Source organism: Staurois parvus, unplaced genomic scaffold (genome assembly GCF_062004578.1).
Source record: "Staurois parvus isolate SC_StPar_1 unplaced genomic scaffold, SC_StPar_1.0 ptg001220l, whole genome shotgun sequence".
NCBI lineage: Eukaryota > Metazoa > Chordata > Amphibia > Anura > Ranidae > Staurois > Staurois parvus.
Window position 1 is genome coordinate 245,030 of NW_028319016.1, and position 144,179 is coordinate 389,208.

The 144,179-nt window shown below is 42.4% G+C and overlaps 2 protein-coding genes and 1 pseudogene across 3 annotated transcripts; 1 reads left to right on the top strand and 2 right to left on the bottom strand.

Annotated features, from left to right (window-relative positions):
• The first annotated feature begins 15,456 nt into the window (after positions 1 to 15,456).
• LOC149438086 (class I histocompatibility antigen, F10 alpha chain-like) lies at positions 15,457 to 98,970 on the top strand. 2 transcript variants are annotated; one of them, XM_089660233.1, is made up of 8 exons: positions 15,457 to 15,596; positions 26,867 to 27,127; positions 66,555 to 66,833; positions 81,800 to 82,078; positions 85,327 to 85,440; positions 86,971 to 87,012; positions 89,491 to 89,530; positions 94,358 to 98,970. In XM_089660233.1, exons 1-7 carry the CDS (start codon positions 15,533 to 15,535, stop codon positions 89,526 to 89,528), a joined length of 1,077 nt encoding a protein of 358 aa, XP_089516359.1. In that variant the 5' UTR covers positions 15,457 to 15,532; the 3' UTR covers positions 89,529 to 89,530; positions 94,358 to 98,970. The 2 variants fall into 2 exon arrangements, with proteins under 2 accessions (XP_089516359.1, XP_089516360.1); XM_089660234.1 differs by lacking the exon at positions 89,491 to 89,530.
• Positions 98,971 to 118,710: 19,740 nt separating this feature from the next.
• LOC149438087 (olfactory receptor 1L6-like) lies at positions 118,711 to 119,631 on the bottom strand. Its single transcript, XM_089660253.1, has one exon. The coding sequence runs from the start codon at positions 119,629 to 119,631 to the stop codon at positions 118,711 to 118,713; it is 921 nt and encodes a 306-aa protein (XP_089516379.1).
• Positions 119,632 to 132,780: 13,149 nt separating this feature from the next.
• On the bottom strand, positions 132,781 to 133,701 carry LOC149438088 (olfactory receptor 1L6-like; annotated as a pseudogene).
• Between the last annotated feature and the right edge of the window lie 10,478 nt (positions 133,702 to 144,179).

Genomic DNA, 144,179 nt, shown 5'->3' on the forward strand with positions numbered 1-144,179 from the left:
GGGGATATCTGTACTGTTCTGACATTTTTGGACCTCAAGAAATTAGATTGGCTGTCAGTACTTCAGGACTGATCAATTTTCAGATATATCCCATAGTTTGTGAACTCTATAACTTTCCTACAAACTAAATAATGCATCCTAATTAGTATTTTTTTCACCAAAGACATGTAGCAGAATACATCTTGGCCTACATTTATGATGAACAATTATTTATTTACAAACTTTTATAACAGAAACAAAAAAAAACCGTGGGTTTTTTTTCAAAATGTTTGGTCTTTTTTTGTTAATTTAACAAAACATAAAAACCCCAGTGGTGATTAAATACCGCCAAAAGAAAGCTCTAGTTGTGTGAAGAAAATGCTAAAGTTTTAGTTTGGGTACAATGTTGTAAGACCGCGCAATTGTCATTCAAAGTGTGAGAGCGCTGAAACCTGAAAATTGGCCTGGGCAGGAAAGGGGTAAAGGTGCCCGGTATGGAAGTGATTAAGCTTCTCTTCCCCAGGGAAAATACGTTTAACGTGTGTAGCCTTTTCTCATACCTGAGATCCTCTAGTCCGCTTATTAGTTTTGTTGCCCTTTTATGGACCCTATCCAGTTCCACCACATCCTTCCTGAGGACTGGTGATCAGAACTGGATGGCATACTCAAGATGCAGCCAAAGTAGAGTTTTGTAAAGTGGTAGAATTATAGATGTATCTCTTGAGTAAATACCTTTTTTAATGCATGCTAATGGTCTGTTGGCCTTGCTTGCTGCAGCATTGCATGTTATTGCTAAGTATCATCAGCTAGGACCAGAAGAACCTTTTCCATTATTGATTCCCCTTGGGGTTCTTCTACTAGCATTCATATTTTTAGCCCCCAAGTGCATCACTTTACATTTCCCTACATTGAACATTATTTGCCCACTTCTTTATTTTATCGAAGTCATCTTGTAAAGTTTCAGTATCCTGTTGTGACTTTATTTTCCCTGCTTAGCTTTGTATCGTCAGCAAATACCGAGATTTAAATATTTATTCCAACCTCTATATCATTTATACACAAGTTAAACATAATTAGTCCCAGGACAGAGCCCTGGGGCACCCCATTTAAAGCTCCAGACCATTCAGAAGCTATGCTATTTATCAGTACCCTTTGGATGCCCCTCTGTAATCAGTTTCTATCCAGGAACATATACTATTGTCAATGCCAACAGAACTCAATTTGTGAATTAGAAGATTATGGGATACCGTGTCAAATGCTTTGGCAAAGTCTAGATACACTACATCCACAGGCCTTCCTTTATCCAGGTTACCGTTTACTTCCTAAAATAATTTTATTAGGTTGGTTTGGCAAGAATGATCTTTCATAAACCCATGTTGGTTACTACTAATTATACTATTTTCATCAGCAAATTTTTAGATATGATCCCTTATTATTCCCTTCAATAGTTTACAAACTATCCATGTTCGACTGACTGGCCTATAGTTTCCAGGTATATATCTCTGCCCTTTTTTGAATACTGGTACCATGTTAGCTTTCTGCCAGTCTTGATCAGAGGAAATGACCACCTGAGACTGTAATCTCAAGATCTAGCAGGCCAGTGAGCACAACTAAACAGGTGTACCCGTGTACCGGTTCTTGCAGATGCAGGAGCAGTGTGACTGCATGTAAATGGTGGTGTCAGAGTCGCAGGATCTAAGGAGCCACCCGGTCTTCACCAGAGCCACTGGAGGTGTGAATGTTGCACTGTGTGGCAGCCCCCAGGTTGCAGGTCTCTAACACATCCGTGCGGACACAGTGCAACCAAATAGCATGTTGGAAGGACACAGGTATGGGCAGGATACTGTAGTAGCAATTTTGGAAAGCAGGAAACTCCGGACACGGACTTCTGAGGAAAACAAGCGATTTATTAAAACAGCGCTGAATGAGGAAAGAAAAAACAGAGGGCGCACAGGCCTAGTGCATTACCATAAAAAATGTTTAATAAAAAATAAAGTAGGTGTTGTACTCACAAACGACAATATAGTCAAGGCACATCATAAAGAACAGCTGGGTCAACACTGCGCTGAGTGACAGTCCGCAATAGGGAGTGTAGACATCCAATAGGCTGACGTGTTTCGAGGACTTGCCTCTTCCTCAGAGCCTAAAACAGCGCTGTTTGACCTAACAGAAGGCTCATGTTCTCATCTGCTATGTGAGTTATAGAAAACTTTGTACAAGCGTATATACCAATGATTACTCACAATGCATACATTCCTTCTTTCACTTTCTATACACTCAAAAGTCTTTCTAAACTCTGCAAAATATGACCTTGAACAGCAGCTGCAGATAAGGGTACTAGCTACAAGCTGGTACATATTACTCAGAGGAAAAAAGGGAGGAGGAGAGTTAGCTGAAAACTTTGCAAGCAGATACTGTTAGAAATGTTACAGTTTAAAGGGGAACTCTACAATATCTGGGTGCTACCACAATACTAGGAACCAAGGTAACCTACTGCAGCAAGCTAGGAGGGGACGCCAGGGGAGAGGACTCACGAAACAAGTATGAAGTGCTGGAGACAGAGGGATGCTGATCAACGGTGCAGAGCAAGTTGGAAAGAGCTGCAGGGCAAACAACAGGAAACAATGCTGAGAAGGACACACACAGCATCAGGAACTGAAGGGATCCATGGACAGAATCCAAAGGGAATATAACTGCACCGCCAGAGGGAAAACATTGAGAACAAAGACAGGATCAAACAACACACAGAATATGGAAATACTCAAGTGGCAGTAAACACCACAGGAACAAACGTGTTCCAGCTTCCACATGAAAACATGTCGCTCGAACACTAACACACAGGTGCAAAGGCTTAATAATACCTAGGTTTAGGGCGAATACGTCTGGAGGAAAAGAAATGTAATCTCCAAACACGGAAAGGTTTCTTCACAGTGACAGCTGTGAAAATGTGGATAAGACTCCCTCAAGAGTTGGTTCTGGCCAGCTCAGTGGATTGCTGTAGGAAAGTCCTGGATTCTTTTCTAGATACACAGAATATAACTGGATATAACATTTATAGGTAAAGTTGATCCAGGGAATATCCGATTGCCTCTCGGGGGATCAAGAAGGAATTTTTTTCCCTAGCAGGAGCAAATTGGATCATGCTTTGCTGGGTTTTTATGCCTTCCTCTGGATCAACTGTGGGTATAGGATTATAACTTTTTTTTTTCTATGGTTGAACTGGATGGACTTTTGTCTTTTTTGAGCCAGACTAACTATGTAACTATGTAATTATGAATAGGCAGGAACAAGAACAACTCTGACAAGAGAAAAACCTGGTGCCAGATCGATGTGTACAGAAGCGTGACAGCTGGTACCATTCCAGTCAGTAAGCTGTCCTTAGAAAATATGAATAACATTCTAGCATCGACCTGGCAAAGTTCTTTGAGGATTATTGGGTGTAAGCCATCTGGTCCTGGTGATTTGTTCACATTAAAGTCTTGTTAATCTGAAAGGTTGGCTCCCCTTCCCCGCTCCCTCTGTAGACCTGCAGTGTCTCCCGCCGTCCTCCTTGCTCTGAGTTCAGCGGCGGTGGCAGCAAGGCGGTACATTCAGAGGAGGAATCCTTTCTTCCATTCCTCCTGCCCTCTTCCCTGCTGTGAGTTAAACAGCATTGGCTGCAGCAGGCAAGTACATGTAGAACAGGAGTCCACCCTGCCATTTCTCCCACCCTCCACAATGCTGAGTTAAGGTAGGGGGAAGATTATGGGGAGAAGGGGGCTGTGATGTCAGAGGGGGGATCTGTGATATGGGGGGCTGTGAGAGACAGGAACTGTGATATGGGGGAGCTGTGATATGGGCGGGTTGTGATGTGGGGGGGCTGTGAGAAGGAGAAGCTGTGATATGGGGGCTGTTAGAAGGGGGAGCTGTGATATGGGGGGCTGTGAAGTAAGAGAGAGGAGCTGTGATATTGGGGGCTGTGAAGTGAGGGGGGAGCTGTGAAATAGAGGGGCTGTGAGAGGGGGGAGCTGTGATATGGGGGGCTGTGAAGTGAGAGAGGGGAGCTGTGATATGGGGGGCTAAGTGAGAAGGGAAGCTGTAAAATTGGGGGTTGTGAGAGGGGGGAGCTGTGATATGGGCTGCTGTAAAGTGAGAGGGGGAGCTGTGATACGGGGGGCTGTAAAGTGAAAGGGGGAGCTGTGATATTGGGAGCTGTGAAGTGAGGAGGTAGCTGTGAAATGGGAGAGGGGAGCTTTGATGTGAGGGGGCTGTAAAGTGAGAGCGGAAGCTGTGATATTGGGAGCTGTGAAGTGAGGGGGGAGCTGTGAAATGGGGGGCTGAGAGGGGGGATCTGTGATATGAGGAGCTGGGAAGTGAGGGGGGAGCTGGAAAATGAGGGGGGCTGTGAGAGGGGGGAGCTGTGAAGTGAGAGGGTGAAGCTGTGATATGAGGGGCTGTGAAGTGATGGGGGAGCTAGGAAATGGGGGCTGTGAGAGGGGGAAGCTGTGATATGGGGGGCTGTGCTGTTAGAAGGAAAGCTGTGATATGGGGGGTGAAAGAAATTAATCAAATTTATAATTCAGCACTTATATTGATGGCAAGCTTGCAAAATATTTGGTTTTTATGATTAATCATAATTAATATTAATATGTTTGAATGGTCGCCTTAAGCCCATGATATTATGTAATTCTTCAGTAATAGCTGAGACAGTAAAATATGAGTTAGTTAAGCTGAGACCAGCTAAACCAGCTGAAGACTATATTTAGGCATAGCTGGTTAGATGTCTCTAGTAAATGACAAAGGTATTAGAAGTGACTTACTATTACTTAATGTATTTTTTAATAGCATCTGTGTGTATTTAGTATAATTTACAATATTGATACATATATAGATTAGTGATTATACATTGATATGCTGTAAAGATATGTTAAGTTACATTATCATTTAAATATGAATAGCTGAGGCTTATAGTATTATGTACATCAGCATGTACCTGTCCATCAAACATCATATATATAGTGTCCCGTATTCTATGATATTGCTTTGTTAGCAGTACTGACTTCCTTACAAGCTATGACACTCATTCGCTGCATAAAAGGTCCATAAGGGACAGTGGACAGAGACTCTCTCGCTGACACACACACACACGTCTGAGAACCTTCTGAGAGACTGCAACAGGTGCATGCTGCAAGACAAGATCGTCACTTCCGTCTATTTCCAGCTTCTTCACAAAGTCTCGAGAAGGACAAGGAGAGCATGGACATGGTGCACATGGTCAGATAGCCATGAGAATAATGGTGACTTTCCTTTAAACTTCTGCTTGATATTTCTACAGTAGTTTTATCTACATGGAACTGTTCATGATACGCTTTACATTGTTATTTTAAGCCATTGTGTGCTAAAATAAAATCACGCTTTATTTTTTATTTCAAACGGCTCTTTCATTCATAATTGCCTCAAGACACTAAAAGAAGCATTATATGTGTCTAAAATCCAACAGGGGGAGCTGTGATATGGGGGAACTGTGATGGTAGAGGGGGAGCTGTGATATGAAGGGTCTGTAATGTCAGGAGGGGGAGAGCTGTGATGTGGGGGATTGTGGTTGCAAGGGGGACTGTGATGTGAAGGAGGGCTGTGATCTAAGCGGGGCTATAATGTTGGAGGGCTCTGATGTGAAAGGGATTTGTGATGTACGGAGGCTGTGATGGGAAAGGGGGGACTGAGGACATTAATGTAAAGGGGACTGTGATGTGAAAGACCTGAGTAATAGAAGAAAAATGAGATTTGGACTTCTGCAGAAAGAAAATGTTACCAACCGGACCTCCATGAATTTTAATTCACTGTATGGGGTCAATGTGATTTTGACTTTGCCTTTGTACTATTTATATATTTAAAAAATGTTACACTTACAGAATTGAAAGTCAATGGGTTTGTGAAAGACAGTCTTTCCCATGAGCTTAGTTCTGTTCCGGTCATATATCATTTAAGACCATATGGCCCTTACACTAATGGAATATCCCTTGGATTACAAAATGTAAGCATTATATACAGTACAAGGTGTGACAATTTAATTCCTTAAGACTCTGGCTTTGCTCCATGGTGGTGACTCAAAGAGCCATTCACACTCGTGCGCGTTCTAACATGTTCTAACCTGCACTTGCCTGAGTCGCAGACAGGTTGACTTTTTGGAGAAGTAGAGAAAATAACCTGTGTTTTGCGCTGTTGGCAGAAAATGAGTGACAAGAATCTGGAGCAGCGGATTAACATCACATTTTGAATGAAAATTGTCAAAAGTGCAAGTGAAACTTTAGCTGTCTTACAATAGGCTTATGGTGAACATTCCTTGAAGAAATCAAATGTTTTTAAATGGCATAAATGGTTTAAAAAGGGGTGGGAAGATGACCACGATGATGCAAGAAGTGGGCAGCAAAAAATGCAAAGGACGGATTCAAATGTGAAAAATGAAAAGGTTGCGGGAATCTGTTTGGAGAAATAGACCAGAACTCTGGCCTAACAAGTTGATTCTCCACTACGACAAGGCTCCTGCACATGGTGCATTAAGTGTTTGCGAGTTCCTGGCCCAGAACTCCAGTCTGACACTTGACCCACCACCTTATACCCCTGACATAGCACTCTGCAAACTTTGGACTGTTTCCAAAATTAAAAAAACTTCTTAAAAGGATATAGATTTGATGACATTCTGGACATCTAGCTGGGCAGTGTTCTGGTAAACAAATTCCAGGAATGTTTTCGGCAGTGGCACAGCCATCTAGGAAAATGCATCCTTTCACAAGGGGACTACTTTGAAGGTGAGAACAGCCGCTAGGGTATTGGTAAGCAAATATTGTTTTTTTTTACAGCCCATTCCTGGTATTAAGTTGTCACACCACATACATTGTACAGTTTGTTATTAATAAATTTAAGGCTTGAGAAATATATCTTGTCCGCATTTACAAAAGCTTATGTTTTCCCAAAGATACATTTTTTCGGTTGTAATGCTGCTTCATGTGAACTCCGTGATATTTCCTAATAAATACATTTACACTTACAAGCCACTTTATTAGGTACACCTTGCTAGTGCCAAGAAAATATCCCCCACACCATTACACCACTACCAGCCTGAATGGTTGATACAAGGCAGGATGGATCCATGCTTTCATGTTGTTTTCACCAAATTCTGACCCTACCATCTGAATATGGCAGCCACCAGTCTGCCCATTCTCCTCTGACATCAACAAGGCATTTTCCTCCACACAACTGCCGCTCACTGGATATTTTCTCTGTTTTGGACCATTCTCTAAAAACCCTAGAGATGGTTGTGCGTGAAAATCCCGGTAGATGAGTAGTTTTTGAAATTCTCAGACCAGCCCGACTGGCACTAACAACCAAACCAAAGGTGCCAAATGTTAACTTAAATCCCCTTTATTCCCTATTCTGATGCTCATTTTAAGCTTCAGCAAGTCATCTTCACCACGTCTAGATGCCTAAATTCATTGAGTTGCTGCCATGTGATTGGCTGATTAGCAATTTGTGTTACCGAGCAATTGAACAGGTGTACCTAATACAGTGACCTGTGAGTGTAAATCTTTAAGCCCAATCTCTTTAAAAAATGGTCATAAAATACTTGAGTTTCCGTTGTAGAGCTGACTTCACATCTTTATTTTTCAGGCTGTAAATGAAAGGATTTAGCTTGGGAATCACAGCTGTGTTGAGCAAAGACAAAAATTTACTAGACTTAGTGGTGCTGATTGGGGTTAAGTATTGACAAACAAGACTTGCATAGTAAAGAGTAACAACAGTTAGGTGTGAGGAACAAGTGTAGAAAGCTTTAGATCTCCCTGTACTAGTCTTCATTCTCATTCTGGTGGCAATGATGAATGAGTAGGAGATGAAGGTGAGGAGAAATGGGGTAAAGGTTGAGAGTAAACCCCCCTGTGTGAACATCAACAGCTCTAAAATAGAAGTGTCACTGTAGGAAAGTTTCATCAGTCCTACAAGGTAACAGAAGAAATGGTTAATTTCATTGGAAACGTAGCATGAGAATCTTGAAAATATACCCATTGCGGGTAGAATTTGTAGAAGACTAAACGACCAACAGAATATGGCCAAACCAGCACAGACTCTACAATTCATGACAGTTGAATAATGAAATGGTTTGCAGATGGCAACAAAACGATCGTAGCTCATGATAGTAAGAAGGATTAACTCATTGCCGCATAACCATCCAAAGAAATAACCATCCAAAGAAATACACCTGTGCCATGCAGTCAGTGAAAGATACTACATTATCTCCTGTTACAAAGATAACAAGGATCCTGTGTAGTGTTACAGTGGTAGAAGAAATGTTGACAACAGACAGATTACAAAGGAAGAAATACATTGGAGTGTTGAGCTGAGGATCCAGACAAACCAATAGAAGAATGGACATGTTGCCACCAAGAGATATGAGATAAATGAGAAGAACCAGGAAAAATATAGGAACCTGTAATTGGGGGTTATCCGAAAGCCCATTAAGAATGAAGAAGGTCAACATTGTCTCGTTTTTCTCATTCATACCTTCGGTAAACTATTAGCCAACCATACGCGAAGTACACAACACGTTTACCAACCTCCTACTGACAGTCTGTCCATAGGTTAGATTTTGCAACACACTTGCGGACTAGGCATTAAACTAAAAAATGTAAAGAGCGCTAGGTATCAGTGTATACTACCAAAAAATACAACTTCAAAAAAACTTTTAAACAAGAAATATTTTTTCCGGATAAAGATCTACAAATATTGTGCTATCAAAAAAGCCAATGTGTCCATAAATGTCCACAACCAATAAACCAGCTATGGTGCCAGTAGGGATCTATGCAACACTCTTGAATGTGCTCCAAACATTGCTTGCAAAAAAGTGCTCTTCAAATAGTGATCTTCAGTGGTCCCACTCCTTTCCCTGAGACTCACCAAACCTTTAGACCCAAGCAGTAAACAGGTCTATATCCGCTTGTGTACTGTTTCCAGGATCTGTATCTCCATCTTCCTCTATGTCCCCTTATATGCACTCATTAACTCAGGGATAAAAGGCCATAAACAGGATCATTGCACAACCAGTTTAATAGAAAAAAATGTATCACAGACAAAGAGGTAAAAAACACTCACATGCTCTGTTGCCAAGACCGGCACCCAGCGAATCCCAGCAATGTATCAATCACCAGTAAGACTGCTGCCTCTATACCAACATGGAGAAGTGGCATGCATTCCACTGGCCGGAAATTGCACCACTGGAAGTGACATCAATGGCTATGTGACCTCGGCTCAATGTGTTTCACCGTCATCGGCATCTTCAGGAAGCTAATTTGCAGACTAGGGGCTTACGATTAATGAATCCTCTCCTCATTTACTCAATTCAACCCTGTGCCTAGCCAAGTCAAATGAAAATATATTTCACTGTCGAAGAAGAATAACACTTGATCTCTGTATCCTTATTTCATGTAATACAACATTTTGGTAAGTCACGCACAACAAATTATTGACTGACCTTTTGAAGAGCTTTTTTTACTCAACATCAACTGGATCAACTGTGGGTATAGGATTATAACTTTTTTTTTTTTTTAAATGGTTGAACTGGATGGACTTTTGTCTTTTTTCAGCCAGACTAATTATGTAACTATTCTCAATGAAGAGATCTTTTCCTCACCCGTACTCCATTTTGCAGAAACTGTGTTGTGCAGGCTTAATGTAGTATGTGGGCTTTTCTTTCTTATGAGGAAATAGGACGATGGTAAGAATTATTTTTAAATATCTGCTCTGTCTGCATTAGGGCACACCACCGTTAAACCATTCGAAGAACTTTTCTATCATTTGACCTGGATGTCATAATATTCATAGCAGGTGCATATAATATGGTACATGGTATGGTTATTAGCATGTATCTTCTTGGTACTGTGGATTATATGCCAACGATATGTACCCACACTACTCTGATCATTTATGTTAAGTTCTATCCATGATTAACCCCAGTGGGTGTCGGGGTGTGTGGCTTGGATGGAGCTATCCTGAGGCTGCTATTATCTGTGTGAAGGAAGGGCTTGCACAGTGTGCAGCGATTAATATATTTCCTTTGCCTTCACGTTCTATTGGCTTGTGTTTATAATTGCATGCCCATTGGTGGGACAATTGTTGGGACTTTTCCTGGGTTGACATTTAATGGTTTCTTCCCTGTAAACCATGTTAAACTTTCAACAAAAATTTTAAAAAAAATATTTTGCCTGATATCTGGACATTAAGTCCTCATGCACACTAGACGTTTTTACAGCGGCTGTTTTTGGCTTTTGGAGATTTGCACCAGATTTTGTACTCTCCAGTTTTAGTAAATGAACCCCAATGTGTCTCTCTTGCCCATCTCATATAGTTGGGAGCTATGTTTTATATATAGATAATGGAGCATTTAATACACTGCAAAGGATTTACAGAGCACTAGGGGATACCTAAAGAGACAGCAGAGCAGAAGCAGCCCACTTTGAGGCAGGGGTTGTCTCATTAACCACTTGAGCCCCAGAGGATTTACCCCCCCTTAATGACCAGGCCTTTTTTTGCTGTTTGGCGCTGCACTAATTCAAATGATAATTGCGCGGTCATGCAATGCTGTACCCAAACGAAATTTATGTCCTTTTTTTCACACAAATAGAGCTTTCTTTTGGTGGTATTTTATCACCTGTGCGCTTTTTATTTTTTGCGCTATAAACAAAAAAACCAGGAAAATTTTGAAAAAAAACAATATTTTCTACTTTCAGCTATAAAAAATATATCGTAAACTCAAAGTTAGTCATAAATTTAGGCCAAAATGTATTCTGCTACATGTTTTTGGTAAAAAAAAAATCCCAATAAGTGTATATTGATTGCTTTGTGTGGAAGTTATAGCGTCTACAAACTATGGTATAGATCAGGGGTGGGCAAACTTTTTGACTTGAGGGCCGCAATGGGTTCATATATTGGACCCGGGGGCCGGACCAAGAGTAGATGAATGATGTGTATGTGTCATCCATAGTAAGTATAGTAATATTCCCCCATAGTAAGCATAGTAATTAATCCCCCATATAGTAATTCATCCCCCATATAGTAATTCATCCCCCCATATAGTAATTCATCCCCCATAGTAATTCATCCCCCATATAGTAATTCATCCCCCATATAGTAATTCATCCCCCATAGTAATTCATCCCCCATATAGTAATTCATCCCCCATATAGTAATTTGTCCCCATATAGTAATTCGTCCCCCATAGTAATTCATCCCCCATATAGTAATTCATCCCCCATATAGTAATTCATCCCCCATAGTAATTCATCCCCCACATAGTAATTCATCCCCCATATTAATTCATCCCCCATATAGTAATTCATCCCCCATATAGTAAGTCCCCCATATAGTAATTCATTCCCCATATAGTAAGTCCCCCATATAGTAATTCATTCCCCATATAGTAAGTCCCCCCTATAGTAATTCATTCCCCATATAGTAAGTCCCCCATATAATAATTCATCCCCCATATAGTAAGTCCCCCATAGTAATTCATTCCCCATATAGTAAGTCCCCCATATAGTAATTCATTCCCCATATAGTAAGTCCCCCCTATAGTAATTCATTCCCCATATAGTAAGTCCCCCATATAGTAATTCATCCCCCATATAGTAAGTCCTCCATAGTAATTCATTCCCCATATAGTAAGTCCCCCATAGTAATTCATTCCCCATATAGTAATTCATCCCCCATATAGTAATTCATCCCCCATAGTAATTCATTCCCCATATAGTAATTCATCCCCCATAGTAATTCATCCCCCATATAGTAATTCATCCCCCATAGTAATTCATTCCCCATATAGTAAGTCCCCCATATAGTAATTCATTCCCCATATAGTAAGTCCCCCATATAGTAATTCATTCCCCATATAGTAATTCATCCCCCATAGTAATTCATCCCCCATATAGTAATTCATCCCCCATATAGTAATTCATCCCCCATAGTAATTCATCCCCCATATAGTAATTCATTCCCCATATAGTAAGTCCTCCATATAGTAATTCATTCCCCATATAGTAAGTCCCCCATATAGTAAGTCCCCCATATAGTAATTCATCCCCCCTATAGTAAGTCCCCCCTGTGTCAATTCACTTACCTTTGCTCCGCGCGTTCCTCTCGTATTCCCGCGCCGTTCTGGTCTTCAGGGAGGACTGTGAGAGAAGAGTTCGTCACGCTGCCCCGCCTACATCCTGGCTGCCCCGCCTACATCCTGACAGCTGCAGAGTCCTGACGCCCGAGAGGAGGGAGGGGGCGGCCATCCGAGAGGGGGGGCGGCCATCCGAGAGGAGGGGAGGGGAGAGGAGGAGAGGAGGGGAGAGGAGGAGAGGAGGGGAGGAGGAGAGGAGGGAAGGGGCGGCCATCCGAGAGGGGGGGCGGCCATCCGAGAGGAGGGGAGGGGAGAGGAGGAGAGGAGGGGAGAGGAGGAGAGGAGGGGAGGAGGGGAGGAGGAGAGGAGGGAAGGGAGCGGACGCCCGGCACACAGGAGAGCCGCATCTAAAGTTTGTAAAGAGCCGCGGCTTGCCGACCACTGGCCTTGCGGGAGCCTAGCTCCGCGGGCCGGATTAAAAGGTCCGCCGGGCCGTATACGGCCCGCGGGCCGTAGTTTGCCCATTGCTGGTATAGATACTGTAATTTATGCCTTTTTTTTGCTATACAGCGCTGCACTAATTCAAATGATAATTGCACGGTCATGCAATGCTGCACCCAAACGAAATTTACGTCCTTTTTTTCACACAAATAGAGCTTTCTTTTGGTGGTATTTTATCACCTGTGCACTTTTTATTTTTTGCGCTATAAACAAAAAAACACGAAAATGTTGAAAAAAAACAATATTTTCTACCTTCAGCTATAAAAAATATATCCTAAACTCAAAGTTAGTCATAAATTTAAGCCAAAATGTATTCTGCTACATGTTTTTGGTAAAAAAAAATCCCGTGCATTAGCGGGCAAACTCGCGCTATCTGGGAGGGGCGCTAACACTATCGGAAGTCACCAGTGACACTAATACAGTGATCAGTAAAAATCTGTTCACTGTAATCAATGACACTGGTGACAGGGCAGTGAAGGGGTTAACTGGGGGGGGGCGATCAAGGGATTAAATAGGATTACTGGTGTACTGGCGGGCAAACTGGCGCTATCTGGGAGGGGCGCTAACACTATTGGAAGTCGCCAGCGACACTGATACAGTGATCAGTAAAAATCTGTTCACTGATCAATGACACTGGTGACAGGGCAGTGAAGGGGTTAACTCGAGGGGGGGGCGATCAAGGGGTTATATGGGATTACTGGTGTATTAGCAGGCAATCTGGCACTATCTTGGAGGGGCGCTAACACTATCAGAAGTCGCCAGCGACACTGATACAGTGATCAGTAAAAATCGGTTCACTGATCAGTGACACTGGTGACAGGGCAGTGAAGGGGTTAACTCGGGGGGGGGGGGGGTGATCAAGGGGTTAAATGGGATTACTGGTGTACTAGCGGGAAAACTGGCACTATCTGGGAGGGGCGCTAACACTATCGGAAGTCGCCAGCGACACTGATACAGTGATCAGTAAAAATCGGTTCACTGATCAGTGACAGTGGTGACAGGGCAGTGAAGGGGTTAACTGGGGGGGGGGATTAAGGGGTTAACTGGGGGGGGCGATCAAGGGGTTAAACGGGATTACTGGTGTACTGGCGGGCAGTCTGGCGCTATCTGGGAGGGGCGCTAACACTATCGGAAGTCACCAGCGACACTGATACAGTGATCAGTAAAAATCGATTCACTGATCAGTGACACTGGTGACAGGGCAGTGAAGGGGTTAACTGGGGGGGGCGATCAGGGGGCTAAATGTGTCCTAGAGTGTTCTAACTGTGGTTATGTGCTGTTTTACTCACTGTTTGTATGTCTTCTTCTCTGTCTGGAACGGAATGTGTCTAGGCAGAGAAGATTGACATCATATCCTGTCCTGTGTAACTGTCAACACAGGACAGGATAGGACAGGGACCGATCATCTGATTTCAGCCAGACATCACTGGCTGAAATCGAATGATTGATCCCTCCGGGATCAAATGGTGTCACCCGAGGGTCGGCGGGAGTGCGCGCGAGCGCCCCCTGCCGGCGAAAACTTCGGGAGCGCGGAGCCCGTTTTAAAACGTGCTTTTGCACCCCAGTGCCGCCCTGCACACATATATATGCAGTGGCAGGGCGGCAAGTGGTTAAGAGGTCAGTGCTGGTCTCTCCCGATGTTCCATTCTGCTGTGCAGCCACTGAGGGATTCAGCTGCGGCTGGACTCTAGTGGCCCAGACTCTGCCTGAGTTCCATTGGAGTAAGGGGGACCCCAGAAGCCACATCAGCTCTGCCTGAGACCACCACACCAGCTTTGTCTGAGACGCTGCCGGCTCTATCTGGGACTATCACATCAGCCCTGCGTGAGTGTATGCTTCTCCTGTGTTGTCTGACCTGTTTATGAACTGCCTCTTACCTCCCTGTTGGATTACAAAGTGCTGTAGAGACTTTAACTTTGCCCTCCGGGGCTGAATTACAAAGTATTTTGTGCTCTCTCTGCACTACTCCCCATTCAGTGACTGTTGTCTGTTTTAATAAAGCTTTAAGTGTTTGCCATCTGCCTTGTGTGTTCCGTCCCGCTTACCCTCCATCACAATATCCAAACAAGGAGACAGTCAAGTCTTTAACTGAAGGCTTTACAAACGGTTTCCAGTTCCTGTATTTTCTGGATCAGGTTGTATTTTAGTTAACAATTTGAAGTCCGTTTCACAATTTCCACATATAGTTAGGGAAAAATTAAACAAAGAACTTCTAGAAGGCCGTATGGCCGGACCATTTACAAATCCACCTTTTTCATGATCACTTTGTCTCCACCTGTTGCTGTGCCCGTCTCCCGACCTTCTTCCTTTTCTTTCCTCTCTTCCTTCAATATCTTTACATCTGGTGTCTCCCCCCTCCCCCTTTCCCCCCCCCCCTTTTTTTCTCCTCTCTCCTTTTCTCTTTCCTCTCTGGGTGTATTTTCTTGGTTTTATGGAATTATCTCATTACTGTTGAATATCGCCTGTCTGAGGATGCCCCCCTTGTATCTATGTTTGGATTCATCTTCCTTCATCCCCATGGATCATACTGATACCTATGTTGTTGTTTTTTGCCCATTCCATTGTCGATGTTCTTATTATTTTCTTATATTGGACATTTGTGTACATCACATTGCAGTGTCAGTGGGCGGGGCGTGTCAGTGGGCGGGGCGGTGGTCCTCTGGTGGGAGGAGATTGGACATTTGTGTACATCACATTTCTCTTTCACTTTCCTCTTCTCTACATTGCATTGAGCCATCCTGAGCGCACTCCATCTACCCGGCAACTGATGATCAGCTCTGAGTTCATTTTCCTATTGGACAGAGAGCCCAAATCATCCAATCAGCACACAGTTCCGCCCTCCAGTACACAGAGTCCTGACTCACCGTGTGACTCCCCCCGAGCTATGTGAGGTGGACGGAGCTGAGTTTTGGGGTCTCTATGAGGCGGAAGAAGATGATCCCCCTCATCCTGATTATTATCGGGGTGTCCGGGGTGTATGGAGGTGAGTCTGGGGGGAGGGGCTGTTACTTATAAATATGATGTCATATATTTCCTGATATTAGGAGAGACAATGTTATATATTAGTGATGTCACACCTGTACGGATATCCCCTGTATATGGGGAGCGATGATGTCACACCTGTACGGATATCTCCTGTATATGGGGAGCGGTGATGTCACACCTGTACGGATATCTCCTGTATATGGGGAGTGGTGATGTCACACCTGTACGGATATCTCCTGTATATGGAGAGTGGTGATGTCACACCTGTACGGATATCTCCTGTATATGGAGAGTGATGATGTCACACCTGTACGGATATCCCTTGTATATGGGGAGTGATGATGTCACACCTGTACGGATATCTCCTGTGTATGGGGAGTGGTGATGTCACACCTGTACGGATATCTCCTGTATATGGGGAGCGGTGATGTCACACCTGTACTGATATCTCCTGTGTATGGGGAGCGGTGATGTCACACCTGTACGGATATCTCCTGTATATGGGGAGTGGTGATGTCACACCTGTACATATATCCCCTGTATATGGGGAGTAGTGATGTCACACACAGATATAAATGTACAGGGGTGTACAGCCCCCCCCCCCCCCCCTCTATGACCAGCTGTATGCTGTACCAGGAAATGCAGTTTTCCTCTAGACATATCACACGCTCGCTCAGCATTCTACCGCTCAGCCGGAATCCTCACAAAGCCGTATTTTCTGCGTTACAATTTGATATAAAATACCTCGTAGAGTTTTTCTAACTTTTGTTTGCAATTCACAAAACAAGAACAATACTAAAACAAGGCGTGCGGCATTTATCTCAGGACGTGATATCCAGGGGGATGGATACAGTGGGGAAGAATTAGAACCCCTGTCAGTTTTTATTGCTAATAAAGAGGTAAAATGGTTTGGGGCCAGTTCACACTCCATGCGTTTCTGCCGGGTTCCCAGTCCATGCGTTTCTGCCAGGTTCCCACTACATGCGTTTCTGCCGGGTTCAAACTGTGTGCGTTTCTGCCGGGTTTACACTCCATGCATTGCTGCCGGGTTCACACTCCATGCGTTGCTGCCGGGTTCACACTCCATGCGTTGCTGCCGGGTTCCCACTCCATGCGTTTCTGCCGGGTTCACACTGATGCGGTGCGACACATCACATGGGATCTGCACATGAACCACACTGCATTCCTGTGCAAATCACATGCGGTCTCTGCGGTGCAGTTTGAGCCGTACATTTTTTATGGCTCAGATCGCTCCACATCCGCACCAAAGTAGTGCAGGACCTTTGTTTTCTCCGCACTAGAATCAGATTGCAGGATATTCTCACCCATGTGATCCAATTCTGCACATCGCACTGCGTTCTGCGATACGATTTCGGGGTGTTAACATTCATACCCGCAGGGGATCACATGAATGGGGTGTGATCAAGATGCGGTGCGGGAATCTCACAGAAACCGGAGTGAATCCGGCACCACATCAGTGTGAACTCGAGTTCAGCTGCTTTTTTCTGCATCCAAAACGCACAGAAAGTAGGTGATATGGTTGTCAGTGTCATAGTTCACATCAGTGCTTGCAGTTCCAGTGCGTTCCGGATGCAAAACAAGGTAGAACACGCTGCATTTTTCTTGCACAGAACTGTACTGGATCCCGGTAAAATGCATAAAAACGCACCGGAACGCACATGTCCATATTTAAATTGAAGAAAAAGAGAGGGGGAAAAAATGAACTTGAACACATGAAAAACGCACCAGAACGCATAAAAAATGTGTCAAAACCGCGCATGCAGAAATGCATCTGGACTGCGTTTCCATAGTGTGAAGCGACTCTTAAACCGCAGAAATCTGCCAACTCAGTCAGCGCGCTCCCTGCTGCATGTGTATTAATACAGAAGAAGAAAGGTGACTGGGATACAGTGAAGGGAAGCTGATCCCACAGGACACACGCCGCGTATCAAACACAACGAAGTCCAATGAAGGAAATACAAAATATCTATAAATGTCAAATATTGAATGAAAATAGTCAAAAATCAGACATATAAATTCCCTTCTCCACCAATAAGAAACACAGCATTGCCATTGGGGAGATTTCCCTTCACTTCCTGTCCCATAGCCAAAACAGGAGGTGAGAGGAAAACCCAAAAATAAAGGGAATTCCTTGAGGCCCCCCAGGTCACCAGAACTAGTGCCCCCATTGGAAGATTTCCCCTCTATTACTGTTCTGGGGACAACCCAAAATGTGGGAATTTCTTTCACTTTCAATGATGATGGTAAACAGGACAAATAGAGAGGGGGTCTCCCTATCGGGGGCACAGTCAGCAACAAACACCTGAGCGGGGTTCTAATCCATCTCCACTCTCCAACACTAAGTCCCCGGTCACATTGGGTGTGAATTGCCATGTGATTTGTATGCCGTGTGACTTGTGAATCGCATGCCAAGTCGCACCCCATTGTCCGCAATTAGAGCGGAGCCGCCCCGATTTCTGGAGTAGTCCATGCGCTGCTTTTGGTGCGATTTGTATAGAGATCAGTGTCATGTCTTACAAATCGCACCTGAAATCAGCTTGTCATCCGACTTCACTGTAAGTTGTACGATTTCAGAGTCGGGTTTGGTGTGAGCGGCTTGTAACACAAACGTTTTGCCTTTAGTTATACTTTACGTAATCTGAACCCGATGATTCCGTGTTTTCCTGTATTTTGGTTTCTATACATTACTCTTTATCCACTCGCCCTCCTGAGGATTCCCCCCCCCCCCCCTCCTTCCTGACCAGGACATTGTTTGCATTACGGCGCTGTTTTACTTTACCTGACAATTGCGCGGTCATGCAACGCTGCACCCAAATGAAATTTATCTCCTTTTTTTCCTATGAATTGAGATTTCTTTCGGTGGTATTTGATCGCTTGTGCGGTTTTTTTATGCTATAAAAAAAAGACCAACAGTTTTAAAAAAAAAAACAATATTTTTGACTTTTTGCTATAAAACATGTCCAGTAAAAAAAAATTAAAAAATTTAATTTCGTCATAAATTTAGGCCAAAATGTATTCTGCTCCATGTCTTTATTCCCAATACGTGTAAATTAATTGGTTTACATGACAGTTATAGCGTTTACAAATGGTGGTATATATATTGGGATTTTTTTTTGTTTTTTTTAAATTAGTAATGGCGGCTATCAGTGACTTATAGCAGGACTGTGGTGGACATTCTGACACTGGGGGGAACTGATTTGGTGTCACTGACATCTCCAGTGACACCAATACAGTGATCAGTGCTAATAAAAAGTACTGACACTGTACTATAAAAGGGTTTAACATGTGGGGCAATCAAAGGGTTAACTGTGTGCTGCGTGTGTTTTACTGTGGGGCAGTGTGTTTGTGCTTCCTTGTAAGCACACTGCTTTGCATGGCTGTACTATGCACAGCCAATCAAAGCAGTGTGCAGGAGCTGACAGGAGAGAGAACTGTTTTGTTTACTGTACTAATGGCACTGGTCCAGGAAGGGGTTAATGTGGGGCAGTCAAAGGGTTAACTGTGTGCTGGGTGTGTTTTACTAGGGGGCGGGATGTGTGTGCTTCACTGTAAACACACTGTTTTGGATGGCTGTGCTGTGCACAGCCATCCAAAACAGTGTGCATGAGCTGACAGGGAGGAGAGCCATTAGTTAGCAAAACAGTTCTCCTCCCCATCGGAGATCTTCGGCAATTAACGGGCAACAGCAAGTAATCACCGGCTGGTACCCAGTGTTTGACAGCCGTGGCTGCGAATGACGGGTAGGGTGCACGCCCCCATCCCGGAAATTTAAAAACACGTATGTGTTCAAAATAATAGCTGTGTGTTGAAAAAAGCTGAAAATCCTTCTAATAGCTTTTATTTCCATCCACACAAATGCATTGGGAACACTACACATTCTATTCCAAATCAAAACATGAAGAAAAATATATCAAATTTGTGTTGTTCCTCTAAAAAAATTGAAGAAAAGTGAATATTAGACTGTTCAAAAAAATCGCAGTGTTTGTATTCTTCTTTACAAACTCAAACATTCACTATATAAACTGAAAAAAAGATTTGCTTTCCTTTGAATGACTTCATGAATATTTGGTTGTAGTCGCACTGTTTCTGAGAACTGCTGTACATCTGTGTTGCATGGAGTCACCCAACTTCTGGCCCCTGTGATCAGGTATTCCAGCCCAGGATGATTGGACGACATTCCACAGTTCTTCTCTATTTCTTGGTTTTGCCTCAGAAACTGCATTTTTGATGTCACCCCACAAGTTTTCTATTGGATTAAGATCCGGGGATTGGGCTGGCCACTCCATAACGTCAATCTTGTTGGTCTGGAACCAAGATGTTGCACGTTTACTGGTGTGTTTGGGGTCGTTGTCTTGTTGGAACACCCATTTCAAGGGCATTTCCTCTTCAGCATAAGGCAGCATGACCTCTTCAAGTATTCTGATGTATTCAGACTGATCCATGATCCCTGGTATGCGATAAATAGGCCCAACACCGTAGTATGAGAAACATCCCCATATCATGATGCTTGCACCACCATGCTTCACTGTCTTCACAGTGTACTGTGGCTTGAATTCAGTGTTTGGGGGTCGTCTGACAAACTGTCTCCGGCCACTAGACCCAAAAAGAACAATCTTACTTTCATCAGTCCACAAAATGTTCTCTTTAGGCCAGTCAATGTGCTCTTTGGCAAATTGTAACCTCTTCAGCACATGTCTTTTTTCCAACAGTGGGACTTTGCGGGGGCTTCTTGCAGATAGCTTGGCTTCACATCGGCGTCTTCTAATTGTAACAGTCCTCACAGGGAACTTTACACCTTCTTTCATCTTCCTGGAGCTGATTGTTGGCTGAGTCCTTGCCATTTTGGCTATTCTTCTATCCATGCGAATGGTAGTTTTTCGCTTTCTTCCACATCTTTCAGGTTTTGGTTGCCATTTTAAAGCATTTGCGATCATTTTAGCTGAGCAGCCGATCATTTTCTGCACTTCTTTATATGTTTTCCCCTCTCCAATCAACTTTTTAATCAAGGTACGCTGTTCTTCTGAACAATGTCTGGAACGACCCATTTTCCTCAGAATTTCAGAGAGAAATGCACTGTAACCAGCATGTACAACATTTGCTGCCTTCCTTCCTTAAATAAGGGCAATAATTGGCACCTGTTTTTTAAAGAATGAATGACCTCACTAATAGAACTCCACACTGCTATTATTTTGAACACGCCCCTTTCAATGAGTGATTCAATTACACAGAATCAGCAGCATGCATGTCATGACTGTTAGGCCTGTTGGATTTCTATTACTCTACTACACCTGCTAGGAAATTATTTGCCATGTAGAAATATCATTTCTACCAAAAACAGTGATTGATCCGGTTAGTGATGTCTGACTGCTATTATTTTGAACACAACTGTATATGTGATTTTGCACACCCGTGCCGCCCTGTAGCTGTATTTCTGCTATAGGGCAGTTGGGAAGCTATTAGGGGCTGTGATGTGAAAGACCTGAGTAATAGAAGAAAAATCAGATTCGGACCTTTGCAGGAAGAACCAACCGGACCTCCCGTGAAATTTAATTCAGTACCCGTGGTATAAAGTGTGGTCACCTTAAAGAGGAGATCTCGGGTGCACTTTCCTCACGTTGTCAGAGCAGGGATCGGCACCGATCATCAGGGCACTGATGATCAGTGCCCTGATGATCGGTGCCCAGCAGTGCCGCCCAGCAGTGCCACCACCTGTGCCCAGCAGTGCCACCCACCTGTGTTCATCAGTGCTGCCCAGCATTGCCGCCAGTCAGTGCCCAGCAGTTGCGCCAGTCATAAAATTTCATATGGGCATAGTGTTGCATGACCGCGCAATTGTCATTCAAAGTGCAACAGCGCTGAAAGCTGAAAATTGGCCTGGGCAGGAAGGGGGTATAAGTGCCCGGTAGGTGAGGGGTTAATCAGACCTTTCTGCGGTGCCTGTAATGGTTCCGTGCACTTCAGGTGTAATGTATCTCTCGATATCTGACATTTGTGGATCTCGGGGTGTTGGACGGCCCGCTTCGGTCTGACTGTATGAAGGGTCTGGTAATGTCCTCCCAATACCTCAATCCATCACACTTTTTGTTGGGTTCTCTTCTATCACTCTCTAGAGCCCGGTGGGGGTCAGACCTGGGGGAATAATGGAGGAAGTTTTATGGGTCCAAACTAGCGTTTCTTTGTCTGCTAGTCACAAATTGCCACAACTTTTACTTTCCATCATTTTTATTGTTTTAGTAGAAAAGATAAAAGAGTTACAAACATTTGATAAGACAGAGGACTGAGTAAGGCACAAGGAATCGCCAACTAGGTACAAGTATACAGAGAACACGGCACAGTGTCATAGGACTGAACTCTGCATAGATGGAATAGTTGGAGCCCCTCGTCTCTACAGAGAAATAGTCCATGTCAGGATTTGTAATAGTCCACATGGCTTATCAACCCCCTGGAATTCCTCCACAGGATAGGTATACATGACTCCCCTAATTGCTCTAAATGTGGGCTTCCCCCAAGTGACCTTATCCACCTGTTATGCCAATGCACAAAAATATTTAGATTCGTTTTTAGAAACGCGTTGGGCAGAGCCTCCCTTGTGACGTCATCGCGTAAGAATTGCCATTTTTACCATTCCTTGCTGCTTGAGGATTTTATGATCTATAAAGTTCATGATACTTGTAAGTGCGGTTCTTTTTGTTAAATAAATGTTTTTTTAAGTTATCTGCACTATGAGAGGCACCTTTTTTATTTTTACATGAGTTCATGTCAACCCTAGGAGATCGGGACGGTCTGAGGAGTCTTTGATGATGTATGCGGTCTGACTTGAGTTATATGAGTCTGGATGGAAGTATTCAGAACAGGTGTTTGTTGACCCCTCTGTAGTTAAGGGGTCAAAGGATCTGGTAAGCCTCCAATTTGTCATCACGGTGGTGCAGGACTCACATTGGTGGTTATATTGGAATGAAGATTTTTGGCTATTCATCACAAAACACGGGGACTGTTCTATAGACCCTCTAGGGACTGTTACACATATGTCAGCCCTATTCACACCACAACTTCTGGCATTGGTTCACCATTGAGCACTTTTTTCCCTGTTTATCATTGGTTATGTAATAATTGTACACTATTTCTGTATTATTTCATTTTTGTTTTTTATTTAGCGCAACACTAGAGATTTATTTGTGATTTAGAGAGGATATCCTCTTGGTGTGTTTGCTGCTTTGTACATAATTCGGTTGGAGTATTTGTGTGGATTTTGATTTATTATATGATCATTAAAGTCAGTTAAAGTAACGCAGCGCCGTATCGCAAAAAATGGCCTGGTCAGGAAGGGGGGGAAATCCTCTGGAGGACAAGTGGTTAAAGAGTCTCCTCTCTGGAGGGGGTGAGCTATGCATGCCATACTTGAAAATTGGCCAATTTTTCAGCCGAAAAAAAAATAGGCCGATTTTCGCACCATTAGTGGGTTAATTGGTCGGCTGCTTCGGGGTTTTGGCACATTTTATATCGGTAAAGTTGGAAACTTTGCAGCCGATTTTCCCGGCAATGATGGGCAAATCGGCCAATCGTTTTACCGATAAAAAATCTGTGCATGAGCCGTGACCTGCAAGAAGAAGAAAAAGAAGAATAATTCCTGTCCGCCATTATATTTTATATGAAAAGTCTTGCGGTTGCAACAATGTATCTATTTGTATCCGAATAAAAACATCTGTATCCAAAATGGATACAAATGGATACATTGTTGCAACCGCAAGACTTTTTCATGTCAAATATAATAGCGGAGCTCTCTGCGAGGAACAGAAGTAATTAAATGCCGGCCAATAGACGGGATCAAAATCGGCCGAATTTTTTTACCGTTGGTGGAAATGTCGGACGATCAAACGACCGATTTTTTTTTTTTTAGTTTTTTTATTAAAAATCAGCCGATTTTCGACCCGTCTATGGCCTGCATTAGGCAGCAGGGCTGCATGTGCAGAAGGTTAGGAATGCTGAGTACATGTGGGGGTGATTTACTAAAACTGGAAAGTGCAAAATCTGGTGCTGCTCTGCATAGAAACCAATCAGCTTCCAGGTTGTAGTGTCAAAGCTTAACCCCCCCGTCGGTATTCCCGAGTTTAGCTCGGGGAAAACTTTCAGTACCAAAAGCGGTAATCATGAACTACACTTGGGAATACTCTGCAGCATTGCTCCGGGTTTCCTGTATCACTTACCTTGTCCTGCGCTCCCGTGATGCCCCCCCTGCAGTGTCCCCGGCCATCTCCTCCAGCCAATGCCGGCATCCATCTTCCGGGTTCAGTTCCCTGCGACGTCGGGACGTACGGGGGACGGAACCGGCGGGAAATTTAAAAATGTTAAAAAGTGACATTCACTAAATACACTAAAATCACATAGTATAACATTCCTGTATCAAACCATTTCACATACATTTTGTCCCGAGTGCTTTGTCCGGCACCCTGCCTGCATTGTTACTGTTCTTTCTGCCTGGAAACTGAGAAACGTCCATGGCGTCCAAAAAGCGTCCCTTTAGCGATAGTAAATCAGAACCACTTGCAGAATTGAGTGATAATGATTCGTGGGGGAAATTCCTCATCAGACACTGAAAACGATTTTGCGCCTGAGCTCAGTGATGTGCGAACTTTGCGCTATATTTCAAATTTCAGTGTTTTTGGTTTGATTACATTATTGAATTAAATGTATTATTATTTTTTATGATTTTTTAATATATTATGATTTATGATTTTGTGTTTCAAATTTTATCATACCCGGGATGTTTACTAGACTCTTGTTCGGACAGATTTCAGTGAGTTATTCCTAAAAATAACAGGCCTACAATAAAAAACGACATATTTCCATGCAAAAAAAGTACCGCTTTGAGCACAGAAATATGGACATAATCAGACCGCTAGGGAGGTTCATTAAACAAGCTGAAGTTAGGAGCTGATTGGCTCCCATGCACAGCTGCACCAGATTCTGAGTGCTCCAGTTTTAGTAAATCCCCCCCCCTGTGTACTCGGTATGAATTGCACCTTTTCCATTACTGGCATTTCTTCTGAGGACTCTGGTTGCTTGGCTGTCATGTACATCCACAGGCTTCAGTGCTGGATGAGTGATCAGAAGAGTGCAGCAAGTAAAGCTCGGACTTGTCATCGTCTTACTTGCACCCAGCAGTGAATAGCAGGAACTCCAGCTTTGTCTTGTATACAGAATATTGATCTGTGATGTGGCAATGTTCTAGGGGTGTGCCAAGAATAATCCTGAGCCTAGGCTGCCCCCCCTCATTGACCTCACAGTTACTGCGGGGAAGGTCTTTGCTGCCGACACTTACATAGACTATTCTGCCTGGCAGGGGGCAGTTTAGGCCTCATGTACACTGGGCATGTATCCGGGGGGGGGGGCATGACACTCCAGCATATAGGTACAGACAGAAGGCACTGGTGCCCCATTCAGCCCCATTGCTGGCCGCCTGTACAACTCTATAGGATTCTGACAGCTGCTGGATGGTGCACCGAGCACTACTAATGTTTAGAGCGGTCAGTCTGTCTGCAGTCGCAGCGAAATGCACCAAAAACGCACTGTAACACACATGTCTCTATGTAGATTGAAGGAAAAGAGGGGAAAAAAATGGACCAGAAAGCATCAAAAACACACCGGAACGCATCAAAAACATGCATCCGGAACGCATCTGGACTGCGTTTCTATAGTGTGAACCGGCCCTCAGAAAAGTCCATTCTCTCGCTCTCAGCCTCCCCCAAATCTTCAGATTTCTATTTTTGGTGCTGTGATCCAACTTCCCGTTAGAGGGTAGCCATGTTTATTATCTATGATCCCACTGGATGTAGGGACTACCCATCCTTGCTTGCACTAAGATGAACTATGGACAATGGAAGTTGTAGTGTGCAGAGAGCAGTGTACATGACTGCCACTAACATGCACTGCTCATTCCAAACATGAAATGGAAGTGAGGAGGAAAAGGAGAGGTGTGGGAGCTCACAGAGGACATTATACAGAGGAAGAAAAATAACAGAAAATAATCATGACAAATAGATTACAGGACTTGTAAGTAGTGGATGTAAATGGATTATTTTTGGAGAAAAAGATACAGTTTAGTGTCGCTTTAATGGTTCGATCATCTGTCAGACCTCTGTTGCTTCCTGGGTCCCTGTTGGAGGGCCGGTTCACACTCCATGTGTTTCAGTTGCTTTTTTTCCTGCAACCAAAATGCACAAAAAGTAGGTGATATGGTTGTCAATGTCATAGTTCACATCAGTGCTTGCAGTTCCAGTTGCAGAAAAAAAAAAGTAGAACGGGCTGCATTTTTTCCCTCACAGAACTGGAACGCGGTAAAAAAGCACCGGAACGCACCAAAACACACCAAAAACGCACATGTCCCTATTTAAATTGAAGAAAAAGAGAGGGGGAAAAGTGAACGAGAATGCGTCAAAAACGCATCAGAAATGCTCATGCAGAAACACATCCGGAACACATCTGGACGGCGTTTCTATGGTGTGAACGGGTCCGGAGAGTTTGGCCTTCACAGGTGCAGAGAAATCTCTCCAATAAGGACTCAGCAGGATTGTAAATTGTGAAATAAAACCTCCCATCTGTCATCATTCCAGACTCGTTACCCAATTTAACAATCACAATCATTGGTGGGATTATAACGGAAGTAAAAGAAATAATTTGCTGAGAATAAAAAAAAATTCTCCTTGTTTTCCCCAAAGCCTGGGCAGCCTAGATCCCATGGTGTGCTCTGTGTACATGACACACTCCTGACCCCTGCACTATGGATGGCACCTGGTTGTCACTATGCTTGCTGTCTTTTTCTTCTCCTCTGGGTGCCCAGGAGGGCCCCTGTCAGATCGGTTGTATAGGGCCACCCTGATTGTGATTCATTGGCTGTACAGGTAGTGCAGTCAGCATATGTTTGGAAATCTTCTCAGTCTGATAGTTTGCTGGGTGATCACACGGATCCTCATAGCACTCCTGCAGGTGATGTCCTGGAAATGTGTGTTGGGATTTGTATCTCCTCTCCCATGATGACGTCGGTCTAGGCTGAATATATACAGTGCTGTGTGATGGAGAATTGTCTATTCCTTTTATTATTGCTAAGTGCAGTAACCCATGGCAACCCATCTGATTTCACTTTACAGCTGTCAGGTGACTGAGAGAGGAAATCTGATTGGTTACTATGGATTGTTACATTCAGAACTTGTCTATTTGTGTTACTGAATACCCTCCATGTCTCTCTATCAGACAGTCACTCTCTGCGGTATTATGACACTACAGTCTCCTCTCCGGGATCCGGGCTCCCTGTGTTCTCTGTAGTCGGATATGTGGATGATAAAGAGATAGAGAATTATAACAGCGACACTCGGCAGCATCTTCCCAAGACTGAGTGGATGAAGAAAGTGGGACCTGACTACTGGGAGAGGAACACACAAATAAGTCGGGGCAATGAGGCTGTTTTCAAGCACAATGTACAGTTATTGATGAGCCGATTCAACCAGACTGGAGGTGAGACAATTCTTACATTTCTATTTCTTTATTACACCAAATACAAACATGGAATAAAATGTATACAAATGTGCCAGAAATGTGTCTGATGTATGAAAAGATTGGTGGCCGTTTACTGAATGCTCAGTGAGTATGGTATACATGGGGGGCCGCAACCCATCAATCACGATCGACTGGTCGACCACGGGGAGCCGAGAGGTCGATGATGACCGCGGTTCTGCCTCCCCCCAGCCTCCGCCGCTCTCATATTATTGGCAGAGCAGAGAGCGAGAGGCAACACAGTGCTGGATGGAGGGCGGGGTCAGGGGCAGAAGCTGCTCATTGATTGGTTGCTAGGCTGTCCTAGCAACCAATCACCATCTTGGTATTATGAACTCCAGCAGCTCCTGCTCCCGCCTTCCACCCAGCACTGTGTTGTCTTCTGATCTCCTCTCTGCTCTACACACGCTGACAAGTTGGCAGTGCTACCCGAGTGTGTGATATGGGGGGGACACAGGAGACACGGGGGGGGGGGCTTTGGAGACACTGTGAAAGGGGGGACACAGGAGAAACTGTGGGAGGGAGGACACAGGAGACACTATGGGGAGGGGGGGCACAGGCGACTCTGTGGGAGGGGGGGTTTAGGAGACTGTGGGAGGGGGGACACAGGAGACACTGCTGGGAGGGGGGGGGACAGAGTAAACTACAGTGGGGGGATTTTGATGAGAAAAGGACAGGGGACAATGCTTTGGGGGATGTGGAGGCAGAGGACACATTGGGGGGAGAACGCTGCTATGGGGCAGGATAGAGGACACTACACGGTGGGTGATGTAAAGGAGGGCAGAGGACACTGGTTTGGGGGGGGGGGGTACAGAACACTACTGTGGGTGGAGGGGGGCAAAGAACACAGCATAGGGGTACAAGACACTACTGTGGGGGGAGGGGGCAGAGAGCACTACAGTGGAGGGGGGTGATGTAAAGGGGGCAGAGGACACTACATTGGGGGGGTACAGGACATTACATTGGGGGGTGATGTAAAGTGAGGATGAAAGGGGTGATTTTTTTTTTTTTTAAGGGCACCACCTAGTAACCCCCCCCAAAGGGATCTTTGCTTTACTCCATGTTGTCCAGGTAGACCTCATCCTCTGAAAGGTTGCCTACCCCTGGTATACAGTGGGGGGCAAAAATGAGAGAGGCCTGTAATTGGCATCATAGGTAGACCTCAACTATGAGAGACAAAATGAGAAAACAAATCCAGACAATCACATTGGCTGATTTGGAAAGAATTTATTTGCAAATTATGGTGGAAAATAAGTATTTGGTCACCTACAAACAGGCAAGATTTCTGGCTCTCACAGACCTGTACCTTCTTCTTTAAGAGGCTCCTCTGTCCTGCACTCATTACCTGTATCAATGGCACCTGTTTGAACTTGTTATCAGTATAAAAGACACCTGTCCACAACCTCAAACAGTCACACTCCAAACTCCACTATGGTGAAGACCAAAGAGCTGTCGAAGGACACCAGAAACAAAATTGTAGACCTGCACCAGGCTGGGAAGACTGAATCTGCAATAGGCAAGCAGCTTGGTGTGAACAAATCAACACTGGGAGCAATAATTAGAAAATGGAAGACATACAAGACCACTGATAATCTCCCTCGATCTGGGGCTCCACACAAGATCTCACCCTGTGGGGTCAAAATGATCACAAGAACGGTGAGCAAAAATCCCAGGACCACACGGGGGGACCTAGTGAATGACCTGCAGAGAGCTGGGACCAACGTAACAAAGGCTACTATCAGTAACACACTACGCCGCCAGGGACTCAGATCCTGCAGTGCCAGACGTGTCCCCCTGCTTAAGCCAGTACATGTCTGGGCCCGTCTGAAGTTTGCTAGAGAGCATTTGGATGATTCAGAAGAGGATTGGGAGAATGTCATATGGTCAGATGAAACCAAAATAGAACTGTTTGGTAGAAACACAACTCGTCGTGTTTGGAGGAGAGAGAATGCTGAGTTTCATCCAAAGAACACCATACCGACTGAAGCATGGGGGTGGCAACATCATGCATTGGGGCTGTTTCTGCGCAAAGGGACCAGGACGACTGATCCATGTACAGGACAAAATGAATGGGGCCATGTATCGTGAGATTTTGAGTGCAAACCTCCTTCCATCAGCAAGGGCATTGAAGATGAAACGTGGCTGGGTCTTCCAACATTATTAATATTATTATTACATCGGGTTTATATAGCGCCAAAGGGTTTGCTCAGCGCTGTACAATAGAGGGGGTGGGGACAATACATGAAACAGTACAACAATAACAAACAGCACACGAGGGGTTAGAGGGCCCTACTCTTTTGAGCTTACAATCTAGGAGGGAGGGGGTAGTGGTACAGGTGGAAGTGGCTGTGGGGAATGGAGTGGTAGGAGGAATGAAGGAGGATGGCTGTTAGGTGAGGGTGGGGTAGGCTTCCCTGAAGAGATGGGTTTTGAGGGAGCGCCTGAAGGTGAGGAGGGAAGGCGACAGTCTGATGGATTGGGGCAGTGAGTTCCAGAGGATGGGGGAGGACCTGGAGAAGTCTTGCAGTCGTGCGTGGGAGGAGGAGACCAGGGAGCAAGATAGAAGGAGGTCCTGTGAGGAGCGAAGGGTACGGGTAGGGTGGTACTTGGGAATCAGGTTGGTGAGGTAGTTAGGGGCAGTGTTGTGAATGGCTTTGTAGGTCAGAGTTAGAAGTTTAAATTTGATGCGTTGGGCGATGGGGAGCCAGTGGAGGGATAGGCAGAGGGGGGTGGCAGAGGTGGAGCGGTTGGTGAGGTGGATGAGTCTAGCCGCTGAGTTCAGGATGGTCTGGAGCTGGGAGAGCCTGCGCTGGGGTAGGTCGGTGAGAAGGGAGTTGCAGTAGTCAAGGTGTGAGATGATGAGAGAGTGTACGAGTAGTTTAGTGGTGTCAGGGGTAAGGAAGGAGCGTATCTTGGCAATGTTGCAGAGGTGGAGCCTGCATGTGTTTGTAAGTGATTTGACATGAGGTTGGAAGGAGAGGTTTGAGTCAAGAATGACGCCAAGGATTTAGGCTTACGGGGCGGAATTGATAGTGGTGTTGTTGGTAGTGATGGATAGGATGGGGGGGGCGTGGGCAGGTGGAAAGACGAGGAGCTCGGTTTTGCAGAGGTTAAGCTTGAGGAAATGGAGCGACATCCAGTCTGATATGTCGTTTAGGAGGTGAGTGATGCGGGCGGAGATTGTGGGGGTGAGGTGAGGGGTGGAGAGGTAAATTTGAGTGTCGTCGGCGTAGAGCTGGTAGTTGAAGCTGTGGGAGTGTATGAGTTTGCCAAGGGAGGAGGTGTAGATGGAGAAGAGAAGGGGTCCAAGGACAGAGCCTTGGGGGACCCCAACAGAGAGGGGGAGGGAGGGGGAGGTGGCACCGTTGTAGGAGACGCTGAAGGAGTGTCGGGATAGGTAAGAGGAGAACCAGGAGAGAGTGGTGTCTCTGATGCCAAGGGAGAGAAGTTTAATAAGGAGGAGGGGGTGGTCAACTGTGTCGAAGGCCGTGGAGAGGTCCAGGAGAAGGAGGACAGAGTAGTCGCCCTTGGCTTTGGCGTTTAGTAGGTCGTTAGTGATTTTGAGGATGGCGGTTTCAGTGGAGTGTAGGGGACGGAAGCCGGACTGTAGTGGGTTAAGGAGGTTATTGTCAGTTAGGTGGGCGCTTAGGCGATCGTAGACTATGCGCTCAAGGAGCTTGGAGGTGAGTGGCAGCAGGGAGATGGGTCTGAGGTTGATGACAATGATCCCAAACATACCACCCGGGCAACGAAGGAGTGGCTTCGTAAGAAGCATTTCAAGGTCCTGGAGTGGCCTAGCCAGTCTCCAGATCTTAACCCCATAGAAAACCTTTGGAGGGAGTTGAAAGTCCGTGTTGCCCAGCGACAGCCCCAAAACATCACTGCTCTAGAGGAGATCTGCATGGAGGATGGGCCAACATACCAGCAACAGTGTGTGCCAACCTTGTGAAGACTTACAGGAGACGTCTGACCTCTGTCATTGCCAACAAAGGATATATAACAAAGTATTAAGATGAACTATTGATATTGACCAAATACTTATTTTCCACCATAATTTGCAAATAAATTCTTTCCAAATCAGCCAATGTGATTGTCTAGATTTGTTTTCTCATTTTGTCTCTCATAGTAGTGGTTTATGTAAGAATTTATTCTAAATACATAGGGCGATGTCCTCTCCCTTAAGCAAAATATTGCAGTGCCTCCAGCCGTTAAAATACGGCAAATATTTAATGAACCAATAATTTGGACAGCTTAATAATTTGATCACCACTTAATAATATACCTTGAGTCCTTTTAACCAGTATGATTTCGTACCATATACACAAAATTTGCCTTTTTGATAAATAAATAAATGTATTTATGTACAAAATTTATATATATATTAATACAAACGCAAAAGACTGGTGATGAATATATACTCGTACATACAATAAAAAATATGATAGGCTAATTTCTATATGATCAAACAATAGATGCTTACATATAACGGTAAATATAGGAAAAACCAAATTTAGGTATAAGTTGTCTTATAGTGCCTCAGAAATTATTTCTCATATTCCGTGGCCATAGGAATATAAGAAAGTATTCTCTGATAAATTGCACTACAACAAAACTACAAATCAGTTGATATGCAATATCTAATCTTGATACCAAAATCAAACAATTTTAGTGATAATTATATATGTACAACCTTAATATTCCTAAACACACAATAAATGTTATAAGCCTTAGAAAATTGGAAATAACCAAAGAAAATTATAACTTGGCAGTCTCACCACCCCCAGAATCTTGAGTTTGAGGATTTCCCAGTGGGATGCAGTTGGGCCTTCAAATGGTCCTCAAGACAAAATGGCAGCTGGAACTCCTTCGGCAAAATGGCCGCAGGTAGCAAGTGAGGGATAGTGCAGTAGGTGTTAGCAATAGGATAGATAATATATATTTTGGAAGTTATAGCAGTCTTGATTGTAGTGTTTAGAGTACAGTGTAGCTATTATATAAGTAAAGTATATCAGAAGAAGTAGTTCAGTATAGTCATAGACGTGTTGATAGAAGTCTAGATCAGAAGTGTCATAGAAGAAGTGTAGAAGTCTAGAAGTTGACAAGTTTTCTTTTCTGAGGTGTATGGCATTTTTATACCATACAATCTTTTGTTTCAAGGGACCCTCCCAGCAGGCTTGTTGATTGGACGGTCGAGAAGTGTGCGTACCTAGAGATATTTCTCACCTGTCCACTGGGGACAGTCAGGTATCAAAAAAAAACTAGTTGCCGACTGCAGATAGCCAAATGACAGCTGCACTGCGGCCGGCCAGTTCTGGGTGGGCGTCATATGACGTCCTCCCAGAACGCGCTCTCCTGCGCACCCCCGGGGGCGCGCACCCGGCGATCTCCGTGATCGCTGTGTCCTACGGACACAGCTGATCACGTGATGTGGTAAAAGGCCAATCACAGCGGCCTTTTACCACGTGATCAGCCGTGTCCAATGACACGCTGATCAGCGGGAAATGCAATTGCCGGTTCTCGGCTGCACTTTCCTCACGCTGTCAGATCGTGAGGAAAGTACTGCCGAGAACCGGCAGTTGTCAGAGCGGGGATCGGCACCGATCATCAGGGCACTGATGATCAGTGCCCTGATGATCGGTGCCCAGCAGTGCCACCCACAAGTTCCGCCCAGCAGTGTGCCCACTAGCTCCTCCCACTTGTGCCCAGCAGTGCACCCACCTGTGCCCAGCAGTGCCCACCAGTGCCACCCAGCAGTGCCACCTACCTGTGCCCAGAAGTGCCACCTACCTGTGCCCAGCAGTGCCGCCCACCAGTGCCCATCAGTGGTGCCAGTCAGTGCTCAGCAGTGCCGCCACTCAGTGCCCAGCAGTGATGCCAGTCAGTGCCACCTATCAGTGCTATCAGTATCCATCATCAGTGTCGCCTCATTAGTGCTGCCTATCCGTGCCGCCTATCCGTGCCACCTCATTAGTGCTGCCTACCAGTGCTGCCTATCAGTGCCCTTCAGTACTGCCTATCAGTGCCGCCTCATCAACGCACATCAGTGAAGGAGAAAAATTACCTGTTTGAAAAATTTTATAATAGAAACAAAGAAACTTTTTTTTTTCAAATTTTTTGCATTTTTTTGTTTATAGCGCAAAAAGTAAAGTGCCCAGCAGCTATTAAATACCACCAAAAGAAATCTCTATTTGTGAGAAAAAAAATGATAAAAATTTCATATGGGTACAATCTTGCCTGACCGCGCAATTGTCAATCAAAGTGCGACAGCGCTGAAAGCTGAAAATTGGCCTGGTAAAGAAGGGGGTATAAGTGCCGGTAGGCAAGTGGTTAACGATGACTCACACTTTGAAACAAAATGTCTTTAGGTATCAAATATATATGTCCTATTCAAGTATAGTTGATTTTTACTACTAACTCTTGGATAAGGACCATAGAAAGATATACATACATTCAGTTTCTCATTTTCCTGATGTTTAAACTGTATTGGAATAGCTGACTTCTTTTTGGAAATATAAAATTTACCCCAATTCACAAATAATCTTCTTCATCACTTCAAACTTAGTTAAGTGGTATGCAATACCCAACTTTGTTGAATATATTTTGGTGTGTGGAAATATACCCTTGATAATATTTCCATTGATATAAACCAAATTTTCCTTTGTATCCTAACTGACCCAGGTTTTACCTTGTGCTGAATGTACAGTTCATGGAAATGTGACGGAGAACCTCATCCATTGTTGAGTAATTAGGGTAAATAGACTGGCCTGGAATTAAACCTCCGTATTCAATAGCTATTGTGACAGTTTAGAAGCCTTGTTTGGTGAACACACATCTTCCAAGGTTTTGGAGAAAATAGGCCAAATAAAGTTTCTGTCTCACCATTGTCTCTTTTGGTACCTTATGTACAGTTGCAAGAAAAAGTATGTGAACCCCTTGGGATTACGTGGAGTTTTGCATGAATTGGGCATAAAATGTGCTCTCTACATCATCTAAGTCACAACAATAGAAGAACACAGTCTGCTGAACATAATACTACACAAACATTAGATGTTGCCATGGTTTAATTGCACATAACATGTAAACATTCACAGTGCAGGGAGGAAAAAGTATGTGAACCTTTGGACTTAATAACTGGTTGACCCTCCTTTGGCAGCAATAACCTCAACCAAACATTTCCTGTAGTTGCAGATCAGACCTGCACAACGATCTGGAGTAATTTTGGACCACTCTTCACAAAACTGTTTCAGTGTAGCAATATTCTTGGGATGTCTGGTGTGAATCGCTCTCTTAAGGTCATGCCACAGCATTTCAATCGGGTTGAGGTCAGGACTCTGACTGGGCCACTCCAGAAGGCGAATTCTGTGCTGTTGCAGCCATTGTTTTGTTGAATTACTTGTATGCTTTGGGTCATTGTCCTGTTGCATCACCCATCCTCTGCGGAGCTTCAGACGGCGGACAGATGGTCGTACGTTTTCCTGCAAAATGTCTTGATAAACTCTGGAATTCATTTTCCCATCAATGACAACAATCCGTCCAGGCCCTGAGGCAGCAAAGTAGCCCCAAACCATGATGCTCCCTCCGCCATGTTTTACAGTGGGGATGAGGTTTTGATGTTGGTGTGCTGTGCCTTTTTTTTCTCCACACATAGTGTTGTGTGTTCTTCCCAAACAACTCAATCTTGGTTTTATCTGTCCACAGTATATTTTGCCAGTAGTGCTGTGGAACATCCAGGTGCTCTTTTGCAAACTTCAAACGTGCTGCAATATTCTTTTTGGACAGCAATGGCTTCCTCCGTGGTGTCCTCCCATGTACTCCATTCTTGTTTAATGTTTTCCTTATTGTAGATGTGTCAACAAAAATGTTAGCATGTGCCAGAGATTTCTGTAGGTCTTTAGCTGACACTCTGGGATTCTTCTTTACTTCATGCAGCATTCTGCGCTGTGCTCTTGCAGTCATTTTTACAGGACGACCACGCCTAGGGAGAGTAGCAACAGTGCTAAACTTTCTCCATTTGTAGACAGTCTGTCTTACCGTGGACACATGAACATCAAGGCTTTTGGAGATACTTTTGTAACCCTTTCCAGCTTCATGCAAGTCAACAATTCTTGATCATAGGTCTTCTGAGAGCTCTTTTCTGCGAGGCATGGTTCACATCAGACAGCAGGGTGGATAAAAATCAATGATTTTTTAAAAAAAAATAAAATCCGATTTTTTTTTTTGATTTAAATCAGATTTTTTTAAATAAAATGCTTTTTGAGGAAAATATATTACCATCCAAAGTTTATTCCATCATGAAATAAAGATTAGTTTTTTAATTATGTAGAATAAGGCTGTATAGGTTTAATTTTTTTGGTAAATAAATTCCATGAATCCATTCACAATGTCAGGCTCTTCCAGAGGTTTTTGTAAGATTATTGGGCAGTTTCTCTGCCTACAAGATATTATCACAGATGCTCGGTTTACTTTTGCAGTTCTCAAAACTGAATTTGACTCAGCGGAGATCACATGCCTCTTCTTCACAGCAAAAATGTTATAACATGAACAGAGTTAAGAAAAAGACCTTCATCCTAACTTCTACAAACCTCTGAATACAGAATCAACCCCTTCAGTGCTAAGTTTCAAGAAGATGAGTGAATAGAATAGAAACAATGTTTTTCTGATTGTTTGGCGTGGAATAGATCTGCACAAGAAGAAAGTGAAACTAAGTGTGAGGAGGAAGGGGCTGACAGTCTAAATTTCTTAAAATATATATACCGTTTTTTTCGCTCCATAAGACTCACCTGACCATAAGACGCACTTAGGTTTTAGAGACAGAAAACAGGAAAAAAAATATTCGGAACCAATGGACTGCAGACATAGTACAGAAGATGACCAGAGACTGCGGACATAGTATAGGAGATGACCAGAGACTGCGGACATAGTACAGGAGATGACCAGAGACTGCGGACATAGTACAGGGATGACCAGAGACTGCGGACAGTACAGGGATGATCGGAGACTGCGGACAGTACATGGGATGACCAAGAGACTGCGGACACAGTACAGGGGATGACCAGAGACTGCGGACACAGTACAGGAGATGACCAGAGACTGCGGACACAGTACAGGAGATGACCAGAGACTGCGGACATAGTACAGGAGATGACCAGAGACTGCGGACAGTACAGGAGATGACTGCTGACCTTTCGGGAGGGAGGGGAGCGGGTACCTGAATTTGACAGGTACCTGCTCTAACTTCCTTGGAGTTGTTCTTTAATTAGTGTCCGCTCTGCAGCACGACCTTACCTGTTCCTCTATCCAGCTGCGCGCTGTCTTACCGGCTTCTGTAGTGTCGGCGCTCGGCTTGACAGCTGGATGCCCAGTGCGCATGAGCGAGAAGCGCTGCGTTTTGAGATTGGTCCGGCGGCTTCTGGGACCTGTCATGTGTCCCAGGTGCCGCCTTACTATTTACAAAGAGCACCGCTTCTTGCGCATGCGCACTGGGCATCCAGCTGTCAAGCCGAGCGCCGACACTACAGAAGCCGGGAAGACAGCGCGCCGCTGGATAGAGGAACAGGTAAGGTCCCGCTGCAGAGCTGAGCGGCCCAGTATTCTGACACGGCGGCGGTGGAAATACCGGACCGGCCACTCCATATTCGCTCCATAAGACGCACTGGCATTTTCCCCCCTTTTTTGGGGGAAAAAAAAAAGTGCGTCATATGGAGCGAAAAATACGGTATTTTGTTTAGCCAAATTAGTTAACAAACATGGATGTTTGTTTAAGCAAATCACATATGCTGGAATGTTATTGTTTCAGTTGAATAAATCTATTTAAATTGTTATTATTAAGGTAATGATTATTTTTCTCCTTCCTAAGTACAACAGAAAAGTTGTCCAAATATGAATGATTAACCTATTAAACTGGGGATAAAAAACTAATATGAAAAGTTGTTATTCTAAAAATCTTCATCTACTTGTATATTAAAGTTATACCAGCAAGAATTAGTCTTTATGTAGAAAACTAGGATTTAAATCAAGCCTTACTGACTAGTGATTTAAATCAGTTTGATTTAAATCAAATCCACCCTGTCAGACAGTGCTTCTTGAAACCAGTAAACCCAAAACAGGTGTGTGTTTTTTAAGGGCAGGACAGCTGTCAGCAACACATCCAATATCATCACACTGATTGGAGTCAAGGTTGGCTCACTCCTGGCTCCAATTAGCTCTGGGAGAAGTCATTAAGCTAGGGCCTCACATACTTTTTCCTCCCTGCACTGTGAATGTTTACATGTTATGTGCAATTAAACCATGGCAACATCTAATGTTTAATAAAATATAAGTGTATGCGCTAAAAATAAAAAAATATATATATCTACATATATATATATATCACCATATATTAAGTGTCCAAAATAAATATATTAGTGTCCAAAACAAATTATCCTCTGTGACTTCATAACACTGTGAATAATCCACCACCAAATGAATTAGATGAACTCACCAGAGCTATATGCTGATCAAATTATAGACCAGCAATAGCGCTTGTGCTCTGGGAGCGATGAATAAACGATGTCCAAATAATAGATGTGGTAGTACTCAATCACTTCCAGGTAATCAGAAATGGTAAGCAGCATGAGGAATAGATTCTTATTATAAGTCCTCCTGCGCTTCTATGGAACACCCCTCCTAATTAATAAGCTGCTAACACTCAAACTGATACCCAAAACAGTGCTCAAATATATAAATAAATTAGTGTAGCGCTAAACTTTCATTAAAATAAACAAGGCCAATATAATCAATCATATATAATATATAAATATTGTGATAAGTGCTGTGATCCTCTCAGTGCTCTTATATACCACTTAATACACTCACATAAATCCCTCTATTTCAAAACAAAACCAATAAACTCATATTCCATAAATAATATATAGGTATTGTGATAGTGCCACTTCAAAAAAAAAAAAAAATTATAAATAAATAGATAAATCAATATCATGTGATGGTGCCACTTCAACTTAATTCAACGTCCAATGTTCAAATCCAAATCCGTCTATTCCAAGTGTTCTTTATATACATGCAATGTGTTTTTATATATATAGTGCCACTCGTGAACCAACACACTCCTTTCCACTTCGGCTGCAATGCCTGCTCACCTCCTTCCAGCGACCCCTAGGGGCCCACAAGCCTTTAGGATCACTCTGGATCCTCAAGAATCCTGGTTTGGTACCTCTCTGCTGCTCCTCCTATGGCACCATCACATGATATTGATTTATTTATGTATTTATTTATAATTTTTTTTTTTTTTTGAAGTGGCACTATCACAATACCTATATATTATTTATGGAATATGAGTTTATTGGTTTTGTTTTGAAATAGAGGGATTTATGTGAGTGTATTAAGTGGCATATAAGAGCACTGAGAGGATCACAGCACTTATCACAATATTTATATATTATATATGATTGATTATATTGGCCTTGTTTATTTTAATGAAAGTTTAGCGCTACACTAATTTATTTATATATTTGAGCACTGTTTTGGGTATCAGTTTGAGTGTTAGCAGCTTATTAATTAGGAGGGGTGTTCCATATAAGCGCAGGAGGACTTATAATAAGAATCTATTTCCTAGTACCTATTCCTACCTCCAGCAGCTAATATGGATGTTTTTGGGTTCTTAGAGAATAGATCCATTAATTTAGAAGAAGTATTTAGTCAACCCAATATGGGACCAATGGGAGATTTGGAAACACAATATTGGAAATTAAGTCACTTAATGGAGAAGAAAGTGTCCCTATGGTGGGACATAGTCACACATGAAAAGTACTTAAAAGACAAATTAGTGCCCAGAAGAATTAGATGGGATATACCCATTTGTGATGGATTAACAGATGGAGAGGCAGTGGATGAATGGTTTAATTTCTTCCATGAAAAAGGCCTTGAACTAGTCATGTTCCTAATAAAAAGGAAACAAAGGAAATTAAGAATTTTGGATAAACAAATAGGTGAGATAAAAGAAAAAACTATACCATTTAAAGATACGGTAGAGATGCAAAATCTAACAAATCGACTCAACAAAGATTTAGAAAGGGTGGACCAAGAGGTGAAGTACAGAAAAACGAAAAAATATCAGAGAGATTTAAATGATATGAAAAGAAATCAAGTGTTCAAATGGCAATCAGAGGAAAATGAGGTAGAATTGGCTTCGGCCAATACGACCCCAGTTAAAGAAAAAGGGGAAAATTAAAGGCGATCCTGCACCTATATATAAAAATCAAGATAGAGGTTCTAATCAAGTGCGGTATAACACTCAGAATTATAGGACACCGAAAAATGGATTTAAACCAAAACCAAATAATGGAAATGGTGGATATAGGGGACCAAATAATAAGAAAGGCCCACCATATAATAATAGACCCTATTATCAAAATAATAGACCTTACTACCAATCAGGGCCTAATCACAATAATTACCGGCCAAGACCATATATTCCTAGACCATATGGACCGAGGTTTGAAGGCCCAGAACCATATGATCGATGGGATTATGCAAGGTTTGAGTACAGGAGTCCCATTTACACCTATAATAGGTTTGAGCCATTAAGGGAGGATTTTAGACAAGGGGATTTTTTAGAGAGATACCCAGAAGAGAGAAGCCCAGAGAGAGAAAAGAGGAAAAGCCCAGGAAAAGGAGGAGATGCAGGGCCGGATATAAAAAACAAAAGAAAAAGAGAACAATAGGAGAAGGGGTGTTCAACATCAGCGGCTCCACATTAACGAAAGAGGAGCTTATGGCATTAGATAGAGGCTTGAAGTATGCTCCCCCTGCATCCATGAATAAATTCAAAGTATATATAGATACTCAAAAATTCATTAGAAGATTAAATGTGAAAAAGTACTTTCTAGGATTACCGGGGGCGAAGAATTGTATAAATAGTGCCCCGAGTAGCAGATTTACCCATACTGATCTTAAAAACAAATCACTTTTTAATCCACAGAATAGCAATAACAGTCAAATTGAGGTTTTTAAAAAATTAGTTAATCAAGATTTAGAGAAATTGAATGTCCCCAGAGTAAAGAAAAATATAGGGGTGGAAATTGGGATTAAGAGGTTGTCCAAACGGGATGATATTGTTATAAGGCCAGCGGATAAAGGGGGAGGGATAGTGGTTCTGTCGAAAGACTACTATGTGAAAGAACTCTCCACTCAGCTTAATGATAAATCCACATACCAAGTTTTAAGGAAGGATCCCACAATTACATATAAAAAGGAATTAGAAAAATTGATAAAGAAAGGAGTGGATAAAAAAATTTTAAACAAGAAAGAATCAAAGTATTTAGTACTGGACCTATGTAGGGTGCCGATAATCTATACAGTCCCGAAAATACATAAAAATATGGAGAACCCACCAGGCAGACCCATTGTGAATGGTATAGAATCAGTACTAGCCAGGATGGGGGAATATATTGATGAATTCCTGCAACCAGTGGTAAAGAATACAAAGGCTTATCTGAGGGATACCAAACACTTGTTACAGACCTTAGATAAATATAAGGGAAGCAATAGTGTATACATAGCTAGTGCTGATGTGACATCATTGTATACTATTATAGGGCATGATGATGCCATGAAAGCAGTAGAGTGGGGACTCAGAGAATATAGTAATTTGACATGGACCCAAAGGAAGTACTTGTTAGAATGTTTGGATTTTTCCCTCAGTCATAATTATTTTTGGTACAGTGGTACATATTATAAACAAATAAGAGGTGTAGCTATGGGTGCACGGTACGCACCAAGTGTGGCGAATGTTTTTATGTCATGTTGGGAAGAAATGGAAGTATTTAATAACTACCCAGAAGAATTAAAAGTTTACAAAAGGTTCATTGATGACGTTCTAGTAATATGGGAGGGAGAGGAAACAGCATTAGTAGGGTTTTTGGATAAACTCAATATGAATAATAAAAATATAAAAATTACGTGGGAACACAGTAAGGATCAGATCAACTTCTTGGTTTTAAATATAACAGTAGTAGAAGGGAAATTTATAACGAAAACATTTTTTAAAAACGTGGACAGAAACGGGTACATACCAATGGGAAGTTGCCACTATCCTCCTTGGCTATATAATATACCAAAAGGACAAATGGTAAGAATAAGGAGAAATTGTACAAAACATGAAGATTATTTGGAACAAGCAGGAGGATTGGCATCCAGATTTATAGAAAAAGGATATCCAAAAAATATGATTACACAGAAAATAACAGAGGTAGGAAATATGGATAGAGATACACTTCTGGAAGATAAAAATAGAGAAGTAATCCAGGAGGATAATCTACCTATTGTTATGGATTACAACGTTCATTATAAAAAAGTAGAATTAATTTTTAAAAAACATTGGAATGTCTTGAAGTTGGACCCCATGTTAACAAAAGTATTATCAGAGTACCCAAGGTTTGTCTATCGTAAAGCATCTACTGTTAAATCTAGGGTGGTGAAAAGTGTGTTAGATCCCCCACAAATGAATAAAATAACATTTCTGAATGAAAAAGGCTTCTACCCATGTAGAAAGTGTGTTGCTTGTAGGGCCACGAAGAGTGGCAGACGGAAAAGCTTTATAGTTAACACAACTGGACAGGAACATAATATTAGAGATTTTATTACGTGTAAAACTACGGGAGTGGTATACTGTCTACAGTGTGAATGCGGACACCAATATATTGGGAGGACAAAAAGACCACTCTGGAAGAGGATAGGGGAACACGTAAGAAATATTTTAAAAGGATTCCCAAAGCATAACGTCTCAAAGCACTTCTCTAAGTATCATAATAAGGACCCCACTAAAATGCAATTCTGGGGTATAGAGAAATACAAAAGGCATTGGAGAGGTAGCAATAAGATGTAAAAATTAAGCCAAGCTGAGTCACGCTGGATATATGACATGAAAACGTTGGTCCCGAGAGGTTTAAATGTTGAGTTCGATCTCAACTCTTTTATTAATGATTATTAATGTTTTAGGATTCGATGGATTTTAGGATTTGACTGTTATGATTTTTTAAGATGTATTCATGATTCTTGTAAATTGTAATATATGGGTAAACTGCATATATAGGAAGTTGATATATATATTAGTATATATATGTACAGTTGCAAGAAAAAGTATGTGAACCCCTTGGGATTACGTGGAATTTTGCATGAATTGGGCATAAAATGTGCTCTGAACGTCATCTAAGTCACAACAATAGAAGAATACAGTCTGCTGAACATAATACTACACAAACATTAGATGTTGCCATGGTTTAATTGCACATAACATGTAAACATTCACAGTGCAGGGAGGAAAAAGTATGTGAGGCCCTAGCTTAATGACTTCTCCCAGAGCTAATTGGAGCCAGGAGTGAGCCAACCTTGACTCCAATCAGTGTGATGATATTGGATGTGTTGCTGACAGCTGTCCTGCCCTTAAAAAACACAGACCTGTTTTGGGTTTACTGGTTTCAAGAAGCACTGTCTGATGTGAACCATGCCTTGCAGAAAAGAGCTCTCAGAAGACCTACGATCAAGAATTGTTGACTTGCATGAAGCTGGAAAGGGTTACAAAAGTATCTCCAAAAGCCTTGATGTTCATGTGTCCACAGTAAGACAGACTGTCTACAAATGGAGAAAGTTTAGCGCTGTTGCTACTCTCCCTAGGCATGGTCGTCCTGTAAAAATGACTGCAAGAGCACAGCGCAGAATGCTGCATGAGGTAAAGAAGAATCCCAGAGTGTCAGCTAAAGACCTACAGAAATCTCTGGCACATGCTAACATTTTTGTTGACACATCTACAATAAGGAAAACATTAAACAAGAATGGAGTACATGGGAGGACACCACGGAGGAAGCCATTGCTGTCCAAAAAGAATATTGCAGCACGTTTGAAGTTTGCAAAAGAGCACCTGGATGTTCCACAGCACTACTGGCAAAATATACTGAGGACAGATGAAACCAAGATTGAGCTGTTTGGGAAGAACACACAACACTATGTGTGGAGAAAAAAAGGCACAGCACACCAACATCAAAACCTCATCCCCACTGTAAAACATGGCGGAGGGAGCATCATGGTTTGGGGCTGCTTTGCTGTCTCAGGGCCTGGACGGATTGTTGTCATTGATGGGAAAATGAATTCCAGAGTTTATCAAGACATTTTGCAGGAAAACGTACGACCATCTGTCCGCCAACTGAAGCTCCGCAGAGGATGGGTGATGCAACAGGACAATGACCCAAAGCATACAAGTAATTCAACAAAACAATGGCTGCAACAGCACAGAATACGCCTTCTGGAGTGGCCCAGTCAGAGTCCTGACCTCAACCCGATTGAAATGCTGTGGCATGACCTTAAGAGAGCGATTCACACCAGACATCCCAAGAATATTGCTACACTGAAACAGTTTTGTGAAGAGGAGTGGTTCAAAATGACTCCAGATCGTTGTGCAGGTCTGATCTGCAACTACAGGAAACGTTTGGTTCAGGTTATTGCTGCCAAAGGAGGGTCAACCAGTTATTAAGTCCAAAGGTTCACATACTTTTTCCTCCCTGCACTGTGAATGTTTACATGTTATGTGCAATTAAACCATGGCAACATCTAATGTTTGTGTAGTATTATGTTCAGCAGACTGTGTTCTTCTATTGTTGTGACTTAGATGACGTTCAGAGCACATTTTATGCCCAATTCATGCAAAACTCCACGTAATCCCAAGGGGTTCACATACTTTTTCTTGCAACTGTATATGGCTAGATATTTTTTTAAAACGATAGGAATTTACTGTGTATCAATTTTTTTAAAATTAACTAATAAAGATTTGTTTGTATTAGATTTTAATGAGGGAGTAAGGATGAATAATTGAATTAATAAGAGTAAAAAATTATATATAGAGAGATTGGTATATGTATTTTTATTTATTTTTATTAGTTTTTTAATGTACTTTTACTATAATGAATTTTGAGCATTTTTTATTATTATGTATAGGATTATTTTATAATATCAAGCTGGGCTAAAGACTGGATGGGAGGATATTGATAAAGGATTAAAAGTCTCCCATTTATAGTCTTATGTAAAATGTTATGGGTATATGGGTGTATATACCATTATATATGTTTTATTTATAAATATATTTTTTAAATATTAAAAACGATAAAATTGTTAAAGCAATATAAATTAGGTCTGATATGTATTGGCTAGTCTTCAGAATGAAGGTTATGAATTTAAAAGTATAAGATTTGAGTATTAGCAAGAGGAGAGATATATAAGTTGAGCAGTGTAATATATATCCCTGGGATGAGGCTCCGAGAAAATGGCGGCCGTAATTTGAATGGTGATTAAAGGGCGGGATAGATGTTTCCACATTAGTATAAAAGAAGGTTGCGTCTCCATAGCGATACCCCGAAGAAGTCACGAGACCACGTGACGTAACGCGTAGGCACGCTAAGACGCAACTTCCGGTTTCCGGAGTGATGCACTTCCGGTGCGGGATGCCATTTTCCTGGTTATCAGGAAGCAAAAACAAAGGTGTGCAGTTTGCCCATATAGGGACGGAATATCGCTGTACAAATAAATGTGAGTTACCTTTTGGCTATGTTTTAAATTAAACTCTTACATTTCGGAAATACTACACTATGGAGGATCTTTTTTTCACTCACTAATATGTGAGAGAGAGTTTGCAAAAAAAACGCTGGTGAGGATCCTATGAGGCACAGCAGTGAAGGAGTGGAGGAGGCCTGATAGGAGGAGTAGCAGAGAGGTACCAAACCAGGATTCTTGAGGATCCAGAGTGATCCTAAAGCCTTGTGGGCCCCTAGGGGTCGCTGGAAGGAGGTGAGCAGGCATTGCAGCCAAAGTGGAAAGGAGTGTGTTGGTTCACGAGTGGCACTATATATATATAAAAACACATTGCATGTATATAAAGAACACTTGGAATAGATGGATTTGGATTTGAACATTGGACGTTGAATTAAGTTGAAGTGGCACCATCACATGATATTGATTTATTTATCTATTTATTTATAATTTTTTTTTTTTTGAAGTGGCACTATCACAATACCTATATATTATTTATGGAATATGAGTTTATTGGTTTTGTTTTGAAATAGAGGGATTTATGTGAGTGTATTAAGTGGCATATAAGAGCACTGAGAGGATCACAGCACTTATCACAATATTTATATATTATATATGATTGATTATATTGGCCTTGTTTATTTTAATGAAAGTTTAGCGCTACACTAATTTATTTATATAGCATGAGGAATAGTATATCTCTACCAAGGAAATTACTCTGCAGCCAAGGGTCTCATGGTGAATCTCTCCACTTAATTTCATACCTCCATATATACATGAAGCACACTCAGGGACAAAGAAGAAAACATGATGGTGCAGTACGTTTTAGAACAATTATATATTTAATAAAAGCTCAAAGAACTCACAAACAAGGTGTCCAGACAGACACCAGCTTGAACAGCAATGCACAACACTGAGGTGATGAACGAGCCCCGCTCGCCGCGGATCACCTCCGACAAACAATGGGAAAGGAACGTTCTGACGTCAACATCGAGTAGGCCACGCCCAACGCGTTTCGTCACCACAACGTCATCAAGGGGCGGTACGGATGGAGACGTCAGCTTGTATAAATACCGCACTTGATCTGCATAGCGGTAATGACCCGCCAATCACAGTGGCGCTGTATAAATCCACCGCCGCTCGATCGATCAGATCACCAATACCCCTTATTCAATCCACTCCAACCATGCATAACTCACAGGTGGAGATAGGATGAATACATTGGATAAATGGCTGAATACAAACCATTGTGTGCCTGACCCTCCACAGTCCGTCCACCATTAAAGGGCCACTCACACAAGTATAAATGGTTCAATACAAACTATTGTGTGCCTGACCCTCCATGGCCCGTACATCATTAAAGGGCCATGCACACAAATTAAAGCATCACTCCTCTCTTAACCACATAAAAAGTATATATATATATATATATATATATATATAACAATTTAAATGATAAAAAATATAAAACAATCATTAATATGCACTAAAAAAGGAGGGAATGGATGACATAATTCCCACTGTCACATAAATATTAATATTTTAAACACAATATTTTTCAATCATTATGCAAATTAATACAGGGAATGAATAATACAAACTTAGATATATTCCACCAACACCATAAAATATATTCTACAAAAAATAGCTAATTACCATCATACAATCTCTATAATTAGCCACTATAGTTAGAAAATTAGTCAAAAAACAATTCAAGTCAATATCTACTGTATATTTAAACCCCTTGGTACCAAAGAATCCAATTCATATATCCAAAAAGTCTCCTTCTTGGATATTTCCTTAATTAAATCTGTACCCCTCAAATGTTTTCTTACTCTCTCAATTCCATAAAATGTCGCTAAACTTGGGTCACTATTGTGTTTTAATTTAAAATGTCTTGAAACACTATGCTTCTTAAATCCTTTTTTTATATTATTCAAATGTTCATTTATCCTGGTCTTTAACTGTCTCCCTGTTCTCCCTACGTACTGAAATTGACACGGGCACTCCAAAACATATATTACATGAGAAGAATTACATGAAATAAGTTGATCAATTCTATATTCCTTCTTTCTTATATTTGAAACAAATTTCTTCCTTTTTATTCTTAAAGATCTATTAATAGTTCTGCATGCTTTACATTTGTTACAATGAACAAAGCCTTTAAGATCAGGGAAGAAATTTACTTTTTTGGGTGAATCTAAAACATTATGTACTAATTTTGTCCTTAAAGATCTATTTTTCTTATAAATAAATTTTGGTCTTTCAGGAATAATCTTTTTCAGTATCTCATCTTTAAGCAATATCGGCCAATATGTTTTGAAAATACCTTCAATATTTTTATATTGATTATTAAAGTTGGTAATGAAGGCAACATCAATTCTATTATTTTTAATCTTTCTATTGGATAGAAAAGTATTTCTATCCTCTTTATCAATAACTTCTCTTTCCGCCATCAAGAAGGATTTTTTATATCCTTTATCAGTAAACCTATCTATCAATAGGTCAGTTTGATCAACAAAATCCTTCCGTAAACTACAGTTTCTTTTAATCCTAGTGAACTGACTTCTTGGAGTATTATATAACCATTTAGAATGATGTCCACTGGAAATTGGAATGTAACTATTTTTATCAATATCTTTCAAAAATGATTTAGTATAAATCTACCCCTCATATTTATATAAGGTCAGATCCAAAAAATTAACCCGTTCAAAATCCTTAGCAACTGTAAACTTTAAACCATAACAATTCTCATTAATACTATTTGAAAATACATCAAGATCTATTAAAGAACCCCTCCAGATCACTATAATATCATCTATATAGCGCCTGTATAAAACCATCTCTGGCCATTTATCAAATATACATTCTTCTTCCCATTTGTCCATAACAATATTGGCCACACTAGGAGCATATTTAGCTCCCATTGCAACACCCCTACACTGCTGAAAAAAGGTATTGTTATACCAGAAGTTGTTATTTGACATAGCAAATTCTAACAATTCACAAATAAATTTGGTACCAAGGGGTTTAAATATAGATATTGACTTGAATTGTTTTTTGACTAATTTTTAACTATAGTGGCTAATTATAGAGATTGTATGATGGTAATTAGCTATTTTTTGTAGAATATATTTTATGGTGTTGGAATATATCTACGTTTGTATTATTCATTCCCTGTATTAATTTGCATAATGATTGAAAAATATTGTGTTTAAAATATTAATATTTATGTGAAAGTGGGAATTATGTCATCCATTCCCTCCTTTTTTAGTGCATATTAATGATTGTTTTATATTTTTTATCATTTAAATTGTTATATATATATATACTTTTTATGTGGTTAAGAGAGGAGTGATGCTTTAATTTGTGTGCATGGCCCTTTAATGATGTACGGGCCATGGAGGGTCATGCACACAATAGTTTGTATTGAACCATTTATACTTGTGTGAGTGGCCCTTTAATGGTGGACGGACTGTGGAGGGTCAGGCACACAATGGTTTGTATTCAGCCATTTATCCAATGTATTCATCCTATCTCCACTTGTGAGTTATGCATGGTTGGAGTGGATTGAATAAGGGGTATTAGTGATCTGATCGATCGAGCGGCGGTGGATTTATACAGCGCCGCTGTGATTGGCGGGTCATTACCGCTATGCAGATCAAGTGCGGTATTTATACGAGCTGACGTCTCCATCCGTAACGCCCCTTGATGACGTGGTGACAAAACGTTGGGCGTGGCCTACTCGATGTTGACGTCAGAACGTTCCTTTCCCATTATTTGTCGGAGGTGATCCGCGGCGAGCGGGGCTCGTTCATCACCTCAGTGTTGTGCATTGCTGTTCAAGCTGGTGTCTGTCTGGACACCTTGTTTGTGAGTTCTTTGAGCTTTTATTAAATATATAATTGTTTTAAAACGTACTGCACCATCATGTTTTCTTCTTTGTCCCTGAGTGTGCTTCATGTATATATGGAGGTATGAAATTAAGTGGAGAGATTCACCATGAGACCCTTGGCTGCAGAGTAATTTCCTTGGTAGAGATATACTATTCCTCATGCTGCTTACCATTTCTGATTACCTGGAAGTGATTGAGTACTACCACATCTATTATTTGGACATCGTTTATTCATCGCTCCCAGAGCACAAGCGCTATTGCTGATCTATAATTTGATCAGCATATAGCTCTGGTGAGTTCATCTAATTCATTTGGTGGTGGATTATTCACAGTGTTATGAAGTCACAGAGGATAATTTGTTTTGGACACTAATATATTTATTTTGGACACTTAATATATGGTGATATATATATATATATATATATGTGTATATATATTTTTTTTATTTTTAGCGCATACCCTTATGATATTTTGTTCACTTTGCCAAATTAATTTTTGTACATATACAAATGTTTTGGTGGGATTTGCTGCTGACACATAGTTTTTTGTTTAGTGTGGCGCTTTTTCTTTTTTAACATCTAATGTTTGTGTAGTATTATGTTCAGCAGACTGTGTTCTTCTATTGTTGTGACTTAGATGACGTTCAGAGCACATTTTATGCCCAATTCATGCAAAACTCCACATAATCCCAAGGGGTTCACAACAGGACAATGACCCAAAGCATACAAGTAATTCAACAAAACAATGGCTGCAACAGCACAGAATACGCCTTCTGGAGTGGCCCAGTCAGAGTCCTGACCTCATCCCGATTGAAATGCTGTGGCATGACCTTAAGAGAGTGATTCACACCAGACATCTCAAGAATATTGCTACACTGAAACAGTTTTGTGAAGAGGAGTGGTCCAAAATGACTCCAGATCGTTGTGCAGGTCTGATCTGCAACTACAGGAAACGTTTGGTTGAGGTTATTGCTGCCAAAGGAGGGTCAACCAGTTAAGTCCAAAGGTTCACATACTTTTTCCTCCCTGCACTGTGAATGTTTACATGTTATGTGCAATTAAACCATGGCAACATCTAATGTTTGTGTAGTATTATATTCAGCAGACTGTGTTCTTCTATTGTTGTGACTTAGATGACGTTCAGAGCACATTTTATGCCCAATTCATGCAAAACTCCACGTAATCCCAAGGGGTTCACATACTTTTTCTTGCAACTGTATAACATGAACAGAGCTCTGTCTTATTACTAAGCTCAGTGAATATTACCTTTGCATTGTGATCTGTCTTTTCCTTTAGTAGATGAACCCCATTGCTGTGACTTCACAAAACAGCTAAAGTTGGAGAGATGACATGAACAGCGATCCCAGAGAAATGTCTTGTAGCAATGCTGTCTGTCTCAGGGCTGGAGAGCTGTGACCCCCACCGTTTTAGGATTCTTATAAAGACAGTAATGATCTGAAGTCAGGAACTTCACTAGATAAGTAGGTACCCCCAGAGTCCTGTATGTGGCCCCCAAAAACTAGATTTGTCTGGTCCTGTATTTATAAGATTACCAGGGACATGTCTAGTACTCTGTATGTACACCGACATTCCATGTGACCTCAGATCATGAAATCAGAGGATACTACAAAGATTACTACTGTACAGAAAGTGTGCAGAAACCTTTGTAAGGCTACGTTCACACCTATGCAGGTTGCGTTTGTCCTGTTTCTGTGTTGCATTTTTTTATTATTTATTTTTCTTGTTGCTAGGCAGATTTAAAACTTTTGGCGGTTTTGCTCCCGCACTTATTCCCTTGGTTCTGTCTAGGATTATAAATGTAATAAGTGATTACAACCTTTTGTCTATACATGAATTTAGCCAATCCTGATGTGGATAATACCAATAAAGTTAATACCAAATGATAACAAACGTGCAAAAAATAAAGATCTAATTTATTTACACAGAAATGAAGCTTGCAATTAATCAAATATAATAAAATATAATGTAGCCGGTATAACTTTAAAAGTAGTAATATTACAATGCAAATACAGAATGTTACCAATACAAAGAGATGACTACAGGAAAGAAAGTTACAGAAAAGAAACAGAATAATACGTTACGCAGACATCCTGATGACTGGGCTTCCAAAGAGAAAGTGTGAGTCTTGCTTTGGTGTTATATACTCTGAAAACACCACTCCTAGACACACCCACCCAGGTAAAGTCACACCCCTCCTCATATCTTCACCTCTAATGGGTGGGCTCAGGACAATAGTCAGTTTAGGTCACCAGCTGCCTTCCTTCCCCCTCACCTCAGTCCAGTCCTTTGAAGTGGCGTCCCCCACAGTTATTTGTCACTTTATTACAGCTGCTCTCAAAATGTCCAGTTCCTGGAATTTCTTTAGAACTGAGACTTATACCTATCAAAAGTTCACAATATTGTTCATGAAGGTAAAAATTATTGTAGGCCCCAAATAGTCATTAAAAAACGCAATACATGCTTTTCTGCAGCATCTCCATTGAAGTCTATAGAACCAAAAATGCAACTTTTTTGCGTTCAAAAAAGTCCCTGACCCTTTAAAAAAACTCACCGGGTGAAAACGCAGAGATGTGAACATGTTCCATAGGAAATCCTGTTAAATGGACTGTACTGCATTTCTGCAAAATGCTGTGGAAAATGCTTAGCTGTGAACCTGGGGTCAGATGGGGCCCAATCCTCCAGAATTTACATCTTATTGACAAAAATTCTTACCCAACAAATTCTAGAGAGATCTCGGACTATGAGGCCCTATTCACATCGTGTAGCAGAACTGCGATTTTGACAGGCGATTATCACGTGATTTTGAGTGTTGCATAGGGTAGCCCATGCACTTGAATAGGCTGCGCTATGCATGTTTGTCACCTAAAAAGCTCCTGCTCCTTTTCCGGTGACAAGCTTCACACAATTTTGAATGGGGCAGTTTGCCACAACAGCCGCGCAACAATCATGTCAGAGTCGCATCCCATTTGGGGTGTCATTGAAGGATAATGTTTTTATATTGTTCTTCAGCTGCCACATGATTTGGGATCGCAGGAGGAATCGCAGCGATTCTGCTCACAATCCCAAATCGCGAGATGTGATCGGGGCCTAAAATCTCATAGCTCTTATGGGGCTGTTTGACGGAAGCGTAGGCAGGACAGAACACGCAGAGAAGATGGTGAACCCACAAAGCTTATTTGAAGCAACAAAATGACAGACACTCAATGGGGAAATGGCAGGGAGGGTGATGTGTGCGCAAACTAGGGACAATTCCAGGCACGGTCTTCTCCGGCAGGGTGGCTTGTGCGGTCTTCCCCCCCCTTTGGACTGGGGTCTTCGGCAGCAGGCAAACAATCTTCCCCCTAGGCTTGGGGGGTCCCAGGCAGAGCCTGATCACGAGGGTCTCACCTCAGCTGAGCTCCCTCCGTGACTGCACAGCGGATTGGAGTCTCGGGCAACAGGCGGTCAACCTACCCCTGTGCAGGGGTCTCGGGCAACAGGCAGGCAATCTCCCCCCTAGGCTTGGGGGGTCCCAGGCAGAGCCTGGTCACGAGGGTCCCGCCTCAGCTGAGCTCCCTCCGTGACTGCACAGTGGATTGGAGACTCGGGCAACAGGTGGGCAACCTACCCCTGGGCAGGGGTCTCGGGGACTTAACGGGACTCTAGCTGTGGAGTCTGGCCTAGCCAGGGTGGATAAAAATCAATGATTTTTTTTAAAAAATCAAAAAAATCAGATTTTTTTTATTTAAATCAGATTTTTTTAAATAAAATGCTTTTTGAGGAAAATATATTACCATCCAAAGGTTATTCCATCATGAAATAAAGATTCGTTTTTTAATTATGTAGAATAAGACTGTATATGTTTAATTTTTTTGGTAAATAAATTCCATGAATCCATTCACAATAACATGCTCTTCCAGAGGTTTTTGTAAGATTATTGGGCAGTTTCTCTGCCTACAAGATATGATCACAGATGTTCGGTTTACTTTTGCAGTTCTCAAAACTGAATTTGACTCAGCGGAGATCACAGGCCTCTTCTTCACAGCAAAAATGTTATAACATGAACAGAGTTAAGAAAAAGACCTTCATCCTAACTTCTACAAACCTATGAATACAGAATCAACCCCTTCAGTGCTAAGTTTCAAGAAGTTCAGTGAATAGAATAGAAACAATATTTTTCTGATTGTTTGGAGTGGAATAGATCTGCACAAGAAGAAAGTGAAACTAAGTGTGAGGAGGAGGGGCTGACAGTCTAAGTTTCTTAAAATATATATATTTTGTTTAGCCAAATTAGTTAACAAACATGGATGTTTGTTTAAGCAAATAACATATGCTGTCTATTTAAATTGTTATTATTAAGGTAATGATTATTTTTCTCCTTCCTAAGTACAACAGAAAAGTTGTCCAAATATGAATGATTAACCTATTAAACTGGGGATAAAAAAACTAATATGAAAAGTTGTTATTCTAAAAATCTTCATCTACTTGCATATTAAAGTTATACCAGCAAGAATTAGTCTTTATGTAGAAAACTAGGATTTAAATCAAGCCTTACTGACTAGTGATTTAAATCGTGATTTAAATCAGTTTGATTTAAATCAAATCCACCCTGGGCCTAGCACAGCTCCCACCCAGCTCTCTAGGGATATCGGGTTCACGGGGACTCAACGGGACTTTAGCTGTGGAGTCTGGCCTCAGCACAGCTCCCACCCAGATTCCTAGGGACAAAAGGCTCACGGGGACTCAACGAGTAGCGATGGCTCAAGCACTCAGGGGCATCACAGGTAGCTATGCTCTGGGCACGCCATGGGGTGGTTCAAGTAAGGGTAGTCTAGGCGTGTAGTAGGGCAGTTCATGACCTGGGTGATCTGTGCGCACAACAGGGACAGCGTAGGACACGGGTGGTCAGTGCACACAGCAGGGACAGTTAAAAACACAGGTGGTCGGTGCACACAGCAGGGACAGTTCAAAACACAGGTGATCGGTGCACACAGCAGGGACAGTTCAAAACATGGGTGGTCGGTGCGCACAGCAGGGACAGTTCAGGACACGGGTAGTCTGTGCGCACAACAGGGACATTTCAGGACACGGGGGAGGTCAGTGCGCACAACAGGGACAGTTTGGGACACGGGTTGTCTGTGCACACCACAGGGACAGTTCAGGACACGGGGGAGGTAGGTGCGCACAACAGGGACAGTTCAGGACATGGGTAGTCTGTGCGCACACCACGGGCAGTTCATGGCTTCTAGGGACACTCATGGTAGGCGACTTGCAGACACTCAGCAGCAGGCGGCTTCCAGGGAGGTGGGCGACTTGTGGACACTCGGCAGTAGGCAGCTTCCAGGGACCCTCACAGCAGCCGGCTCCTCCAGGGGCCTAGCAATCAGCAGCAGGGGCCCTCACGGCAGCCGGCTCCTCCAGGGGCCTAGCAATCAGCAGCAGGGGCCCTCACGGCAGCCGGCTCCTCCAGGGGCCCAGCGATCAGAAGGCAGGGGCCCTCACAGCAGCCGGCTGCTCCAGGGCCCATTGACCAGCAGGCAGTGGCCCTCAAAGCGGCCAGGAACAGCAGCGGGGGTAGCATGGCCGCGGGGTCTGACCTTGGAAGAGGGGGCTTATGCAGAGCTGTGGAGACTCCCATCCTGGGACATTCAGTGGAGGGAGCAAGATGATTCCAGCAGTGTGCACAGGAACAAAGAGAAAAACTGTTTCCTGTGCCAGTCTATTTAAAAGCTATGTGGGATGCTGCCGGGTTGCCGGCCCAGCACCATTCATGGAAACTTAGGAGGACAGAGGAATGTGCAAGGGGGGAGGGAGGGGTGGAGGGATATGGCTGAGTCACAGCAGGCAAAGGGGGGTGGGGGAAGCATGGGCACTCTGTGACAAGCTGGTTGTGGTCACATGGTTCTGTGCAAACATAATGGTGTCCCACTTGTGTGATATAATTGGAGCTTTCAGTGGGTGGAGCCTGCCGGCTGATTTAGAGTTCCTGTTCTGATTGGTGGATCAGGTGAGATGGGAGCCAGAAAATAAATGTTGGTTGGCTTACAGATATCACTGCAGTGCACAACCATATACATTGATTAATGCAGCACTTCTATAGAAAAAGCATTAACAAAATTGTACATAAACACAGAAATCACACTGACAGTCTATTCATGTGAGATCAAACTACAATAAAAATCCCAGAATTCCAAACTGAATGACACTCACCAGACTTTTATCTTTCTGGTATAGAAAGGTAAAAGGCGTTGTCCTGCCTTCTCTGCAGTTATGAAAGGGTTACAGAGGGTTACTGGCAGTATGGGTCTGGGTCAGCAACGTTGCCGGTGTCAAGACGGTTGGCATGTCTGGGTCAGTAGACACTGGGACCAAAGGTCTGGCGTTCATGATAGCCATGACTTCAGCCATCAGCGTGGTTAGGACTTCGTGTGTGAGACGAGTAGATCCAATCTTTAGAAGCATTGCATCTAGAATGCGACGAGCTACTCCAGTCATCCTCTCCCAAGCTCCTCCCATATGTGAGGCGTGAGGAGGATTGAAGATCCAAGTGCATCTTTGGTTTTGAAGATAGTTACTTGTCTCTGAGTCTGTTGCAACGATCTTCAATTCCTTGCAGGCTCCAATAAAGTTTGTGCCACAGTCAGAACAAATCTGTTTTGCTGGTCCTCGAATGGAGAAAAATCTTCTCAAAGCATTGATGAAGCTTGAGGTAGATAGAGACTCAATTACCTCAATGTGAACTGCTCTGGTACTCATACACGAGAAAAGAACAGCCCAGCGTTTGCTCTCTGCACTGCCTCCTCTGGTCTTGCGAGAAGAAATGTTCCAAGGACCAAAAACGTCCAGGCCCACATTTGTGAATGGAGGATCTGAAGCCAGCCTGTCTGTAGGTAAGTCTGACATCTTCTGGACTTCAAGTTTTCCTCTGATTTTCTTGCAAGTTACACATTTGTTAATCACACTGGAGACTAGTCTTTTACCTCCTAGGATCCACAATCCAGCTGAGCGGACTGCTCCTTCAGTGAGGTGGCGACCTTGATGTGCAACTTGCTCGTGGTAGTGTCTTGTCAGAAGAACGGCAACGTGATGATTCTTGGGTATGACAATGGGATGTTTTTCTAGAATAGTCGTATCAGCTACTGGTAGACGTCCTCCAAGTCTCATCACTCCATCTTCATCAAGGACAGGGTTCAACTTTTTGAGCGGGCTGTGTTTAGAAAGGTCTTCTTTCTTGAGAAGACATTGAATTTCTTCCTTGAAGGCTTCCTGCTGAACACATCTGATAATGGTGACATTGGCTCGCTCAAGATAGTCATTGTTACCCTGGTCAACACTGGCTGTTTTGCTGAAGGATCTGGCCAAGCAGATGAGTTTCCCTATGGCACGGATGAGTGACTTCCAGCTGGAAAACCTTTCAAACTTATATGAGCCAAGACCTTCTCTGGTGGTTAGAGTCTTGTAAACTGCAACTAGAGGTCTTACCTCTTTGTCTTGGTCTGGTTCTACAAGCTGAAAAGCTCCTTTCTGATCAGTCTCTTCAGTTTCTGGTCCAGTCAAGAATGATGGACCTGTGAACCAGTTAGTCTGTTTGAGGACAGCAGCTGGTACCAGTCTAGTCCCATGGTCAGCAGGGTTCTTGTCTGTACTGATGTGATGCCACTGTTCTGGACTTGTACACTTTCTGATACGTGTCACTCTGTTTGACACGTATGTGTAGAATCTTCTTGAAGCGTTGTGGATATAACCTAAAACAATCTTGCTGTCTGTGTAGAAGTTCACTGCATGGATCTCGATGTCCAGTTCTGCAATGAGTAAGTCTGCTATCCCACAGCTAGGACAGCAGCACAAAGTTCTAAGCGTGGGACTGTGTGAGCAGGTCTTGGAGCCAGTTTGGACTTTCCCAAGATGAATCCTGCATGGCTTTGTCCCTGAGTGCCTATGACTCTAAGGTAGGCTACAGCTGCTATAGCCACGGTGGATGCATCTGAAAACACGTGTATCTCTCTTCGTTTTGTAACAGATAAAGAAACAGAGACGTATGGTCTTTGGATGCTAAGTCGCTCAAGCTCCAGCAAAGAGTCTTTCCACAACTTCCACTGCATTTCTTTCTTTTCAGGTAGAGGTGTGTCCCAATCACTTTGTTCTAGCTCAGTTGTAATCTCTCTCAAAAGAGCTTTGCCTTGCATGGTGATGGGTGCTACGAACCCCAAGGGATCGTAAAGACTGTTGACCGTAGACAAGACACCTCGCTTTGTGAACGGCTTCTCTTCCCTGGATACTCGGAAGGTGAAGCTGTCAGTTTTCAAGTCCCAACTAAGCCCTAAGCTTCTTTGAAGGGGTGGTGAATCTGTACCTAGATCTAGGTCTTTGAGGTCTTTTGCACGGTCTTCTGCTGGGAATGCTTCCATGACTTTGCTGCTGTTGGAAGCCATTTTGTGCAGTCTTATGTTAGATTCTGCTAGCAAGTCTCTAGTGCTTTTCAAAATGTCTATGGCTTCTCCACTACTGGAGAAGGAAGCAAGTCCATCGTCTACATAAACGTTTTTCATAACAAATTGTTTGGCTTCAGGGTTGTGTCTGTCACCTTGTTGCGCTGCTCGTCTCAAGCTGTAGATAGCGACAGCTGGTGAGGGACTGTTCCCAAACACATGTACTTTCATTCTATACTCTATGATACCTTTGTTGAGGTCGTTGTCTTCATACCATAGGAACCTCAGGTAGTCTCTGTGGTCTTCACGGACAAGGAAACAGTAGAACATCTGCTGTACATCTGCTGTTACTGCAACAAGTTCTCTTCGGAATCTGATAAGGACTCCAAGAAGCGTGTTGTTCAGGTCTGGTCCGTTGAGAAGTACATCATTAAGGGAAATACCTTCATGCTTTGCACTGGAATCAAATACTACACGTATCTGACCTGGTTTTTGAGGATGGTACACTCCGAATATTGGCAAGTACCAGCGTTCTTGTGTTTCATGCAGTGCTGGTGCTTTTTCAGCTTGATCATTGTCAAAGATCTTCCGCATGAATTCTTGGAAGTGTTCTTTCATGTCTGGCTTTCTTTCAAGAGTACGCTGCAATAGCGCAAGGCATTTCTCTGCTAGCACTCTGTTGTTGGGAAGACGATGCCGTGGTGTACGGAATGGTAGTGGGGCTACCCAACTGCCTGCTTTGTCTTTGAAGACTTCTCTGTCCATGATCTCAAGGAAAAGGTTATATTCAACAGATGGTGCTAGTTTGTCATCATCTTGAGTTCTCTCAAACACTTTGTGGCCTAGCTGATCTGAATCTTCAGCTGAGGCTGTATCTTCCAGGAACCTCTGGATGTTCTGGGGATGTGTTGGGTTAGATAGTTTCTCTTTAATCTGCATGCTGTTGTTACATGGGCAAAGACATGATGTGCGACCGTTCTGCAGCAGATTTGTTCTGTAGACATTCACCTTTGCGGGTTTGTGAAGTCCATCCAGACATACATTTCCAACGATAACCCATCCAAGATCAAGACGTTGAGCAAATGGTGCATTGTGCGGCCCATTGTATTGTTCTCTGACCTTGTGCACTCTCAGTATGTCTCTTCCTAGTAGAAGGACGATTGCAGCATCTGGGTTGAGTGTTGGGATCTTGTCTGCTATTCGCATGAGATGAGGGTAGTGACGTGCCACTTCAGGTGTGGGAATCTCTGACCTGTCATCTGGTATCATGTCACATTCTATGAGGGTAGGAAGAGTCAGCTGCGTCTTTCCATCTAATGACTCGATGGTGTAGTTGTTTGCTCTTCTCCCTGATGTCTCTAACTCCAGAACATGTCTTCAAGGTATATGGAGTTGAACTTCCTTTGTCACCGAAGAGGTCGAAGAACTCTGTCTTTGCTAGCGACCTGTTGCTTTGTTCGTCTAGGACTGTATACATCTTTACTGCCTTTTCACTGACACCGTTGGGATACACTTTGACTAAGCATATCTTGGAGCATGATCTAGAGAGTCCTGGTTCTGTACAGATCTCAGTGCACTTTGAAGTTATCGCTGGTGTTGCACTTTCTTTTTGCTCCCCACCATGATCTTCTTGAGTTGCTGGAACTTCTGATCTCCATGGTGGTGGTCCTGGGTGCAGTGCTGACAGATGTCGGTCAATGTTGCATTCTGTGCACCGTATTTCTCTCTTACAGTCTTTTGCAAGATGTTGCATTGAGGCACAGCATCTGAAACAAATGTGATTGTCTTTAAGGTAAGCCTTGCGCTCCTCTAATGTCTTACTTCTGAAACTGCAACATTTTCTTAGTGGATGAGGCTTGTTGTGTATTCGGCACTGTTTGTCTGGATCCTCAACTTCCTTGCTTGTGTTGTCTTCCTGATTGGCTGCAGCCTCAGGCGGGACTTCTGTCTTCCGCACAGACACTGTTGCTCTGCGTTCTTTGTAGTGTACTGGTGGCTGCTTCTCTGTCCTTGGGAAGCTTGCAACTCTCTTGTTCAGGAAGGCGAAGCTTGGGTCATTGCGTGTCTTAGCTTGGTCTACAACGAATTCAGCGAGGAAGACAAACGGTGGAAATGCAACTCGATAGTCTTTCTTGTATCTGGATGCTTGAGAGACCCACCTTTCTTGCAGGTTGAAAGGGAGCTTCTCGATTATGGGCTTTACTCCACGTGCTGTGTCTAAGTATAAGAGACCTGGCAGAGTTCCACTAGTCTTTGCTGCTTCTATCTCTAGGAGTAGGTCTCCGAGCTCTCTCAGCTTCTGATTGTCTTTGTCATTTTCGGGCAAGTTTCAATTTTCTTTAAAAGTGCTTCTTCAATTACTTCAGGTGACCCATAGCAGTCTTCCATTCTCTGCCAGACCATCGCACGTCCTGCTGTTGCATCATGGACATGCACTGACCTGATTCTTTTGGCCTGCTCTGAGGACTCTGGTCCTAGGTGTTTGGCGAGTAGGTCGAGCTTCTCTCTGTCTGTCAGCTCTAAGCTTTGGGTGCTGCTTAGGAAGGATGACCTCCAGGCCCAGTAGTTTTCAGGATGATCATCAAACTTCAAGAGACCAGTGCTCACCATCTCACGGCGCATCAGGTATTTCGACACGTCTGTAACCCTTGCTGTGTCAGGTGAGTTTTTTCTGGGTACAAACGTGGGACTACTGGCTGACAGTGACTGATGGGTTCGTTGAGGTATTTGACTAAGTCTATTTTGGTCAGATGGTTGCTCTCCTCTATTGTAGTCTAGGAGGAGAGGTTATATCGCCATCTACTTGGTTTCTTAGCGTGTTGGCGGTTTGGTATCTGAGCCCGTGATTGGTTGACTTATCACGTGGTGGTTCAGGTTCAGTCTTGTAGTGATGCGTAACATCAAAGCTGTGTGCTCCCAACTGGGTCCTTGATGGTTTCGGTGCGTCACTAGGCTGTTTATCAGGGTATAGGGTTGCTTGTGATTGCACGTACTCACAGGTGCGTTGGAATGTACTGAGAGGTGTTATCGGGGTTTCCAGTACATCGCTCTCTACAAACGGAATATCTGCAGCTCTCCCGAGAACTTCGGCTTCAGCTATGGCTGCTGCAGCTATTTTCTTTTGCTGAAGTATGTGTAAAGAGGCTTGCACTTCTGCCTTTCTCCTAAGCGTTTCTGCTTCTCTCCTTTTTATTTCAGCTTCCCCTTCGGCTTGTCTCTTTTTCTGCTCTTCATCTAGGTAGCCTTGCTCTTTCATAAGCTCTGCTTCCCGTATGGCATAGGAGGCCATGGCGCATGCGGCCTCGGCCTTGGCTTGTGCCCTGGCGGCGATAGCGCTGACTGAAGACAAGTTTGTGACGTTTGAATGTTTGGAGCTCATGCTTTTACTTCTGGTTGCTCCAGCACTGACTGACGATAGGTCTGTGACGTTTGAATGCCTGGAACTTGAACGCTTAGATCTGGCGGTTTCTGCTTTGGATGACAACAGATCCGATTTGTTATAAGTTCTCGGCGTGCTGCATTGTGACCTAGTTTCCAGCGTACTGTGCATATTTTCCTCCTGTTTGCACGAGATTTTAGGAAGGGTTAATTTTAGTGATATCTTTCATATCTTTCTCTGTGTCTGCGTGCTGCATTGTGCTTGAGTGGAGTACACAGCGTGTTAATGATGATGACTGCTTGTCTGTTCAGCACACAAGCTGAGTTAGTTTCACTTTGCTATGCCTAGACTGGCTGTGCTGTGGGGATTTCACACACACGTGCTGCTGTATTAACAGTTAAGAGTCTTTTCTGTGTTGTGGGGCTTGCTGTAGCGTTTTCACACAATGTGCTCTGAAGTAACCGTGTAAGTCTTTTTACTGTCCTGCCTTCTCTGCAGTTATGAAAGGGTTACAGAGGGTTACAGGCAGTATAACTTTTGATGTCCACACAGTAATGAGTCGATGATTGATAACCGATGATCTTTTACTGATAACATGTGAACATAGTACATGAAGTGTGGATATGAATGTGAATGTGAGTGGTAAAACTGGAATACAAACAAAATAAAACAGACATGAGTACATATCTAACTTCCTAGCTATATGCATAACATTCCACAGTACATAGGAGGGGTACTTACAGACTTTGGGGGTCTAATCAAGCCCATATATGAAGAGGGAACAGCATCCCACATCTACTCTCATAGTAGAATTTCTTCAGTCTGAAGAGATGAGGTCACTTCCTCCCAAGCTAGCAGACAGGAAGTCCCTGGCCTTAAAGGGGACAGACACTGCTGAATGCTAAAGAATGCCTTGTGTAATACAAGGCAGCACAGGCGTTTTATCAGACCTCCATGGCAGCACACCTCCAGCTTGGTCCACTCCACCCTCCACTGTACTTCTCCAACATCCAGGTAAACAATAAAAGGCACAAAGAACAAAACTACAATAGTGCAAAATCATGTTTATTATTTAAAAAACACAAAATGGTACATATAGACTCCCATTTGTCTTGTGCAGCAAAGCACTATGTAATAAAGCACTAGTAAAGGTGCCAACCAGTCCGCCTAGTCAGCTCCCCATCTATCATGCTGCAGCTCATCCACCAGATACATCCAGCTGCCAATTTGCACCATGACTCTGCCCTTCTGTGATGTCATCAGGCTCCACCCCCATGCATTTTCTTCCAAATGGAGTTTGTGAAGAGTACAGTCTGGTCATGCATTCCCGCTGCTTATACTGTATAACCCATTATCATGGTGAATTAGACTCCAGATGGCAGCAATCTCCTTCTAGTTAGATGTTGAACAAGAATATTATTGTACTATTAACCCTTCCATACCAGCGGTATTAATGCAAAGGTGAACAGAAGTGGATTCATGGAAACCTACAAATGAAAGCAATTATCAATTTCAAAATGAAGAATTACAAGTACACTAAAATGGCATATGAATCAATAGATTAAGCATGCGCAATATAATAAATATCCTTAACCACTTGCCCTTCAGAGGATTTACCCCCCTTCCTGACCAGGCCATTTTTTTTGTTTGGCACTGCGATATTTCAGCTGGTAATTGCACAGTCATGCAATGCTGTACCCAAACGAAATTTATGTCCTTTTTCACACAAATAGAGCTTTCTTATGGTGGTATTTGATCACCTCTGCGGTTTTTATTTTTTGTGCTGTAAACAAAAAATGACTGAAAATTTTGAAAAAAATCCAGTATTTTTCACTTTTAGTGACTCAAAGTTAGTCATAAATTTAGGCTAAAATGTATTCTGCTAAATAAATTGGTAAAAAAAATAATCTCAATACATGTATATTAATTGGTTTGTGTGAAAGTTATAGCGTCTATAAACTATGGTATACAGGTGAAACTCGAAAAATTAGAATATCGTGCAAAAGTTCATTTATTTCAGTAATGCAACTTAAAAGGTGAAACTAATATATGAGATAGACTCATCATTGACACCCTCCATAAGGAGGGAAAGCCTCAAAAGGTAATTGCAAAAGAAGTTGGATGTTCCCAAAGTGCTGTATCAGAGCACATTAATAGAAGGTTATGTGGAAGGGAAAAGTGTGGAAGAAAAAGGTGCACAAGCAGCAGGGATGACCGCAGCCTGGAGAGGATTGTCAGGAAAAGGCCATTCAAAAGTGTTGGGGAATTTCACAAGGAGTGGACTGAGGCTGGAGTCAGTGCATCAAGAGCCACCACACACAGACGGATCCTGGACATGGGCTTCAAATGTTGTATTCCTCTTGTCAAGCCGCTCCTGAACAACAAACAACATCAGAAGCGTCTTACCTGGGCTAAAGAAAAACAGACCTGGTATGTTGCTCAGTGGTCCAAAGTCCTCTTTTCTGATGAGAGCAACTTTTGCATCTCATTTGGAAAACAAGGACCCCGAGTATGGAGGAAGAATGGAGAGGCACAAGGACCCAGAGTATGGAGGAAGAATGGAGAGGCCCACACGGCAAGATGCTTGAAGTCCAGTGTGAAGTCTCCACAGTCTGTGTTGATTTGGAGAGCCATGTCATCTGCTGGTGTTGGTCCACTGTGCTTCATTAAGTCCAGGGTCAATGCAGCCGTCTACCAGGAGATTCTGGAGCACTTCATGCTTCCTTCTGCAGCTTTATGGGGATGCTGACTTCATTTTCCAGCAGGACTTGGCACCTGCCCACACTGCCAAAAGCACCAAAACCTGGTTCAATGACCGTGGGATTACTGTGCTTGATTGGCCAGCAAACTCGCCTGACCTGAACCCCACAGAGAATCTATGGGGCATTGCCAAGAGAAAGATGAGAGACATGAGACCGAACAATACAAAAGAGCTGAAGGCCGCTATTGAAGCATCCTGGTCTTCCTTAACACCTCAGCAGTGCCACAGGCTGATAGCTTCCATGCCACGCCGCATTGAGGCAGTAATTGCTGCAAAAGGGGCCCAAACCAAGTACTGAGTACATATGCATGCGCATACTTTTCAGAGGTGCGATATTGTTCTATGTACAATCCTTGTTTTATTGATTGCATGTAATATTCTCATTTTCTGAGATTGTGGATTTGGGGTTTTCATGAGCTGTAAGCCATAATCATCACAATGATGACAAATCACGGCTTTGCATGTAATGAGAACTATCTTGCTTTGCATGTAATGAGTCTATCTCATATATTAGTGTCACCTTTTAAGTTGCTGCACTGAAATAAATGAACTTGTGCACCATATTCTAATTTTTTGAGATTCACCTGTATATATTGGAATTTACGGAGCTTTTATTTTCTGACTGCCTATCACATTTCTTGAGGTGCTAAAATGCCAGGGCAGTACAAAGTACAAGTATTTCCTCATATCCTTTCCCCACTACCTATCACAGTTTCAGAGGCTCTAATATGCCAAGATAGTACAAACACCCCCCCAAACGACCCCTTTTTGGAAAGTAGACATCCCAAGGAATTTGATAAGAGGCATGGTGAGTATTTTACAGATATCATTTTTGTCACGGGTTTTTAAAAATAAAAAAATACATTTTTTGTTTTCTTTCTTCAATTTTTAAAAACGTGGCAACAAATGAGATCTGCAAAACACTCACCATACCTCTTAGCAAATACTTTGGAGTAATAAATAAATTAATTCCATATCCAAAATAGATCTTACACAAAATACCCTGTGTAATGTCCAAAAATGTCCAAAAAAGTCACACTTTCACCCTTGAAAGTAAATTATATTATACAAACACCTTTTTTGTGCCAGTCAATGTTTAAAATCCAAAATTATAGTCCAAATAAATGAATCCTCCGTGTCCAACTTCAACATCCCCATAAATCCAGATAAGATGTGTACCTCAAAAAAATGAAAAACTAAATAGTGTATTACCTTCAATATTAACTGGTATATACTTTACCAAACAATAAGTGTATACTTAACAAAATATGTGCAAAATAAAATCAAAACAAGATTCAAATCGTGAGCAACACGTGAATTGTGAAATCACTCCGTGTACACTATAAATATATATATATGTGAACATTCAGTGTACACTCCTAAAACAAAATAAATTTAAAAAATTAAATAAATAAAATTAAAAATAAAATTATACAAATTGTGAACACTCCGCGAACATTTCTAAATAGCCGAAATGCATACAATTACCCTCATTAGAGTAATAGCAAGCCTTTAAAGGGGTACACCCTGGACTCTCACTCCAGTGTTGTAGTCACCCCCTGGACTCTCACTCCAGTGTTGTAGTCACCCCTTGGACTCTCACTCCAGTGTTGTAGTCACCCCCTGGACTCTCACTCCAGTGCTGTAGTCACCCCCTGGACTCTCAGTCCAGTATGTTACAGATGGGGTTCCAATCCTTAGGCAAACATCTCATAACTCCATCATCTTTAGGGATTTCATCAATCAGCAGCATATTCCCATGACATAGCCTATTACGTCAGACGTCACGTCCCTTGACGTGTTTCGTCACTTCCGGACTTCTTCTGAAGGGATACCGACGTCTGAACGGCGGTTCCTCTTATCTCAACCTGCATCAAACTTCTGACGAACAGATGGAATCTTTTTCTTGCCCTTTGGTTTTCCAGGTTTGGCCGCAGTTCCTAATGCACTGGGTCCTTCAGGAGAGGAAATAAGAATTTAGCGGCGAGTAAGAATAGCCAAGAGGAGATGATTATGGGAGTGGACATTTCCTTGTGTGAGGAGCCGTCACGTTTTCACCCAGAGCTTCACTCAGACTCTTCTTGGCCGCCTCCAGTTTGCTCACAAAGTTCACTCCATTTCGCTCAAAAAAAATTGGTCACAGCAGGTCACATGGTACTGGAAACGGGGCCGGTACACAGATCTGTCATTGGCCGTGCCGTGAAAGGACGCCCCCATATGGCGTCCACCCGGAGGGGCGAGCTGCTCACCCGGCCGCCTTTGTGCTATTGGCCGGGGGGAACCTGTTAATGTTAATGGCAAGCCTGCTGTCTTACCCTCTCTGTGCCTCCCGGGGCGCTGATTCCCTGCTGCACCCACTGACTTGGCTAAGATCAGGAAGGAAGCCCGGCCTGGACTTACCATCACAGCTATGCTCCCGCCCACCCGGCCTCTCTGCAGCTAGCCGGCTATTCCATTCACTGCATAGGGCCAAAGGGCGGAGCCTAGATGTCAGCTGACCGTGAAGAGGGGGTGCAGGAGAGGAGACCATCGCTGCAATTCAGGTATCAGTGCAGCCGCAGACACCACGGACCCCAGATATGTGCTCCTTTACTACATCTTTCTCCCTCCCCCCCTCTCTCTTCTCCCCCCCCTCTCTGGTCTCCCCCTCTCTCTCTCTTCTCCCCCTCTCCCTCTTCCCCCTTTCTCTCATCTCCCCTCTCTTCTCACCCCATCTCTCTCTCTTCTCTCCCCCCACCTTTCTCTCTCTTCTCTCCCCCCCTCTCTCTCTTGTCTCTCTCTCTCTTCTCCCCCCCCCCCCCACATGAAGCTGCATTGCTGTCACAGGGGGTCGGGGGATCACACACTGACCTGCTGCAGGATACAAGGCATTTCAGCTCAATGATGACTTCGCTCTCTGCTCTGCCTGCCCCTCCATTTCTCCATCTTCAGCTCCTGTGGCAGGGATGTGGCCCCGCCCCTCCAGTCCTCCATCTTCAGCCCCCCCATGGCAGGGATGTGGCCCCGCCCCTCTGCTGAAACTCCGAGGAGGAGAGGCGTCCGAAGTGCCCCCTGCGGCACTGCCCCACCCACCAACACTTTCCTGATCCAGCCCGGCCAATGGTCATCCTCCGCTCCTTCTCCCCACTTACTACATGAACTTCACTGTCCGTCCCCTCAAGGCTTTCTGATTTCCTCCTTTCAGCATCGGCACATACAGGGAGGACTGAGCCTCTCATGGGGCCCTCTAGTAACCCCGGGCCCTCGGGCAGTGCCCCTGCCCTGTACATATCTCCCCCCTATACCGTCACCTCCTACATATCACACACATGACACCCTCTGATCCCGGCTCACATCTCCCTCTTCTCTCTGCAGGGATCCATATCGTCCAGCAGATGTTTGGCTGTGAGCTGAGAGATGACGGCATCACTGCGGAGTATGATCAGCACGGATATGATGGGAGAGAATACATGTCTCTGGACACACAGAGATGGATCTATATCCCGACCATGAATGAGGCTCAGATCACCACACAGAGATGGAACAGTCCGGAGGAGAGAGTGGGGGAGAGATGGAAGAATATACTGGAGAATCAATGTCTGGAGGAACTCAAGAAATTCATAGAGTACGGGAGAGAAGATCTGGAGAGGAGAGGTGACTGTATACATGTTTATTATCCACACACAATGTATACACTACACCCTATGTACATGCTCCACCCTATATACACGCTACACCCTACATACACGCTACACCCTATATACACGCTATATACACACTCCACCCTATATACACACTCCACCCTATATGTACGCCACACCCTATATACACGCCACACCCTATATACACGCTACACCCTATATACACGCTAGACCCTGTATACACGCTACATACACGCTCCACCCTATATACACACTTCACCCTATATACGCGCTATACACTGTATACACACTACACCCTCTATACACGCTATACACTATACATGCTACTCCCTATGTACACGGTCCATTCTATATACACGCTACACACTGTATACACACTCCACCCTATATACACGCTCCACCCCATGTACACGCTCCACCCTATATACACGCTCCACCCTATGTACACGCTATATACGCTACACCTTGTATACAAGCTACCCCTATATACACGCTCCACCCTATGTACACGCTACACTCTATATACACGCTAAACCTTGTATACACGCTCCACCCTGTATACACGCTACACCCTATATATACACGCTCCAACCTATGTACACGCTCCACCTATATACACGCTCCACCCTATATACACGCTCCACTCTATATACACGCTATACACTGTATACACGCTACACCTTGTATATAAGCTACACCCTATATACACGCTATACACTGTATACACGCTACACCTATATACACGCTATACACTGTATACACGCTATATACATGCTATACACTGTATACACGCTACACCCTATATACACGCTATACACTGTATACACGCTCCTCCCTATATACACGCTCCTCCCTATGTACACGCTCCTCCTATGTACACGCTCCACCCTATGTACACGCTCCACCCTATGTACACGCTCCACCCTATATAAATGCTATACACTGTATACACGCTATACCTTGTATACACGCTACACCCTAATACACGCTATACACTGTATACACGCTCCACCCTATATACACGCTCCACCCTATGTACACGCTCCACTCTATATACACGCTAAATCTTGTATACACGCTAAACCTTGTATACACGCTACACCCTATATACACGCTATACACTGTATACACACGCTATACACTGTATACATGCTACACCCTATATACACGCTATACCCTGTATACACGCACCACTCTATATACACGCTCTACCCTATATATGCGCTACACCCTATATACGCGCTCCACTCTATATACACGCTCCACCCTATATACACTGTATACACGCTGCACCCTATGTACACGCTTCACCCCGTATACACGCTCCACCCTATATATACGCTCCACCCTATATACACGCTCCACTCTATATACACGCTATACACTGTATACACGCTACAACCTATATACTTTCTATACACTGTATACTGGGGATGCACCAATATTCCAGCGTCCGAAATGTATCAGCCGAAGATATTGTTAGCATTTTGCCGATGGGAAAAAGGAGCCGATAATAACCACTGAAAACGTGCAATTTTACAGCGATTAGGGTGCGTTTTTCATAGTCCTGTGACTCAAAAAAAGCATCAAAATGCAACATGTGGGCGTTTTCAATGCATTTCAGGCCTGGATCACACCAGCAGTTTGCGTTTTTTAACCTTTTTTTTGCAATGCATTTTGCATTTTTTAATTTGTTTTGACCAACTTATTGCCGGGCAGATTAAAAACGCAAAATGCATCAAAAATTAAACTAGTGAGTTTTTGATGCATGTTTGCTGTTTTCGATGCATTTCAGGCCTGTTTCACACCAATGCAATTTGCGTATTTTGTCCTTTTTCAGTTCATTCTGTTTTATTCACGCATGTTTTTGACACATTTCTTGATGCGGTTTATGTTTTTAGTACTTTTTTTTTGCCCACCTTGTTGCAGGTCAGATTAAAAACGCAACAAAAACTTGACCCGTGTGTGTCTTTTGATACACTTTCAGGCCCGGTTCACACCAATGCAGTTTACATTTTTTTTTTCCATTTTGCAGTGCGTTTAATTTTTAATTTTTTTTTTTTCCAACTTGTTGCTGGATGGATTAAAAACACAAAATGCATCAAAAACACATGTGCATTTTTTATGCATTTTCAGTGCATTTCAGGCCTGTTTCATATGAATGCAGTTTGCCTTTTGTCTGTTTTGCAGTTCTTTTTCAGTGCATTGTGCGCTTTTGACGTGCTTTTTAAAGCATTTTTTTTTTTTTGGCAAACTTGTTGCTGGGCTGAATTTCAAGCCTGGTTCACACCAAAGCAGTTTGTTTTGTCTATTTTGCAGTGCTTTATTGCATGCGCGATTGACACATTTTTTTAATTTTTTTTTGTCAGCTTGTGGACAGATGCAAAATGCATCAAAAACACAACATGATTGTTTTTATGCGTTCTCAATGCATTTAAGGCCTGTTTTATACCAATGCAGTTTGTATTTTGTCTGTTTTGCAGTTTTTTTTAGTGCGTTTTGCATTTTTGCACTCCTGTTTTTGACCTTTTTTTTTTCTTCTCTTTATGCGGTTTCTTTAAAATAATAGAAAATAAAAAAATAATTTTTTTTTTGGCCAACTTGTTGCTGGGCAGATTAAAAAACAAAACTTGTGAAAATGCGTCAAAAACGCACTACATGCTTTTTTGCATCTCTATTGATTTGTTTTGCACCAAAAATGCAATGTTTTGCATTTAAAAAAGTCCCTGACCCTTTCCAAAAATGCAGCAGCTCGAAAAAGCATAGATGTGAACATGTCCCATAGAAAGCCATGTGTAATGGACTGTAGTGCGTTTCTGCAAAAAAAAGCTGAAAAAATGCATTGATGTGAGTCAGGCCTCAATGGGGAGGTGCATTTTTAGTGCACCTTTTTTTTGGTTTTGTTTTTTTGTACTCCCCAAATATGCACCAAGAATGCGGCAAGCAGGATTTACCAGCACAAGGGAAGCGCAACGGACCAGTGTGAAGACATACATTGAATTTAAAGGGATGCATTTTTCTTGAGCTTTTCTTGGGCCTTCTTTTTTTTTTCTTTACTCAAAAACGCTGCAAAAACTGCTCAGTGTGAAAGCAGCCTATTGCTATGTAGGTCCCCGCTGCTCCATTTGTATATTCCCACACAGAGCTGTGGCTTGGCCCTGCCCCTTCTCTGCTCACTGGCTGTGATTGACAGCATTGGGAGCCAATAGCTCCTGCTTCTGTCTCAGCCAATGAGAAGAGGGAGGCCCGGGACAGCCGAGACTCCAGTGCATATCGCTGAAGGGAGAGGGGGCTTAGCTGAGTATATGGGGGGGCTGGTGGGATTCTGCACACAGGTTTTTTATCTTCATGAATAGAATGCATAGTTACATAGTTAGTCTGGCTGAAAAAAGACAAAAGTCCATCCAAAAGTTATAATCCTACACCCACAGTTTATCCAGAGGAACTCAGAAAAACCCAGCAAAGCATGATCCAATTTGCTCCTGCAGGGAAAACATTCCTTCCTGATCCCCTGAGAGGCAATCGGATATTCCCTGGATCAACTTTACCTATAAATGTTATATCCAGTTATATTCTGTGTATCCAAGAAACAATCCAGGACTTTTTTGAAGCGATCCACTGAGCTGTCCAGAACCAATTCTTGAGGGAGTCTATTCAACATTTTCACAGCTCTCACTGTGAAGAATCCTTTCCGTGTTTGGAGATTAAATTTCTTTTCCTCCAGACGTAAAGAGCGCCCCCTTGTCCTCTGTGATGACTTCAGGGGGAATACCTCTACACCGAGTTCACTATATGAACCACTGATGTATTTATACATGGACATCATTTCCCCCCCCCCCCCTTATGTATTATACATGGAGATCATATCCCCCCTTATGTATTGTACATGGTGATCATATCCCCCCTTATGTATTATACATGGTGATCATATCCTCATTATGTATTATACATGGAGATCATATCCCCCCTTATGTATTATATATGGAGATCATATCCCCCCTTATGTATTATACATGGAGATCATATCCTCCCTTATGTATTATACATGGAGATCATATCCCCCCTTATGTATTATACATGGAGATCATATCCCCCCTTATGTATTATACATGGAGATCATATCCCCCTTATGTATTATACATGGAGATCATATCCCCTCTTATGTATTATACATGGAGATCATATCCCCCCCTTATGTATTATACATGGAGATCATATCCCCACTTATGTATTATACATGGAGATCATGTCCCCCTTATGTATTATACATGGAGATCATATCCTCCCTTATGTATTATACGTGGAGATCATATCCCCCCTTATGTATTATACATAGCGATCATATCCCCCCTTATGTATTATACGTGGAGATCAAATTCCCCCTTAATGTCCTCTTCTCAAGAGAGAATACATTCAGTTCCTCTAATCTTTCCTCATAGCTGAGCTCCTCCATTCCTTTTCTCAGTTTGGTTGCCCTTCTTTGTACTTTCTCCAGTTCCCCAATGTTCTGTTTGTGAATTGGTGCCCAAAACTGAACTGCATATTCCAGATGAGGTCTTACTAATGATTTGTACCGGGGGAAATGATATCTCTCTCTCTGGAGTCTATACCTCTCCTAATACAAGAGAGGATTTTGCTCGCTTTACAAACCGCAGCTTGGCATTGCCTGCCATTATTAAGCTTGTGATCTACCAGAACTCCCAGATCCTTCTCCACCATTGACCCCCCCAGATCCTTCACCATTGATTCCCCCAGTTGTATCCCCCTAGTATGTATGATACATGCATATTCTTAGCCCCCAAGTGCAGAACCTTACATTTATCAACATTAAACCTCATTTGCCACATAGTTGCCCAATTACAGGGCCCTCCTATCCCTCTTGTATTGATTGGTATTGTTACTGTATTGTCTCCTGTTATATTGTAAAGCGCTGAGCAAACTGTTGGCGCCATATAAATCCTGTATAATAATAATAATAATTACACAGAGCATTGAGGTCGGCTTGTAAGTTGGAGACCTCCTGTAAGGACGTTATTCCACGGCACAGCTTGGTGTCATCTGCAAAGACTGAAATGGGATTTGTAATCTCAGACCCGATATCGTTTATAAATATATTAAAAAGTAAGGGTCCCAACACTGAACCTTGGGGTACCCCAGTAATAACACTGAACCTTGGGGTACACCACTGACACCCCTAGACCATTCAGAGTGTGAATCATTAACCACTACTCTCTGAATACAATCTTTTAGCCAGTTTTCTGTCCATTTACATACAGATTTTTCCAAGCCTGTAGACTTTACCTTACACATTAGCCGTTTATGGGGAACTGTGTCAAACACTTTCGCAAAATTCAAGTATACCACGTCCACCGCCACCCCTCTGTCCAAGTATACCACGTCCACCGCCACCCCTCTGTCCAAGTATACCACGTCCACAGCCACCCCTCTGTCCAAGTATACCACGTCCACCGCCACCCCTCTGTCCAAGTATACCACGTCCACAGCCACCCCTCTGTCCAAGTATACCACGTCCACAGCCACCCCTCTGTCCAAGTATACCACGTCCTCCGCCACCCCTCTGTCCAAGTATACCACGTCCACAGCCACCCCTCTGTCCAGGTATACCATGTCCACCGCCACCCCTCTGTCCAAGGTTTTGCTCACCTCATAAAAAGAAATCAGATTTGTTTGACAACTCCTGTCTTTCATGAATCCATGCTGTCTGTTGCTTAAAATATTTTTTTTCCAGCAAGAACTCATCTATGTTGTCTTTTATTAAGCTCTCCAGTATCTTCCCAACTATAGAAGTTAAACTAACAGATGTATAATTACTTGGTAAAGATTTTGACCCCTTTTTAAATATTGGCACCACATTGGCCTTATGCCAATCCAGTGGTACTATGCCAGTCATTAAAGAGTCCCTAAAAATTAGAAACAATGGCTTTGAAAGGACAGAGCTCAATTCTTTAAGGCTCCGTGGGTGTATGTCATCTGGTCCAGGTGCTTTATTCACCTTTATTCTGTCTAAATATTTTTGGATCATATCAATTGTGAGCCAATGTGGATCATCTGGGGCTGTGTCAATACCACGCCCATTATGGACAAGAGGTCCCCCATGCTTTTTTGTATATACAGAGCTGAAGAAGGAATTAAATAAATGTGCCTTCTCTTTGTCCCCAGTCACCCACTCTAGATTATTGTGTAAAGGGCCTACATGCTCGGACCTGACCTTTTTGCTATTAATATATTTGAAGAATTTTTTTGGGTTGGTCGTGCTATCTTTTGCAATCTGTCGTTCATTTTCAATTTTTGCGGCCTTTATTTTGTTTTTGTATATTCTGTTATATTCTCTGTAATGTTTAAACGATGATAGTGTTCCTTCATTTTAATATTTAATAAAAGCTCTTTTCTTATGATCTATAGCCTTTTTAACTTTGGCCGTAAGCCACATAGGTTTGATTTTTAGCCTTTTAAGCTTGTTGCCCATGGGAATATATTTTGTAGTGTGTTCACATACAGTCTTTTTGAAGAACTCCCATTTCTGTGTTGTGTTCATCAATGCCAATATTCCCTCCCAGTCTAAATCTTGGAGAGCAGCTCTCAGCCTTGGAAAATTAGCTCTCTTGAAATTGAGCATTTTTATTTTCCTGTATGTGCTTGCTGTTTACAGCTTACAATAAATGAAATCATGTTATGGTCACTGCTACCCAGATGTTCTTAATATATGGACATTCCTAATAAGAGCTGCATGGTTTGAGATTACCAGGTCCAGCAGAGCATCATTCCTAGTTGGGGCCTCTATGAACTGTACCATAAAATTGTCCTGTAGTAGGTTTAAAAATGTTTGCTCTTTAACTGTTCCTGCAGTACCATTACTCCAGTCAATTTCCGGGTAGTTAAAATCCCCCATTATTGTCATTATCCCAGCCCTTGCAGGCCTTTCGATCTGTGCAAGGAGCTGAGTCTCCACCTCCTCATTAACACTGGGAGGCCTATAACAAACTCCAGTGATTACCTTTGTAGTACGCCCCCCATGTGCAGTTCCACCCATATTACTTCAACCTCATCACACTCTCCATCAACTAGTTCCTCTTTCACACTTGCTCTGAGATCACTTCTCACATAGAGACAGACACCACCACCTTTCCTATTTACCCTGTCTCTCCGAAAGAGAACATAGCCAGGAATATTAATGACCCAGTCATGTGAAGAATGAAGCCAACATTCATCAATACCAATTAAATCATAGTTCTCTTCATGCACCAAAGCTTCTAACTCACCTATTTTGCTTGGTAGACTTCTGGCATTGGTGAACACTTTAATTGATTGACACCTTTTTCACGCGTATTTTGCATATTTTTTATTTTCATACAAAATGGTACCAATTCCACTGGTTGTTCTGTTCTTATCATCTGCCATAACCTACCCCCCATCTTTCCCCATTCCACCCACCAATAAGTACTGACCCCTGTCTGATCCGTCTACCCCGTTATAATCTAATTCTCCCTCCCCCCTCCATCCTAGTTTAAATACTCCTCCAGGCTTCCCATAAACCTCTCCCCCAGAACAGCAGACCCCCTTCCATTTAAGGGGGAGACCATCTCTAGCATATAGGTTGCACCCCAATGAAAAGTCATCCCGGTGCTCTAGAAACCCAAATCCTTCCCTCTCACACCAGGTCTTCAGCCATGCATTGAGTTCTCTAATCTCTCAGTCTTTCCTGAGTTGCGCATGGCACAGGTAATATTTCAGAGATTATCACCTTGGAGGTCCTTCCCTTCAACTTACAGCCTAGTTCTTTAAATTGATTCTTAAGGAGCCTCCACCTTCCATGTATTCATTGGTTCCAACATGGACCAAGACATGCATGAAGGTAAAAAAACCTTGAGCCTTTAGAACCACTCTAAGTACACCCATGTGAACAAGGCCTAAGAATCTAAGATCACAGAAAAGCTCAATCTGCACAATTGTGGCATAATAAACTAGTTTTATTTTTTTTCAAATATGTCTATTTCATTGTTCCTTCTTGTTACTGTGGTTTGAGCACCATTGTGAGGAATGTATAAAGCCTGAAGAAGGGATCTGAGGCATATCTGAAAGATTACGTCATTGATAATTGATGAAGAGAGAACTTTTTTTTTCCATTTTTGGATAGGGTAAAGGAGGGTTACAATCTGTCAGTTTTTTTAATTTGTGTCCTATCAGGGAGATTTACCTTCATTTCCTGTTCCATAGTCAAAATAGGAAGTGAACTAATGTCCCCACAGGAAGATTTCCCGTCTATTCCTATTCTGGGATTTTCTTTTGCTTTTGATGATAATTGTCACCAGGATAGAAAGAGGATGAATCTCACTAACAGGGGCACAGACGGCAGTGACACAGACGGCACCTAAACTGCAGACTTTCTGCATTAATCAAAGGCTAACACTGTACCGTACTCCATTACTGATACAATCAACAAGTATTTTTTGCACTTCTTAGAAGGATATAACAAAACACTTCTAATGATGTATCTGAAAAGACAAAAGGGAGCAAACAAAAGAAAATTATCGTTGGAGCTCATTTATACACGCATCACCCTCTGAAGTGTAATCCGCATTGGAGTACTTTTCAGAGAGATAATTTAACAGTTGGCTGAGAGGTGATATGTTGTCTCCTCATTGTGTATTTTAAATCTGTAAAGCCTGAACCACACCGCAGCCGTGTGCATTGCATGAAGTTGATGAGGGGAAGCTGCGGTGCACCTCATTCACTTGAATAGGTTGCATCAGCTGCGGTGCTGCTTGTTGAACGTGACAGAGGGTTAATGTTTGCATTGTGACTGTAGCATGGCTACAACCCCGACTGACTGCCTTTGCAGCTTAAGGGGGTGGTAAAACTGCAAGTTTAACCAGTTGACCTCTGACCAGGCCATTTCTGCTATTTAGCACTGCGCTGTTTTAACTGGCAATTGCTCAGTCATGCAACACTGTGTGATAGTAATGATATCTATTTCATTTGCGTGCAGAGAGCTTTGTTTTGGTGGTATTTGATAGGCACTGAGTTTTTTATACTTATATAAATGAAAAAGATCAAACCTAAAAAACCCAATATTTTCTACTTTCTGTTATAGTACATATCCAATAAAATCAAATTTCTTCATAAATTATAAAAAAAAAGTGTATATTAATTGGTTTGTGTGACGGTTGTAGCGTCTACAAACTATGGTACATATTGTGGGTGTAGAAAATAATCACCCCTGAAAGCCTGAAATGAAGACACACTTTTTGTTTTATCCAACATCCGGAAGAAAGATATAACAGCAACATGTCAGAATATTTTTTGCAAAAAATTCAAAAACAGAATCACTGAGTTGGAAAAAGGATCCTCCCTATCTTCCTAAAAATGACCTTCTCAATGGCACACAAAGCCATTTGACTTTCAACTGTGATTAGTTGTGGTCATTTTGATTAGCTCAGCATAAAAAGAGCTTTCCTGGAGCATTTCAGTCCATGGTAGTGTAACTGTAGAAAAATATCAATTATAGGTGGCAAGGCACTATCTAAAGATCTCTGGGATAAAGTTGTGGACAGGCACATGTCAGAAGATGGATACAAAAAAAATGTCAAATGATTTATCAATGCCTAGAAGCACAGTGAAGTCTATTAAGAAGTGGAAGGTATTTGGTACAATACAGACCCTCCCTGGTTCAGTCGTCGCTCCAAACTGGATGAAAGAGCCAGGAGGTAACTGGTCAGAGATGCTACCAAGAGGCATCCAGCAACTCTGAAGAAGTTGTAGGAATTGATGACAAAGAGTGGTCATTGTGTGCATGTGAGAACAATATCACAAATTCTCCACAAATGTGGCTTGTACGGGAGGGTGCAAGAAAAAAGCCGCTCTTCAAGAAAGGCCACATGCAGTCACCACTGAGCTTTGTCAAAACACACCTTGAAGATTCTGAGGACACGTGGAAAAAGGTGTTCTGGTCAGATGGGACTAAAATGGAATGATTTGGCCTCAACACTAAACGACATGTCTGGCGCAGATCCAATCCAGCTCACCATCCAAATCCCACCAATCCTACAGTAAAGCATGGAGGGGGAACATCCAGTTATGGGGGGATTCTCTGCAGAAGGGACTGGAGCACTTGTCAGGACAGTAGGAAAAATGCCATCAAAATTCTGAGGAAAATCATCTGCCCTCTGCCAGAAAGTCTAACATAGCAATGACCCAAAGCACACAGCAAAAAAGACTCCACAGTGGTTGGGGGAGAAATGGGTGACTGTCCTTACATGACCTGGTCAGAGCCCAGACTTAACCACTTCAATACCGGCACTTTTACCCCCTTCCTGCCCAGGCCAATTTTCAGCTTTCAGCTCTCTGGCACTTTGAATGACAATTGCGCAGTCATGCAACACTGCACCCAAACTAAATTTTTAGCATGTTGTTCACACACCTAGAGCTTTCATTTGGTGGTACTTAACCGTTTCAATACCGTGCAATTTTACACCTTCCTGCCCAGGCCATTTTTCAGGTTTCAGCGCTCTCACACTTTGAATGACAATTGCGCGGTCATACAACATTGTACCCACACTAAAATTTTATCATTTTCTTCACACAACTAGAGCTTTCTTTTGGTGGTATTTAATCACCGCTGGGGTTTTTATTTTTTGCTAAATTAACAAAAAAAGACCAAAAATTTTGAAAAAAAAACACATTTTTCTTTGTTTCTGTTATAAAAGTTTACAAATAAATAATTGTTCTTCATAAATTTAGGCCGAGATGTATTCTGCTACATGTGTTTGGTTAAAATAACCCAGATTAGGATGTATTTTTTAGTTTGTAGGAAAGTTATAGAGTTCACCAACTATGGTATAGATCTGAATATTGATCAATCCTGAAGTACTGACGGCCAATCTAATTTCTTGAGGTCCAAGAATGTCAGAATAGTACAGATATCCCCCAACTGACCCCTTTTTGCAGAGTAGACAGTCCGACGTACTTCATAAGAGGAATGGCGAGTTTTTTGAAGTTGTATTTTTTTGTCATAATTTTTCGAAAAATGAAAAAAATAAAAAAAATTATTTTCACTATTTTTTTTTTACATACTGTCACCAGTGCAGTACAGCGTCATCATATAACTGGCATGGCGGTGAACAGGGACACTGACTGGTGACAGTATGAAAAAAAAAAAATATATATATATTTTTTTTTTTTTTTATTATATTTAATTTTTTATTACATTTTTTTTAATTTTTTTTAAGATTTTTCATATTTTACTATGACCAAAGTAGTACAATGTTACCATAGTAACATTGTACTACTTTGGGGAAGTGATCAGTATTTTTTTTTTTTTTTACACAGTTTGCTTATAGCAAAGAATTACTTTGCTATAAGCAAGCATTTAGCTGAATGAAATCGATTCATTCAGCTTTTTTTTTTTTTTTTTTTTTTTTTTGTGCTTAGCTGTGATTTGGTCACAGCTAATCACATGACATGTGCATGTGATTAGCTGTGACCATTCACAGATAGGCACTAGTATACAATGGATGGCATCATGAATGAAGCCATCCATTGTATACAACTGTCATGTGACCTGCTGTGATTGGTCACAGCAGGTCACATGGTACCAGCAACGGGAGCCGGTACGCGGATCTGTCATCGGCCGTGTCCGAGGTGCACGGCCGGTGACAGATCGCACTGCTGCGCAGCTCTGCATTAGCGCAAACGGCGCATGTGCGGGAGCGTGCACCCGGAATGCAGGGACACATTTGAAGCCGCCAAACGGCCATTGGCCGGGCGGCTAATGGTTAATCACCACTGGGGGTTTTTTTGTTTTTTTTTTTGCTAAATAAAAAAAGACTGAAAAGTTAAAAAAAATATATATTTTTCTTTGTTTCTGTTATAAAATTTGCAAATAAATAAATGTTCTTCATAAATTTAGGCCGAGATGTATTCTGCTACATTTCTTTGGTGAAAATAACCCAAATCAGTGTTTATTATTGTTCTGGACATTAATACTGAAAATGTTATAGGGAACTCCTAACCTCCTATTGATTAGTGGTTCCAAATTAATAACTACTGCAGTGGGGAACAGACACAAAACGATACACTCGGCATCTTTCCAAATAACTGTTCTGTTTATTTGTATTTGAAGTATTTTATACACACGATTATGTAGGGATCACATTAATATTACAATTGTACTTTATGGTAACAAGGGGCGTTCCATAGGCAGGCTGATTTCTAATCAGGACTTGAAAGAATGCAAACATGAAATGAGAACATTATTAATGCCGTGTGCACAATGAGTGCAGTGTACAATACATAGGCAAAGCACACAAAATAAAATGCAGAATTTACAAATTTCCTTTACAATTATTTAGTCTGTAGGAAAGTCAAAGTTATCAATTCCACAAACTATGTTCTATATCTGAAAATCGATCAGTCCTGATGTACTGATGGCCGATCTAATTTCTTGGGGCCCAATAATGTGAACAGTACAGATGACCCCTTTTTTTGGAAGTAGACAGTTTGAGGTTTTTAGTAAGAGGCATGGCGAGTTTTTTTGAAGTTGTAATTTATTTTGTCATCATTTTTTGGAAAATAAAGAAATTAAAACTTTTTTTTTCACAAATGTGGGCGTTTTTTATATACTGTCACCAATGCAGTACAGCATCATCATATAACTGGTGTGGCGGTGATCAGGGACACTGGTGACAGTACGAAGAAATAAAAAAAAAATTGTGTGTCAGGCTTTTTTTATTAATGAGAGTATAAAAAATACAGTGAGCGCTCCAATAGTCAGCAGCTGAACATTCAAGGAAAACACATAAAAGTCCCAAAAATATATATATAAAGAAAATGCAGCGCTGTGTGATGTTACTATATTGCAGGCAGATATAAATAATAAATGAAACCAAAGCAAATGAATAAATCAATAAATAAATAAATCACAGTCCAGTAATGGTGCTCGCTGATTCCCAGTGCAAAAGTTAGAAATGCGCACTAACCAGAAACGTATTAATAATACGTATGTGTATATGATATCATGGAGATTCCCCTCTTTTCTGGTAATGGGCAGGAGCTGAAGATAGTAGAAATGAAGCGCCCTCGTGTGGCGAAATGGAGGTCCAGCAGGTCACAGAAATCCTTACAGAAGTGTGTGAAGTGGAAAATTCCTCCTCTCAAAGGCTGGTGCAGGGATCAATCTGGGTCTGCAGAAGCTGAAAAGGCTCATCGCAGAAGACACAGGAAAGAACCCATAGTGTAGTAGGTTGATGAAAATTATTTTATTCAAGAAAAACAGGAGTGTTCAGGAAAAACTCACAATGGTGCCAGGTTTAATCAAATGACTGACTCTTTAAGATTAAAGATGGCCACCGGGCCTCCACGTGGCACCGGCGGCGTAGTGTCAATGGCGTCCTGGGCTCCGGTGGCCATCTTTAATCTTAAAGGGTCAGTCATTTGATTAAACCTGGCACCATTGTGAGTTTTTCCTGAACACTCCTGTTTTTCTTGAATAAAATAATTTTCATCAACCTACTACACTATGGGTTCTTTTCTGTGTCTTCTGCGATGAGCCTTTTCAGCTTCTGCAGACCCAGATTGATCCCTGCACCAGCCTTTGAGAGGAGGAATTTTCCACTTCACACACTTCTGTAAGGATTTCTGTGACCTGCTGGACCTCCATTTCGCCACACGAGGGCGCTTCATCTCTACTATCTTCAGCTCCTGCCCATTAACAGAGCAGAAAAGAGGGGAATCTCCATGATATCATATACACATGCGTATTATTAATACGTTTCTGGTTAGTGCGCATTTCTAACTTTTGCACTGGGAATCAGCGAGCACCATTACTAGACTGTGATTTATTTATTTATTGATTTATTTATTCATTTGCTTTGGTTTCATTTATTATTTATATCTGCCTGCAATATAGTAACATCACACAGCGCTGCATTTTCTTTATATATAGGCTTTTTTTTATTACATTTTTTTTTTCATAATACACAATCACCAGAGTAGTATAATGCTACCATAGTAACATTGTACTACTTTGGAGAAGTGATCAGTATTCTTTTTTTTTTTTTTACTCATTATGATTGCTGATAGGAAAGAATTTATTTTGCTATAAACAAGCATTTAACTAAATGCTTGTTTATAGCAATTAAATTGATTAATTCAGTTTTTTTTTTTGTGATTGGCCACAGCTAATCACATGACAAAGATGGGCTATGATTGGCCCAATCTGTACATGTGACCAATCACAGCTAGTGACACAATTGTGGATGGCATGAATGGAAGTCATCCATTGTTTACAATTATCATGTGACCTGCTGTGATTGGTCACAGCAGGTCACATGGTACTGGCAATGGGCCGGTACACAGATCTGTCATTGGATGGGTCGAAGGTACAGAGCACAGTGCAGCGCGATCCCGGAAGAACGTCATGACGCCCACTTGATGAAAGTCCCGCTCGGACATCATTCTGCTATTGGCCAGATGGAAACAGGTTTAAGACGGCCTTGATCATGTCTCTCTGCAGAGCTGAGAACACGATCCATCACTTCCCCTAGTAAAAGCACCACTTAGTGTACACCAAGCACATAGCTAGGCACACACTTAACCCTTTGATCACCCTAGATGTTAACCCCTTCCCAGCCAGTGTCATTAGTACAGTGTTAGTGCATATTTTTAGCACTGATCACTGTATTAGTGTCACTGGTTCCCACAAAATGTCAGTTAGTGTAAAAATGTCCACCGCAATATCGCAGTCCCGCTATAAGCTGCTGATCACCGCCATTACAAGTATGAAAAAAAAATCCTTTATGTACCATAGTTTATAGATGCTATAACTTTTGCACAAACTAATCAATATATACTTGTTGGGATTTTTTTTTTACAAAAACTAGAACTAGGAGAACATGGATTACATTTGTCAGTAGATCACATACCTTGTTTTCTCTCTCTCAGTGCGTCCAGAGGTGAAGGTGTGGGGCCGTCGTCAGTCGGATGATGTGACCAGACTTCAGTGCCTGGTGTACGGGTTTCACCCCCGACCTGTGGATGTGAAGTGGATGAGGAATGGGGAGGACCATGTTCCTTCAGATGAAATGACTCCAATTCTCCCCCATCCTGATGGCACCTATCAGACCAGAGTCAGTGTGGAAGTCCCAACCAAGGAGGGAGACACATACTCCTGTCATGTGGACCACAGCAGCCTGGGGGATGAGACTCTCAGTGTGAAATGGGGTGAGTAAGTAGGACTTCTGCTATCTGTCCATACACCGCGGGGTTATTTACTAAAATCTGGTGCAGCTCTGTATAGAAACCAATCAGCTTCCAGGGTTTATTGTCAAAGCTTCATTGAACAAGCTGAAGTTAGAAGCTGATTGGCTCCCATGCACAGCTGCACCAGATTCTGAGTGCTCCGGTTTTAGTAAATCTCCCCCTGTGTGTTTATCACAAGTAATGCTAAAATGGAAACATCCTTTGTAATAAGCCGGCTGTGTTTATGTCACTAAATGAATGAGAACGAGTGCAACCGAGGAACAAAACAAAGTACTGAGATACATAAATAGCATTCAGACCTACACAGCAGTATCTGGGGTAGTATTTCCTGCACTGTGGCTGGTCGGGGATTTGTTGAGATTTGAAATCCATTTACAATGAAGGATCTGCCTTTGTATGGTTATCTGTAGAAAATTCCAGAATCTCCATGTCATTGGCATGTCATCATTTCATATTGTACCAATGATCACTGTCAGATATATAAGATATATTGTTCTTGATATATTAATCATTAGTAAAAGTATTTCTCCCATGTTCTGTTCTGTAACATTGCCAATGGAGGGATTTGTTCTTCTTTTGTACCTCGGTAACTCTGGATTTAAAGGGTTAGTTCATACATAACTGAGAATTTACAGATAAAGTGTTACTAAACCCACAACAGTAAAAATCAGTCTGTATATGTTGTAAATCATGCTTGTTATACTCACTGTGGAACTTAAGAGGGTAATCCTCTGCCTTGTGTAAAAAAGGCTGTTTGATCCTGTCTTCTCTGATCCTGCCCTTTTTTTGCTGTCCCCAATCCATCAGCTATAGATAGAGCAGCAGTGGCAAGTCTACACATGTTCTGTTTACTGTGTATTGATAGGTGTGTTTTTCATTTTTGTTTTTTCTTTTGGGAGGCTGCATGTGATCAGCACAGGGCCAATCAGCGCTGTCCAGACAGAGAATCAGGGGTTATGCAGCTTTGTAGGATAGTCAGAGGAGAATGAAAACTCCTCCTATAAGATTAGCCAGTGCTCGGCCAGACATTGATAGAAGTCACAAGACTGCTACATACTGCTGGTGAGAAAAAGTATTAAGTAGTTTATATTTGCTAAAATAATTGCATTTCCATGTTGTGTGTACTGTGGGAGATCAGATGTAGTGAATGCAGGGTCCAGGGAGACCGGATATAGTGAATGCAGGGTCCGGGGAGACCGGATATAGTGAATGCAGGGTCCAGGGAGAGCAGATATAGTGAATGCAGGGTCCGGGGAGACCGGATATAGTGAATGCAGGGTCCGGGGAGACCAGATATAGTGAATGCAGGGTCCGGGGAGACCAGATATAGTGAATGCAGGGTCTGGGGAGACCAGATATAGTGAATGCAGGGTTCGGGAAGACCAGATATAGTGAATGCAGGGTACTGGGATTTGTAACACTTTAAAGGAGGCCATAGAGGCTGCCATTGCTGACTGGTTGATAATTGCCTGTTTGTCACACTGACCCTTTTGGCTTCACAAACCTAGAACAGGTATACAAATGAAGAGTCCAAATTTTACTCTGACTTAGTTGATTTGCATATTTTGTTCCAGGTCAATAACATAGAAAATAATGAAACCAGAGGGTCAGCATGACAGCCAAGTAAATGTTGGACACACCGGCTGGTTGCTCTGGACTCCCGGTGGGATGGGAAATCCCGAGAGAGCAGTGGAAGGCAGCGGGAGGGGTGGGGGGGCTCCCTTCTTGCTTCTTGTGCAAGCAATTGAGCGGCTAATTAGCCCCTCCAATTGCTTTTACAAGAGAGCCGACCGCCAGCTCTAAAAATCTGTATCGGGGGGATGCCTGCAGCTGCAGGAATCACTCCGGTACAACCACCAGAAACTCCAGAAGTGGCTAAGCTGCTCATGGCCGTGGTCACACTCTTGCCCCCTCCATGGACAGTTAATAGTGAAAAGACCTCACATAGGCTGGAGCTTTGGGTGGAGAAGAGGACAACACTGGACTGGGGGTGAGGGTTAATTATATTGTTTGATTCTACCCCCTAGACCTACTCCCACTACAGGGGTAGATGTTGACTAACTCCTGTAGCTGGGCTTTATAGTAATGGTGCAGGACCTTTTTTTGTGCAATGAGGTCATCTTTCCTCATCTTGAATCCCGGTTTTGGTTTGGACGTGTTCACAGCTTGGAAGCACAATCCCACTGCTTGCCACCAATGTAACGGAACCGGACCCTGACTGCACTTGGGTATTTCCGTTAAACTCCCGCTTCCCTGTCCAAACACAGATCCACGGACACCACCGCTGACCATACAAGAATAGACAACACCAGTCTTGTATTAAACCAGGAAATATACTGCTTTATTTTAACACAGACACAAGATATATACATTCAAGGGAATAATTCTCCCCTCCCTGCATAAGGACACAGGGCGGGGCAAACCAAATCTAGTGACCAGAGACACATCAGCAGACACCCCCCACCAAGCCAATATACAAGTACATACATCCCATAATAGTTTGCTCCCAAGCAAGACACACAATAGAACAAAGGGATACAACCACATGGCATTAAACAATGAACAACCCCCCACCCCACCTATACATGTCTACACAATATCAGGACATTTCACCCTGCACCCCTAACAGGCACAGGGTGACTTACACATAAGAGGGATATGGGGAGCTGAGACAGGGGTTTCCCCACCCCTCCAAAGTGAGCGGTGTTCCATGGGCCCCCCACCCAAAGTGACTCCCTTCACAATACTGTATATAGAATCTCTTTAGCACACCTTCTCTTTGTAAATGATTTGGAAGAATTTGCACCCTTCCCGAGGTGTTCCTTCCACGATGATCACACTAATGCCTGCTGACTGCACTGTGTTATTTATGGTGGACTGGTGATTGTTATCCTTCATGTTCCCCCCCAACACCGCACACATGTTTATGAAGTGTCAGGTCTGTTCTACACATTCCACAAACCCAAATCTCTGTGGACCTGGCTGTGCTCAAATCCATCCTCCTGGCACTGACATCATCCATGTGTGAGTCTGTTTCTTCATTATAGACCATTATATCTCATTTAGTGAATTATAATGTGCACTTGTAATGATATGATGGAACAATGCAGGAACAATGTGCTTCTATGACCTGCAATCAGCTGATTCTGGGACTAAATACACAAGACTGTCAGTAGATCTCACATCATGTTACTTCTGTGTTTCCCCAGATCCCCCTAAGGACAATACTCCTATAATTATCGGGGCTGTTGTGGTCGTTGCTGTAGCGCTGATTATCGGGGCCGTTATTGGAGTCATCATATACAGGAAACGCTCCGTTTTAGGTGAGATTACTGCACATTACACACCAGAGCTCTATTCATCATATAGGAGAACCAGACATGAGTCCTACACACTGATCAGCAGGAAGCCCTTGTATACGGACAACGAAGAAAATGATGTGTCGGCACAGAGGGAAATTTAAAGTGGTTGTAAAGGCTCAAGGATCTTTTGCCTTCATGCATTCTACGCATGAAAGGAAAAAACCTGTGTGCAGCAGTGCCCCCAGCCCCCTCATTACTTACCTGAACCCCATTGAGATCCAGCGATGTGCTCAACAGCCTTGGCTGCCCCGGGTCTCTGCCTCCTCATTGGCTGAGGCAGCAAGCGGTAACCATTGGCTCCCACTGCTGTCAATCATAGCCAGTCAGCCAATGGGGGGGGGGCCAAGCCACAGCTCCATGTGTGAATGGACACACCGAGCAACGAATTGGGAACACAACTGCTCGGGTGCCCTCATAGCTAGCTGCTTGCTATGGGGGACACCCGACAGAAAGGAGGAACGCCGGTAGGGGACCCAAGAAAAGAAAGATCCAAGTTGCTCTGTGCAAAACCGCTACACACAGCAGGTAAGTATAACATGTTTGTTATTTTATTTAAAAAAAAAAGAACCTTTTAGTATCCCTTTTAAAGGCCTTCATATGGTTCTGTTATCAAACATTTCTAAAAGCAAGCTCTCTAATTACAGTCCCTAGTTCAGTATGTTAGAATTTAAAGTTGTAACAGAATTGGTAATTGGCCAGACGGTGGCTGTAAATTGCAGTTCACTAAAGCTGGCCATACATTATACAATTTTCTTGTTCAATTTCCTTTAGATCTACCTTCACCTACAGTATGTAGTGCAAGGGCCTGCCTGATTGCATACAAATTGAAAGTGTTTAGCTTTGACCTCATATGATATGGTTTTGGTAAATCTAAAGGAAAATTGTATAATGTATGGCCAGCCTAAACAGGTACAATGTTAGAATCTATAATACAAAACAGGTCCAGAATGGGGAAAGCATGAATACTCTGCAGAATAATACACAATAGATGATGAAAGCTGCACTAACATGGAGTCCTCCCAGCAATGTCTATGTGGCTCAGTCATGGTAACATGTGGCTGTATAGTATAGTCTCTATTAGAAGTCTGGCTGAGAATCATCACTTCAGTAAACAGTTCACAACAAGAACAGCTTCCTGCTATTATCCTCATAAACCGCGTCCCTCACAGTGAAGTCCAGGGTGGCTCCGGTAACACAGGCAAACGGCTGGAACAGATATTGTACAGATATTGGTCAGGATTATCTAAAGTTTAGGGCAATTTGTGAAGACCATTGATGTCATTTGTAACAGGAAATCTCACCGACCAGCATCAGTGAAAACCATCCGAAGGTCTCCACTTCATTAAAAACAAAGTACCAGCAAATACAGAATAGAGATGTATACTTTTTAATGTGATAATTAATTAGAGATATTTGCGTGACTTATTATATATGAAGAGTTTCAAAAACAATTTTCTGGTTCCTAATGTATCAAATTCTGGTTTACTTTAGGAAAGACGCCTGCTGATCGCAATATTTATGTTCCGGCTCCCAGTAAGTAACATTATTATGTGTTCTGTCCCCTCCGCAGTGTTATATTATGGGGGCTGAGCTGTAGAGTGATGCATATTGATCTGATATTGAGGCAACATTGTTTACAGAGATCGCACTGGGGACAGGAGTGAAAATGATCTAGGAACAGATTGCATGCTGCGGGTTCATTCTGTGATGATCTATTTTCCAGTTCATTAAAGTAAATGTGAACCCTCCCTTGTAAAACAACCCATTCAGTTTAACCACTTGCCTACCGGGCACATATACCCCCTTCTTTACCAGGCCAATTTTCATCTTTCAGCGCTGTCGCACTTTGATTGACAATTGCGCGGTCATGGAAGATTGTACCCATATGAAATTTTTATCATTTTTTTCTCACAAATAGAGCTTTCTTTTGGTGGTATTTACTCGCCGCTGGGTACTTTATTTTTTGCGCTATAAACAAAAATTGCAAAAAATTTGAAAAAAAAAAAAATTTCTTTCTATTATAAAATTTTTCAAACAGGTAATTTTTCTCCTTCACTGATGTGCGTTGATGAGGCAGCACTGATGAGAACTGATAGGCAGCACTGAAGGGCACTGATAGGCAGCACTGATAGGCGGCACTGATAGGCGACACTGATGATGGGTACTGATAGCACTGATAGGTGGCACTGACTGGCAGCACTGCTGGGCACTGATTGGCACAACCACTGGGCACTGACAGGTGGCACTGATTGGCAGCACTGCTGGGCACAGGTAGGTGGCACTTCTGGGCACAGGTGTGTGACACTGCTGGGTGCACTGCTGGGCACAGATGGGTGCACTGCTGGGCACAGGTGGGCGGAGCTAGTGAGCGCACTGCTGGGCACAGGTGGGCGGAACTTGTGGGTGGCACTGCTGGGCACCGATCGGTGCCGATCCCTGCTCTGACAACTGCCGTTTCTCGGCAGTACTTTCCTCACGATCTGACAGCATGAGGAAAGTGCAGCCGAGAACCGGCAATTGCATTTCCCGGTGATCAGCGTGTCATTGGACACGGCTGATCACGTGGTAAAAGGCCGCGGTGATTGGCCTTTTACCACATCACGTGATCAGCTGTGTCCGTAGGACACAGCGATCACGGAGATCGCCGGGGGCGCGCAGGAGAGCGCGTTCTGGGAGGACGTCATATGACGTCCACCCAGAACTGGCCAGCCGCAGTGTAGCCGTCATTCAGCTATCTGAGGTCGGCAAGTAGTTAAAATATAAATGAAAGTCAAAACATTTGTGTATAGATATAAAAACCATTATAAATACATTTTTTTTTGTTTTTTTTTCTTTATAAGGCCTCATGCACACAGGGCGTTTTTTTTTTACAGCCACGTTTAGGGGTGTCAGGCGATATTATTTTTTATTTTTCTTCAAAACAGCCCTCCATGTTATCCTATGTGTCCATGCACACATAGACTTTTAGAAGCTTTTAGCAGCAGGAAAAAAAAATATCTGGGTGGGCATAGTGGGGCACTTTTGATGTCCTACAAATCCTATCGGAGCCTCTTTCCAAAGTGAGTCTCTGCTTGGTACCCCCCATGTAGGAACACACCGAGATCTCCATCCACCAGAGGTTTCCTATACGTCCCAATTCACTGGGACCTGCAGTGTGGATAGAAGTGAGATCCATTTATTCTTCATTGTCTTTCATTCATCCTTCTCTATTGGTGCTCTGTGAATGATATTTTGTACATACACGTAGATGGACTGATCACCTCGGGGGGTAAAGGGAGTAGGAGAGTTACTGCGAGCCTTCCTTTGCTTCTCTGTAGGTTTGGCATCCTTAAAGATACTATGAGTAAAGCTGACCATTGTCGGTTCAAATCTTGGCCGGTCCCTGCTAAACCAGCCAAGATTTGAACCATGTATGAGCGGGCTGAATGTAACCGAGTTGATTGATCGATCAACCTGAGTACAATCCGGCTGTCAAGCGACTTTGCAGGAAAGAAAATCTCTCCGTCCATGGCCGGGTTAAGTGACAGTTGTAAAGGGTAGAGTGATGGGTGAGATAGACATTGTGGGGGAAGAAAGGGAATGTTTCATTCAGCATGAAGTAGTGAAAATGTGATTTTGCTCGTCCCATCACCTGTTATGATATATATTTCCTAATTGCCAATTCATACATACATGGTGTGATAGAGGTCAATGACTTACCTGCTTTCTTCAGAATTTTCTCTGTTTGGTCAGGCTACATGCACACGGGTGCTTTGGCCCATCAGCATCAGATCTGTGTTTTTGGACTCCCGGGAGGCATAGGTGCAGCATCCTGCTCTGCTGCCAGCAGCCGGTCAGATCTATGGCAGGTAAAATGACATGGCGGGTGGACGTATGCCCCGATCACAGGATTCCTGTGGGAATTGGTACTGATGGGTCAAACTATCTGTGTGCAAGAGGCTGTCTGAGGGCAGGCATTCATATTTCTGTAGGCTGAAACTAACCATAGTTACCAACACATTCTATCTGCAGACAATGAAGAGAATGCTCCTAACTCCTCCAACAACTGAATGTGAGTCCCTGAATGTCATTACCCAGCTGTCTGCTTTGTATTACTATTATAAGTCTGTCTCCTGTCTAGTTATGTACAGTAGTACGCATGTTTGTATTCTATGTCACTGATTATCACATTGCTGTGACATCTTTCTTTATCCTCATGAATTGAACATTATCTGTTTATTTAATTACCACCCTATATTATTTCATATGTTCCCTTATCACCACCTTGAACAGATTTTCTCCCTGCTCTTCTCAGTAGACATCTCATTGAAACTCACATCTATTGCCAACCTGAGTGATATTTTGAGGAGAAAAAACTCCATCTGATATTCTTTATGAAAGTGTGGGCACAATTCACTAAAGTTCATCGGATGAGTTAAGTCAGTCACATGACCACATATCACATGTGATACTGAAAATGTCAATTCACTATTGCTAGTATGCGGTATGTACTGCAAAAACACTCGGTAAATACGGCATAAAAAGATCTTTACAGTCAATTCAGAAAAGGAAAAAATAATTAAATGCATGCGGTAATTTAAGTAGTGGTCCAGGCATGCGGTATGTACTGATATCGGTCAGTACTGTCATGGGTTGTTAAGGACTCCATTGCCACCCATTCCTTAACAATCTAAGAGTCATCAGCTGTCAGCGGGGTTCCCCACTGACAGCTGAATGTAAAAAATAAAAAAAATAAATTGCCGGCCATTAATTGCCCCCCTCCATCCATCCATACCAAGCCCTTCAGGTCTGGAATGGGTTTTAAGGGGAACCCCCATGCCAAAGTTAACCCCACCTCCCCAAATCCATACCAGACCCTTATCCAGGCATGCAGGTCAGGAGGGGGGGGGGGGCAAGCGACCCCCCCCCCTCCTGCCCCCCCCCCCCCTCCTCCTCCTCAACAATACCAGACCACATACCCTCAACATGGGAGGGTGCTTCAGGGCCCCCAGATCCAGTCCCCCCCCCCCATGTGAATGAGTATGCAGTACATGGTACCACTACCTACCCATTCACAAAAAAAAAACTAGTGTGAAAAAAGACAGGTAACAGTCTTTGACAAGTCCTTTGTTAGAAGAAGAAAAATAAAAGAATGTCCCCCAAAATAGATCCAACGTCAATCACGATGCCCACTGCCACCGCTACCTGAAAAAATAAATTAAAGAAAGGCTTTGCTGTCGACGCTGGCTCCCGCCATCCGACTGCTCCGCTGGCTTGACAGTTCTTAAAAATGTAAGGGGCGGATGATGTCACAAGGGGGCGAGGTCACATACATGATGTCGCTGGGCAGCCCTACCCCTTACATATTTAAAGCGGAGCTCCACCCAGAAGACGAAGTTCCACTTTAAGCACTGCTCCCCATTAAAGATTGGCACCTTTGGGGAGCAGGTACCCGAATTTGACAGGTACCGCTCCCACTTCCGGTCTGATCGCCTAGGCGATCCCTTCCTGTAGTCTTTTGGGACACGTGACAGGTCCCAGAAAACTACAGGACCATTCAGGAAGCGCAGCGCTTCTCGCGCATGCGCAGTAGGTACCCGGCTGTGAAGCCGCAAGCTATCACAGCCGGGTGCCCGCACTGAAGATGCCGGCCTCCTGGAATACAGGACGGCCTATGAAACAGGCTGCGGGGGGAGATACCTAGGAACAGGTAAGTGGCTGTTTTTTAAAAGTCAGCAGCTACAGTTTTTTTGACAGAATGAGTGGAACTCGGCTTTAAGAACTGTCAAGCCAACGGAGCAGTTAGACAGCGGGAGCCAACGTCGAGAGGAGAGCCTTTTTTCTTCCTTTTTTCTGTTTTCAGGTGGTGGGCATTGTGATTGACATTGGATCTACTTCGGGGGACATTCTTTTATTTTACTTAGACTGTCTCCTGTCATTTTTCACACTAGTTTTTTTTTTTGTGAATGGGTAGTGGTACCATGTACAGCATACTCATTCACATGGGGGGGGGGGGGGGGTTCGGTTTCTGGGGGCCCTCTTGCTAAAGGGGGCTTTCAGATTCCGACAAGCCCCCTGTCCTCAGACCACCACAACAACCGGCCAGGATTGTGGGAAGAGGCCCATGTTGAGGGCATGTGGTATGGTTCAGGAGGGGGGGCGCTCGCTCGTCCCGCCTCCCCCCCCCCTTCCTTTTTTTGACTTGCCAGGCTGCATGCTTGGATAAGAGTCTGGTATGGACTTTGGGCCCCCATTTCTTTTTTAAATTCTGTCATGAGGGTTCCCCTCAAAATCCATACCAGACCCGAAGGGCTTGGTATGAAAGGAGGGGGACCCCACACCATTTTATAAATTATTTTTTGAATTGCTGGCAATTCTTTTACATTCAGCTGTCAGTGGGAAACCCCTCTGACAGCTGAAACATTAACGCATAGTTTTCACAACTAAAATACCGCATGACTTGATAAAATCCTACTGCATACTCGGATGTGGTAAGGTACCGCTTAGTGAATTGTGTCCTGTGTTCAGTAAATTTTCATGTCTGTGGTAAGATTTGTGTTGTGTAGCATTACCTTTAGTGAACTAAACAAAATACTATCAAAATAAGCAAAAACGCATAAAATATAGCTCTAGTGTTACACCTTTTTTGATTTCATGTGAAGGAGGAAAATATTGTATCAATGGCTGCCAAAGTGTCACTCCACCCAAATCTGATTGGTGGGCTGGAGCTCACAGCTTCACCTCCCTTCCCATAGAGTCTGAGAGCTGCATGAACACTCTCTGTGCAGAAATATAAATAGGATCCTACAGCAAGGTTTCCCAAAAAAGGTTCCTCCAGAGGTGGTTAGGGGTTCCTTGATCAATGAGCCTCTCAGATTCCCACTGACACCATTGATCTTTATAGCTATCTATAAGGGGCTAAGTCCTCCCAATGACCACAAATGTAAGGATCGTTCTTCCCACTGACCATCACAAGAATGTATCACGAGTTGTAGATATAGAATTTTTAGCAGGGGATCCCTGAGATCGGAGAGTCGGGTTCCTCTGTGTTGAAAAGATTGAGAAAGTCTGTCCTACAGGGAGAATGAGACCTTTCTATTAGATACACCAGGTGTGAGGACCCGTCCACCTACTGTATGCCACCAGATCAGGAATTAGTAGTTTGACATCTTCCCATATCTAATACTGAAACATCCATTTGGGGGGATCTCATACATTAATAGAAGATGTCAGATAATATAATGGAATCATCAGATCTAGATGAGTTTCATAGTCACAACGTTCATTTTATAACCTCAGCATTGTAATAACAATACAACCAACTGTTATTCTTCACAATCCAATATAAGTGTACTTCAAACATCTCCTTTCTTGTTATGAGTGATGCCTGTCTGCTGGCCCTCAATTTCCACAACTTCCTGGATTCCCAGCATGCTTTGCAGCTTCTCCTCTGCTGTTTGCTTTCCATTTCTAAGGACTACATATCCCATGGTATCTTGCTGCTTGCAAGCAGTGATTCTTGTACTGACTCCACCTCCTGAGAAGCCTCCTCCCAGCCCCCAGTTCCGAAGGCAGGCTCTGTGAAATGTGTGACACAGCAGTGCCTATAAACAGGGCAGAGTGAATATGTGTGACAATAGAACTTATTTTAGGATCTGAGAATAGAAGTTTGTTTTCTTCATATTAGACACAAACCCTGGAGCCCCTCACCATGTGTAGGCGAAAACCCAACGTGACACATACTGTATCCACCGTCTACAAGCCTGCCACCCAGGGACTTACTGTACAATATACAGTATATTGCAGCGCTGGAAATATGTGAAATGTTAACCACTTGCCCTCCAGAGGATTTACCCCCCTTCTTGACCAGGCCATTTTTTTGCGATACGGCACTGCATTATTTTAACTGACAATTACACAGTCATGCAACACTGTACCCAAATTAAATTTAGGTCCTTTTTTTCCCCACAAGTAGAGCTTTCTTTGGTGATATTTGATCGCCTGTGTGTTCTTTTATTTTTTGTGCTATAAAAAAAAGTGACAATTTTGAGAAAGAAACAACATTTTTTACTTTTTTCTATTAAACATGTCCAGTAAAAAAAATTGTAAAAAATCAAATTGTCATAAATTTAGACCAAAATGTATTCTGCGACATGTCTGTGCTAAAAAAAATCCCAATGCATGTAAATTAATTGGTTTACGTGAAAGTTATAGCGCCTACAAATGATGGTATATAAACTGTAATTTATTTTTACTAGCAATGGCGGTTATCAGCGACTTATAGTGGGACTGGGGCGGGCATTCTGACACTGGGGGGGAGCTGACTTGGTGACACCAATACAGTGATCAGTGCTAATAAAAGCACTGACACTGTACTAATGGCACTGGGCAGGAAGGGGTTAACGTGGGGTGATCAAAGGGTTAACTGTGTGCTGTTTTACTATGGCGTGTGTGTTTCACTGTAAGCACACTGCTTTGCATGGCTGGGCTATGCATAGCCATGCAAAGCAGTATGCAGGAGCTGACAGAAACAGTTCTCCCACCCCCACCCCCCATCAGAGATGCTAGACAAACACCGACTCATCCCCTACCCAGAACTGTAAAATCACGTCTGTATATATACGTGATTTTGCACGCCCATTCCGCCCTGTAGCTGTACTTCTGCTATAGGGAGGGTGGGAAGCAGTTAAAGGTATATAAAATTATTTAACATAAATATTACAATAACTAATACTATCAGCTCACATATTCTCCTCTACATTGGTGACATTGGGCCCCATCAAGAGAAAGGTGACAAAGTGTCAGATCAGAGGTCCTAGTTAGTACAAAGACTTCTATCATTTATATTATAACATTTACATTGGAGTACAACCAAAAATAAAAATCTTTGTCTTTACAGGATGACAATTGTCTGAAGATCATCAACAAGGAGACGGAAGATATTGAGCCGTTCTGCTTTCAATCTGCCGGCTTGTTTTAGCATTTTATTCTCTACTTTCAGGTGGACCCGTCTTCTATTGAATAATGAGCACTTTGTTCAGGATGTTTGGATCATTTTTAGATATAAATTTATTTTTAGCATTCTGTTTAAGGACCTCCCCTTCCTGTATTAATTTTGGATGGATGAATTTTTATTGGTGTCTATTACCTGATTGAACGATTTTATCATACTTCCTGTTCTGTCTGACACTCCTCAAAAGAAAGGAATTGGAGGGAAATTTCCCTGACAGGGTCCACACAGCAATAACAATTTTATAGTCCCAACTCTTCCCTACTTTGTCTATAATAAACAAAAAAAAAAGTGTTTATTAAAAGTATTTCTGTTAAACTGATTTTGCCATATGTGAAATCAGATCTGTGTATTGCAGAGTAGATGGGAAGAATGAACAAATCCTATTTTATTATTAAGTTGAATACTAGGTTTGCTTTTTCTTGCACAGTTACATCGGCCTGGCTTAGATCAATGTATGTATGTATATCACATACCTCACCGCTCCCTGTATAACACTGGAAATTGCTGTAGTAGCTGCTGTTGCTGCTACTACAGTGATATCAGCAGTCTTCTGGCCCCAGTGCTGAGTGTCTCCCTTCTGTGTACTAACCTCAGGGGGTCATTCGCTCAGCACAGGCTGTGAAATCTGTATTCTAGCTGCCCAAATCGAGTTCTGCTCTCATTCCTTCCCACAACAAGCAAGGTCCTCCCCTCAGTTACTAGTCCTAGCAGGTTGGTGTCTGACATCTGGTGTCAGCTGAGGTATATTAGAGCATGCTTGTGTTTGTTCAGCTATCACTCCTGTCTGGACTGGAGAACTTGAGGTTCTTGCAGCAATCTTCCAGCCTATTGGTTGATTTTCAGAGATGTGTGATGGGCTGTGATACCTTGCATGTCGGCCGACCTCCCTCATTGCTGCACTTTTGGAACCCAGGTCTGTGACACTAACAATTGAGCAAAATCTATGCAGATGAACTGTGAGCGCTGAACTTCAGAAACATCCGTTAAATGCCTGTTCTAACTATAAGATGTGCAACTGACCAAAGGCCCAGAGGGTATAAAACACACAACATTGGCAAGGTAAAAAGTCATCAATGTAGCTGTGACAAACAACATGGGGAGGATGGGTGGGAAATGTCGGAGGACTGCAGAGGAGCTCAGAATATAACAGATCCCACCCCTTTCAGTAGAAAAGAGACCCTTCATTTAATATGTTTTAGATTTCTGCTCATAATGACAGGTTCCCTTTAAGGGTTCAGCTGATACAGTATGGTGTTGGTTTTGTTAAAGATCTCTGATTTCTATTATACAAGCATTTTGCTATCAATAATTTCTTTTGCAATGGGGTTGTGTTTGTCCTTTACTGTGTTCACATTTATACTCAGTTTATTTTTTAAGAAATGTTTTATGTCATAAAGAAGCATTTACATTACAAAGCAAAACTTTAGTGGAATAAACATTGCAGACAGGGAGAGTTCAGGCAATGCCTGCTGGGAAATAAAAGGATCATGGCCAATATTCTGTACGGTCAGGTCTGGTACTCGGGTGGGGTTCACCACCCAATGAGAGTGCAGGAGTGGAGTGTGTACAGTCAGGGCTGGAGAGATGGAAATGATCATGCTCAGTATGTGACTGTATGGGGGGATTTGCTGGGGGTGCAGATTGTAAAATACAAGGTGGACAGTTAAAGTGGTTGTAAACCTCAGACATGAAATATGTACAAAGCACATCCCTCTATAGTGTGTACTTGTCTCAATTAAGAGCACTAAGTGTCATTTCTGTCTGCTGCCTCCTTCCTGTGCTGTCATCATGACAAGTTTTCCTGACGGCAAGAGAAAAATGGTGATGGGGAGGGAGCTCCATCAGATTGATAGCCTCAGCTCTGAAACCTATATGCTGTGTGGAGTGGGGGGGTTTGTTCCCTCCAATCAACTCTCAGAGCTCTCCTCACTGAGCTCTGCTGTGTGTAATTTCTGTTCTCTGTCCCCTTTTTCTGAACTCTCAGACAAGCTTTATAAATTCAGCACTGTGAATACATGTAGAGAAGACTGCAGATAAACAGGTACAACTTATGTAGGAGGATTTGTTTCATCTCTGTGTATCACCTGAGGCCAGTCACTTCACTAGGTATATGTAAGGGTTTGCAACCACTTTCAATGTGTACTGATCCTGCAATCCATCCAGCAGCAGGCTTGGTGAGGGCATGTCACTTTAATGATCTACTACATGTTTGAACACTTTGATTGCCAAAAGGATCCCTATAAAGAGAATCTGACTTTGCCGCTCAGAACAAAGTAACGGTCTATTTAAAGGCCACCCAACGTACCTCATCATTTCCCCGACTCCATTGTTTTGCAGTCTTTACCTCTGTGTAGGCTCCATGTCAGATGGGATTGGCTCTTTTATAGGGTGATGGTGTCACCCTCCTCTCTCACTTGTCAGTGTTCTGGCTGGTCGCTCATCCCCAAGCACTGCATTCTGGGAAGAAGTCACATCCTGTCCCACACCCCGGTATTTTTGGGGGACTTCAACAGAGTGGGGTATCACTGCAAAGGGAAGTGTAAATGAGTTGTGGGAGTGAGCTTTAAAGAGACCCTGTCACTTCGCCCTGAACTCTGAAAGTAGCAGTCTCTATTATATCTGATAGCAGGGTGTTTGAGACCCCAAATATAAAAATGTGTCAGCATTATATGTGTTGTGATTGGATGAAGACGTACATCCCCCCAGCCTAACATCCTTCTGCCCTGAATATATTAAACCCATCATATTGTTCAGCGGGGTTTTCTCTTCTTCTATGATGACACCCGTTAGACAACAGCAATCCGGAGCCTAAACCATGAACATGTTGTGAGGATTTATTGGGTTTGAAATAAAAATAATTTGTGAAGCTGCGAATCATTTCGCTGTCATGTCTACCCAAACCTTCTGTCCTGAAGCAGATGTTCCTTCTAAGGAGCAGACATAGATATAGGAGGGTATGATGTATACATTACAGACCGGCCTTATTAGGGCTTGACCGGACATGTGGCAGCGCTTGCTGCTCCTCTGAAAAGCAGTGACAGGCGGCTGGGATGGGATATGTCACCTCCTCTCTGCCTGTTTTAACCCTGAAAATGGCTAACCACTTCACTGCAACTGCATGCATTGCACACAACTGCAGGGCAGGTGCAGCACAGCCCCATTCACTTCAATGGGTCACCATTGACATTGCGGCTGTGGCATGTGTGCAGCCCTGAGGGGTGCATGTCTTGGGTGGTCAGGAACGGTGAATTTGCTGCCCTTTCCACATCATATAAAGAAGAGTTATCACTATCTTTTACAGTACGGAGTTCCTGATAGGACGGAGTCCATGTAGTACTGTGTCCCATCATCCTTGGTGCCCCGGAACACTAGCTGTGATGTTAGACAGGGTGCCCCTCCCCCCTTAGTGCATGGCTGCCACACAACACAGCGAGCAAGGAGATGACTGCTTTGATAGCAAGCACCTGCCTCCAACTAACAGCACATGTCCAAGGCAAGCACAGGCAGGAGGAATGCAGAAGAAGGTGATGTGTGTCGCCTCCCTTCCCTCGGCATTGTTATTGCTGGTGCTTGCCTCAGACAAGTGCTGGGAGCTGGAGACAGTCGTAGGGAAAGCAGCCGTCTCCTTGCTAGTGGTGTTGTTGGGCGGCTGTGTGCCAAGAGGGGGCATCCTTTCCATCATCACTGCTCGTGTTACAGGACACCTAAGGAGATGGGAAAATGCTGCATTTACTTTGTCTCATAAGGAACTCGTTAGTATAAAAAAGTGATCATTCTTCTTTAAGTTACATTTTGCTCAACATAAGAAGCTGCTTGGATGGCTGTGAAATGTAAACATTACAGAACAAGTCCAGTTACATGTGACTAAGGCCCGGTTCACACTAGAATGCGGTGCAGGAAATCCGCCATCCATGTGGGTTCCCCACACCGCATTCTAACTGCACTGCCCTTGTGATCTGCAGGGGGGTTAGTGCAATGTTAATGACACCACAAACACAGGTCACAAATGCAGTGCGTATCCTGCGCCAGATTGCAGGGTACAACATGACCATGTGATCTGGTTGCAGTGCATTTCCAGACTTGGTGCAGAACTTGGGTGCCATTTGAGTGGATTCAAAATGAATTGGTCAGCTTGCACTGCACTGAATCACGTGAATTGTACAGAATGCAGTGTGCATCCGTGTGATCCATAGTGGGAACCTAGGCTAACCCCCGCTAGATATACCATGACCTGGATACATTTCACCCTTCACAGATATATTGCCAAATCTGCATGAACAAGTTACAAGTACAGATTTCTATAAAATAATTTGACCGTCTTTATTTGTAAACATCGTTACTTTCCTGCAAAAAAAAACTGTTTTGTGAATCTGGCAGTTATCTATGCAGAATTTTGCAATGTAATCAAGATAAATTGTATTTTAATACATTGATATGTTTAGATGATTGTAAATTTCCTTCTTACATATTTGCATTGTCAATAAATCTTTTCTAAACAAGTTTCTATATGTTTCTTATTTGTGGGATGGGGTCCCTGGTGGCACAAATAACTACACTGGGTTTGTTCAGTAAGGCACCACATAGAGAAAGGATGCCATGCAGTAATCTCTATTGACCAATCACATTCCAGTATAGTCAGTCTGTGCTGAGAAGGGTCCTATAGTGGGGCAGTGGAAGGGCCGATGTGTGAAATCTGTGAACTTGTCTGCCGTGGTATTAGGGACGTTGAGCCTCTAGTGAGCGTGATATAATGTATGGTGTGTTGAGTGTAGTAGAGTCCGGCTGCCAGAACTAAAGGGGTTCTCTTTCCAGTACGAGTGATTGGCCCATAATGAGTCGGTCCCTGGGGGAGCACCATGGGTGTCCCCACAGTATAGAAATGTGGGATATGACACCCTGTGTAAAATGAAAGCACGGCCATGCATAGACACAGGGATGTGTATCAGTAGCTCTACTGCTCTTCACTTGTTCTCAGAAAAAAAGACTTTCTACCATAAAGTATATGAATTTACCATCAAGTCAAGAATATTAAAGCACAACTTCTTTAACCGCTTTCCTGCCGCCATATAACAGATATACTGATACAGGGTGGCAGGAGTGCGCAAAATCACGTATATATGCGTGATTTTGAATTTCCAGGTAATCACTGGGTCCCGGCCGGTGATTACTCACCAGCACCCGGTGATCGAGGAGCATTACTGACGGGAGAGAACTGTATGTAAACCATATAGTTCTCTCCCCTGTCAGCTCCTGCACACTGGTTTGCATGGCTCTATATAGCATAGCCATACAAAGCAGTGTGCTTACACAGTGGAAAGCACTAACACAGCACACAGTTAACCCTTTGATCACCCCATATGTTAACCTCTTCATGCCCAGTGCCATTAGTACAGTGTCAGTGCTTTTTATTAGCACTGATCACTGTATTGGTGTCACTGAGGATGTCAGTGACACCAAGTCAGTTCCCCCCAGTGTCAGAATGCCCACCGCAGTCCTACTATAAGTTGCTATAACTTTCACATAAAGCAATTAATTTACACTTATTGTTAGCAGACATGTCACAGAATACATTTTGTCCTAAATTTGATGAAATTTGATTTTTTTTATTTTTTACTGGACATGTTTAGTAGCAAAAAGTCAAAAATATTATTTTCTCAAAATTGTTGGTCTTTTTTTTTAAAACGAAAAAAATAAAAAAAACTAACAGGCGATCAAATACCACCGAATGAGAACTCTATCTGTGGGGAAAAAAGGACGTACATTTCATTTGGGTGCAGTGTTGCATGACCGCGCAATTGTCAGTTAAAGCAACACTACGCGTTATTGCAAAAATAGCCTGGTCAGGAAGGGGGGTAAATCCTCTGGAGGACAAGTTGTTAAAGGGAAACCTGTATTTGGAGGAATCTAGAGGCTACCAAACCTTGTTCAGTGAATGCCGTTTGCATTGTTTTCATGGGGATCCGGTAGCTTTTGGTGTTTTCATTGAGTCGTGGATCCAGAATAATTGCAGAATTGAGAAGTGAAATTTAGGGGATCTATACAGAAAACAATTTCTGTGCAAATGTTTCAGCATTCAACAGCCGCCACAAATAATCCCTGAAATGTGGCTAATATGTTTATTGTCTGTGATTGGCAGCTCCCTAGATCAGGGTTAGATTTGGGGGTCAAGGTTGGGGTCAAAGGTCAGGGTCAGTGTATTTTAAGTAGGATTAAAAAAAAAAGCAAAATGTGCGCTAATGTTTCTGGGCCGTACTACGGGTACAAACAACAAATAACACACATATGTGATATCACTGCCATCATCAGGAGCTGGAACATTTATTTTGGGCTCTTTGTTGGTTGGTGAAAAAATAGCATTTGTTACTAGTTTGTGCCAGATTTCTTTTTAACCACTTCCAGTCCGGACACTTCCACCCCCTTCCTCCACGGGCCAATTTTCAGCTTTCAGCGCTGTCGCACTTTGAATAACAATTGCGCGGTCATGCAACACTGTACCCATATGAATTTTTTAGCCTTTTTTTTAGACAGATAAAACTTTATTTTGGTGGTATTTATTCACCACTGGGATTTTATTTTTATTTTTTTTCCTATATAAATGAAAAAGTCCAAAAATTTTGAAAAAAGTGTTTTTTTTATAACATTTTGCAAATAAATAATCTTTCTTCATAAATCTTGGCCAAAATTTATTCAGTTATGTTTTTAGTGAAAAAAAATAACCCAAATTAGTTTATAACCAAAAATTATAATTTTTTAAACATTTTTTTACATTTATTTTTTTTATATTTATGTTTTTTTTTCTAACATACTGTCACCCTAGCAGTACAGTGTCACCATGGTGACACTGCCTTGTGAAATATCGCCGCTAGGTTATCATCTCTCAGCTCAGATAAAAGAAAATATTTGGAAAGGGGATTTTTTTTGTTATTTTGTCTTTACTCCCATTTTACACATAAATTGGAAAACAAATCGGATGAAAAAACTGATGATGACAGACGGAGACCAATGGTGAGATCATTTAACAATTGGTTACAGGCTTTCACTATTTATTCTAGTGTTTTGGGCGAAAAACACCCAGAATACTGCAGCGGTTTATTCCAACATTTGGAACATGTTGGAAGCATAGAAAAGCTTTGGTGGATTAGGTTGGTATCACTATGACGAGTCTTTTAGACAAAAATGATCTATTTACCCTTCTTTATAATGGGGAATGAAAGATGTAGGATTGTGGCTTAATCTGATTCTTCCACAAAAGCTGCATATGTAACACTACAATCTACACCCGCCATCTCTCCTTATAAAGAGGTTACTGCTCTGCTTTTAACGAAACCCAGTGTAAGTGGGGAAATTCTTGTAAATACAAACATGAACGCTCCTTTTGTTCAGGACAACACTCTGTACTTAAATGTCGCATTTCAAAACCAAAGAGATAACTTTCCAAAAAGCTTACACACCAGTGAAATCAACAAACATGCTTAATTGGCTGGAAATATATCTGTCACGGTATAGGGGCCCGGCCAATTATTAATTCCTGCTTAATGATCCAGAGTGTCACGATATGGGTTCTCTGCCAGCCCAGTTATTAATTCCCAGTTATTAATTCCTTGTTCCTTTAGTATTCTACTCCTGTGTGCCAAAGGCCCCTAGCTGTAATTAACGCGCCCCCTCCACAAAAGGTCCCAAATTCAATTAGTGTATTCTCCCCATTATCCGGTTTACAGCAACTAATTCAATTATTGTGTTTCCTTCCCTATCCTTCTTGCCCATCCTGATTTGTATCCAAATGTATATTCTTCCCCACTGTTATCCCGTTTACAGCTGCAAATCTAATTACTGTGTTTCCTTGACCATCCTGTCCGACCTGCTTTTCTGCCAAACTGTAATATCCTCCCCACTGCCCTACTGTTTACAGCTACAAATTCAATTACTGTATTTCCTTTCCTATCCATTCCCTCCATTGTCATCCAAAATGTACCTAAACTCAATTAAGGCCTTCCCTCCATTGTCATCCTGTAATGACCCCCTTCCATCTCTCGTCCTGCCCCAGGGTTTAAGATGTCATTTCTCCCGATGTTCCATTCTGCTGTGCAGCCACTGAGGGATCCAGCTGCGGCTGGACTCTAGTTGCCCAGACTCTGCCTGAGTTCTATTGGAGTAAGGGGGACCCCAGAAGCCACATCAGCTCTGCCTGAGACCACCACACCAGCTTTGTCTGAGACGCTGCCAGCTCTATCTGGGACTATCACATCAGCCCTGCGTGAGTGTATGCTTCTCCTGTGTTATCTGACTTGGTTATGAACTGCCTCTTACCTCCCTGTTGGATTACAAAGTGCTGTAGAGACTTTAACTTTGCCCACCCGGGCTGGATTACAAAGTTCACCTGTGTTGTCTGACCTGTTTATGAACTGCCTCTTACCTCCCTGTTGGATTACAAACTGCTGTAGAGACTTTAACTTTGCCCACCGGGGCTGAATTACAAAGTATTTTGGGCTCTCTCTCTGCACTACTCCCCATTCAGTGACTGTTGTCTGTTTTAATAAAGCTTTAAGTGTTTGCCATCTGCCTTGTGTGTTCTGTCCCGCTTACCCTCCATCACAATATCCAAACAAGGAGATAGTCAAGTTTTTAACTGAAGGCTTTACAAACGGTTTCCAGTTCCTGTATTTTCTGGATCAGGTTGTATTTTAGTTAACAATTTGAAGTCCGTTTCACAATTTCCACATATAGTTAGGGAAAAATTAAACAAAGAACTATTAGAAGGCCGTATGGCAGGACCATTTAAAAATCCACCTTTTTCATGATCACTTTGTCTCCACCTGTTGCCGTGCCCGTAACCCGACCTTCTTCCTTTTCTTTCCTCTCTTCCTTCAATATCTTTACATCTGGTGTCTCCCTTCCCTCCCCCTTTTCCTTCCCCCCCCCCCTTTTTTTTCTCCTCTCTCCTTTTCTCTTTCCTCTCTGTCTGGGTGTATTTTCTTGGTTTTCTGGAATTATCTCATTACTGTTGAATATCGCCTGTCTGAGGATGCCCCCCTTGTATCTATGTTTGGATTCATCTTCCTTCATCCCCATGGATCATACTGATACCTATGTTGTTGTTGTTTTTTTGCCCATTCCATTGTCGATGTTCTTATTATTTTCTTGCTATATATTGTTTAACTTGATACAAAATCTAATATAGACAAATTTGCCTTTAAAAATCCACCTTTTAAAAATTTTAGAATATCACCACTTGGTGTTATACCAAAAAAAAGAGCCAAATTCATTCCGTCTGATATATAATTTATCCTTTCCAAAGGATCATCTCTAAATGATGAAATTGATCCACAGTTGTCATCTGTTTCTTACTGTACTTTCGAGGAAGCAATATATAAGATAAGAAAATTTGGGAAAGCAGCATTACTTGCAATAGCTGATATTAAGGCGGCTTTCCGCCTGTTGCCAATAGCCCCTTCTTCTTTTAATTATTTGGGAATATATTTTGAAGGAGAATATTATTATGACAAGTGTCTTCCTATGGGATGCTCTATTTCGTGTGCTTAATTTGAAAAATTTGCTACTTTTCTTCAATGGATTGTTTCTTTTGAAGCAGGATTTGAAGGCATATTGCAATACTTGGATGATTTCCTTTTTATAGGTCTAGCAGAATCATCTCTTTGTTCTTTCATGTTACAATTATTTAATATGGTCACGCAGTGTGACGGGAGTGACTTTGGGTGGGGGGCCCATGGAACACAGCTCACTTTAGAGAGGTGGGGAGACCCCTGTCTCAGCTCCCCATATTATGTGTAAGTCACCCTGTGCCTGTTAGGGGTGCAGTGTGAAATGTCCTGATATTGTGCAGACATGTATAGGTGGGGGTTGTTCATTGTTTAATGCCATGTGGTTGTATCCCATTGTTCTATTGTGTGTCTCGCTTGGGAGCAAACTATTATGGGATGTATGTGTTTGTGTATTGGCTTGGTGGGGGGTGTTTCTGGCAGCCCTTCCCCCTGATGGGACTGTCTGCTGATGTGTTTCTTGTTATTGGGTTTGTATTGCCCCTCCCTGTGTATATATCTTGTATCTGTGTTAAAATAAAGGAGTCTATTTCCTGATTTATTTCAAGACTGGCCTTGTCTAGACTTGTATAGTCAGCGGAGGTGTTCGTGGATCTGTGTTCGGACAGGGAAGCGGGAGTCTAACGGAAATACCCTAGTGCAGTCGGGGTCCGGTTCCATTACATGCAGCACTTGTGCGTACCTTTGGCCACAGAAAAAACAATTTTTCCATCTAAAAAAATTTAATTTTTGGGAATAGTTATCGATACGGAACTTTTACAATTTCAATTGCCTTTGTCCAAAATAGAAAACGGAAAAAGTATTGTTAAAAGAGCTTCAGTCTTTAATGGGACTATTAGCATTTGCAACAAGAATGATGCCAGTTGGCAGGATATTTTCTCGACGCCTTTCATTAGCTATGTCAGGTCTTAAATCACCATTTTCTCATGTCAGATTAACTGCTGACTTAAAAGAGGACCTGCTAGTATGGCTAAAATTTTTTGACATTTACAATGATAAGTCATTTTTTCAGGATGAATTTATAATTTCATCATATTTGGAATTGTTCACAGATGCGCTAGGGTCATGTGGATTTGCTGCCGTTTGGAAAACGCATTGGTGCTGTGGTAAAATGGCCTGCTAAATGGATTTACACGAAAGTGATTAAAAACATAGTATTATTAGAATTATTCCCTTTAGTAGTGGCATTAGAAATTTGGGGAGAGCACTTTGCTAATAAGAGGATTTTAATACACTTAGATAATAAATGAGTCATTTACTCAGTTAATTGCTTATCATCCAAATCAATTTTTGTTATAAAATTACTGAGGCACTTACTATTTTTATGTTTACGTTGGAATATTTGGCTGAAAGCTAGACATATACCAGGGAAGGAGAATCAAACTGCGGATGCTTTATCTCGATTTCAGATATCAAGATTTCGGCAATTGCTGCCCAGTGCGGACAAGGAAGGTTTCGTGTGTCCAGAACATCTATGGGACTTAATTTAGAAGTCTTGACAGAATCTATAAAAAATTCAGTAGCACATGAGTACATGGGTTGATTATTCAGCCGCATGGGATAAATGGATAAAATTCTCCAAAGATTTTGGATTGCAGTTCGATTCTCCTTCTGAGGCAGCAATTTTGAGCTTTCTAGGTCCCTAATGCACTTGAATTTTTCCTATAGCCATACAGTAAAAATATTGGCAGGAGTGTCATTTTTCTTTAAACTCCGAAATTTAGCCCCGTGCAATTCATTCTTTTCAGTACAGCAGGCCCTTAAAGGTTACAAGAAGTCACATCATTTCCCAGATACTAGAAGGCCAATTACAATTGATTTGTTAAAAAATATTTGTAAAGCCACTTCATTCATTTGTTTTTCCAAATTTGAAAGTGTATTATTTAATACGTCATTTATATTAGCATTCTTTGGAGCCATGCGAATTTCAGAATTATTACCTCACAATAAAAAGTCATCTGCTGGTTTAATGTATCATAATGTAGCTCTTTTGGAGTCGGGGATACATTTATTTATTCCCCATTCAAAAACAGACCAGTTTAAAAAAGGTACATGGATATCACTTTACTCATGTGGGGATGCTGAAATTTGCCCCTTAGTTGTCATAAAAAATATTTATCTATTAGTACGACCTGTAATGGTCTTTTTCTCATTCATGAGGATTGTTCCCATCTTACGAGATATCAATTTGATTTAGTTTTTAAAGCCTGCATAAATAAGTTAGGGCTTCAACAATTTAGATTCACGTCACATTCATTTAGAATAGGAGCAGCAACTGAAGCCGCAAAATTGGGTTTGGACAAAACTATTATAAAAATACTGGGTAGATGGGAGGCTCAACGTTTTAAGATTTATGTTAGACCTAATCTTTCTGTTTAATTTTAGGTGATAGAAGATATATATGGATCCCGGGACACTGTTGTTTATTGGGCTTATAAAAGAGCTGTGCAGCGATGTTACACTGCTAATTTGTCCTTGGATCCGAAAAAATTCCAAGTTTTATGGAAAGGAATACAAGGTCTTCGTTGGTCTAATATTTTCTTTCCTCTTTCCAGGTTATTTGAAGTGTGGCCTGCTCCAGATATTTTAATCGTTGATCTTGGAGGAAATGATGTTGGTAATATAAATACTCTGTTTGAGGATACCCCACAGATGCTCAATAGGGTTTAGGTCTGGAGACATGCTTGACCAGTCCATCACCTTTACCCTCAGCTTCTTTAGTGCTGATGTCAGCAGAGGAATGGAAGTACATACATTCATGCATGATCTTAGGAGCCCTGAACACCACCAGTGCACCTGAACGAGTTGCGAGACACACCACCCCTAGCGATCCGGTTAGAGACTTTGCAGGGAGACAACGAACCTCTATGACAAATGGTCTTTTAACTTTTTTTTGCGAGTTGCTCTGTTGTTTTTAATAAACCGTGCTTTAACTACTTACTACACTCAGATAGCGCTGCTGTGTTTTCCCGCTCTTAATTTTTACTGTCCCCTCTATCAAAACTCAGTCCAAGGCTGCTTAGATGGATGACACAAGCATAGATCTATACTCAGACAGGAAAAGTTAACAAACCCCCCCCAAAAAAACCCCAACAACCCCCCAAAAAAATAATTTATAACAAACGATGGACCACTCGGTCTTTTTCTGCTGTCACTTTTCTATGTTTTCTAAGCTGGATGTTTCTTCCTTTAAACTGGAGTCCACCTTCCAAGGTCTACCAAGTAAACAATGCAATTGCCTCATTGGCAGATAAAGGTGCACTCTTTGGACAGAGGCTAGAGAATGGGTAGGGTTAGCCCTAAAATCAGGGAATGTTGAGCCCTTAAGACCAGTTTCATAGAGGCACACAGAAAAGGGGTTTCAGGCTCTTGTCCTTAAAAGGACGCTCGTTAGGAAATGAAAAAACTGGGAGCATGAGCCAGAGGCAGGCTGTGGTTGGTTGGGGGGTGTATGGTGGCTGAACAAATTACCCAATACAAGCATACTGTGTGTCTGCACAGTGTCCTGTACCTCTGAATGGCCAGCCAAAGGATGAAAACTGACCATCAGCTTCTGTGCTTTGTATGCCCAGTTTAGAACAACGAAGAAATGTGACTGAAAGAATCAACCATGAACTTCAGATGGAAAAAGTACATAAAAATGATAAAGACTATGATTTATAAAATACACATATGTGAACAAACATAGCAAAAAAAATTATTTAGGGTGACATATACTTTAAAATGTTTTTTTTTTTTCATTTTGAAGAACATAAGAAAGGGTAATGACCTGTGTATGATTGAGATTTTCCTTTACTTCCTGTCACAAAGCCCCAACAGGAAATGAGAGAAAATCTCTCCAATCTCTTCCCATTGGTATGTTTTTATTCAGCCCACTGTATGGAGTCTTCAGGAATAGGTGTGTCTTTTTTTACAATGTCCAGCCACATTGTGAGCAGTAACACAGATATTTAGGCCTCATTCACACCTAAGCATTTTGTAGCTCAAAGCTCCAGACTTAGCATCCAAAATCTCATATATTTCATATGTGCCTGTTCACACATGGGAATAAATTAAAGCTTGTAGGTCGAATAAGTACATGGTCTTCTTCTGGGCTACTTTAAATTTAAAGCACTTTTGACCGCAGTAAACGTAAATGGAAACTGCTAAAAAAATTTGAAAACATGCGCAAAAAAATAGCTTAACCACTTGCCCTCCTGAGGATTTACCCCCCTTCCTGGCCAGGCCTTTTTTTTGCGTTACAACACTACATTACTTTAACTTACAATTACGCGGTCATGCAACTCTGCACCAAAATGAAATTTATGCCTTTTTTCCCACGAATAGAGCTTTCTTTCGGTGATATTTGATCACCTGTACATTTTTTATTTTTTTGCGCTATAAAGAAAAAAGACTGCCAATTTTGAGAAAAAATAATTTTTTTTTACTTTTTGCTATTAAACATGGCCAAAAAAAAAATCAAATTTCCTTATAAATTTAGGCCACATGTCAAAAAAAAAAAAAAATCCCAATGCATGTAAATTAATTGGTTTACGTGAAAGTTATAGCGTTTACAAATGGCGGTATATATACAGGGATTTTTTTTTTTATATTTTATTGATTTTCAATGTATCACATTACACCATTAAAATTCCAAAATATTCAACATTACAAAATTCCCTTATACCTCTTTATTCTAAAGAAAAACCCCACCCCCATTCCCCCATTCTAATTTAATTCTCCTCTTTTCTCTTCCCTCTCCAGGCTCCCTTCTCTTTTTTCCTTTCTTAACTCCTTTCTATTTTTCTTTATATTGCTCTTTGAACTTATCCCATTCCTCCCACTTTTCTCTGAATCTCTCCATTCTATCTTCTTCCTGATGTTAGAGTTCCTCCATCTTATGTACATAGTCAACCCTACTTATCCAGTCTTTTCTTTTTTTTGGTATATCCCACTCTTGACAAAATGTAGGTATCAACCCCTTTGCTGCATTTTCTCAGATGAAATACCAATGAGTCCTTATATTTTTCTATTGAAGTCTCAGTTTTATGGAATAGGCATGTGCCTGGATCTTTCGGGACCTCAACCCCCGTTACCTCCTGAATTAAATAATTTATTTCTTCCCAATACTCCTGAATTTTAGGGCACTCCCACCATATATGTGCCATTGTGCCTTTTCTCCCACATCCTCTCCAACATAAAGGTGATTTATCTATTTGTTGTTTATGTGCCACACTTGGTGTAATGTACCACCTTGCCAAACACTTGTAATTCATTTCCACCACCCTCATATCTACTGCTCTTTGTACTAATCTAAATATTTTCTGTTGCTTGTCAAATGTTATTCCCAGTTCCATTTCCTATTTCTCCATGTACAAAGGCGGGGCAAACCCCATCATTTCGGTAAGAAAGTTATAAATCCGAGAAGTACCATGTTTCCATGTTTTATTTGTATTAAAAAGTTGTTCTAGTAAATTTAAATCCATCATTGGTCTTAAGGACTTAGGGAGCAAGCTAACCAAATGTTTTAACTGGAGATATCTCCAGTCGTTTAATGAGGAAAACAATTCCTCCTTTTTTTTAACTCCTGAAAGGTGCAAATTTTCCCCCCATCTATTACAGTCATGGCCGAAATTGTTGGCACCCTTGATATTTTTCCTGAAAATCAAGTATTTCACACAAAAAAGGTATTGCATTAACACATGTTTTGCTATACACATGTTTATTCCCTTTGTATGTATTGGAACAAATATAAAACAGAGGCAGAAAAGCAAATATGACATAATGTCACACAAAACCCCAAAAATGGGCTGGACAAAAGTATTGGCACCCTTAACTTAATATTTGGTTGCACACCCTTTGGAAAACATAACTGAAATCAGTCGCTTCCTATAACCATCAATAAGCTTCTGACACCTCTCACCCGGAATTTTGGACCACTCTTCCTTTGCAAACAGCTCCAGGTCTCTCTTATTGGAAGGACACCTTTTCCCAACAGCAATTTTAAGATCTCTCCACAGGTGTTCAATGGGATTTAGATCTGGGCTCATTGCTGGCCACTTCAGAACTCTCCAGCGCTTCTTTGCCATCCATTTCTGAGTGCTTTTTGACGTATGTTTGGGGTCATTGTCCTGCTGGAAGACCCAGGATCTTGGACGCAAACCCAGCTTTCTGACACTGGGCCCTACAGTGCGACCCAAAATCCTTTGGTAATCCTCAGATTTCATGATGCCTTGCACACAGTCAAGGCACCCAGTGCCAGAGGCAGCAAAACAACCCCAAAACATCATTGAACCTCCACCATATTTTACCGTAGGTACTGTGTTTTGTTCTTTGTAGGCCTCATTCCGTTTTCGGTAAACAGTAGAATGATGTGCTTTACCGAAAAGCTCTATCTTGGTCTCATCTGTCCACAAGACGTTTTCCCAGAAGGCTTTTGGCTTACTCAAGTACATTTTGGCAAACTGTAGTCTTGCTTTTTTATGTCTCTGTGTCAGCAGTGGGGTCCTCCTGGGTCTCCTGCCATAGCGTTTCATTTCATTTAAATGTCGACGGATAGTTCGCGCTGACACTGATGCTCCCTGAGCCTGCAGGACAGCTTGAATGTCTTTGGAACATGTTTGGGGCTGCTTATCCACCATCCGGACTATTCTGCGTTGCAATCTTTCATCAATTTTCCTCATCCGTCCACGACCAGGGAGATTAGCTACAGTGCCATGGGTTGCAAACTTCTTGATAATGTTGCGCACTGTGGACAAAGGCAAATCTAGTTCTCTGGAGATGGACTTGTAACCTTGAGATTGTTGATATTTTGCCACAATTTTGGTTCTCAGGTCCTCAGACAGTTCTCGTCTCCTCTTTCTGTTGTCCATGCTTAGTGTGGCACAGACAGACACACAATGCAAAGGTTAAGTGAACGTCTCTCCTTTTTATCTGCTTTCAGGTGTGATTTCTATATTGCCCACACCTGTTACTTGCCCCAGGTGAGTTTACAGGAGCATCACATGCTTGTAACATTCTTATTTATCCGCAGTTGTGAAAGGGTGCCAATACTTTTGTCCAGCCCATTTTTGGAGGTTTGTGTGACATTATGTCGAATTTGCTTTCTTTCCTCCCTTTTTTTGTTTTGTCCCAATACACACAAAGGGAATAAACATGTGTATAGCAAAACATGTGTTAATGCAATACGTTTCGTGAGAAATACATGATTTCCTGGAGAAATATCAAGGGTGCCAACAATTTCGGCCATGACTGTATATCCTTTAACTGTGCATTCCCTTTTCTTATTTATTTACCTGAGATATCTTCCCTCCCTGGAGGGAGGAAATCTGTGTCTACCAACGGCATAAACAGAAAAGTAAGCCCCCACCCCATTTGTTTATGAATCATATCCCATACCCTAATTGCAATTCATGTATAAGTGCTTGTACTTTCTCCTAATATACGATATTGATATGGAATTCATACTGTCTTATCCAATTGTGTCTCATTTAATGTGTTTTCTATATTCACCCAACTTTTTTTTGCCTTTTTCAGTGCATTATATGTCCAATAAAAAATATGTGAAAGTAACACTGCATGATAGTAAACACAGGGGTTTACCTCCCTTATTCTTGTTCCTACATACTTCATAGCTTATTTTTTTTTTGCCAAATATATCTCAATATAATTTTAATTATTTTAAAATAGGCCCCCGAAAGTTGCATAGGCAACATATGGAATTTATATAGGATTTTTGGGACGATTATCATTTTTATCAAATTTTTTGTCCTATCCAAGAAGATGGTCCTACCAATAATCTTTTCAGTTCCTCCTTTATCTCATTTATTAGTGGGATGTGATTTATATTGTATAAGTTCTTTAAAGACGAGGTCAGTTTAACCCCTAGGTATTTTAATTCTGTTTCCCTCCATGAGAAGGGAAATTCATTTTGCTAAATTTTTTTTTCCGTTATCGGGACGTTAATATTCAATATCTCTGATTTTACCGGGTTAATTTTTAGGTTTGACATCTCTCCATAGTATTTCATTATTCATTATTTTCAATAAGTTAGGTAAAATCATTTGCATATGCTGCCACTTTGTGTTCTATCTCACCTATCCGGACCCCTTTTATATTTATACTGTTTCTTGTTGTTGCTAAGAGGAGTTCTAAGGATAGCACAAATAACAAGTGAGAGTGGACACCCTTATCTTGTCCCGTTATATATCATAAAAAACTCTGATAACGAACCATTGACCTTTCCTGCAGCTGAAGGTTGGCTCTAAAGCTTCCCTATCCACTCTCTCATCTTGCGCCCAATTCCCAGGATCTCCAACATGTCTAGCATAAAGCCCCAATCTACCCTATCAAAAGCCTTCTCTGCATCAACTGACAAGATCAGTACAGGGGATTTTCCTCTCTTACTTTTCTGTATAAGGAGTAATGACCTTAACCCATTATCTATTCCCTCCCTCCCAGGGACAAATACCACTTGGTCCAAATGAATCCACTCTGGCATTAGATCTTTCAATCTAGTTGCTAGAACCTTTGTGAATAATTTAGTATCTGTATTGAACAGTGAGATAGGCCAATAACTAGCACATTGGGTCCCATCTTTCCCCTCTTTTATTTTGAGCTTAATATATGCTTGCAATGACTCCTCCCTCATCTCTGTCCCTTCTCCTAATGCATTCATGTATACCCTCAATTTGGGGACTAATTGTCCTTGAAATATTTTGTAATATCTCACGGTGTATCCATCAGGAACTTTGCGAATAATTTAGTATCTGTATTGAACAATGAGATAGGCCGATAACGAACACATTGGTTTCCATCTTTCCCCTCTTTTATTATGAGTGTAATATATGCTTGCAATGACTCTTCCCTCATCTCTGTCCCTTCTCCTAATGCATTCATGTATACCCTCAATTTGGGGACTAATTGTCAGATGTTTTAATAGTTCTTCTCCTAAAATTGGTAAATTCGCTTCTCTTAAATACCTTTGCCTCTGTCTTGTTTTCTCCTCTTCCCCCCCTTTTAACTGTCTCCGGTTTATGCCATATAATTTACTATAATACATTTTGAATATCTTAGTGATATCAGCGGTCAAATACGCCAGATCTCCATTGTCATCCTTAATTTTCTCGATATACTTCCTAGATTTCTTCTTTGTAGTCTCATTAAGTATTTACCCAGTTTATTCCCCCACTGATATCTCTCTATTGCCATCATATTAAAAGTTTATTTGCACTTCTTCCTCCATTAAATTGCCTAATTCCTCTCTCTTTTTTATTATTTGCTGCTATATGTCAACTGCTATTCTTTTTTTCTGATATTATTCCAGCTTGTGTAATTCCCTTAATAGCGTATTCATTTTCTTTTGCCGTTCCTTTTTTTTTTTTTTTTACCCCAATCGCTATCAGAATTCCCCTGATATATGCCTTATGGGCTTCCCAGACCGTGGCCACTGAAATTCCTTCGGCCTCATTTTTTTCAAAGTACTGCTCTATTTCTTTTTTTATTCTCTCTTGTGTGTCCTGATCCTGGAGTGTCTCATTTAACTTCCACGTATTTATTTTATCCTGCTCCCTACCCCATAATAATTTTGTTGTAACTGGTGCATGATCCGATATTGTTGTGACTTCTATATTGACTTTAACCAATGACTCCAGTAGTCTATGTTCCATCAAAATATAAACTATTCTTGAATATGTCACATAGGGTAAAACGTATAGTCTCTATCTCTGGGATGTTTAATCCTCCAGATATTTATTAGTTGACACTAATATAGCATTCTTCGTATTGCTTTCCGACTTCTACTTCCCTCTCTCTGCACATGCGACGTGTCAATCTGAGGATCCATGCAAAAGTTAAAATCTCCTGCCACAATCAATTTACCCGTTTTATAATCTAGAAGTCTTCCCAGTATATTCTTGAGGTAGGCCTCGGGTTTCTGTTGGGGCAGTAAATATTTGCCAATGTACACTCAATTTCTCCTTCAGAAACAAAAACCACCCCTCGGGATCCTTCAGCCTCTCCTCCAATTTAAATCTTAAATTCTTAACTATACCAATTGCCACTCCTTTAGCCCGCTTAGTACGTGAATCAGCATAATACCAGGTTGAGTAATATCTAGAATATAATTTTACATTTGTTTCCTGTTATAAATGTGTTTCTTGTACAAATGCTATTCCAATAGATCTTTGTTGTAATTCTCTGATGATCTTATGCCTTTTTCCCGGTATATTCAGTCCCTTAACATTATAAGTCATAAAACTGACCTCCTCTATCTCTCTTGTATTTCTCGGGCTTTTCTCCAGCAGAGGTAGATATTTCCTTATTGTGCTAGTATTCGCACTAGTTTAGGGTTTTTTTACCCCCCTCCCCTTTGGCCGATCTCTTTAACCACTAGCCGACCGCGCATAGCCGAAAGACGGCTTCACCGCGGCCGGCCAGTTCTGAGTGGACGTCATATGACGTCCTCCCAGAACGCGCTCTCCTGCGCGCCCCAGGGGGCGCGCACCCGGCGATCTCCGTGATCGCTGTGTCCTACGGACACAGCTGATCACGAGATGTGGTGAAAGGCCGAGCCCACCGGCCTTTTACCACGTGATCAGCGGTGTCCAATGACACGCTGATCACAGGAAAATGCAAGTGCCGGTTCTCGGCTGCACTTTCCTCACGCTGTCAGATCGTGAGGAAAGTACTGCCGAGAACCGGCAGTTGTCAGAGCGGGGATCGGCACCGATCATCAGGGCACTGATGATCAGTGCCCTGATGATCGGTGCCCAGCAGTGACCCCCGCATTTCCGATCAGCAGTGCGCCCACTAGCCCCGCCCACCCATTCCCAGCAGTGCCCCCACCTGTGCCCAGCAGTGCCCCCACCTGTGCCCAGCAGTGCCTCCACCTGTGCCACTCTGCAGTGCCACCTACCTGTGCCCAGAAGTGCCACCTACATGTGCCCAGCAGTGCCACCCACCTGTGCCCACCCACCTGTGCCCACCAGTGCCACCCACCTGTGCCCACCAGTGCCACCCACATGTGCCCACCCACCAGTGCTGTCCACCAGTGCCACCCACCAGTGCCACCCACCAGTGCTGCCAGTCAGTGCCACCAGTCAGTGCCCAGGGGTTGTGCCAGTCAGTGCCGCCAGTCAGTGCCGTCTATCAGTACCCATCATCAGTGTCACCTATCAGTGCCGCCTATCAGTGCTGCATATCAGTGCCGCCTATCCGTGACCCCTAATTAGTGCTGTCTATCAGTGCCGCCTATCCGTGCCACCTCATTAGTACTGCCTATCAGTGCCCTTTAGTGCTGCCTATCAGTGCCCATCAGTGCCGCCTATCAGTGCCCATCAGTGCCGCCTCATCAACGCAAATCAGTGAAGGAGAAAAAATACCTGTTTGAAAAATTTTATAAAAGAAACAAATAAACTTTTTTTTTTTTTTCAAATTTTTTGCACTTTTTTTAATTTATAGCGCAAAAAGTAAAGCGCCCAGTGGCGATTAAATACCACCAAAAGAAAGCTCTATTTGTGAGAAAAAAATGATCAAAATTTCATATGGGTACAATGTTGCATGACCGCGCAATTGTCAATCAAAGTGCGGCAGCGCTGAAAGCTGAAAATTGGCCTGGTAAGGAAGGGGGTATAAGTGCCTGGTAGGCAAGTGGTTAAACTTTGCCACTGAGTTTGCCATCGATGCACAACTGCTGTATTATCCGTCCCAAGACGTTTTCCCATGATGACTTTAACCTCTCCTATTACGTTACTTCAGGAGCAGGAGTGATCTAACCAGTTCCACCAACCATTGAAAACCACTGAGAACCCCAGCAAATATAGTCCTCCATCGCCCCCAATACTCAGGAGTGCATTTAGATTGCGCAATAACATCAGATGTATTACTAACTAACATCAGATGTATTACTAACGGCAACTCACCACCATCTTATGTGCCGACTGATTAGGATCTTTCTATCCCTTTCTCCTAGATTGTAAGCTCTAACGAACAGGTCCCTCTGTTTCCTCTTGTACCAAATTGTATTGTAACTGTAATGTCTACCTTCATTTTGTAAAGCGCTGTGCAAACTGTTGGCGCTATATAAATCCTGTATAATAATAATAATCTGAGAGTGGATTCAGTTCCAGTCGTTGCCTCCGAGTCCAATTCCAAATAAGATCAGATTAATTAGTGAGGTATCTCTGTGTATCAATCAACCTGGGGTGTCTCAGGGTCTCCCAAGATTGCTGTTTCAGTGCAGAGTAAATCGCCTTTAACACACTACCTTTTCTTCAGCCATGAAACCACACTGCTTTCCTTTGGGACAGCTTGTCACTTTCAAAATTGTTGCCCCCGTCACATGGGCTGTCACCTGGGTAGTCACATGAATGGTCACAGGGACGCTTTCACAGTCCCTTTCTCCTTCGGTGCCGCTGCCTCCTGCTCCCATGGATCCATTGCGCCTCAGCGACCCGCCACCTCTCTCAGGGGCACAGATCCGGGCTCCACCAATGCTACACCCGGCTACCACCAGGACCACCGACTCGGAGCCGCTGCGACGTCCAGGTAGGACAGGGCTCCGCGCGGTCAGCAGGGGAGATCAGAATAGGGCTACACTCATGGATTGTGGGTGCCTGGAGCTCATGTTGCTCATGGCGCCATGTTCAGGCCCCTCTCCCCATCTCTTCTCCTTTTTATTTTTTCGCGCTATAAAAAAAACTTTTGAGAAAAAAACTATATTCTGACTTTTTGCTATTAAACATGTCCAGCAAAAAAAATTTTAAAATCAAATTTCCTCATAAATTTAGGCCAAAATCTATTCTGCTCCATGTCTTTGCTAAAAAAAATCCCAATACGTGTAAATTAATTCATTTGTGTGAAAGTTATAGCGTTTACAAATGCGGTATATATACTGGGATTTTGTATTTTAAATTAGTAATGGCGGCGATCAGCGACTTATAGCGGGACTGCAGGACTGTGGCGGCATTCTGACACTGGGGGGGAACTGACTTGTGACAACAATACAGTGATCAGTGCTAATAAAAAGCACTGACACTGTAATAATAGCACTGGGTAGGAAGAGGTTAACATCTGGGGCGAACAAAGGGTTAACTGTGTGCTGTTTTACTAGGGGCTGTGTTAGTGCTTTCCACTGAAAGCACACTGCTATGCAAAGCCATGCAAAGCATTGTGCAGGAGCTGACGGGAGAGATCTGTATTGTTTACATACAGTTCTCTCCCTCCATTGACAATGCTCCGTGTCACCGGGTGCCAGAGAGTAATCACCAGTCAGGACCCGGTGATTGAATAGCGGCGCAGGTAGGGCGCGCACGCGGCTTGTGCGTGTCCTCCACCCAGAAATGCAAAATCACGTATATATACACGTGATTTTGCACACCCATGCTGACCTGTAGCAGTATTACTGCTATAGGGCGGACAGGAATATTGTGTGTTTCTCTCCATAGTAACTAATTTACCAACCCTCAAGCCTCAGATGCCCACAAAACTGCCTGTGCAAATGTACAAAAAATAAAAACCTGCAAAACGACCAAAGATGTTTAGCTCAAGCATGATGCAGTCTCAGGCATCTTGGGCATCTTTTTATAAACATATATAAAGTTGTAAAAACCTCATACTATCATTCTACATGTGAGAGATTGGATACAACTGCATTAGCATCTGTATACATCATAGAACACCGTAGAAATAACTGACCTGCTAAAGTATGACCAAAGGTAAGTATTTTCTACAATTTTGGATAGAGTAGGAGATAGGTAACCTGTTTTAAGGCTTTTATTGCTATATGTGCCCCATCTAAGAGATTTCTCTTTACCCCCTGTCCTGTACATACAAATGGAAGTGAGAAACAATGTTTCAAAAGTGAGAGAAATTCACTCCAAGAGAGTCATCACCAAAACATCTTTCCCCATTGAATGATTTCTCCTCTATTCTTGTTCCGGTGACAAAAAAAAGTTTGGATTTCCCTGACTTTCAGTCCCGTGTCAATGGTCACCAAGAGAATTAGAAAGGGAAAAAATCTGCCCTTTCAGACAGCTATAAAAAAACCCCATGTGCTATTGTATTCAAAAACTGAAAAGCTTTTGCATTTAATTACATTTTAAAGAATGCAAGTAGTTGTTGAATAATGCAATGGTAGGCATTTGGCAGCAGTAGCTTCAAAGCTATGGTGGTCAATGGAACACTGTTCAATGACCAACTGTAAATATTTCTTACAGGGCACTTCTCTAGAGTATCTCCTGTCCTCTGGAACTCCCTGCTCCAGTATATCCGGCCAGCTCCTACCCTGTCCATCTTTAGGTGATCATTAAAAACTAATTTATGCAGGGAAGCCTACCACACTTCCACCTAAGAACTGTACTTGAGTCACCTTCCTCAGATCACCTCCTGCAGCAATTACCTTTTGTACCACCTCCCCCTCCCTTTAGATTGTAAGCTCCATGAGCAAGGTCCTCTTATTCCTTCTGTATTGAACTGTATTGTGCTTGTACTGCCCCCCTTATGTTGTGCTTGTACTGCCCCCCTTATGTTGTAAAGCTCTGCGTAAACTGTTGGCTCTGTATAAATCCTGTATAATAATAATAATGATAGACACTTCAATAGCACCAAAGGTTTATTAGATCAAGACTGATAAAATCTACTAATTACAAATTTCAGTTTTTATTTGATATAAAGGGGTAGTTTGGCTTTAAACTGTAACAATGTCTATCCTATAATTTTTTTTATAGAGGTTTTGACATCCTTATTTCTCAGGCTGTAAATAAATGGGTTGATAGTCGGGTTAATGACGGCGAAGACTATACTGATGGTTCGGTCATAGGTTGGTGAGTAGATGGACCTTGGCCGAAAGTACATGAATATTACTGTGCTGTAGAAGAGGATGACCATGGTGAGATGAGATGAACAAGTGGTGAAGGTCTTTCTACTTCCTTGGGTTGACTTTAGGGTCAACACTGCTTTGATGATGAGTACATAGGACCCAAGGATTAAAAGCACTGGAGTAAAGATGTCAATGGAAGATACAATTAAGTCAGCTGTCTGCAAAGTGAATGACAAGCCAGAGCAGGATAGAATGATTATGACGGGATAGTCACAGAAGAAGTGTTGGATTACCCAACCACAGAAGAGCTGAGAAGAAGCCAGCCAAACGGTGAATGTAGAGTGGAGGCAAGCAATAATCCAAGAAAAAGCCACCAAACAGATACATGTTCTCTTGTTCATCATCAAAGTGTACTGTAGGGGAAAACAAACTGCACAGTAGCGATCAAAGGCCATGATGGTCAACAAAAAACTATCCATGTTGCCCACTACTGTGAAGAGAAAAAGCTGAAAAAAACAGCTTTGGACAGAGATGTGGGTGTCTCCAGACAAGAGACCATACAAGGCCCTGGGGATGATAATGGAGGTAAAACATACATCCAAAAAGGCAAGGTTCCTCATCAAGACATACTTTGGGGTGTGAAGTTGGTGCTGTGACATAAAAAGCACAAAGATGAACAGATTTCCTGTAATGCAGAGGATATACGCAGTCAAGAAAAAGCAGAGGGCAGGCATAAGAAGATGAGGCATATCAGAAAATCCCAACAGGACAAAACCAGAAAAAGTCTTATTTTCATGAAGCTCCATATGTATATTAACCAGTTATGTATATGATAAAAACACGTAGATTACTGGATGCAGCACATCTGAAGAAAGTGAAATTTGTTTTAAAAAAATAAGTCAAATAGACATAACACACAACTAACAAATTAAAGGGACTATGCAGGCCAAAGCCGTAAACAATGAAGGCCAAGTCACACATATAGAGTACTTATTGGGTGACCCAATGGAGATAGCTATGTAAGCTTTTGTGAGTGGCGTCACAATAGCCATAGCAATCCACATAGCTTCTATGGGGTCTGGGGGTGGATACGAGTCCCATTAAGGGAGCTGTAGGGAAAAATTAAACATAGAAAATGTTTAAAAAGTACAAATCCAGTATTGTTTTTTTCAGATTTGAAAAAGTTGCTGTTGACACTGACTCTGTACCTCTTGTGACATTTCCAAACAAGGAAATCTGACATCAGACGTACAGGAGGAAACCGCAGAATCGTTGTCTCTAGTCACAGGTCCCCTTTATAGGCTATGCAGTAAGGGCAATGTGTTTATCTGCCGCTTTAGTGTAGATTTATTGCCCTCTGGTCAACTCGGCCAGCACTGAAATTAGCCGCATATGTCTAAAGCAATCTTCTTCAGACTGTGAAAAGCCCAGTGACAAGGTAGCTGTGTGCAGTTCTACAAAAAAAGAATTTTAGGAAGTTTTAATTATGTAATAATATAAAATATTTTAAAAAATGAACTGCGCTAACAAAAAGTGAAGCAAATGTGGAAACATTTTTTTGAAAATGTGCTTTAATAGTTTTTCAAAAGTAAACGTTAATCAAATATTGTGTCCAGAAATCCAGATAAATTACTGAAAAGTCCACGTAATAAAGTTCTCTACAATGTGCATAAATGTAAAATCACAATTCAAAATCAGTTCTCCATCACCAAGATGTAGAAAGTCCAGGCTGGAACCACCACCAATGGAAAAGTCCTACCAACTATAAATTATCCTCTAAAAAGTAATTTATGAAGAAACGCATAGGGAGGAGCTACATGCTGATGTCATCGTGTTCCAGTGATCCTTGAAGTGAGGGTGGATTTGCAGTATATGCTGAGCAGATAAGGTTTTTTTTATTGTGCAGCTATCCATGTGAGTGTAATACTTAGTTTAATGTTTTTAAGATTTTACACTATGTGGGTTGTTTGCTTTCATATCTTCTCATGAGTGCTGCTGGTATGGTGATGGGAGGAGGATTTCTTTGAAGATGCCTGATGTTTCAGAAGAGTACCAACAGGAGAGATGTGTCCCTGGTGCTGTCTTTATCCATGAGCTCTATTGTATATGACTTATTTTTAGTTAGAGGATCATTTATAGGTTGTAAACCCGCATCTGTTCCATTGGTGGTGGTTCCAGCATGGACTTTCTACATCTTGGTGGTGGAGAGCTGACTTTGGATTGTGCTTTTACGTTTATGCACATTACAGAGGACTTTATCACATGGACTTTTTGGTGATTTATCTGGATTTGGATACAATGTATGATTAACATTTGTCTACTTTTGAAAGACTATTAGAGCGCATTTGGAAAAAAACAAATTCCACATTTGCCTCACTTTTTTTGGCTGAGCTCATTTACTAAAACACTTTTATTATCATTATTATTATTATACAGTATTTATAAAGCGCCAATAGTTCGCTCAGCGCTGTACATTACAATGGGAGACAGAACATGCAACAGTACAATAACAATACAATGTGATACACGAGGGGTTCGAGGGCCCTGCTCTTTCGAGCTTACAATCTAGGAGATATATCTCATAGTGGAGCTGCGGCTCTTTATTCATTTTTAAACATGTGCAAAAACATTTTTTTGAAAGAAAGAATATTCCAGTGGCGCATGCATCAATTAACAATATAAAAATTCCCCCCAAAAATATAATTATTATAAATATTGATAATACCGATAACCTAAATAATACAAAATAAAAGTACAAATAATTTAGTCCATCAAGTGATCACCACGTGAAAAAAAATTATGAATAATTCATATTATTTCAAAAAGAAACAAATCATTCAGTCCATCAAATAATCACCACGTGAAAACCTGTGCAAAAAATAAATTATATATATAGGAGTGGTGCTCCCCTCTCAGGGAATTTTTATATTGTTAATTGATGCATGCACCACTGGAATATTTTTTCTTTCAAAAAATATTTTTGTGCACGTTTAATAATTTAATGTGGTAGCATGGTATTTGAGACACCGATATAATTTTAAAGAGATGCATTTTGAGGAATTTATATATATTTAGCCCAGTTTTGGGAGTTTTCACACTTTAATAATTTTTATCTTAATTTTATGCAAGAACACAATTTTTTGTTTTGTTTCTGAATAATATAAAATATTGTGATGGTGATTATTATTATTATTGCTACTACAACTCTTACTGCTAGACCACATCTTTCAGCACTTGCTTGGTGTGGGGTGGGAGAGCATGAAGTCCAGTAGTTTATCTGTAAGTAGTAGTTATCTGGAAATGGTGTTTATGATAAGATCATGACAGTAGGGAGGTTGCCTAGGAGGACCCCAACAAAATGTAGCCAATAGGCCCCATCAGCTGTAGTCACACCCCTGGCTTCTGCATCTCATAAAGAACACTATGCAGCAATGATTGAATACGGTATAGCATCTATTTACAGTGATGTGAAAAAGTATGTGCCCCGTCCTGATTTCTTATTTTTTTGCAAATGTGATGCACTTAAATGATTCTGTGCAATGTAGATGTAATGTGCAATGTAAAACATTCAGCAATTAAGAAAGAATAATAAAAAAAAGGCATCAGAAAGTGGCAGTAGCACCTCCTAAAGGCCTGTCAACCAACGCTATACCACCTTCTGAAGAGCAATCCACTACTGTTGTCTGTCTCTGGAAGCTTCATAATTCAGATGTTTACCTGTCATTGGCCTGGACACAGTTCATATTGTCTGTAGCACTCTGTAATGCCAGTCCCCGTCCTCCAAGGACTGTACTGCAGTCTTATATGCAACATGTGGGAATGGGAACTGCTCAAAGCAATGTCTGAACCTCCATTGGTTTTATAGAACAGACGGGACACAGAGCTTCTTGTCACATCTGACAGTTGGAATCCTCAGAGACCTCAGCATCTCCCACATGGCACAATTATAGCTCCGAGCTGTCAGCTATGCAGGGAAGCTAAATCATTATTTGATTAGGAGAACAGTGAGTCCTTGTTCTAATACTGACATATAAATCCTAGATTTAGGGATGAGGGTCGGATTCATTGCTATCATGGGTCAAAATTTCTTTGACCTAAAAGTTTCAAGGTTTGCTGCCAGAAGTAATGAATAACCTATAATGCAGCATATTGCCTTTGCCCCAGGTCATCTGAGTTTTGAGATACAATAATGTGAAGGATCGGATAACTCAGCCCTTTTCTTTTAATAAAATTTGGGCTCACAGCAGCCTTATTGTCACGTACATTGGAACTATGAAGGGGGAACTGGCAATTCTGTTTAAGTAGAATTTTTTTCTAATTTGAAATTGGTTCATGTCCCACATGGCAGTGCCCAGCTACCCATGCCTTTAATTGACAGTAGCTGGATTAATAGACCTATAAATGACCAGAATTGCATAACAAGACTTGTCCCACATAGATTTCAATGGGGTTCACAAACCTCGTACTTTGATCAAAATTATTTGCAATTTGAACCCCGGCAGCTTCACGCATCCCTATTGATATTAACTAAGTGTGTAGCACTACTCCCGGAGGAGGCACTTGTATTTTCGCCAAGGTTTCCCCTTACTTCACCCCGCAGCCAAGCACAGTGTATTTTTTCAACCAAATGCACACACACACTTGCTCGTTGTCTTCAATGACCAGTCTAGGGCATGTTTGATTTTGGAGTTTTGTTTTAAAACTGGGAATAGGCATAGGGGATTCAGAAGGATACTCCAAAAATAGAACTATTCACATTGAGGACATCTAGCTGATCTCTTAGTTGAGCACTGTTGAAGTCCTGGCTGAAAGCAGATTGCAGACTTCTCTTAGAATTCTTGCAGCAATTAGTTTAGGGGTGAGCAAAGTCCCTTTTTTGCAGTAGTAGTAGTTAAAGGGCTTAGCTCCTCAGGTACAAGCCAGCTATGACAGACTGTGACAGCCCAAAGATAATGTAGCTAGGTAAAGTCCTTAGCAGTAGCAACAATTGGACAAGCTCTTCAGAACACTAGCTAGTGTTCCCTTTTCTCAGACACATGCTGACTATCAAGCACCAGAGGGGCAGCAAAGCACAAAGAGTCCCCAAATTTCTCAATGTCAGCACTCACAAGTCCCAAGGACAGAATGGTAGCCTGCTTCCAATCTTCCAAGTGAAACAATCCAGTTATACCAAACAGATCTTTGGCAGACAGCTTCCCTCAGTCAGCTTACTGTAGAACCAGGGTCACTCTCTCTAACTTCAGGCCCTCAGGTCAACCCACCTGAGGCTGGATGGCAGCAGGTGACAGGTGAGGAAAGTCTGTGTCCAGCCTGGCTTGGTGCAATCCTCTCCTGGGAAAGACACTGAACCCATTTGCTCAGCGAACATAAATACCTCTCTCAGAATGCAATGGGGCCACTCTACCCTGCAGTTGGATGTGACAGTATCCATATTCATGTTGTTAATTTGCCCAGCCCGTACCCATGTTCTGGAAGGTTCTCATAGCTTCCTGAAGGCAAGCAGAACTCAGTCAAACATCACCAGAGCATCATGAGTAGACTTGACTAATCAATCAATCACAGCATCATGTTAAGCAGAGAGCCCAATATATTTTCCATCGAAACTCTCTTGCAGCTGAGCAGGCTCAGTTGCTCTTAAAGGTTGTCCTGGCCCCTTGCCAAGCCTCCTGTTGGGGATTGGCCAGGATCCTCTATGAGTACAGACCAGCCACTCCTCAAATCCTTCCACTGCTTCTAGACCTTTCTCCAAAGTTCTAGAACACAAAATCTTGTAACTGTTTTTTGGACCCTGGAGGCAATGGACAACTTCTGTGCAAAATGGAGAATCTTTATTCTCTGTGTTTCCGTAAGACGGAGGCCTAAATCGCCCTCCTAGTGAGTGAGAAAGGTAGGTAGAATGTCATCCTGTGGACTGATCAGGGCAGAATAAAGAGTGGAAAGACAATGCCTAATGGGCTCTCTCTTATGGCAGATATTCTCCAAGGTGATGAGACGACGGCCAATCCCCGTGGAGTGAGAGCATTGTCGAAGAAAATTACGAAGTTGCAGACTGTTCCAGAAGGCCAACAGAGGATCCGCAGTCATCAGCAAAGCAGAAGGCGCAAGATTACCATCTGTATCCAGGAAATCAAAAAAGTGTAGACGCCCCTAGGCCTCCAAGCGATGAAACTGGGGGTCCTCCAGTCCCGGAGGAAATTCGGAGTTCCCAAAAATGGGGAGCATAGGAGAGGCAATGGGGAGAGGGAGGAGTTGCGGAAAGTCCCTCAGGACACTAGCAAAGTGCTATCCAGTGTAGGGTGGTCCAGCAAAGTCCTAGGCAATTTTGACAGGATCCAGGGCCAGATTTTGGCGGTACCCCCAGAATCCTCCAGCTCCATATTCACCCAAAGCTTTGTCTAAGCATGACAGTGCCAGTCTACCAATCTCGTCAGATGAACTGCTCTGTAATATGCTCAGATATCCGGGAGTCCTACACCCCCAAGGCGCAGGTGTAGTAATAAAAATTGGAGACGAGGTTTCCGATGGGACCAAAGTCTTGGAAGAGAGCATGCATCTTCTTGAAAAAGACGGGAGGAAATGGAATGGGAAGGGCCTGGAGAATGTAGAGAATCCGGGGGAGCAAAGTCTTGAGAGCATTACAGCACTCAAACCATGTGAGGGCAAGAGAGTGCCAATTCAACAGATCCACTCTCGTATGCTGCAGGAGTGTTTCAAAGTTAGCCAAATAGAGAGCAGTCGGGTCAGGAGTAATGTGAACCCCCAAGTAACAGATGGATTCAGAGGCCCAACGAAAAGAGAACATAGTGCAAAGCTGGCTCACCATGGCATTCGGTATTGTAATATTAAGGGCTGTGGATTGGAAAAGTTAATCTGAAAAAAAGTACAGGGATCCAAACACGCGAAAAGCAGTCACCGGGGCTGGCAGAGAGGTAAGCAGGTCAGTTAAAAAGATCAAATCATCCGCAAAAGCAGCCACCTTGTGAGCCCCGGAAGGCTTAAGAAGGCCAGGGATATTAGGGTCTGTCTGGATCGTGCAAAAAAAGGGTTCCAATGAAAGCACAAAGATCAGTGGAGAGAGTGGGTAGCCCTGGCGGGTGCCATTCGTTATATCAAAAAAGTCCGACCTAACTTCATTGACCTTAACAGCCATGAAAGGACAAGAGTAAAGAGAGGAAATCCAAGACAACATGGCAGGCCCCAGGCCAATATAGTGTAGAGTGGTCAGGATAAACTGCCAATGAACCCTGTCAAAGACTGCGTTCCCGATGCCGAAATGTAAGAAAGGAGTGAGGGCGACTGTGTAAGCCGTGTACCGGGGTGGGCTCCCCAGGATACAGTGAAGTCATGAACAAGGAAAGCAACCCCAACACCAGCTTTTGTCACAGAATTTTACTTAGATGTGGCAAATAAACACAACCACAAATGCTGGAAACATACAATAAATTTACATACACCCAGCCCGAAGGCTGAGACCCTTGTGCTGCACAGCACAGCACAGCGCCTTCTGATGAATGAAGGTAGAAAGTGAAGTAATTTACCTACTGGCGGGCACAAATAAGCTGCCAAACCTTACCTGTTATTACCCTAAAAGAGCAGGAATCAGTGTATGGGTGTACGGTATGGGCTAGCCTGCGGTACAGCACGACAGCTTACAATCTTACAAAAATCTACAGTATTCCCCCTCCCATAACTGGTCCTGTAGCACGTTCCTGAGTATTCCTTCTGAGCAACACGCCAGTCTGGCTTGAGTTTGTAGGATTTTATCAGCTCTCCAATGTGAAATGTCACTTTAAGTTGTGGAGTCCTTCCAATGATCAGTAACAACACTTGTGGCCTGAACAAACAGAGACCCTAACTAACTATAGGCCTGTCTCAGTCCTATAGGCGCCGACACTGAAATGAGGTGGGTGCACGATCTTACCGACCCGGGTCTGCTTTGCATATGCTGGTGACTCTGAACAGAACAAATGTCTCTCCAATAAGCATGCAATATCACAGTATATATATTGCTTAGTTCCTCAGCTTCCCATCAGCTTCCTGGCAGCAATCTTCCTTTCTTTGAACAGGGTTAGCGTCTTGAACACCATCAGCTTCACTCAACTGAATTTCAGATTATGGAGGGCTGTCCTCACATGTGGATGGCATCGGATTCTCAGATCACACAGCCCCCCCTTCTCTCTCCCAAGCACAGCTGCTCTCCTCTTCCTGTTCACTCTCCATGTGTAAAACCCCACCCCTTCATGAATATAGAAATCTCTATGCAGTCTGAGGCTGTGTTAGAAAAACAGCGACATCTTGTGGCTAAACTGCAGAATGTCAGTCAAAACATTTAATTTACTCCACACAAGCAGTATTCAAACAATGAGGGCTGTTTCCCCATCTCACAACTGTAACGCAACCGGACCCCGACTGCACTTGGGTATTTACATTAGACTCCCGCTTCTTTTCCGAACACAGATCCACGGACACCACTCTTGAACGAAAACCAGGATATAGACTTTTTTATTTTAACACAGATACAAGATATATACACAGGGTGGGGCAATACATTTAATATCAAGAGACACACAGCAGACACCCCCCACCAAGCCAATACACAAACACACACATCCCATAATAGTTTGCTCCCAAGCAAGACACATAATAGAACAATGAGATACAACCACATGGCATTAAACAAGGAACAACCCCCACCTATCTCCTAGACATGTCTACACAATATTAGGGCATTTCACCCTGCACCCCTAACAGGCACAGGGTGACTTACACATAAAATGGATATGGGGAGCTGAGGCAGGGGTCTCCCCATCCCTCCAAAGTAAGCTGTGTTCCATGGGCCCCCCACCCAAAGTCAATTCTGTCGCATATTTCCCCTTTCGGCAGAAGACTAACGCAGGAGTAAACCCCAGACGGGTGGACTCCGAAGTTAGTCTGTACTTCCAGTCCCCCAATGCCAGCACCCACACAGTACCCCAAATAAATTATCCTGATGCCAGCTCTTCTGCTGGAGGCTGGCCGGCTGGTTCCTCCTCAGCAGAAAAGTCAATCAAATCCCTAGTCTCTGGAACTGGTGTCTGGGGATAGGGGTTCACCATCTCCTGTCCGTGGAACCCAAAAGATGTTACCAGTGCTGGGCAGAGTTCAGAAATGTTTGGCCCTGTTGCCAGCTCTTCTGCTGGAGGCTCACCAGGTTGTTTTTCCTCAGCAGAGAAGTCTATCAAATCCCCACTCTCTGGAATTTCCACTGCTGATTCTTGGGCATGCTGCTGAACATGTTTTAGCAGTTGCCTGTATGCCCTTTCCAGATCCTGTTCTTTCATCAGCAGGTATTCCAGATCTGGTTCAAGCTCTGAGACCCCTGTGAGACCAAACATAGCCTCTCTGTCTTCTCGCAGGTCCTCAAGGGTAGGTTCTCTTTCATCGCCAAACACAAAATGATCTGTAAGGCTCTCCCACAGCAATCCAGGGACACCAAAGACATATCCCTCCGGAGAGCATTCTGTTGTCACCCCTAAATATTCCTGCTCTGTGTACCATTGCAGAGCCCGATATCGGTTGTCCAGCTCTATCTCCTGCTGGACCAGCAAGTCCAACTCAGTCACCCATTGCTCCTGGGGTCACTCTCCCAGTAATGGCATCAGTAACTTCCAATGGTCCCTGGCCCGTTCCCCTGGGGTTGGATAGCACTTGCCCTTGTCCATACCAGCAACCTGGAGGGCTCCACTTCAAAACCCAATCTGCTGCCTGAGCTCCAGGTACTCATCCACAGACACAGTCCTGGGGTATGTTGCAAGAACGATCCGCAACAGCCCTGGGAACTCTGATGCCAGGTCCATATCTCTACTGGGGTGACCGACATCTACTTTCCTGATCTTGTATCCCGGTGGTGGTTTGGACGTGTTCACAGCTTGGAAGCACAATCCCACTGCTGTCACCAATGTAATGGAACCGGACCCTGACTGCACTTGGGTATTTCCGTTAGACTCCAGCTTCCCTGTCCAAACACAGATCCACAGACACCACTCTTGAACGAAAACCAGAAAATAGACTGCTTTATTTTAACACAGATACAAGATATATATACAGGGTGGGGCAATATATTTAGTAACAAGAGACACCCCCCACCAAGCCAATACACAAACACATACATCCCATAATAGTTTGCTCCCAATCAAGACACAATAGAACAATGAGATACAACCACATGGCATTAAACAAGGAACAACCCCTACCTATCTCCTAGACATGTCTACACAATATTAGGACATTTTACCCTGCACCCCTAACAGGCACAGGGTGACTTACACATAAGAGGGTAATGGGGAACTGAGACGGGTCTTCCCACCCCTCCAAAGTGAGCTATGTTCCATGGCTTCCCCACCCAAAGTGTCTCCCGCCACAGCAACCCTTGCGAGAGGGTGGTACCCATAGAGGAGTGACCTAGGACCCGAGGAAGTTTGAATGTGCGGGAAACAAGTTCGGGCCTGGGGAACTCTAAGAGCCCTCGCTAATAAAGTGCCCAGCTTATTGGAATATTCATACATAGAGCAATGGGCCATGCTAGTTTTTGCTTTGTTTTAAAGCAGAGAAGAGATTGCAAGTCCTCACGAACTCTAGAGAGTTCAAGATAAGTATCCCGCATCAAGGATGCTTTGTGGGAGCACTCCAGCCTGCCCAAATCCTGCAGAAGGCTGTCAATCGGACGAGAATGCTCCTGCTTAAGATGCACACCTACACGAATCAAAAGACCCCGGACCACTGGTTTGTGGGCTTCCCACACCACAAGAGGGTTGTCTACCGAGTCATTATTGGTCACAAAGTACTCCACAAAGAGCGGTCCGCAAGGCGCTACAGGTATCTGAAGACGGAAGGAGGGTCTCATTCAATCTCCAGGAGGGAGGACCTCAGGTCATTGAATTCAACCTGAGAATAAGATGGACCGAAGCATGGTCAGAGAAAGAAAAAACATAGATCTGTGAGGAGACCACCGACGAAAGAGCCAGATATGAGATCAGAATGTAGTCTAGATGTGAATAGGTATGATGAACAGGTGAAAAAAAGGAATAATCATGACCCTGAGGGTTCAGCAATGCCACGGGTCAACTAAGCGTAAGAGCTGACGATCGTCCTTCAAACGTTAAAGACGGGCATATGAGAGATGGGAAGGGCCCTGAGAGACATCCATGGCAAAGTTAAGATCACCACCAAAAATCAGGGTCCCCTCAACAAAGCCTAGGAGAGTGGACAATAAAGTATGCAAGAATTGGGCCTGGTACACATTAGGAAAATAAACATTGACAAAGCTATACTGCACATCCTGAATCAATCCCTTGAGCAACAGGAATCAACCAAGCAGATCCGACTGTACCAAGACACGCGACCAGGGCACCGCACCTCCAATCAGAATGCTGATGCCTTTGATTTAGAAATAGGGAGGAACTGTGATACACTCATGGGAAGTCCCGGTTGGTTAGTTTCAGGATATTATCACATTTGAAATGTGTTTGCTGTAGAAAGGCAATTTGAGTTTTACTCTTTTTGAGGTCAGCGAGCAGCAGCAAGCGCTTCTCTGGGGTGTTGAGACCCCAAGTATTAAGAGTGGTAGGAGGGCCAAAAACTGCAGGATAAGTATAAGGGCATGGGGTCAGGGCCCCTGGGTGGGATTGGCGACCACAATAAAAAGAGAGAGAGCAGAGCCCCCAGTAATGAGGGAAAGGGACCAAAAAGAAGAGAAACAAAGTTAAAGAAAGGGAGGGGAAAAGGAAGAGAAAAAAAGAGGAAAGAGAAGCACCAAGACAAAGGGGGAAAAGGAAGAGAGAAAAACAGAAAGGGGACTAGAAGAAAAAAAAAAAGGGGGGAAAAAGAAGAAAGAGGGAGAAAAAGAGAAGGGAAGTGAGGGATTGGCTTGGATCAGATAACTATTCATAATCTAGGAATTGTTCCTCCCTCACGATTTGTGGAACATTCTTCCAGAAGCAAGCAGGAGCAATCAGCCAGAAGGCTTAGGGAAATGCTGAACAGACCTAAAAAGTAAAGTGTAACTTGGCTGGATACAGCAGAGCCATATAATAAATTTAGCCATCCCAGGACAGAAGGTGCTATATTCACCCTCTCAAAAATTGGACTTGTTCTCATAGGCCAGGCAAAAAAAAATTAAAGAAGATTAAAAGTTAATTCTGTAAATTGGAAGAGGCAGGTAGAAGATGTTGACTCAGATAATGGCAGTGAGGGTGCCATTGTCTACCCTGTAGAGGTCTGCGCATCCCTCCATGGATATGCCTCCCCAGACCATCACTGACCCACCACCTAACAGTCATGCTGAATGATGTTACAGGCAATATGACGTTCTCCACGGCTTCTCCAGACCCTTTCACATCTGTCACATGTGCTCAGGGTGAACCTGCTCTCATTTGTGAAAAGCACAGGGTGCCAGTGGCAGACCTGCCAATTCTGGTGTTCAATGGCAAATGCCAACCGAGCACAGAGCCCACTAGAGGATGTCGGGCCCTCAGGCCCCCCTTAAAGTCTATTTCTGATTTGTCAGAGACATTCAGACCAGTGCCTGCTGGAGGTGATTTGCTGACAGTGCTCATCCTGTTCCTCCTTGCACAAAAGGAGCAGATACCGGTCCTGCTGATGGGTTAAGGACCTTTTACAGCCCTGTCCATCTCGCCTAGAGTAACTGCCTGTCTCCTGGAATCTCCTCCATGTTCTTGAGACTGTTCTGGGAGACACAGCAAACCTTCTGGTATGTATTGATGTGCCATACTAGAGGAGTTGGACTGCCTGTGCAACCTCTGTAGGGTCCAGGTATTGCCTCATGCTACCAGTAGTGACACTGACCCTAGCCAAATAAAAAATTAGTGAAAAACAGTCAGAAAAGATGAGTAGGGAAAAAATGTCAGTGGCCTCCACCTGTAAAACCATTTCTGTTTTGGGGGTCGTCTCATTGTTGCTCATCTAGTGCACCTGTTAATTTCATTAACACCAAAGCAGCTGAAACAACCCCCTCTGCTACTTAACTGACCAGATCAATATCCCAGGAGTTTCATTGACTTGATGCTATACTCTGATTAAAAAGTGTTCCTTTAATTTTTTTGAGTAGTATATATCTGAATGGCAAGGCAGATATTGGCAAAGCACGTCCACCTCATTGGCACTCATTGTTGCAGAGAAGGGATGGTAGATGGACTTAGTTAGCCCTAAAGTAAGGAGAAGTCAAGCCCTTATGCTGGCCATAAACAGGTAGACATGTAGCTTTTTTTTCATACATCCAGTTCATGATGATGTTGCGATCTGACAGCGAACGCGTGTTTTAATAAAGGAAATAGTTTTTTTGGGCCACCTTGGCCCAACAAGCTATTTAAAGTGATAGCAAAGCTGGAGTTATGTGTTAACACACTGCATCGGACCAGATAGGTCTGGGCCTTCATAGTTTCGATCTTTGTCACCCTTTTGCAGCAAGTGCATGAACAAGAACAAATACATGGCAGGATTACAAATATTATTTTATTAATAAAAACTACAAATTTAAAAAGGCTGAATGTTATTTTCGAATTAACATTAACATGCTAAAGCTTATATAAGATTTTGGTGACTTGATTTACATCTACTTTAAATCCACACAGATACTTGTCAAAGTGCATTAGATCTTTTGTGCAATGTTCATTGAAGTCCAAAAAACGTTTTAAACAAATCAACATAGGGTACAATGTATTATATTGTTCTAAAGATCACATAGCTGTACATTAAATAAGAACTAAGAAAGAAACCTGCAAGCAGCATGACAAATATATTAATCCATGGTTTACAGATCCGTAATGAGTTCTTCTGATGGTGTTTTAAGAAGAAACCTTGCAAAATGTGAGATATATAATATGGTCTTCATATAGGCCCAAAACATCAGATATTTAAACTCTAGGCCTCACATATAGGTAGAGGTTACAGCAAATATTTTATGTTAGGAATTTTTTTACAGCAGTTTTTACCTTCTTGTTTCTCAGACTGTAAATAAACGGGTTGAGCATTGGTATAATGATGCTATACACCACACTGATAATCCGATCGTTGGTTGGTGAGTAGATGGAGCCTGGCCGAAAGTACATAAATATGACTGTGCTGTAGAAGAGTATGACCATGGTGAGGTGAGATGAGCAAGTGGAGAAGGTCTTCCATCTCCCTCAGGATGACTGTAAATTCAACACTGCTTTGATGATGAATATCTAGGACCCTAGGATTAAGAGCACCAGACCAAAGATGACAATGGGACCTTCAATGAAGAGAACCTTCTGAAGAGTGTCTGATACTCCTGAACAGGCTAACATCATTATTACAGAAAGATCACAGAAAAAGTGTTGGATTAGCCAACTACAGTGCAGCTGAGAAGAAGTCAGCATGGTATATAAAGTAGAGTGGAGACACACGAGTATCCAAGAGATAGCCACGAGGCAGATACAAGTTCTCTTGTTCATAATTTTCAGATAACGTAGAGGGAAACAAACTGCACAATATCGATCAAAAGCCATGATGGTCAACAAAACACTGTCCATGTTGCCCACTGCCAGAAACAAAAATAGCTGGGTGAAGCATCCAGTGATGGAGATGTGATTGTCTCTAGAAAGAAAGCCATATAAGGCCCTGGGGATGATAATGGAGGTAAAAAATACATCCACAAAGGCAAGGTTCCCCATCAAAACAAACATGGGGGTGTGAGGCTGAGGCTGTGATGTAACAAGTGTGAGGATAAAGGTGTTTCCTGCAATTGAAAAGACATAAACAACCAAAAATAAGGAGAAGAGAGGAAAGAGAAGATGAGATGTATCAGAAAACCCCAACAGGACAAAGCCAGAAAGAGTCTTATTTTCAGAAGGTACCATGTTTTTATAGGTCAGTTATTAATGAAACAAAAAGATCACACGGAGCAACTTGATATCACAGGGTGGAACTTGATGTTATGTTTAAAAAATGTTTAATTTTAAGCCATAGCGTATAACAAACGGTGCCCAGATAATGCAAACCAAGACAAGATAAACTGAAGAACTAGTTACATGTACATTTGTTGAGTAGTGCGCCCCAAGAAAGAGCAAAATTAAGCAATTAAATATGTGTAAATTTTTGTTTATTTAAAATCTTGCAAACATACAGCTTGTTAATAAAAACATATTTACATGTATACAAAAAAATAAAATGAATATTTATATATTGTGACAGTATGAAAGACGCGGTGATCGATGGATGCTATGTTTCACCTCGCATGAGATCATTTCTGGGAGATTAAGGTAGATTCCACTCCATGTTTTCTGGGCCACTATGGCAGAGGCGGTTTCGGACCGGATTTTGTGGTCCACTGATGACCACCAGCAGGTGGTATAAATAAGGCAAGGTTGGAGCAAGAAGTTGCTCTTGGCCTGGGACCAGGGGCGGACTGACAACTCATGGGGCCCCCCGGGCAATAGGGGATCATGGGGCCCCTGTGTCCTTGCCCAAACTCAAAAAAGCCTATGAAAAAGGTACCAGGGGCATCTCATGGGACCCCCTACTGACCCTGGGCCCTCGGGCAGTGCCTGAGTCTCCAAATGGTCGGTCCGCCCCTGTCTGGGACTCAGAGGCCCTGATTCACTAAGATGTGAGTCTATCAGCAGAGTCTGACCATTCAGGCAGACTCCGGTTAATCAATCAGTCGTCTGACCAGCGTCTAGCAAGCTCATTAACGAGCATCTACTTTGCCATTAGTGAATGTGGTATCCTGTCTGGCACATTTTTAGGTGCAATACCTGATATATTCGCTAGATGGCGCACAAGCACAGGCTTTATTAACATTGGCGTTTTTTCTGATAGCAAAAGAGAATTTTTAGAATGTAATAAATTGTACAGCTGTATTAGAATTTTCTATTTTTTTTTTTTGCTGTTTCTCCAAAATGATCAGGAAAGTAATGCATTTACTAATGAATGTCATACATTCTATTTTCAAATGTTAAACATTTTCACACTTATATCTCAAATAATTTATATACTTCTAATTTCCCAATATAGTTATATATCTTCATTCTCTTTAATCACGTAACTATTCTATGGTAAAGACAAGTTCAGCACTATAAATGCATGTGATCAATAATGAACGCATGTAAAAACCAAAAAGTGCAAAGAATTGCAACAATGATGTAATATTGTAAATGGTGCTAAAATAAGTTCATATAATCATTCCTGAATAATGGAATGTCCTTCGTGTGAGAGTACCAACTCAGAGAGTGCCTATGAATGGCACGTGTGGTCTCTCCGTGACGGACAGTAGTGCATGAACTCGTGAAAGGTAAACCACCCTTGGGACTGGTCTACACTCACCAGAACAAAAGTATTAATGTGCATGGGTTATACACATCACACATCTGGGGGTGCAGCGGTATGCTGGCAGCTATGGGTTAGTCATCCAGCTCCATCCATCCATCCATCCATCCATCCATCCATCCATCCATCCATCCATCCATCAGGGTGGGTGCCCAAATGGTCCTGGGGAGGAATTAGCTCAGCCACAGGAGCCAGAAAGGTGCTCAATAGTGTAGTACACTGTCACAGGGGTGGATGACCTTTCACGAGTTAATGCACTACTGTTCGTGGTTATATTTATCTTGTGTAATACCATTTTACTAGTCTATATCATGTGACCAGCGCTCGCTCTATCATTTTTAAACAATGTAACTATTCTACATTATAGCTCAAACTGTGTCTCCCACAGTGGTTTAGTGGTTAGAGCTCAGAACTTACAGCACTTGGGTCATGGGTTCTAATCCCAGTCTTGGCAACATCCCAAAAAAATGGAGATCAATTTTCTGGGTTGTGGCAGGAATATTGATCAATCAATTATGATTTTGCCTAATGATTGAAAGTGGATGAATGTTACTTGCGTACTGTTCTTCTGCCAATTAGGTCATGTGCAAGTTTCATGCCGTGTATATTTCATTGTAACTTTTTTCTCTTTTAAATCTGTCTCCTTATACAACTTGACCCCCTCCCCCACCCCATCATCACCTGTCCCATATGCAAATCTATGGATCACCGCCCCACTCTTTAACTATCTATTTACTGATCAAGTGAATGTGTCTCATTTTCTATCAGCTACAGCTCAGATCTCACATTATTATACAATTGCTGATTGTATCTCACCACTAGTCTGATTGAATTCACAATTCCTGGTCAGTCCTGTTCCCTGACCTCTAATAACCTTTAGGGCCAGTTCACACTACATGTGTTTCAGTTGCTTTTTCAGCATCACAAACGCACAGAAAGAAGGTTATATGGTTGTCAATGTCATAGTTCACATGAGCGCTTGCATTTTCAATGCATTGCAGGTGCTGTAAACAAAGTTGATCACGCTGCATTGTTTCTGCACAGAACTGTACTGGAACACATTGAAACGTCCTTGAATGTACTAAAACGCACATGTCCCTAACTACATTGAATACAAAGAAAATAGAAAAAAATAAGTGGAAGGGATACAAAAATGCAATGTAAACATGTCCAAAACGCATTCAAAATGTACTGGAACACACTAAACATGCATGCCAAAAGGGCATGAAAAAAACCCATCAGGAACACATCTAGACTGTTTCTATAGTGTGAACCAGCCCTTAGGACTTGTTCACACCATTGGTGGTGCAGAAACGCATGCAAGAACACACATTTTCCAGCACAGCAAAGAAATGCAATGCCCTATGTAGATGTGCGCAGGTACCATGATGAAAACGTTGTTGCACCTACACACGTCTATTAAAAACAGCCCCATTTACAGCCACAAATACGCATGGCACCACACTACTGTGCGGTTAGGTGCGACACACTTGGAAAATAACATAAAAATAAGCCAACATGGCTAAAACATATCTTGAAAATATGGGGACTCTGATATCCGGTGACAGTCCGTTCACGAATGAGAAGCAATTCTGCACCCTAAAACCAACATAGAGGAAAGGGATGGTCAAATTGCTGTGCTGCTTCCAAACCACCTCTGGCATGCCAGGGTCATTATGCAGGTCCTCGATGCCAGTTCTTGCCTGCGGCCACAAAATATCCACTGGCCACAAGTGAAGGTGAGTGGAGGACGTGAAGGTGGATTTCTACCAGCTTCAACCGCAAGCAGTACCACTCCTGAAAAATGAGAGCAAATAATCATTGACACGTCATCATGACAGTCAATTCTCAGTGCAGGCTATCTAGAGTGTCTTTCCTTTTTAACCATTTCAAGAGTTCAAGGAAACATTCTTGGAGCATCTACTGTGTTTGGAAAGGCCAAAGGTCCCCCCCTCCCCCAGGCACACTAATGCTTATGCAGGCCATAGACGGGGAGAAAAACAGCCGATTTTTCTTTTAAAAAATGAAAAATCGGTTGTTCAAGCGGTCGACGTTACCAGCAATGGTAAAAAAAAAAAAAAAAAAAAAAAAAATCGGCCGATTTTCATCCCGTCTACAGCCGGCAAAAAGTGTCCCTGCAGAGAGCTCCGCTATTTCTTTGACAGTTCTTTGACATTTATAGCGGTTGCAACAATGTATTTGTATCCATTTCGGATACAGATGTTTTTATTCGGAAACAAATAGATACAATGTTGCAACCGCTGTAAATGTCAAGGAACTGTCAAAGAAATAGCGGAGCTCTCTGCAGGGACACTTTTTGCCATACTGGAATTCCTCTCATTTTTCATCCTTCTTCTTCTTCTTCCTCTTCTTCTTCTTCTTCTTCATCATCATCCTCTTCTTCTTCTTCATCATCCTCTTCTTCTTCATCATCATCATCCTCTTCTTCATCATCCTCTTCTTCTTCATCATCTTCATCATCATCCTCTTCTTCTTCATCATCATCATCCTCTTCTTCATCATCATCCTCTTCTTCTTCATCATCATCCTCTTCTTCTTCATCATCATCTTCTTCTTCTTCACCATCCTCTTCTTCTTCTTCTTCTTCTTCATCATCATCCTCTTCTTCTTCATCCTCTTCTTCTTCTTCATCATCATCTTCTTCTTCTTCAACATCATCATCCTCTGCATCATCATCCTCTTCTTCATCATCATCCTCTTCTTCTTCATCATCATCATCCTCTTCTTCATCATCATCCTATTCTTCATCATCATCCTCTTCTTCATCATCATCCTCTTATTCATCATCATCCTCTTCCTCTTCTTCTCCATCATCATCATCCTCTTCTTCTTCTTCTTCTTCTTCATCATCATCCTCTTCTTCCTCTTCATCATCTTCTTCTTCTTCATCATCATCCTCTTCTTCTTCTCCTTCATCATCTTCCTCTTCTTCTCCATCATCATCATCCTCTTCTTCTTCTTCTTCTTCATCATCATCCTCTTCTTCCTCTTCATCATCTTCTTCTTCTTCATCATCATCATCCTCTTCATCATCATCCTCTTCTTCATCATCTTCATCATCATCATCCTCTTCTTCTTTTTCTTCTTTTTGTCTTCCTCTTGCAGGTCACTGCTCATGTGCAGATTTTTTATCAGTAAAAAATCTGCCGATTTGCCCATCATTGCCGCGAAAATCGGCCGATCGGCAAATTCAGCCGTTTTTTTCCAACTTTACCGAAAAAAAAATCTGCCAAAATACCGAAAAACGGCCGAACAAATAGCCCACTAACGATCCGAAAATCGGCCGATTTTATTTTCAGCCGAAAAATCGGCCGATTTTCGATCCATCTATGGCCTGCATAAGATATGGTGTGGCCCTAGGGTCAATGTGTGTTTAGAATACTTCCAAAATGCACATACAAAAACACTCCATCCAAATGCATGTTCCATGTCTATAGCATGTTAAACAGAAGAAAAATGCACTTCCATAATGTTAACATGCGCAAGTAAAAATAGACAAAATCCACATCCTTTTATTCTGGCTTCACATACATGCATTGTGGTCTAACACCGCACTCCTTGGCAAATCACATGCAATTTGTGTGCGTTGCAATTAGAGACAAACATTTTGCACACCTCAGATTGCACCGCATCCGGGCCAAAAATGTGCAGGACCCTTTTTCAGGGTATGCACATGGGTGTGAATAGGCATGCCATCCAATTTGGCAAATCGCAATACGCTTTGTGTACCAATATTGGTGTGTTGGTAACTTCACCTAGAAAGCCGCAGCAGGTGGCATGAAGGGGTTGCGGTTGTGATGCGGTGCAGCGCTTGCACAGAAAACACTGCAAATTTCACATCGCATCTATGTGACACCAGAATGTGCCAATATGTGGCTTGACAAAGCACAGTGGTCAGTGCAGATTATTTTCAATCCATGTTTTTTTACACTTTTCATTCACTGGTTTAACTCAGGTGATCGTTATTCACAATTATCTCCGGCGATCACATGCAGCCCCTCAACCATCTACACATATCTCTGGAAATCTATACAGATCTCCTTGAAAAAATGTCTCCTCTCTTCTTCGGAAAACAATTGTCCTCCACCTCATAAACAGGGGGACAGAGAAGACTTCTCCTTGATAACTAAAATCAGATTAATTATCTGTGCTTAATAAACATACACCAATACTGCAAATGCATTGTACTGTCCAAGGCATTGCACACTAACGCATTGCACACTAGAAATGTCAAATGCGTTAGTGTGTACAGTGCATGAGTGTAAAATGCTTTAGTGCAGACTGCAGTGTACAACGCATTGCACACTGTAATACTCTGTACAAAGTAATACCGTGTACACCCACACATTGTAGACTGTAATGCACTGTACTCTGTCATGCAGGATGGAGCTACGCATTGCACACTGTGATACCGTGTACACCCACACATTGTAGACTGTAATGCACTGTACACTGTCATGCAGGCTGGAGCTACGCATTGCACACTGTGATACGCTGTCCACTGTCATGCAGAATCCAGCAACGCATTGCACACTGTAATACCATGTACACCAACACATTGTAGAATGTAATGCATTATACGCAGTATACATGTCCAGATATTCAAAGATTAGCCATGAAGGCCTAGCTGGTTACCTATTTGGCGACCGCAGATAGCCGAATAACGCTACACTGCATCCAGGCAGCTCTGGGAGGGTGTCATATGACATCCTGGCAGAACGCGCTCTCCGTGATTGCTGTGTCCTAAGGACACAGCTGATCACGTGATGTGGTAAAGACCAATCACAGCGGCTTTTTACCATGTGATCAGCCATGTCCAATGACACGCTGATCACCGGGAAATGCATTTGCCGGGTCTTGGCTGCACTTTCATCACGCTGTCAGAATGTGTGGAAAGTACTGCCGAGAACCAGCAGTTATCAAAGCAGGGGTCGGCCCCGATGATCAGTGCCCACCAGTGCCACCCAACAGTTCCGCCCACCTGTGGCCAGCAGTGCCACCCACCAGTGCTGCCTCATCAACGCACATCAGTGTTGCTAAATTACCAGTTTACCAAATGTTATAATATAAACAGACTTTTATTCATTATGAGCTATTTTGTGGTTTATCGAGCAAAAAGTAAAACTCACAGCAGCAAGTCAATACCACCCAAAGAAAGCTCTATTTGTCTGAAAAAACTGATACAAATTTAAGATGGATACAATGTGGCATGACCGCACAATTGTCATTCAAAGGGTAACAGTGCAGAAAGATGAAAATTGGCCAGGACAGGAAGGGGGTAGGAGTACCCAGTAGGCAAGTGGTTAATATCATTGACCCATCAATACCCAGGAGCTAATGTGCAGATAAGTAGCATGTGCACCAAGTGAGATTCTGCTAGGCCCCACCCACAAAATTGCAATTACCTGTCCCTCACATGTTATAAACATATTTGCAATGGCCACACTTACTTTACATATAAGGATCATCTCCTCAGTTGAGAACTGAGCTCTCGCCATGTCCAAATGCCAATAAAGTTATCAAAATTTTCAACCAACACAAAACCTCCAACCACTTGTCATCCACTTACACTCCCCACAACCACTTCCGGGTGCGCCCGCACCAAATGACGGACTTCCGGGAGGATAGCTGCTCGTGCGCCATGGGGGACACCTGTTGGGCGTTTATTTGTGCACGATCGCGCATATCTATGCACGATCGCTCATTTCTATGCACGGCTATGATAGCTTTCGCGAATGTGTTTCTTAGTGATTTTTTTTTTTTAAACCTTGGCTAATATATATTTGTTGCCAAAGGCCAAAAATCAACATACAGTGGGGACTATTTTATTACTGTAAATCAAATTGTAGAAAACCTGTAGCTGGCTGCACAGTGACTGTGACATATTCATTATACATAACAATATTGTGGTGCAAGCAGGTTTTTTATTTTTTTATTTTTTTGTTTGGTTTTGAAAAAGCCAGTTTGCACCCACTTGCATATTCACGCTCTTACAAGCTGCATTTGAGCAGATTATATTAAGTATACAAAGTAACTATTAAGGTTGTTCATATATTGAACATAAAATAAACACAAAAACATCGGTCAAACATTTATTGATCAAATATATCTTCATTTATTTGGTCAGCAGGAACAAGTAGGTACAGTCAATATCTTGGTGAGTCACAAAAATAGGATTGATGTGGCAAAAATAAAACACTCCTGCTCATAAGAGCTTACAATCTAAAGATACTTCTAGTGAACTGTGTGTGCTCAGGTTATAGCAGGAAACAAAGGGGAAGATGAATCAAGTAACATTTTCGTGCACATAAGGTTTACTTACACAATCACTTAGTATGAAGATCCATTCACAAAAAAAGTCTACAGATCAAAATATCAAGAAAACAAAGCATGTGAAAAACCCCTCCCACCTCTACAAATCCCCTCCCACCTCTACAAATCCCCTACACATACATTTGTCAGCAGGTTTGTAAGAAAAATGCATTGGAGTCTAAATAAGCAAGCAAAATTAAAACAAGAGCAGATTTTAAACAAAACGATTGACATGTGTGAGGCTTTCAATGCAAAGAAAAAACACAATCATTGTGCAATAACACACAAACACTTTACAAGGCCAAAAATATGCAAACATTTCCAGCCCACTTCCAAACACAGCCTGAGTGGTGTCTGGGGCAATTCAGCACAAAATCTCTTCCTCCCCCAAACCACTACAAGCAAGGACTTAGTCACAAACCACCCGGCCTAGTAACAGGCCAAATCACTCCCTACTGCACGTCTTTATATAAGCTAGGTTGTATTTGGAGCACTCCAAACAAGGCCCCACCCCCAATGAAGCCACACCCACCACTGACCTTAATTTGGTCAGTGAAAGTGTTTTCACCTGATGAATCCGCTTCCTACCTGCATTAACCCTTGGTATACAGGCCCCACAAATCAGAAATAAATATACAGTGAAATGTACGTGTGCAGCATACAACAGAACATTGAGCAGGGATGTGAAAGGGAACCCCAATTGGAACCGTTATTGCTACTATGGTCACAATTCCCTCCAGATTCTCGCATGAGTTAAGACAGTCACATGACCACATCTTGTATGCAATACTGAAAATGACAAATCGATTTGACTAGTATGGTGAATTTCCCATCAATTGGTAAAACACTCCAGAAATCAAACATCACCAAACATTACACTCTGGGCAAAGCTGATTTACAAATCATGCAACTTACAGTAAAGTTGACCATTTCAATGCAATTTTCAAGACATCTGACACAGATCTCTATGCAAATTGCCACTAAAGTAGTACATGTACTACTATAGAAATCAGTGTTTGAAACGCACCCATGTGGTCGGTCTAATAGCAGACAATAGGGTGCGACTTTGCAGACGATTTACAACTTGCATGTTGTGCAAATCACATGCCAAGTCCCACTCAATGTGCACGCTATTGGAGCGTTCATATTGTTGTGGTTCAAACTTGGTAGGAGCCGCAAGTAATAATAGAGTAATGAATACACTACTTTTCATGCAATTTGCTGAGAGATCGATGTCGAATGTCTTGCAAATTGCACTTGAAATCACCATGTACCCCGACTTTGAAATCATGCAACTTCTATGCAAGTCACATGATGTGACTGTGGTGTCAATAACACCACTTAGAAATCTGCTTTAATGTGACCGGGTAGCCCCCAGTAACATTGTTTGCGATTGCCATGCAATTGGCATGACAGGCGACTTGCAAATCGTAGACCAAGTCGCACCCTATTGGCCACTGTAGGCTCTGTTCACATCCAATTGGATTGTGAACTCGTGCAACTTCACTGTAAGTTGGACAATTGCCGCATCGGATTAGATGTGACAGTGGTGTTAGCCCCCAGTAACATTGTGTGCAATTTGCCATGCAAAGAGCAAGCTGCTGGCCATGCCAATCACATGACAAGTCACATCCAGGGTGTGCAATTTCAGGTGCGATTTGTGCATTGACATCGTACCTGATATTGGATATAATGAATGTGAGTGTATTAACATACACCATTTGTTGCAGCGAGAGTTCAAAGGTATTTGAGAATTGTGGCAATTTATTAGCAATTTAACATCTAGACTCAAATAGAAATCGCAATGCTACACACAATTGAAAACACAACTAGTTAGTAATTCTCTAGAAATCACAGTAAAATTGGCAACTTAAAGAGTAATTTTCAATTGCATATAGTGTGAGCGAAGCAGGAAAATCAACAAAGGAAATAAATCTTTGAAGGCGTGCGGTACCTGCCTGCTGGGATAAGGGTCTGCTATGCATTTGGGGGAAAAATGCACGCCAGGATTTGTGACAAGTTTGATGTGTGGATTCACCAACCAAGTCTTTTCTCTCTCGTTCACTCTTCTGAATGTCTCTCTTTATCACTCTTCAGTATGTATCTCTCGCTCACTCTTCTTTGTCTCACTGGCTCGCTCTTCTCTCTCGCTCACTCTTCTGAATGTCTCTCTTTATCACTCTTCATATGTATCTCTCGCTCACTCTTCTTCGTCTCACTCTTCTCTCTCTCTGTCAGCTCTTTGCTTGCCAAATCCTTCACAAAAGTGGGTGGAGTGTAAACCATCATTATCAAATCTATTAGTGATTCAGGCCCTTATCTTATACCATTGTATGACATTCACATAAGGTGCAGCTTTGAAGGTGTTTCAACAGACAAGGCCTCATTCTAATTCACATTTTAGGGATCATTTAGACAGAAAGCAAAGATGTTGCCAGAACATGTATGTGAAGACAGCCACACACGGAGATCATACTACTTCCTTGCCGTGGTTGGGATTCAAACCGACAACTCTAGAGTTATGAGGCAGTAGTACTAACCACTAATCCACAGAGCTACATTGCTAACCCAGCCTGTATTTCTGTGCTGTGAATCAATCCTAGGTCCCTGGGCATGGTCAGTATAACTAGCCAGATATCTCCAATGTGACACAAATGTTGTGCTATGTTGCCAATTC

Coding starts and splice junctions, on each gene's coding strand:
- LOC149438086 (XM_089660233.1), top strand. CDS start 15,533: ATGAGGCGGAAGAAGATGATCCCCCTCATCCTGATTATTATCGGGGTG. Junction 27,128..66,554: donor CCGATTCAACCAGACTGGAG/GTGAGACAATTC, acceptor TTCTCTCTGCAG/GGATCCATATCGTCCAGCAG. Junction 87,013..89,490: donor TATTTATGTTCCGGCTCCCA/GTAAGTAACATT, acceptor TTCTATCTGCAG/ACAATGAAGAGAATGCTCCT.
- LOC149438087 (XM_089660253.1), bottom strand. CDS start 119,631: ATGGAGCTTCATGAAAATAAGACTTTTTCTGGTTTTGTCCTGTTGGGA.